The sequence below is a fragment of the Somniosus microcephalus genome, chromosome 4 (genome assembly GCF_052327205.1).
Source record: "Somniosus microcephalus isolate GS21.2 chromosome 4, FLI_Smic_1.0, whole genome shotgun sequence".
NCBI lineage: Eukaryota > Metazoa > Chordata > Chondrichthyes > Squaliformes > Somniosidae > Somniosus > Somniosus microcephalus.
In genome coordinates this window covers 125,793,583-125,937,761 of record NC_140990.1, presented here as the reverse complement: position 1 = coordinate 125,937,761, position 144,179 = coordinate 125,793,583, and positions in this window count along the sequence as shown.

Below are 144,179 nucleotides of genomic sequence, written 5' to 3'. Positions count from 1 at the left end.
GCACATGTAACACTGCTATTCAAGAAAGGAGGGAGCGAGAAAAAAAGTGAAGTACAGGCCAGCTAGCCTGACATCAGTCGTAGGGAAAATGCTCGAATACATTATTAAGGAAGTGGTAGCAGGGCACTTAGAAAATCATATCTCTAATAAGTTTGTTATACATGATTTCCATTTCATAAATCTATGTTGACTCTGCCTTCTCACTTTATTAAAGGGAAATCGTGATTATCTAATTTATTAGAGATTTTTGAGGATGTAACTAGCAGGGTAGATATAGGGGAACCAGTGGATGTAGTATATTTGTTATTGCAAGTGGCATTCGACAAGGTCCCACATAAAAGTTTGCTATGCAAGGTAAGGTCTAATGGGGTTGAGTGTAATATATTAGCTTGGATAGAGGATTGGTTAACGGCCTGAAAATAGAGAGTAGTAATAAACGGGTCATTTTCCATTTGGCAGGCTGTAACTAGTGCGGTCCCACAAGGATCATTGCTTGGGCCTGAGCTATTTGCAATCTATATTAATGACATAGATGAGGGGACCGTATGTAATGTATCCAAGTTTAGTAAGGATACAAAGCTAGGTGGGGAAGTAAGCTGCAAGGAAGAAACAAATTTCCGGCAAAGGGCTATGGACAGGTTCAGTGAATGAGCAATGAGGTGGCAGATGGAGTATAATGTGGGGAAATGTGAGGTTATTCACCTTGATAGGATGAATAGAACAGCAAAATATTTTTATGCAGTGAGAAACTATTTAATGATGGTGTTCAGAGAGATTTAGGTGTCCACGTACTGGAAACACAGAAATCTCGCATGAATGTACAGCAAGCAATTAGGAAGGCAAATGGCATGTTGGTATTTATTGCAAGGGAGTTGGAGTACAATAGCAAGGAAGTATTACTGCAATTGTACAGGGCTTTGGTGAGACTACGCCTGGAGTACTGTGTACAGTTTTGATCTACTTATCTGAGAAAGGACATGCATGCCTTAAAGGTGGTGCAACGAACGTTCACTAGATTGATTCCTTGGATGAGAGGGTTGTCCTATGATGAGAGATTGAGTAGATTGGGCCTATACTCTCTGCAGTTTATAAGAATGAGAGGAGATCTCATTGAAACATATAAGATTCCGAGAGAGATTGACAGAGTAGATGCTGAGAGGTTGTTTCCCCTGGCTGGAGAGCGTAGAACTAGGAGAAATAGTCTCAGGATAAGGGGTCGGCCATTGAAGATGGAGATGAGGAGGAATGACATCGCTCAGAGCGTTGTGAATCTTTGAAATTCTCTACTCGAAAGAGCTGTGAATGATGAGTCGTTTTCCATATGTATCCTCCCAAAGTGCATCACTTCTCACTTCTTCGCATTGAACTCCATGTGCCTTGCTTCTGCACATTTCAGTCATCCTGAAATCAACAGCTACTACTTTGCCAAGTTTCGTACCATCTGCAAACGTTAAATTGCTGCTCCCTAAACACAAGTCCAGGTCATTTATAAGCAAATGAAACGAGTAATGGACCCAAAACTGAACCTTGGGGAACAGGACTGCAAAACACCTCCCTGTCTGAAAAACATCCACCCCCACCATTTGCTTCCTATCACTGAGCCAATTGCGTATTCATACCGCCACTTTTCTCTTAATTCCATCTTCTTAACAAGCCTCCTGTATGGCACTTTGTCGAATGCCTTCTGAAAGTCCATATATACAGCATTTACCTTGATGCAATAAGGAAGTGAATGTCATGATTGATATCTAATGTTTCTTACGCAGAGGGAACAATGAACCAGAAATAAATGATATTACACAAGCTTGTTGAAGGGAGAAAAGTGAGGGGTGTAATTTTATGAGATGACACAATATGCTAACGCACTCACCTATTAACCATACATTTTAATGGTTAATATGTATACCTATCATGAAAGGACGAACAGGCTGGGGAGAATGCAGAGGGGTGACATAATAAAGGTATTTAAAATTATGAAAGATTTTTGATAGAGTAGCTACAGAGAGAATGTTTCCACTTGTGGGGAAGAGCAAAATTATTGGCCATCAATATGAGATAGTCACCAAGAAATCCAATAGGGAATTCAGAGGGAAGTTCCTTGCCCAAAGAGTGTTGAGAATGAGGAACTCGCTACCACAGGGAGTGGTTGAAGCGAATAGTGTAGATGCATTTAAGGGGAGGCTAGGCAAGCATAAGAGGGAGAAGGGAATAGAGGGTTATGCTGATAGAGTTAGATGGGGAAAGACGGGAGGAGGCTCGAGTGGAGCATAAACGCCAGCCTGGACTGGTTGGGTCGAATAGCCTGTTTCTATGCTGTATATCCTGTGTAATCCTATGTAAATTGGCTGCCACGTTTCCTACATTACAACAGCGAATACATTTCAATACGCCATTGGCTGTAAATTGCTTGGGCACTTCTGGTTTTTGTGACAAGAGCTATATAAATGCAGGTCTTCTTTTTGCTTTGCGTTAAATCAGTCAGACGGCATTAGGGGGCGCTCCAGTGAGACAGAGCATTCTGCGTCTGGTGGTAAATCAGGCAGAGGGCATCAGGGGCATTCCACTTAGACAGGGCGCCCCTAGCCCTGTGGTAAATCACTCAGAGCAGCAGGGGGCGCTCCACATTGGGCATTTACCACAGGACGAGTGCCACACTGTCCAATTGGAACGCTCCCTACTGCTCTCGGGCTGATTTACCACAGGATGAGGGACGCTCTGCCTGACAGCAGTAGAGGATGCTCCATTTAGACAGAGCATCCCTCATCCTGTTGTAAATCAGTGAGAGCGCAGTAGGGTGAGGTACACTTAGGCAGGGCGCCCCTCATAAATCGGTGAGTGGGCAAGAGGATGTGGTACAATTAGACAGATTAATTAGAGGCCATTAGAGGGCTCTCCACTTAGGCTGAGCGTCAATCCTCCTGTGGGAAATCAGTCGGAGCACAGTAGGTTGCGTTACAATTAGAAAAAGCATCCCTCGTCCTGTGGTAAATCAGTCAGAGGACCGTATGTTGTGGCACAATTGGATAGAGCATTCCTCGTCCTGTGGTAATTCAGTCAGTGGACCGTAGGTTGCGATACACTTAGTCAGCATCTCCCTCCTTCTTAGTAGGTAGCACCCTCTGCTCTGCGTCAAAGGTTGTGCTTTCAAATCGCACTCCAGAGACTGGAGCACAAAAAATTCTAGCATGCCACTCTAGTGCAGCGATAAGGATATGGAAACCCCACAGTGCAGATAGAGGCCATTTCGGCCCATCGAGCCTGCACCGACACATATCCCACCTGATCCCCGTAACCCCTACACCAACACATTTGAATGAGACATTGGCCCAGAAATTCGGGTCGGGGGCTTCCCGCGGGTGCAAGCCCCTGACCTGCACTTCCTTAGCGTGCAGCCATTATGCTGTGGGCCCCCGTGGAATTCCGATCCTGGGCCTGCTCCAACTGCCAACACGCAGTGCTTGCATATCCCAGGGGCACACTTACTTCGATGTGTCCCCTGGGATCACGTGGGCCATTGCGAGCCAATCGGAGCAGGGAATGCTACATTCATAAGTTTGACAGGGAGTGCTCTCAAACTTTGAAATACTACGAGCCCCAAAACATCACTAAATCTTCAAATAAATTTATAAATTCACATTTTTTAAGTAAACTATAAATTACACTGATATACCTATCAATTCATCCAATGAAAAGCGACGAGTTAAGAAAGTAACTATAGGTTTTTATTGGCTAAATAACAGAGCCCACCCTCGTGGGTGATCGGATACAACAAGGAGGAATGCCAGCCAGTTGACTACCTTTATACCTGGGCAGGTAGGTGGAGTCATGGGCGGAGTCAGCAGTGGTCAGCCCAGGTATAGCAGCGTGACAAGAGGCAACCTCGTATAGTGGTACAACAGTGTGAACAGTGATAACCATAGAGTAACGATGTAACAGTGATAACTATAGTGTAACGATAGTGAACGATAAAAGTGGTTTACCACATTCACCCCTTGTTTAGATTTGAGTCCGGCGGGGTGAAGTGTACTACCAGTTCTGGTATGTCAGTCTGTCCGGAGACCTCGTAAGCCTTTCTGATCGTCGCAGCAGCGGTGTTGAATTATCCGGTGTTAATGCTGGTGTCTGCGTGGTCGGCGAAGGCTCGTGGGGTTCCGGCATGCCGTCTACCTGGTCTGGAATTGGGGGGGTGGTGGGGGGGGTGAAGGTGGTGTCTCCGGAGTGCCTGAGGGTGCGAGGTCTCGTAAGGAAACTGTGTCCTCCCGCCCGTCTGGGTATGCCACATAGGCGTACTGGGGGTTGGCGTGCAGGAGGTCCAGCCTCTCGACCAGGGGGTCCGTTTTATGGGCCCTCACGTGCTTTTGCAGCAAGACGGGCCCCGGGGAGGTCAGCCAGGTTGGTAGCGTGGTTCCCGTAGTCGACTTCCTGGGGAAAGCAAACATTCGTTCATGGGGGGTGGCGTGGATGGCAGTGCAAAGTAGTGACCGGGTGGAATGCAGCACTGCCGGGAGGACTTCCTGCCAGCGGGAGGTTGGGAGGCCCTTAGACTTTAAGGCTAAGAGGACGGCCTTCCATACCGTCGCGTTCTCTCTTTCTACCTGGCTGTTCCCTCGGGGGTTGTAGCTGGTGGTCCTGCTTGCAGCAATACCTCTCGCTAGTAGGAACTGACGGAGTTCCTCGCTCATGAAGGAGGAGCCCCGGTCACTATGTATATAGTTTGGGAACCCGAACAAGGCGAAGAAGTCGTTCAGGCATTTAATGACCGTGGTACTGGTCATGTCTGGGCAGGGGACGGCAAAGGGGAAACGGGAGTACTCATCAACAATGTTGAGGAAGTACACATTACGGTCAGAGGATGGGAGGGGCCCCTTAAAGTCGATGCTCAGGCGCTCGAAGGGGCGGGTGGCCTTGATCAGGTTTGCTCTGTCCGGCCTAAAGAAGTGCGGTTTGCACTCGGCACAGGTCTGGCAGTTCCTGGTCATGGTCCTGACCTGCTCGATGGAGTAGGGCAGGTTGCGGGCCTTAATGAAGTGGTAAAGTCTGGTGACCCCGGGGTGGCAGAGGTCATTGTGGAGGGTCTGAAGTCTATCACTTTGCGCGCTGGCGCATGTAATTCGTGACAGAGCATCGGGGGGTTCGTTCAGCTTACCTGGCCGGTACAAGATATCGTAATCGTAGGTGGAGAGCTCGATTCTCCACCTCAAGATCTTGTCATTTTTGATTTTGCCCCTCAGCTTGTTATTAAACATAAAAGCGACCAAACGTTGGTCGGTAAGGAGGGTAAATCGTTTGCCTGCCAGGTAGTGCCTCCAGCGTCGTACCGCCTCCACAATCGCCTGGGCCTCCTTCTCGACTGACGAGTGTCGGATCTCAGGGCCCTGTAGGGTCCTTGAGAAGAAGGCCACCGGTCTCCCCTCCTGGTTAAGGGTGGCGGCTGGGGCGAAGTCGGATGCATCGCTCTCGACTTGGAAGGGGATGGACTCATCCACTGCGTGCATAGTGGCCTTGGCAATGTCTCCCTTAATGAGGGAGAAGGCTGCGCACGCTTCCTCCATAAGGGGGAAGGATGTGGACTTCATGAGGGGTCTGGCTTTGTCCGCATAATTGGGCACCCATTGGGCATAGTAGGCGAAGAGCCCCAGGGTTCTCTTTAGTGCCTTTGGACAGTGGGGGAGGGGTAGCTCCATGAGGGGGCGCAATTCTTTTGGAGTCAGGGCCGATGACTCCGTTCTCTACTACACAGCCGAGGATGGCAAGGCGCGAGGTGTTAAACACACATTTATCCTTATTGTAGGTGAGGTTCAGCCATTGGGCCGTATGGAGGAATCTCTCCAGATTAACATTGTGGTCCTGACGGTCGCGGCCGCAGATGGTGACGTTATCTGGATAGGGGAACGTGGCGTGCAGCCCGTTCTGGTCAACCATCTGGTCCATCTCCCTTTGGAAGACCGAAACCCCATTGGTGACGCCGAAGGGAACCCTAAGGAAGTGGTAGAGGCGGCCGTTCGCCTCGAAGGCTGTATACTGGCGGTCCTCAGGGCGGATAGGGAGTTGGTGATAGGCCGACTTAAGGTCGATGGTGGAGAATACCCGGTACTGCGCAATCTGATTGACCATATCAGATATGCGGGGAAGGGGGTATGCATCCAGCTGGGTGTACCTGTTTATGGTCTGGCTGTAGTCAATGACCAGGCGGTTTTTATTGCCGGTCTTAACGACCACGACCTGGGCACGCCAGGGGCTGGTGCTCCCCTCGATGATGCCCTCCTTTAGGAGATGCTGCACCTCAGAGCTAATGAAAGCTCTGTCCCCGGCGCTGTACCGCCTGCTCTTGGTAGCGACGGGTTTGCAGTCGGGGGTGAGGTTAGCGAACAGGGAAGGTGGCGGGACCTTGAGGGTGGATAGGCCGCAGGTGTTACGCGGTGGGCGGTTTAAAATCTGCTGGTTGTCGACTGTGAGTGGGGGGAGGGGTCCGCCGTATGCTAGCATGACGCTTTGGAGGCGGGATTGGAAGTCTAGGCCTAGTAGGATGGCAGTGCATAGCTGGGGCAGGATGAGGAGTTTAAAATTTTTATACTCCGTACCCTTAACCGACAGGGTCACAACACAATAGCCGCTGATGTCTGTGGCGTGTGACCTCGATGCCATCGAGATCCGGTTGCACGTTGGCAGAACAGGGAGGGAGTAGTGGCTCACCGTGTCTGGGTGGATGAAGCTCTCCGTGCTTCCGCTGTCGAACAGGCAGGTCATGGCGCGGCCGTTTACTTTGATGTCCATCATCGACTTGGACAGGTGATGCGGGCGGGCCTGGTCCAGTGTGACGGAGGCTAGTGTATAGCTGAGCGAGTTGTTGTAGTCTGCGGTTGAGGCGGTAGTCGGGTCTAGAGGCACGGTGGCGGTCGGGCGTGGTGGGTAAGATGGCGTCTCCCACGAGGTTGGACAAAATGGCGGAGAAGATGGCTGCCCCCATAACTCACATGAGGCACTGCTGGTGTCGGTTGCCTGTATCAACGATGGCCGCCCCCATGACTCACATGTGGGGATGCTGGCCTCTGTTGCCTTGAAGGAAGATGGCCGCCCCCACAGCTCGCATGAGGCACTGCTGGCCTCTGATGATCCACCTCTGCAGGCTTTAGCGAAGTGGCCTTTCTTCATGCAGTTTGAGCAGGTAGAGTTCCTGGCTGGGCAGCGCGACCTCGGGTGTTTCGCCTGGCAGCAGAAGAAGCAGCCGGCGGCCCAATCGCGGGGGTCCGATGTCGGAGCCGGTACCGGGGGTGGCGGTCTCGATCGGGTCCGGGACGCCGATGCTGAGGTAGGTCCCAGGGGGGTTGCTGCGGGGGGTATCGCGGTCGGGGTCGGTCCCAAGTCCCAGGGTCGCGAGTTACAGTACCTTGAGTATGCCTCGAGGTCCCGATGGGCCACTGCTAGAGAGAGAGTGAGGGCTGCAGCTTTGTCCAGGTCGAGGTCCCTTGCTTCCAGTAGTCTTTGCCGTGAGTAGTCGGACCGCAGGCCTTTCACGAAGGCATCGCGGACATTGTCTTCAGTATTTTCTGCCGCCGTTACCGCTTTAAAGTTACAGTCTCTGCTGAGTGCTTGTAGCACCCGTAAACATTCCTCCACGGGCTCTCCTGGCTGTTGCGGGCGGGATCTTAGGAGGTGTCTGGCATACATGGAATTTACCGAGGTTTGGTACTGTCTTTTCAGCCGGTTGATGGCGTCCTCGTATGTTTTAAGGTCCCAGATGAGTGCGAATACTTTAGGGCTCACTTGGGCGTTCAGAACTCTTAGCATGGATTTCTGAGGCACGCCGGATTCTCCCAGGTAGGCTTCGAAGCAGCTCAGCCAGTGTTCGAAGTCGAGGGCTGAGTTTGCTGCCTGTGGGTTTAGATCCAGGTACAGTGGTCTGAGGGCTCGCAGCCAGGCCGGCTGCTGTGGCTGTTGTAGCTGGGTGTCTGGCTGGTCGCTTGGCTGGTTGTTTGACTGCTCAGGTGTCGACATTTTAAAATTTAGCCAATAAAATTGATATACCTATCAATTCATCCAATGAAAAGCGACGAGTTAAGAAAGTAACTATAGGTTTTTATTGGCTAAATAACAGAGCCCACCCTCGTGGGTGATCGGATACAACAAGGAGGAATGCCAGCCAGTCGTCTACCTTTATACCTGGGCAGGTAGGTGGAGCCATGGGCGGAGTCAGCAGTGGTCAGCCCAGGTATAGCAGCGTGACAAGAGGCGACCTCGTATAGTGGTACAACAGTGTGAACAGTGATAACCATAGAGTAACGATATAACAGTGATAACTATAGTGTAACGATAGTGAACGATAAAAGTGGTTTACCACATACACGAAATAACTATTTTAACAATAATTTAAATTTTTGAAAAAAGTAATTTTATTTTCTAACGGGGCTAAAAATAAACTTACCTTTCTTTAAAGTATTTAAAAATAATAAACCTGTGGAAAAAATGTTTTAATTTTAATTAATTCACCTTACGACTGCTTTTTGAATGTGTAACTTCTGGAGACTTACCTTCCCGGACAAACCTGCAAAAAAAACGCAAGTTTGATGCACACACGCAGCCTCTCCTGCGCACGCATTTGAACTCTGAACCCCTTCTTTCAGGGGAACGGAAGTGCCCATTTCCCGCGCATGCATAGGGCATGCAGGAAACCAGCACTTCCATTGGGCGAGTACCCCGTGCGTGGAGACCGGAAGTACTGGGCCATTGAACCGATGTCCCATCTGTCCCCTCAGGTGGAGTTAAAGATCTTCTGGAACTATTTCACAAAAGAGCATGGGAGCTAATCCCGGCGTCCTGATCAATATTTATCCCTCAATCAAGATCACAAACAAACAGATTATCTAGTAATGAGCACATTGCTGTCTGCAGCACTTCCTGTGCATAAATTGGCTCTTGTGTTTCCCACATTACAACTGAGGCTACACTTCAAAAAGAACGTCATTGGCTGTAAAACGTATGGGTCGCCCAGTGGTCATGAAAAGAGCTATATGCATGTTTCGTTATTTTTTGTCCTGTGATAAATCAATCAGTCGGCAGTAAGGCACGCTACACTTAGACAGAGCCTCTCCCATCCTGTGGTAAATCAGTCAGAGAGCAGCAGGGGGCACGACACGTAGACAGAGCCTCTCTCATCCAGTGGTAAATCAGTAAATGGGCACTAGGAGGCCCTTCACTTAGACAGAGCCACTCCCATCCTGTGGTAAATCAGTCAGAGAGCAGCAGGGGGCGCTCCACTTAGACAGAGCCTCTCTCATCCTGTGGTAAATCAGTCAGAGGGCAGCAGGGGGCACTCCCCTTAGACAGAGCCTCTCCCATCCTGTGGTAAATCAGTCAGAGGGCAGCAGGGGGCGCTACACTTAGACAGAGCCTCTCTCATCCAGTGGTAAATCAGGCAAAGAGCAGCAGGGGGCGCGACACTTAGCCAGAGCATATAGCATCCTGTGGTAAATGTTGAAACCGTGATTCTTAAAGTATGATGTTTTCCAATAACTAGACGGAGGCTGTAAATTAACAATCAACAGGTGTTTACTGGAGGAGGGTAGTCTAAAGACTGACAGTACAGAGGCATGCTCAAGGCTTATATACAGGTGTGGTCACTGCCAGTACTACAGTATACAGGAGCTGTAAAAGTAGTTTTCTCTTAAAGGTACATACACTACAATTCCTCCCCTTTTAGATTAACAGTACCCATAACATTCAAATAACAGTTAACACTTTAACATGCACTTTAAACTGAAATAGTCCATTTATAGATTCAGTCTTTGGGGCGGCTTCCTGATCCTTTCTGAATAGCCCCTTTCCTGAGGTTCTTGTTCTTGGTGCGGAGGCGATTCTGGCCCCCTTTCGTCAGTTAGTTCATCAGCTTCCACTGCTACTGTTTCTTGAGTAGATGCTACCGGTATGTCGGGTTCATCGCCAGGTATGCAAGACATGGGGTTGACTCATTCCTGTGACGCTAGGTTCTGGTCGAAGTGGCGTCTCACAATGTTCTCCCCGACATCCACTGTGTACATTAATGGCCCCTCCTGTGTGCATATCGTTCCGGGTTGCCATTTCTCTGTTTGGTAGTCGCGGGCCAAGACTGGTTGTCCTATACTGAAGCTCCTTGTCGGCTTCTCATTGATGTGCTGGAATTGCTTATCCTCAACATTTCTTCGATCATTTGGTCTGAGCAAATCCAGACGAGATCTCAACCTTCGGTTAAAGAAAATCATGGCCGGGGTCTGGTTGGTAACTGCATGTATCGCATTTCTGTAGGCTAACAGGAAATTGTCCACCTTATGCTGTAGTGGAATTTCATCATCGCACATGGCCCTTATCGCCTTTTTAAAGGTTTGTACGAACCTCTCAGCCAATCCATTTGTGGCTGGATGATACAGGGCGGATGTGTAATGCCTTATCCCATTCCTTCTCATAAATTTCCGAAACTCTTCGGATACAAACTGTGGTCCGTTATCAGAGCAAATCTGCTCTGGCAAGCCGTTCCTGGCAAATATGGTCTGTAGGGCTGCAATCGTTTTCTCTGTAGAGGTTGAGGACCTTTTGATCACCTCAGGCCATTTCGAGTGCGCATCCACTGCTATTAAGAACATTGAGTCCATGAATGGACCAGCAAACTCAATATGCACCCGTTGCCATGGAGAGGAGGGCCACTCCCATGGGTGTAGAGGGGCATGTGGTGATACATTTTGGACCTTCTGGCATCCTGAGTTGCTCTTTGTTAGGTCCTCGATGTGTTGATTGATCCCCGGCCACCACACATAAGCCCTAGCAAGGCTTTTCATTTTCATCCCTCCCAGATGGCCTTCGTGAAGCTCATTGAGCACTCTCTCCCTTAGCTTGGGTGGAATTACCACTTGGGATCCACACATCATTGTCCCCTGGCATACTGACAGCTGTTCTCTTCTGGATGAGAATGCTGGCAACAGTGAGTCACCATGTGTTGGCCATCCCTTCACCGTCAAATCATATACCCGAGACAGTGTCAGATCATTGCGGGTCTCCTTCTCTATATCCGCGTTAGTTACTGGCAATCGTTCAATTATCGACGAATAAAATATTTCGATAGGGTCCACTGCTGGTGCTTCCTCCACAGTAGGCAGTGGCAGGCGTGATAGCCCGTCAGCGTTTCCATGCTGTTTCGTGCCCTTATATTCTATTTCATATTGGTTCGCCCCTAGAAAAAAGGACCATCTTTGTAGCCATTGTACAGTCATCACCGGAACGCCCTTCTTTGGATTAAAGATGGAGACAAATGGTTGGTGGTCAGTCAGCAAGGTGAACATCTGCCCATGCAGATGGTGGTTGAATCTTTTTACTCCCCATACTAGGATGAGGGCCTCCCTGTCGATCTGGGCGTAGTTGCGCTCGGCTGAGTTTAGTGACCAAGACAGAAAGGCCTCTCCAACCCGCCTGGGAATTTGTGCGACAGCACCGCTCCAATACCATAGGGTAATGCATCACATGCCAAACGAATTGGTAGTGCTGTGTTGAAATAGGCCAACACCTCTTTTGATGTGATCAATTCTTTGCACTTCTGGAAAGCTCGTTTACATTCGTCATTCCACTTCCATGGTACCCCCGTTTGCAGTAGGGCGTTCAGTGGGTGTAATACTGTAGACAAATTTGGTAAGAACTTATGGTAGTAGTTCACCAGCCCGAGGAACGACCTCAGTTGTAACACATTTTCCGGTGCTGGAGCCTTGACTACTGCCTCAATCTTTTCAGGGGACTTATGTAACACCTCTTCATCAATAACGTGGCCACAATACGAGATCTGCTTCTGGAAAAACTGGCACTTGTGGCGATTAGCTCGTAGCCCATATTCCTTTAATCTAGTGAGCACCTTCTCCAGGTTGGCGAGGTGATCGCTGTCATTTTCGCCCGTGGCCAGGATGTCATCCAAGTAACACTGGATCCCTGGAATCCCTTGCAGGACTTGATCCATTGCCCTTTGCCAAATAGCCGGAGCCGATGCTACCCCGAACACCAGCCGCTTGTATTGGTAGAGCCCTTTATGAGTGTTGATCGTGAGGTATTGTTTCGAGGCTTCTTCTACCTCCATTTGCAGGTACGCCAGGGCCAGATCAATTTTGGTGAAACGTTTACCTCCAGATAGTGAGGCGAAAATATCCTCAATCCGTGGAAGTGGATATTGTACCGTGTGAAGGACTGGGCTCACTGTCACCTTAAAATCCCCACAGATGCGGACTTTCTTTGGTTCCCCAGGCATATTACTCAACGACCTCTTCATTACAGGAACGATGGATGTAGCCCACTCGCTCCAGTCTACTTTGGACAGTACTCCTGAACGTTCCAACCCTTTCAGCTCTGCTTCGATGGCTGGTCGGATCGCATAAGGCACCGGTCTGGCCTTAACAAACTTTGGGTTTGCATTTTCCTCTATTTTAATCGTTGCTGTTATGCCTCTTAGTGTTCTGAGTCCCTCATGGAACACTTCTTGTGCGTCAGTTAGCATTTTTGACAGTCGTCCAGGTGTGACGTCATCATCCTTTTTGGCCGCAACCTTCAGTGCCTGTGTGGAATGCCAATCTAATTGTATCTTCTGGATCCATTCACGTCCTAGTAATGGTGGTCCTCCATCTGGCAATACATATAGGTCCATTTTGGGTATTTCCTGGCCTTTGTATATCATGTTCACCCTTATTTTTCCTTTGGGGTAGACTTTTTGCCCCGTGTACATCTTCAAGACAATCTCTGTAGCTTTCAAGGGTATATGTGAAAATAGCCGCTTGTAGTCCCTTTGGTTTATGACTGTTAGGGCTGATCCTGTGTCCAATTCCATTTTCACTTGGACTCTGTCTATCTTGAGCGTGACCGAGATAGTCTGGTGATCCTCCATTTTGATTACCTTATGTAGTTTCAGACAACCCAGCTCCTTGCTTCCGGAGTCTGTATCACTTTTCTGCTCGTCTGAACTACTGTCCATCACCTTATGTACCTTTTTGTACTTCTCCTGTGGAGATTTCTTGCTGCTGGTTTTCTTCCCTGACCTGCAGACTCTTGCTATGTGTCCTGCTTTTCCACACTGTCTGCACACTTGGTCCTTGAACCAACAATCCTTCTGGTCATGTGTTGTACTGCCGCAGCGATAACACTTCCCTGCTCCATATGACATTTCATTGGTGCCATATTCTTGCAGTCTCTGTTGTATCTCTGCAGCACCCCATGTGATACTGCTATGCTGAAAGCCTTGTCCAGCGTAAGATCCTTTTCTGATAGAAGCCATTTCTGGGTTCCTAAACTTTGAAGCCCACACACAAACTTGTCCCTTAACGTATCTGCTAGTCCCAATCCAAACTGGCAGTGTTTCAATAGCTTGTGCAGTTCCGTTAAGTACTCAGCATTACTTTTGTCTTTATGCTGGTTCCTTTTGTGGAACTTAAATCTTTCTGCTATCAGCAGCGGTGTGGGGTTTAAGTGGTCCTGTAGGATTTCCACTATGCTTTCGAAATTCTTATCCACTGGCTTCTCTGTGGTTAATAGGTTTCGCAGTAAGCCATAAGTTTTTGCACCCATGGAATTCAACAAAACCAGTGCTTTCCTAGCATCTGGCACTTCAGTCGCCTTGCAGTACACCTCAATGCATTCCACATATGTCGCCCAATCTTCGACTTCATTGTCGAACGCAGTGATCCTGCCACTCTTTGGCATCCCTGGGTGTGATTAAACTGTCTAAAATGGCGTCTCCCGTGCTCTCCCTTCTTCTCTGCTGGCAGAAAATGGTGTCTCCCGTGCTTTCCTTTCTTCCCGCGCTCGCCCTTCTTCTCCGCTGTGGCTTCCAAAATGGCATCTCCCGTGCTCTCCCTTCTTCTCCATGGCTCAATGGCGTCTCCCGCGCTTCCTTTCTTTCTGCCGCGGACGCTGTTCAGCCCTTGAGCCCTGGCTGTGCTCTGCGTGTTCTCCTGTGCACATCTCCCATTGCCGTCGCTCAGCCCTGAACCCGGCTGCTGCTTTACCCTCTCTCTATTTTTGTTTTCCGTCGACGCCGCTCGGTTTTCAACCCCCGGCTGTGCTCTGTGTGCTTCACCCTCTCTCTTACCCCTTCGACGTTGCTCGGCCTTTTCTGTGCCATCAGTCAGCTGCAGCCTCCGCTGTCCGGGAAGGGTCTGCACTGTACCTGTTGCCAGTCTGTTGTTGGATCGTCATGGCTGGATAACCAAGCCCAGCTCTCCACAGCCTCCCCTGCAATGGTCACTCTCTGCTGGATGACTGGGCGGTTGCTCGTGGTCGACGCCCGTGCTTCTGGCCTCGACTTTCTTCCACCATCCTCCCAGAGCGAATCCTTGAAAGGAAATGCAGAGTTGTAGGTAGATTCGAATCGACCTCATCGCCACTGTTGTATCCGTGATTCTTAAAGTATGATGTTTTCCAATAACTAGATGGAGGCTGTAAATTAACAATCAACAGGTGTTTACTGGAGGAGGGTAGTCTAAAGACTGACAGTACAGAGGCATGCTCAAGGCTCATATACATGTGTGGTCACTGCCGGTACTACAGTACACAGGAGCTGTAAAATTAGTTCTCTCTTAAAGGTACATACACTACAGTAAATCAGACAGAGAGCAGCAGGGGGCACTCCACTTAGAGAGAACCTCTCTCATCCTGTGGTAAATCAGACAGAGAGCAGCAGGGGGCACTCCACTTAGAGAGAACCTCTCTCATCCTGTGGTAAATCAGACAGAGAGCAGTAGGGGGCATTCCACTTAGACGGAGCCTCTCTCATCCTGTGGTAAATCAGTCAGAGAGCAGTAGGGGGCACTCCACTTAAACAGAGCCTCTCTCATCCTGTGCTAAATCAGTCAGAGGGCAGTAGGGGGCTCTCCTCTTAGACAGAGCCTCTCTCATCCTGTGATAAATCAGTCAGAGGGCAGTAGGGGGCGCTCCACTTAGACAGAGCCTCTCTCATCCTGTGATAAATCAGTCAGCGAGATGTAGGGGGTGCTACATTTAGACAGAGCCTCTCATCCTGTGGTAAATCAGTCAGAGGTCATTAGGGGCACTCCTCTTTGAAAGAGCCTCTCTCATCCAGTGGTAAATCAGTCAGAGGGCAGTAGGGGGCACTCCACTTAAACAGAGCCTCTCTCATCCAGTGGTAAATCAGTCAGAGGGCAGTAGGGGGCGCTAAAATTAGACAGAATCTCTCTCATCCTGTGGTAAATCAGTCAGAGGGCAGTAGTTGGCGCTACACTTAGGCAGAGCATCGATCGTCCTGTGGTAAATCAGTCTGAAGGCATTGGGGGCCCATCTTAGGCAGGCGTACAATCTCCATTACTAAGTCAGAGGGCAGCAGGGGGCGCCCCACTTAGACAGAGTGTCAAAGAGCATTCGGCAGTGCTATGCTTAGACATGCAACTGAAAGGAGGGTCACCAATGTCTGAGTGCAGTCGGGGTGCTCCATTTAGAACGAGCATCTCTCATCCTGTTACAAATGGGTTGGAGTGCAATAGGTGAGGCTACAAAGCATCCCACATCCTGTGTTAAATCAGTCGGAGCAGCAGTGGCTGCTCCATTTTGACAGAGCATCCCTCGTCGTCTGGTATGGCAGAGAGCAGTAGGGGGCGCCACACTTAAACAGAGCCTCACCCCATCCTGTGGTAAATCACTCATGGGCACTAGGGGGCGCTACAATTAGACCAATTGTCACTCGTCCTCCGGGAAAGCAGCCCGAGTAGTGGTGGTGTGCTCCACTTAGACAGACCATTATTCATCCTGTGGTGAATCAGTCAAAGGGCAGTCAGTGGCACTAAACTGGACAGAGTGTTCCTTGTCCTGTTCTGAATGTCAGAGGGCAGTTAGGTGCACTACAATTAGAGAGAGCATCACGTGCTGTGGTAAATCAGTCAGAGAGCAGTAGGCGACGCTCCATTAAACTGTCCCTCGTCCTGTGATAATTTAGTCACAGGGCAGTAGGGTGCGCTACACTTAGACAGAGCGTCCTTCATCCTGCAATAAATCAGTCAAAGGGCAGGACAGGTGTTCTACTGAGACAGACCAATCTTCAAGGGCAGTAGGTGGTGCACAACTTTAAAAGTGCATCGTCCTGTGGTAAATCAGCCAGAACAGCAGCGTGTAAATAGCACGGACCTCGTCATGTGTTATATCAGTCAGAGGACAATAGGGGATGCCACATTTAGAGAGCGCATTCTCCATCCTATGGTAAATCAGTCAAAAGCAGTAAGCGGTGCTAGCCTTAGACAGCGTGTCCCTCGTCCTGTGGTAAGTGTCAGATGGCAGTTGGGTGCACAATTAGATATTGTCACTTTTTTATTTGTTCATGGAATGTGGGCGCCCATGGCAAGGCCAGCATTTATTGCACATCCCTAATTGCTCTTGAGCAGGTGGTGATGAGTCGCGTTCTTACACCGCTGCAGTCCATGTGGCGAAGATTCTCCCACAGTCCAGTTAGGGAGGGAGTTCCAGGTTTTTGATCCAGCGACGATGAAGGATCGGTGATATAATTCCAAATCAGGAAGGTGTGTGACTTGGAGGGAACGTGGTGGTGAACCCATGCACCTTCTGCCCTTGCCCTTCTAGGTGGAAGAGCTCGCGGGTTTGGGAGGTGCTGCCGAAGAGGCCTTGGCGAGCTGCTATGGTACATCTTGTAGATGGTACACACTGCAGCCACAGTATGCTGGTGGTGGAGCTACTGAATATTTAATGTGGTGGATGGGGTGCCAATCAACCGGGCTGCTATTTCTTGGATGATGTCGATCGTCTTGAGTGTTGTTGGAGCTGCACTCATCCAGGCAAGTGCTGTGGTAAAATAGTCACAGAGCAGTAGGAGGCGCAACAGTTATACAGAGCATCCCTCGTCCTGTGGTAAATCGGTCGGAGGGCAGTAGGGGGCGTTCCCAATTAGACAGAGCGTCCCTTGTCCTGCGATAAATCAGTCAAAGGGCAGGAGGGGCATTCGACTGAGACAGAGCAACGCTTGGCCTATGATAAATCAATCAGTGGGCAGTAGGGTGAGCTACACTTATACAGAGCATTCTACGTCCTGTGGTAAATCAGGCAGAGCGCAGTAGGGTGGGCTACACTTAGACGGAGCGTGCCTTGTCCTGTGGTAAACACATAGAGAGAAGTAGGGTGCGCTGCACTTCGACCAAGCATCCCTCAGCCTGTGGTAACCAAAAGAGGGCAGCAGGTGGCACTACACTTAGACAGTGCATTCCTCGTCCTGTGGTAAATCAGTCAGAGAGCAGTAGCTGGCGCACAACATAAACAGAGCATCTTCCTGTGGTAAATCAGTCAGAGGGTTGTAGGTGGAGCACAAATTAAACAGCGCACTATCCAGTGGTAATCAGCCAGAGCAGTTCTGGGCAATCCATATTAATAGTGCATCCCTCGTCCTGTGGTAAATAAGTCAGAGCAGTAAGGGGTGCTACAATTAGACAGTGCGTCCCACGTGCTGTGGTTACTCAGTCAGAGGGTAATAGGGTGCGCTACCTTTAGACAGAGCGAGCCTCATCCTATGGTAAATCAGCCAGAGGGATTTAGGGGGCGCTACATTTAGTCAGAGGGTGCCTCAATGTAGACAGAAGGCAGTACATAGGAACATAAGAAATAGGAGCAGGAGCAGGCTATTCGGCCCTTCGAGCCTGCTCCGCCATTCAATAAGATCATGGCTGATCTTCTGCCTCAACTCCATTCATCGGCCCTATCGCCATAACCCTTGAAGCTCTTACTAGTCATAAATCTATCGACTTCTGTTTTGAATATAACCAATGATTGAGCCTCCACAGCCATCTGAGATAGAGAATTCCAAAGATTCACCACCCTCTGCATGAAGAAATTTAATCTCATCTCAGTCCTGAATGACCTACCCTTTATCCTGAGGTTGTGGTCCCTGGTTCTAGACTCCTCATCCAAGGGAAACATTCTCCCAGCATTCATCCTAACAAGCCATGTAATAATTTTGTATGCTTCAATGAGATCCCCTCTCATTCTTCTGAATTCAAGAGAATACAGGCCTAGTTTACTCAATCTCTTCTCATATGACAGTCCCGCCATCCCAAGAATCAATCTCGTGAACCTTTGTTGCACTCCCGCTGTGGCAAGTATATCCTTCCTTAGGTAAAGAGACCAAAATTGTACACAGTACGCCAGGTGTGGTCTCACCAAGGCCCTATATAATTGAAGTAAGACTTATTTACTCCTGTACTCAAATCCACTTGAAATGAAGGCCAGCATACGATTTGCCTTCCTAATTGCTTGCTGCACATTCACTTTCAGTGACTCATGTACAAGGACACCAGGACCCTTTGAACATCTGCATTTCCCAATCTTTCACCATTTAGGAAATACTCTGCCTTTCTGTCTTTCCTACCAAAGTGGATAACTTCACATTTATCCACATTATCTTCCATCTGTCATGTTCTCGCCCACTCACTGAGCCTGTCGAGATCCTCTTCATATCCTCTTCACAACTGATACTGCCACCTAGCTTTGTATCCTCAGCAAATTTGGAAATGTTACATTTAGTCCCTTCATCCAAATCATTGATATAGATTGTGAATAGCTGGGGCCCAAACACCCATCCTTGTGGTGCCCCACTACTCACAGTCTGCTATCCTGAAAAAGAACCGTTAATCCCTACACTTTCTTTTCTGTCTGTTAACCAATTCTCAATCCATGCTAGTATATTACCCCCATATCTGTGTGCCCTAATTTTGTTCACCAACCTCTATTGTGGGACCTTATCACTGGCCTGCTGAAAATCCAAATACACCACATCTACCAGCTCCCCAGGGGGTGAAAAACTTTAACAGAACTTCGTCCAGTGGTATATCAGCCGGAGCAGTTATGGGCGCTCCCTTTAAATAGTGTGTCTCTCATCCTGCAGTAAATCAAACACATGTCAGCAGGTACACTCCATTTAGAAATAGCGTCCCTCCTCCTGTTGTAAATGATTCGAAGGGCAGTAGGTGGCGCTACAATTAGACACAGCATCCTTTGTCTCTTGGTAAATAAGGGTGCAGTAAGGGCCGCTCCGCTGTCAGAGAGCAACCCTCGCCCTATGGTAAGTCAGTCAGAGGGCAGTAGATGATGCTACAATTGGACAAAGCTTCCCTAGTCCGGAGATAATTCACTCAGTGGGAGCTACACTTAGACCGAGTGTGGTAAAGCAGTCAGAGGGCAGGACATGGGCCTCTGTAGTGTATGTGCCTTTAAGAGCCCCCTGTGTACTGTAATGCCGGTAATGGCCACTCGGGCTATATAAGCCTGTATATTGTGTTGTATCAGTTCGTTCACCTCCAGACTTTGTTCAGTAAACACCTGTGAAACCAACCCCTGCCTTCAGTGGCTCTATTAACACACGGACACAACAGTGGTAACGAATTGGAAACGGACTTACCTGCAATTCCGCAGCACCTCAAGGACATCGATTCCTCAGACGGCCAAAGTCGAAGAAAATCAAGAAAGAAAAAAAAGCTGTGATTTCACCAGCTAGCCAAGCTGGTGGCAGGTACTGCAATAATCTTTCCTGGGAGGCGAGCTGGGGCTCCATCGGCTGGCTCTGCAGCGAGGCCAAGCAGCGAAGGTGGAGGCAAGCAGAAACAGATGGTGGGGGGAGCACTCAGGAGACGGCCGGCGCTGCAAAACAGGTCGGCGTTCGGACCTAGCAGAGAGAGTCCGGCGGGAACGAGTCTCCACCTGTAAATTAATTTTTTTTTTTTTAAACGCAGAAAACAGCGTTGTCAGCAGCAGCAGCGGTGGGAAAGCGCAGGAAGTGCCATATCTTTTCTGCAGGAAAGTAAGAAAAGCACGGGAAGTGCCATTTTCTTTCCCAGGATGCCTAAGGCTGGCAATATTGATGCTTATGATAACGATATAGAGGACTGGACCACATATGTGGAAAGAGTGGAGGTATATTGCACAGCAAATGGAATAGAAAATGATAACAGCGTTGGCGGGAATCTCGAGCGGCAGAGCGGGGCTATAAAAGTCCCAGAGACCAGGTAAGGCCTCACAGCGTTGGCGGGAAACTCGAGCGGCAGAGCAGGGCTATAAAAGGCCCCGAAGACCAGGTAAGGCCTCACAGCATCGGCGGGAATCCTGAGCCGCAGAGCGGGGCTATAAAAGTCCCAGAGACCAGGTAAGGCCTCACAATGTCGGCGGGCATCCTGAGCGGCAGAGCGGGGCTATAAAAGTCCCAGAGACCAGGTAAGGCCTCACAGCATCGGCGGGAAACTCGAGTGGCAGAGCGGGGCTATAAAAGTCTGAGAGACCAGGTAAGGCCTCACAGCGTTGGCGGGAATCTCGAACGGCAGAGCGGGGCAATAAAAGTCCCAGAGATCAGGTAGGTTTACCAGCCTCCAGTCTCGGAGGGAAGGAGAGAGGTAAAAGGTAATCCAAGTGTGACGTCACCAGAAAGCGGGTAAGTGATTGGTTGGTGAGTATTTCTCCCTTTTTAAGCTTAAATCTCTTTGGTCTATAGTTTCTAAGGTGTGATATTCACCATCTAGAATCGGGGCAGAGGGTATTTAAGAATAATATTAATAAATTTAATTAATTACATAGAATGGGAGATCAGGTGATGTGTTACTGCTGCAATATGTGGGAGCTGGTGAACACCATTGATGTTCACGGTGATCGCATTTGCAGTAAGTGTTGGCTGCTCGAGGAACTCCGGCTCCGTGTTGAAGAGCTGGAGTCCGAGCTTCAAACACTGAGACACATCAGGGAGGGGGAGAGTTACCTGGCCTCTGTGTATCAGGAGGTAGTCACACCAATTAGATTAATTAATTCAGATGTAGTCCGTGGCCAGGGTCAGGATGGTGTGACTAGAAGTGAGGCAGGTACAGGGATCCAGGAGGTAGTGTTGGAGGAGCCGCAGCCCTTGCTCTTGTCCAACAGGTTCAAGGCTCCTCCTCCCTGTGAGGACAAGAGCAGGGACTGCGGGGAGGATGAGCAACCTGGCCACAGCACCGTGGAGCGGGGGGCCATTCAAGTGGGGGGAGTTAAAAGAAATGTTGTAGTGGTAGGGGATAGTATCGTTAGGGGGATAGATAGAGTTCTTTGCAGCTGAGAGCGAGAGTCCCGAAGGCTGTGTTGCCTGCCCGGTGCCAGGGTTAAGGACATCTCCTCTGGACTGGAGAGAAACTTGGAGTGGGAGGGGGAGGATCCAGTTGTCGTGGTCCATGTTGGTACCAACGACATAGATAGGACAAGGAAGGAGGTTCTGCGGAGGGAGTTTGAGCAGCTCGGGGTCAAATTAAAAAGCAGAACCACAAGGGTAATAATCTCTGGATTATTACCTGAGCCACGAGCGAATTTGGCTCGGACAAATACAATTAGAGAGTTAAATGCGTGGCTCAAAGACTGGTGTGGGAGAAATGGGCTTTGCTTCCTGGGACACTGGTACCAGTACTGGTGCAGGAGGGAGCTGTTCCATTGGGACGGGCTTCACTTGGCCAGTGCTGGGACTAGAGTCCTGGCAGATCATATAACTAGGGCTGTAGAGAGGGCTTTAAACTAACTAGTGGGGGGGAGGATCCTAGAGAGCAAATAACAAAAATGACAACAGGGAAGGTCATAGACTTAAGTAGCAGTGGGGAAATTAAAAACCAGAGCGTGTCAGGAAGGGGCAGAAGGTATGGAGTAAAAGGTAAAGTAATACAAGGGGCAAAAGCAGGAACTAAGTGTCACAAAACATCTTTGAAAGTTCTCTATCTGAATGCACGTAGCATTCGTAACAAAATAGACGAGTTAATGGCACAAATAACTACATATGTGTATGATCTTTTGGCCATTACAGAAACTTGGCTGCCGGGTGACAATGCCTGGGAATTAAACATACCAGGTTATTTAACGATCAGGAGGGACAGGCAGGAAGGAAGGGGAGGTGGGGTGGCTATGTTAATAAAGGAAGGAATCACTGTAATACAGAGAAATGATATTGGGTCAAAAGATCAGGATAATGAAACAGTTTGGGTGGAGGTAAGGAATAATAAGGGGAAAAAAACACGATTGGGCGTACTCTATAGGACTCCGAACAGTGGCAACTCTGTTGGACGGAGTATCAATCAGGAAATAGTTGAGGCTTGTAATAAGGGAACAGCTATAATTATGGGGGATTTTAACTATCATATTAGTTGGACAAATCAAATTGGGCAGGGCTGCCTTGAGGATGAGTTCATTGAGTGTATTAGGGATGGGTTTCTTGAGCAGTATGTAACTGAACCGACCAGGGGGCAAGCAACCTTGGATCTGGTCCTGTGTAACGAGACAGGATTAATTAAAAATGTCCTAGTAAAGGATCCCCTTGGAATGAGTGACCATAACATGGTGGAATTCCATATTAAATTAGAGGGTGAGAAGGTTGGATCTCAAACAAGCGTGCTAAGCTTGAATAAAGGAGACTATGAAGGTATGAGAGTGGAATTGAGTAGAGTGGATTGGGAAAATAGATTAAAGGGTAAGACGATACATGATCAGTGGTGTACATTTAAGGAGTTATTTTACAACTTCCAAAAAATATATATTCCACTGAGAAGAAAAGGGTGTAAAAGAAAAGACAGCCATCCGTGGCTTAGTAAAGAAATTAAGGATTGTATTCAACTAAAAACAAGGGCATATAAGGTAGCCAAATCTCGTGGGAGGATAGAGGATTGGGAAAACTTTAAAAGACAACAAAAAAAAGCAAAAAGATTGATTAAGAAAGGGAAGATAGATTATGAAAGTAAATTAGCAAAACATATAAAAACAGATAGTAAGAGTTTTTATAGTTATATAAAAAGAAAAAGCGTGGCTAAAGTAAATGTTGGTCCCTTAGAGGATCAGACTGGGAAATTAATGGTCGGAAATATGGAGATGGCAAAAACACTGAATGAATATTTTATATCAGTCTTTACAGTAGAAGACACTAAGAATATCCCAACACTGGACAAACAGGGGGCTAAAGTGGGGCAGGAGCTAAACACGATCAAAATCACTAAGGAAGTGGTACGCGGTAAAATAATTGGACTCAAGGTGGATAAATCACCTGGACCTGATGGCTTACATCCTAGGGTCTTGAGGGAAGTGGCGGTAGGGATTGTGGATGCATTGGTAATAATTTTCCAAAACTCCCTGGACTCGGCAAAGGTCCCGGCAGACTGGAAAACTGCTAATGTAACACCCTTATTTAAAAAGGGCAGTAGACAGAAGGCTGGAATCTATAGACCGGTTAGCCTAACATCTGTGGTAGGTAACATTTTGGAGTCCATTATTAAGGAGACAATAACAGGACATTTGGATAATCATAATTTAATAGGACAAAGTCAGCATGGTTTTATGAAGGGGAAGTCATGTTTGACAAATTTGCTGGAGTTCTTTGAGGAAGTAACATATAGGGTGGATAAAGGGGAACCAGTGGACGTAGTGTATTTAGACTTCCAAAAGGCATTTGACAAGGTGCCGCACAAAAGATTATTGCTTAAGATAAAAAATCACGGGATTGGGGGTAATATTCTGGCATGGATAGAGGATTGGCTATCTAGCAGAAGGCAGAGAGTTGGGATAAATGGTTCATTCTCAGACTGGCAATCAGTAACTAGTGGTGTTCCGCAGGGGTCAGTGCTGGGTCCCCAACTCTTTACAATCTATATTAACGATTTGGAGGAGGGGACCGAGTGTAACATATCAAAGTTTGCAGATGATACTAAAATGGGAGGGAAAGTAGTGAGTGAGGAGGACATAAAAATCCTGCAAGGGGACATAGACAGGCTAAGTAAGTGGGCAGAGATTTGGCAGATGGAATACAATACTGGAAAGTGTGAGGTTATGCAGTTTGGCAGGAAAAATCGTAGAGCAAGTTTATATCTTAATGGCAATAAACTGAAAGTACTGAAGTACAAAGGGATTTGGGGGTCCTGGTGCACGAAACTCAAAAGGTTAGTATGCATGTGCAGCAAGTGATTAAGAAGGCCAATGGAATGTTGGCTTTCATTGCTAGGGGGATAGAATCTAAAAATAGGGAGGTATTCCTTCAGTTGTACAAGGTATTGGTGAGACCGCACCTGGAATACTGCGTACAGTTTTGGTGTCCATACTTAAGAAAGGACATACTTGCTCTCGAGTCAGTACAAAGAAGGTTCACTCGGTTAATCCCGGGGATGAGGGGATGGACATATGAGGAGAGGTTGAGTAGATTGGGACTCTACTCATTGGAGTTCAGAAGAATGAGAGGCGATCTTATTGAAACATATAAGATTGTGAAGGGGTTGGATTGGGTGGATGCGGGGAGGATATTCCCGATGATGTGTGAAACTAGAACTAGGGGGCATAGTCTTAGAATAAGGGGCTGCTCTTTCAAAACTGAGATGAGGAGGAACTACTTCACTCAGAGGGTGGTAGGTCCATGGAATATGCTGCCCCAAAAAGCTGTAGAAGCTGCATCATTACATAAATTTAAAACAGAAATAGACAGTTTCCTAGAAGTAAAGGGAATTAAGGGTTACGGGTAGCGGGCAGGAATTTGGACATGAGTCTAGGTTCAGATCGGTCATGGCCCTGTGGGTAGCGGAGCAGGCCCAGGGGCCATGTAGCCTGATCCTGCTCCTATTTTGTGTGTCTAATTCTGTTAGGTTCAGGAGATGGTTCTGTGATAGTGGATTGGCGGTTAGGATCAGATCAGCCATGATCTTATTGAATGGCGGAGCAGGCTCGAGGGGCCGATTGGCCTACTCCTGCCCCTATTTCTTATGTTCTTATGTTCTTAAAGGCGTCAGTACTTCTAAATCTAATGGGCGCAAAGACATACGGGCTGTTACGAAACTTAATCACTCCAGCCAAGCCAAAGGTCAAGAATTTTAAGGAAATTATTGATACCCTACAGGAGCACTTAAACCCAACACCGCTGCTGATAGTGGAATGATTCAAATTCTTCAAGAGGAATCAGCACAAGAATGAAAGTAATGCTGATTACCTCACCGAATTAAGAAAGCTATCAAAGCACTGCCAATTCGGGGCAGGACTGGCACATTCTCTTCGAGACAAATTCGTCTGCGGTCTCCTAAGTGAAGGAACACAGAAAAGGCTTCTTTCTGAGAAAGATTTGACACTGGACAAGGCTTACAGTATGGCTGTATCATACGAAGCAGCAGCAAGAGGAGCTGCAGAGATACAGCAAAAGACACAGGACTTCGGCACCCATGAAATGACACAGGGTTTCGAGAGATGTTATCGCTGTGGCAGATCCACCCATGACCAGAGGGACTGCTGGTTCAAGGACAAAGCATGCAGGCAACGCGGAAAGATTGGACACATTGCACGGGTATGCAGATCTGGACAAAAAAAATCCATGGACATGAAAAAAAAAATCAATAAAGAAAAGTACAGAAAGGTACAAATGATGACGGACAGTAGCTCCGAAGACCAGAAGAGCGATAGCGACTCCAGAAACAAGAGACTAAGCTGTCTCAAATTACATAATGTAATTGCCAAAGAAGATTACCAGACCATTTGGGTTACCCTCACGATAGCAGGGTCCCCAGTTAAAATGGAGCTAGATACAGGAACAGCTCTGACCGTCATAAATCGACGGGATTACGAGCGGCTATTTTCGCATATACCTTTAAAAGACACATCCATTATCTTGAAAACATATACGGGGCAGAAAGTATACCCCAAAGGAAAAATAAGGGTGCCCGTTGTATACAACGGCAAGGAAATACAGAAGTTGTATTTATACGTTCTACTAGATGGTGGTCCACCGCTGTTGGGACATGAATGGATCAGGAAGATACGTTTAGACTGGCACTCCATTCAGGCACTGATGGTGACCAGTAAGGAAAAAAAGGACGACGATGTCATACCTGAACGATTAAAAGACATCTTGGTCAACGCCAAGGAAGTGTTTCAAGAGAAACTAGGAACCTTGAAAGGCATCACCGCCTCAATAAAAGTGGAAGATGCGGCAATTCCCAAGTTTTTTAAGGCAAGGCCGGTGCCATACGCAATTCGTCCAGCAGTCGAGGCAGAGCTGGAGAATTTGGAAAAGGCAGGCGTATTATCCAAGATAGATTGGAGCGAGTGGGCAACACCCATCGTTCCGGTCATGAAGAAAACGTTGAATAATGATAAATCTGAAGAAGAGAGAAAAATTCGCATCTGTGGAGACTTCAAGGTGACTGTAAACCATGTCCTTCACATGGTACAGTATCCTCTTCCGAGGATAGAAGATATTTTCGCCTCACTATCCGGAGGGAAACGTTTCACCAAAATTGACTTGGCACAGGCATATCTACAGATGGAGGTTGAAGAGGCCTCTAAAAAGTATCTCACGATAAATACACACAAAGGCCTGTACCAGTACAATCGACTGGTTTTCAGAGTAACATCAGCTCCAGCTATCTGGCAAAGAGCTATGGCGCAAGTCCTCCAAGGGATTCCGGGGACTCAATGCTACCTAGACGACATCCTTGTAACAGGAGAAAATGACAACGAGCACCTTGCCAATTTGGAGCAGGTGCTCGCTAGGCTGAGAGAACGGGGCCTACGAGCAAATCGCCCCAAGTGCGAATTTTTCCAGAATCAAATATCATATTGTGGCCACATAATTAATAAGGAAGGGTTGCATAAGTCACCTGAAAAAATTGAAGCGGTCATAAAAGCCCCAGCACCTGAAAATGTTTCACAATTAAGGTCGTTCCTGGGATTAATAAATTACTATCATAAATTTTTGCCGAACTTATCAACTCTTCTGCACCCTCTTAATGAACTGCTACAAACAGGAGTAATTTGGAAATGGAGCGAAGACTGTAAACGTGCCTTCCATAAATGCAAAGATTTAATCACGTCCAAGGAAGTTTTGGCTCATTAGAACCCATCACTGCCAATCAGACTGGCGTGCGATGCATCCCCTTATGGCGTAGGAGTGGCATTATCATATAGATTCCCTGATGGCTCGGAACGGCCGATAGCTTTTGCGTCACGCTCCTTGAAATCAGCTGAGTGTAACTGTGATAATAATAATAACTTCCGGGAAGTTATGTCATCACTTCCTGTGAACTATGAACTATGAACTGTGTACATACCTCACTTCCTGTCATAAGTCACTTCCTGTTGGACTGGTATAAATACTGGTCTGTTCAGTATTGTACGAGGCTTCTACCAGAGGCATGGTAAAGACCTCTCTTGTATATAGTGTGTTTATAAGTTACTTAAAGCTTACTTTAAAGTTACTTGATGGTAAGACTCCTTTTTCTTACATCAATTTAAGTAACTTAGTATTTACACTCACAAATACTAGACCTTCGGACAAACTCAGATTTAAGGATCCAGGGAACCACCCATCATGGAGAGAATCCTTAGACCTATTCGTCTGGACTTTTACCCGAATACACCAGCAGCTGGCAGGGTATGGAAGCATTGGTACCGTACTTTTGAGAATTTTCTGGATGAATGTAAAGCGGATGCTCCTGCTAGATTGAGGATACTTTTCAATTATGTGACCCCAAAAGTGTTCGAATATGTTGATGAATGGGATAATTACGACGAGGTGATTCGGGCACTTAAGAAACTGTATGCCAAGACCCCAAATGAGGTCTATGCTAGACATCTACTGGCCACAGCCCAACAAGGGCCAGGGGAATCAATTAACGAATTCCTGCAAGAACTTCGCAGGCTCAGCATAGATTGTAACTTTCAGGCAGCCTCAGCTGAGCTGTACCATGAAGAAATGATTCGTGATGCTTTCATCTGCAGGATTGCCTCTCCATTTATACGCCAGCATCTACTAGAAAGTAAAACACCTGAGCTACAAAAAGCTTTTGACCTAGCTTGTTCTCTGGATTTGGCAAAGAGAAATGCAGACCTCTATCAGCTGCCCAGATCTCGATCTGCTGCTGTAGCTGCAACCAGACAATTCAAGCGGTCTCAGGTGAACCCTATCATGGGGGAATCTAATTCTGATAATTCTGATGAAGAAGAGGAGGATGACCCCACTTTAGCAGCCTCTTGGCAATCTAGGAAGGAATGCTTCTTTTGTGGAGATGCTTTTCACCCTAGGAAAACCTGCCCTGCTCGCAATGCAATCTGCAGTTATTGCAAAAAAAAAGGACACTTTGCTAAAGTTTGCCTATCAAGGGCCTCTACGAGGGCCAATCCAGCTAAGGCCTACCGAACTGCCCCAATTAGGGCCTATCAAGATGCTCCAGCTAGGACCTATCAAGCTTCCTCTCGAGCTCTCTCCCGAAGAAGCACACCGAGAGTTTTAGCCACTCTCTGTGCAACGACACCAATTACAGCTGCTTGCCCACAGAACCTGTCTCATGCAGCCACAAAAATTTCAATTAAAGGGCATACCTTAGATGCCTTAATTGACTCAGGAAGTACTGATAGTTTCATTAAGGAACAGATTGTTGCGAAATTGAAACTACTTGTCTTCCCATTGGACCAGGCAATTGCGATGGCTCAGTCATCACTTAATACCAGAATCTCCGGCTTTTGTGTTGTTGATATGACACTTCATGGTCGTATGTATCCCTCCACCCGACTTTCGGTGCTCAAGGACTTATGTAGTGATCTCCTCTTAGGGCTGGACTTCCAAAAACAGCATAAGAAACTCACCATTGAGTTTGGTGGATCCAAACCCAGACTTACTATTTCTAATATACCGTCTAAATTACCGTTTTGTGCATTGTCAGCAGCTTCACTTGATGAACCCTCATTATTTGCCAGTATTCCGCCTCGATGCAAACCAATAATAATGAAATTGCGGCGCTTTAATCAGGAACACCAATCTTTTATTGCGGCTGAAATCTCTCAACTTCTAGCAGAGGATATCATCGAACCATGTTCGTCGCCCTGGCGGGCTCAAGTTGTCATTGTCAAGAACCCTCTAAAACCTCACAAACAGCGACTATGCATCGATTATTCGCAAACCATCAATCAATATACCGACTTGGACGCCTACCCATTGCCACGCATTGATGATATGGTTAATAAACTGGCCGAATACAAAGTGTTCTCAACTTACGATTTAAAAAGTGCCTATCATCAGGTACCCTTGAAGGTCTCAGATAAGCAGTACATGGCCTTTGAGGCTAATGGACGGCTGTACCAATTTCGTCGCCTCCCATTCGGGGTTACTAATGGAGTGGCTGTCTTCCAACGGGCAATGGATGGCCTAGTTAAGCAGGAAAACCTAAGGGACACTTTTCCCTATCTTGATAACATTACCATTGCAGGTCACGATCAACAGGAACGCGACGCCAGCCTCCAAAAATTTCGGGATGCCCTCCATCACCGTAATTTGACCCTGAATGAATCCAAATCTGTTGAGTCACAACCGACCATCAACATCCTTGGCTACTGCGTAGGCAATGGTATCATTAAGCCAGACCCAGAAAGACATCGCCCACTCCAAGAGCTCCCGTCACCTAAGAATCCAGCTTCTTTACATCGGGCTCTCAGTCTGTTTGCATACTACGCTAAATGGATTCCTCATTTTTCGGACAAAATCCAACCCTTGCTGCATTCTAGATCATTTCCATTGGGAACAGCGGCTGTTGCAGCCTTTAACCTTCTCAAAAAACAGTTGGAGAAAGTGGCTCTTCACTCCATCGATGAGAATCTCCCTTTCGTGGTTGAATGTGATGCCTTGGAGGTGGCGATCTCCGCTACTCTGAATCAGGAAGGTCGTCCTGTAGCATTTATGTCCAGGACCTTACAAGGTGCCGAGCTACATTATCCTCCGGTTGAGAAAGAAGCCACAGCCATCATAGAGGCAGTACGGAAGTGGAACCATTTTCTAGCTCGCCAGCACTTTACATTGATCACGGACCAACGATCAGTCGCCTTCATGCTCGATAATCGAAAACGAACCAAAATTAAGAATAATAAAATACAACTTTGGAGGATGGAACTGGCCTTTTTTGGTTATACCATTCTCTATCGGCCTGGCAAGGAGAATGTGGCCCCAGACACCCTCACACGGGCATTCTGCTCCACTATGTCATCCTCTACTCTCATGGATGTCCACAATGGATTGTGTCATCCTGGCGTTACGTGCATGCTACATTTCGTACAATCACGGAATCTCCCTTTTTCCACTGGAGATGTAAAGAAAATATGCTCAGAATGCCGGCTTTGTGCGGAATTAAAACCTCAGTTCTTCCGCCCCTCAGATGGTATACTCATACATGCAACCCAACCGATGCAACGACTTAGCATCGATTTTAAGGGCCCAGTGCCCTCTTCAACTCGGAACACATATTTGCTCACCATGATCGACGAATATTCACGTTTTCCATTTGCCTTCCCCTGCTCCAATATGCTGGCGTCCACAGTAATCTGCTGCCTTGAGCAGGTATTTTCTCTCTGTGGCATGCCGGCTTATATTCACTCAGATCGGGGTCCATCCTTTAGGTCAAGGGAACTCAAGGACTACCTCTCAGAACGGGGAATTGCTACAAGCAAAACAACACCATACCATCCCATCGGAAATGGGCAGGTGGAGAGGTATAACGGTATCATCTGGAATTCCGTACGTCTCGCTTTAAGATCTCGGGGCCTACCAGACCAGCAATGGGAAACAGTGCTTCCGGATGCATTGCACTCTATATGGTCCCTCCTTTCTACAGCCACAAATTCTACACCTCATGAGCGGTTCTTTGGATTCCAGCATTGCTCATCTCATGGGACATCACTCCCGTCATGGCTAACTCCTCCTGGACCTATATTACTCCGAAGATACGTTCGGACGTCTAAAAATGACCCTGTCGTAGACGAGTTCGAACTAACCGATGCCAACCCCACCTATGCAAACATACGATATTCCAACGGCCGAGAATCTACCGTATCATTATGGGATCTGGCTCCCTGCCCACCAGGACCTAGTGGGACATCGGGTGATGGCATTTCACCAGGAAACTCTTGGGACCTATTGGGTACCCCTCTCCAGGATCCTGATCGGACACCAACTAGCTTGGTGCTGGTAGAACCCCGTACTCAAGGTTGCGACCCTCCCAGTACTGCGCATGAAAGTACTGATCCGCCACAGACCAGCTCTGCACCTCCCTCTGAACAGAGGCAGTCCGACTTTGAACCTATTGGGGCTCGTACTCGAAGCCCTGATCTCCCCGACCCTTCACAGGGCAATCCAGGCCACACAGACTCTGACCAATGGCCAACTGCATGTAAGCAGACCAGCGACCCTCTACGACGGGAATCCAAATGGGTGCGACTCTTCCTTGTTTGGCGGCTGCGGACCAAAAGGTAGACCACAGCCTCCTAATCCTGCAGGAGGGAAGAATGTGATAATAATAATAACTTCCGGGAAGTTATGTCATCACTTCCTGTGAACTATGAACTATGAACAGTGCACATACCTCACTTCCTGTCATATGTCACTTCCTGTTGGACTGGTATAAATCCTGGTCTGTTCAGTATTGTAAGAGGCTTCTACCAGAGGCATGGTAAAGACCTCTCTTGTATATAGTGTGTTTATAAATTACTTAAAGCTTACTTTAAAGTTACTTGATGGTAAGACTCCTTTTTCTTACATCAGTAACTATGCCCAAATCGACAGGGAAGCACTCAGCCTGGTATGGGGAGTGAAGAAATTCAACCATTACCTACACAGACAAAAATTTACCTTGTTGACTGACCATCAACCCCTCATCTCCATATTCAACCCTAAAAAGAGTGTTCCCATTATGACAGCGCAAAGGCTACAGAGGTGGTCCCTTTTTCTAGGGGCACACCAATATGACATAGAATACAAAGGATCAAAACAGCATGGGAATGCTGATGGTTTATCGTGCCTACCGTTGCCAACGGTAGAAGAGGCACCTACAGTAGACCCAGTGGAGATGTTCCACTCTACCATAATCGAATGTCTACCAGTAACAAATTCTGCCATTGAAAGGGAAACGAGAAATGACCCGACTCTCTCACGAGTCTATGATTTAACAGTGAAGGGATGGCCAGCACATGGCGAACCACTGTGGCCAGCATTCTCGCAAAGAAGAGAACAGCTGTCAGTGTGCTGAGGAACCTTGATGTGTGGATCCAGAGTGGTGATTCCACCCAAACCCCAGGATAAAGTTCTAAAGGAGCTTCACGAGGGGAATTTGGGTGGAGTGAAAATGAAGAACCAAGCCAGGGCGTTTGTATGGTGTCCAGGTATCGATGGAGACATCGAAGAAATGACCAAGAGCTGCCTAGGATGCCAGAAGGTCCAAAACGCTCCACCACAAGCCCCTCTACTTCCATGGGAGTGGCCCTCATCTCCATGGCAAAGGGTACACATCGATTTTGCTGGTCCATTTATGGACTCAATGTTCTTAATAGTGGTTGATGCACACTCCAAGTGGCTGGAGGTAATAAAGATGTCCTCCACCACCACGGAAAAAACCATCACAGTATTAAGGACCATATTTGCCAGGAATGGGCTGCCTGAACAGATCTGTTCTGATAATGGATCGCAATTTGTGTCCGAAGAATTCAGGAAGTTCTTAAAAAACAATGGGGTTAAGCACTACACATCTGCCCCATACCATCCCGCCAGCAATGGATTGGCTGAAAGGTTTGTCCAGACCTTCAAGAAGGCCATAAAGGCCATGGGTAATGAAGACATAAAACTTCAGCATAAGGTAGATAACTTCTTGTTTGCATACAGCAATGCAACACATATGGTTACAAACCAAACTCCCGCCATGATGTTCTTCAATAGAAGCCTAAGATGCCGGCTGGATTTGATCAAGCCAAACATCAGAAGGGACGTGAAGAACCGGCAATTTCAAGGCATGAATGAAAGGCCAACTAGAACCTTCCAGATAGGTGAACAAGTTTTGGCCCGAGACTACCGTACTGAGAAATGGCAGCCTGGAACTATTTGCACACGACTAGGACCACTGATGTATACTGTGGACATTGGAGAAAGCATAATAAGGCGCCATGCTGACCAAATCATAGAGTCATCCGAAAAGGGACAACCTACACCACAACTCTATACGCCTAATGATGAATTAGAGATACCCATAGTATCTACCTCCGATCCGGTGATACTGGAACCAGATGAACCCGACACTGGCATTCAAGCCGAATCAGCCTTGCCAAAATAACCTACTACACCACCAGAAACTATTACACCACCGAGGCGTTATCCAGACCGAGTCAGGAAGCCTCCAGAGAGACTGACTTATAATTGATTAACTGCAGCAATGTGTAGATTATTGTTCTTGTAACATGTAATTAATGATTACTTAACATATTATGTACTGGTTGGCTAAAAGGGGAGGAATTGTAGTGTATGTGCCTTTAAGAGTCCCCTGTGTACTGTAATGCCGGTAATGGCCACTCGGGCTATATAAGCCTGTATATTGTGTTGTATAAATTAGCTCACCTCCAGACTTTGTTCAGTAAACACCTGTGAAACCAACTCCTGCCTTCAGTGTCTCTATTAACACATGGACACAACAGCCTCCACTTAGATAACCTCCCTCGACCTGTGCTGAATCTGTCAGACGGTAGTAGGGGTGCTTCACTTTGACAGACTGTCCCTTGTCCTGCTGTAAATCAGTCAGAAGGCAGTAGGGGGCGCCACATTTAGAAAGGGCGTCCTTCGTCCTGTGGTAAATTAGTCATCAGCAGTAGGGCACGCAAGACTTAGACACAGCCTCCATGGTCCTGTTGTAAATCAGTCAGAGGGAAGTTGGGGATGCTACAATTATTCACAGCATCCCTCGTCCTGTGGTAGAAAAAGGCAATGGGTCATAGGATGCCCTCCAATTAGACAGAACGTGCCTCATGCTGTGGTAAATCACAGCAGTAGGGGACGCCACATTTGCAAGGAGCATCCCTTGTCCTGTGGTGAATAAGTCAGAGGGCAGTAAGGGGCATTTCTATTTGAAAGCAACCCTCTTCCTGGGGCAAATCAGTCAGAGAGTAGTAGGGTGTGCCACCTTTAGACATCGCGCCAATTGCCCTTTGATAAATCTATCAGAGAACAGTAGGGGCGCTTCAATTAAACAAGCACATGTCGTGTCAGCTGTAGGTCAGTTGGTAGCACCGTCAGCTCCAGTCAAGTGGTTGTAGGTTCAATTCGACTCTAGTGACTTGAGCGCAAATACAATTTTAGGCTAAAACTCCAGTGCAGTACGCAGTGAGTGAGTGCTGCACTGTCGGAGCTGCAGTCATTCGGATGGGACAATAAACCAAGTCTCCGTCTGCCCTCACATTTGGACGTCAAAGATCCTATGGCACTTTTTTTAAGAAGAGCAGGAGAGTTATCCCCGGTGTGCTGCCCAATATTACTCCCTCGATCAACATCACAAAAATATATCGGGTCGTTATCACAATGCTGTTTGTGGCAGCTTGCTGGGCATAAATTTGCTGCTACATTTCCTGCGTTACCAACAGTGACTACATTTCAAAAAGTATGTCATGGCTGTAAAGCGCTTTGGGACATCCGGTGGTCCTGACAAGTCCTTTGTTTATGCAAGCCTTTCTTGTTCTCCCTGTGGTAAATCAGTCAGAGCTTTGTAGGGGGCGCTGCACTTGGACAAAGAGACCCTCGACCTTTGGTAAATCAGTCAGAGGGCAGTAGGGGGTGCTCCACCTTGACTGATTTAACACAGGATGAGGGACTTTCTGTCTAAGCAGGGCGCCCCCTACTGCTCGTTTACAGATTTACCAAAGGACGAGGGGCGCTCCGTCTAAATGCTGCGACACCTACTGGAGGGCATTGACTGAGTGGCAGGCTTTTTCTCCCTCCTTAGTTTATTTTCTTATCTAGTTTTATACCTTTTCGTTCCTTTGTGGCCAATTCAGTGAAACTGTAGGAATCAGAAGTGATGGAAAGGAAATCGGACCTAATGCTCCGCTTTGTGAGGGACAAGTGCTGCAAAAAACAGCAACCAACACTGGATATAAAGACTCTAATCGCTCTTTGGTCATCTATATAGGGCAGGGTGTTGAGCAAGTCTGACATATGTTGATGGCCAATCCTACAGTACAATGTCCCTACATCACAACCGCTTAGCATTAAAAGAATTACTCCATTGGCTTTAAAGGGCTTTTGGAAGTCCAGAGGCTGTTAACTGCGCATTAAATGCCAGAATTTGTTTTGTTTCTGTTCAATGTAAAAGTTCGAAGTCGCATGTAGGATGAGAATGTTGAAAACCTGAAGGCACCGAAAAGGACAAAGAAATTCGTGGGACACAAGGATGAGAAGTATAAGCAATTATAACATCAGTGCAGCAGAAATGCCAAGTGGAGCAAAAGGTACAAATGGATGGTTTTGCTTCATTAGCGCAAAATCCTCTGTACGTAATCAGTTGAAATCCAGCGGAGCAGACACGGGAAATGTAACATCAGCCCAATAATCCCCACAGCCTGACCCTCACAGTGAGCTTGTCTGTGGACAGAGTTCTTTGGAGAGTCAGGCCCAGTGTTTGTGAGCAGCCATTCTGAGGCGCTTTCACCCTGTTGGAGGGCCAGTAACTGTCTTCCCCAGAGGGCAGGAAAAAGGCAGCGTAAAGAAACAATAAGAGGGGTTTCATCCTGTGAAACGTGTCTGTCTCTGCACCATTTTAAAGTTGGGCCTCTCTAATTGGCACCACGTGCTTCATTAGAAACGTTCTGTATCTCAGAGACCCAGACCGCTTCCTAGAGACATCATTCAAACCAAAACTCTACTTTGAAGAATTAACATAAAGAGTAGACAAGGGTAATCTGGTGTACTTGGATTTTCAAACAGCCTTCGATAAGGTACCGCATAATAGACTCATGACTAAGATCAGACCATGTGGAGTCAGGGGACAAGCACCCAAATTGATAGCAAGCTGGCTACACAACAGGAAGGGATATTAGGGTTAAGGGTATATACTGAGTCTGGAAGAAGGTGGGAAATAGTGTTCCACAGAGATCGGTGCTGGGACCACTGTTGTTCACAATTTATAGAAACGATTTGAACTCAGGAATCAGAAGCGCATTTTCCAAATATGCGGTTGACACCAAATTAGGGGTACAGTTAATACTGAAGAAGAATGTGACAAAATGCAGTAAGGCATTAATAAACTTGCAGAATGGGCGTGTAATTGGCTAATCAATTTCAATATAGATCAATCTTTACATTTGTGTTTACACAGATAATTGTTACATTTTGGTAGGATGAATAAGAAGGACACAAACTGCTTGGACAATAAGAGCCTAAAGGAGTCTAAAGTGTCTAGAGGTGCAAAGGGGTCCAGGGGCATAGATACACAAACCTCTGAGAGGCCATCATAAGGCGAGGAAGAAGAAATCACAGCAGTGGGGTTAATTTTTAGAGAGATAGAATTGAAAAGCAGATAATTAATTTTAAACATGTTTCCAACCTTGGTTCGACTACACTTGGAGTATTGTTTACAGTTATGGTCTCCACATTGTACAAAATATATAGAGACGCTGGAGAAGATGCAAAAAAGATTCATAAGGATTGTGCCCGAACTGCGAGTTTTTCCCTATTACAAAGTCTGCACAGGCTGGGGCTCTTTTCTCGTGAAAAGTGAAGGCTGGGGATGAGAACTTGAAAATTATGAAACGGTTTGATAGGGTAGACAGCGATAAGATGTTTATACGTGTGGAGAGGACCATTTCAAGGGGCCATTAATTCAAGAAAGTCGCCACAAAATCCAATCGGCAATTCAGGAGAAACACCTTTACCCAAATAGTGGTAAGAATGTGGAAATCGCTACCACACTGCATAGTTACATTGATCTACATAGAATAAACAGCACAGAACCAGGCCATTCGGCCCAACCAGTCCATGCTGGCGTTTATGTTCCAGCCGAGCCTCTTCCCGTCTTTCCTTATCTAAATCTATCAGTATAACCCTCTAGCCCCTCATCCCTGATATGCTTATCTCGCCTTCCCTTAAATGCATCTATACTATTCGCTTATACCACTCACTGTGGTAGTGAGTTCCACATTCTCACCACTCTTTGGGTAAAGAAGTTTCTCCTGAATTGCCTATTGGATTTATTATTGACTATCTTATATTGACGGCTCATCCCCACAAGTCAAAACGCTCTCTCTGTCGACTCAATGAAAATCTTTCATAATTTTAAAGACCTACTGCCTGCTTTTGCCAGCATAAGAATTTTAAAAAATACAAAAATAAAATGTTATCACTCATTTATACCTTAAAAACCATGTGCAATAAGGTAAGTTCATTTTTAGCACCGTTAAAACATATAATTTTTTTTCAAAATGTAAAATTTTCGTTTAAATTATTTAATTAAATGGCATTTTAATTAATTTTAAATATGTAATTTTTTAACAATTTATTTCACCTTTTCATATATTTTTTAAGTGATCCGCATTCCCTTCTTTTATTGGTTGGGCCGGCCCATGTGATCACAGGGGTCATGCGCTACCCTTCGCCCCTACTCTCTGCTTTCTGTCTTGAAGCCAACTCGCTATCCATTCTGCTACTGGTCCCCTAACTCCGCATGCTCTGACATTTATTAGTCGATTACGAGGCAACTTACCAAAGTACTTTTGTAAATCTAGGTAAATTACATCTATTACATTACCCTACTCTACATTCTCTGTTACCGCCTCAAAAAATCAATGAGGTTGACCAATGAAATGTTTTCTTTTGAAATCCATGCTGATGATTCCTTATTATATTTTTGGTTTATAAATGTTTTTTTATTTTATCCTTTAGTAGGGATTCCATTATTTTTCCTACCACCAATGTTAAGCTGACTGGTCAATAGTTGCCTAGTTGAGGCGAATATCACCGACACATTTAAGGGAAAGCTGGATAAGAGCATGGAGGGAAAAGGAAGAGAAGGATAAGCTGATACAGTGAACGCTGCCATGACCTGGTGCACCGAAAGGGGGCACGGTGGAGAAGGTCGCTCTATCAGTTTAGAGTCCAGGGCCAGACAGAGCGCTGAGTCCCAGGATCCCCAGGGAAACCTCGGCGAAACGGTCTCGGACCAACCTGCAGCTGCAGAGCGCCGAATGGTCTGTTTCGCTGCTGCAGACTCTCTGTAACTCTATGTAAGGTGATGTGTGCAGGAGAAGGATTGTTTGAAAGGCTGATTCTCGGTCAACCACAGACCAGGGCATGGTCTGCAGGGCAGGTCTGTGATGTCACAATAGACAGACACAACGTCATGGACGTGTCACCGCTTTATGACATCACTTATACTGCAATACATAACAACCAACCTCGTGACCAGCCTCCCTGGAAACTGCTTAGTATGCGCTGTGTTTAGCTCGGGGATTTTCTACACAGTGAAGAGGAGATGGGTTCAATGCGTGTGGAGTGTGTGCGGGAATCACTTTACCCTGGACAACACTGCATTGTTCAGACAGTATATCATTAAGAGATGTTAAATGACTATGACAACTTGACTCTCCGCTCCACACACTATGTGTTCACAGTGATCTGGGCAGAGGTCATTGTTCCTCCTCCACAAACGCATTATTCAAAAAACATTTTATTTGGAGAATTTCCCGTTTACAGAAGAACCGTTAATCCCAATGGCAGATAAACGGAGCCAGGGACATTTCCCCATCACCTGGCAGCCCCTTGGAAAACTACACCGTGGGGTTTATAAAAGGCTGACCTTTGAGACTTATAAAGCCTTCCTCCCCGGCTGCAGGTTGGACCCAGGCCAGTTCCCCCGAGGTTTCCCTGGGGGTGCTGGGGACTGAGTGGCCCATCCACCCGTGGACTGTAAACTGACAGAGCGACCTTCCCCGTGCCACCTCCTTTGGGTAAACACATGAAACTCGAGCCTGGTGGTCGGGAGCTTCATAAGCCCGCCCAAGGCCGCACCAGAGGACTTAGCGGGGCTAAAAACCAGCAGGAATCCAGCGGAACTTGTCTCCGTGGATTCCCCACATCTACCGTCCTTGTTAGTCTCTGAATCCGGGTGGTGAAAGATGAAAACCGACCTCACTGTGTGTGTCTCACAGAGATGAGGGGATTGGGCAGAACAGCAGACCAACACGTTGTGATGGTGCAAAATCTTCTCAACATTTAATGAATTTATCAATTACAGTAAAGGGATATTTCACCACATTCTTCAACTCCTCTCTGAATTTAGTCTGGGCCACGGCATAAATACACGTGTTAGTGGAGCAACTCAGGAGCTGAAGCATAAATCCCAGTTCCTGTACATATTGAGGTAGATATACAGACATCAAGTCTAACAAATATAGTCGGCTACACACAGAAAACACCAGAAACACGGACCATAACAGGATAAAATTCCCGGATATAACAAACAGTAAAATGATGGATTTCCTTCGCTTCTCCATCTCTGGGTCACTGGGCCTCTCCCCACTGCTGTGGGCCCGGAGTCTCCTGCGGACTCTGCTCGACACGATAACGTGTCTGACGGTTAAAGCATTGAGCAGCAGAATCAGAACAAATGGAATAAATGGGGTTAAAATATAATGAAGAGTTTCAATTAAAGCCCATACTGGTGACTGAATAACTTCCAATCCTACATCACAAAACCAGGGATTATTACCAAACATATATCTACCTCCATACATAAAGAACCAGAAAGTGTTCTTTACACAGAACAGCACACCCATTGTTCCTAGAACCAAAGCCGCCCTTTTCTCGGTGCAATATTTTATTTTCATCTTCTGGCAACAAATGGCCACAAATCGATCGAAGGTGGAAGTGACAGTGAACCAAACAGAACAGTCTGTGACTGCGTAAAGCAGGATGGCATGGATATTACACGCGTTAAACTTATACATGAATTCAAACGAATAAAGAATATGCATCTGCCTGAATATGAGATCAGTGATGATGACAAGTAGATCCGCCACTGTCATGGACACCAGGTAACATGTGACACATTTGGAGAGACCGCACCGTCCCCGAGCCAGGATCACAATTGTCACTAGGTTCACTGTAAGGAAAAGAAAAACAGGGAACTTATACTTCAGACTGAGAGCAACAGCAGCAATGAACGAATTCTGGGTGAAATGTGCAGCGTTATTATAGGATCCAGGGACAGACTCTAATGACTTTCCCAGTGACAGTACTTTCTGCTAGAGAGAGGGTTTATAGTAAAGCACCGCCCTGGTGTAGCAGGAAACCAGCTCCAATTCCCCGCCTGGACGGGGCTGGCAGTTGGAATCTACAGTGGCCTCAATGACCTTGGGTTCGAAGCGACTATAACCCAGGGTTTCTAGTCCGGATCACTCTCCTGTGACCCTGCTGGAAACTGCGCATGTGTGCACCTTGAAGAAGAATGTTTAGGCTGGGCTGTGATTTGCTCGAAAGGGAAGTGGTTCAATTTTTGTTTAAGTTCACCTCGGTGGAATCGCAGAGACCAGCTTTCGAAAGAAACAATGAAAGACTTGTTACACAAAGCGTTTTACATCTAATGAATGATTTTTGAAGTGTGGCACTTACTGTATCCCAGTAACAGACAGCATCTCTATTAGAGGCTCGGGAAATTCAATAATGAATTTAAAAAACGTGTAAACAGACAGTGAATCCGAGCGGGACACTGGGGGATAGCCAGGAGCACTAGAGAGTGCGCTGCACCTCCGGTGGCAGTCTGGAAAGCAGTGGGACAATGAACCAATGGATGGGACGTGTGGGTGTTGGGTCAGGGACTGAATGAACCAGAGGATGGGACGTGTGGGTGTTGGGTCAGGACAGAATGAACCAGTGGACGGGCCATGTGGGTGTTGGGTCAGGACTGAATGAACCAGAGGATGGGACCTGTGGGTGTTGGGTCAGGGACTGAATGAACCAGAGGATGGGACGTGTGGCTGTTGGGTCAGGACTGAATGAACCAGTAGATGCGACGTGTGTGTGTTGGGTCAGGATTGAATGAGCAAGTCGATGGGATGCATGGGTGTTGGATAAGGACTGAGTGAACCACTGGGTGGGACGTGTCAGTGTTAGGTGAGGACTGAATGACCAGTGGTGGCAAAATTTAAATAAACCAAGACTGAAAATAATTGTTAAAAAATAATGATTCAGTCCGTAATTAATTTCACAGCAATTTGCAAGAGAAAAGTAAAAGCCCATTGGACCCAAGGGGAAATGGCAAGTGGGATTCAAAATTGGCTCAGTGGCATGAAGCAAAGGGCAATGGTTGATGGATGTTTTTGTGAGTGGAAGGCTATTTCGAGTGGGGTTCCAGTGCTCGGTCCCTTCCTTTTTGTGGTATATGTCAATGATTTAGACTTCAATGTAGGGGGCATGATAAAGAAGTTTGTAGACGAGACATAAATTGGCCGTGTGGGTGACAGTAAGGAATATATCTGTAGACTGCAGGAAGATAGGAATGGAGTGGTCAGGTAGGTTGAAGAGTGACAAATGGAATTCAGTCCAGAGAAGTATCAGGTAATGCATTTGGGGAGGGCTAACAAAGCAAGGGAATTCACAATAAATGGTAGGTTACTGAGAAATGTAGAGGAACAGAGGGACCTTGGCGTGCATGTCCTAGATCCCTGAAGGTAGCAAGACAATTAGGTAAGGTGGTTAAGAAGGCTTACGAGAATCTTTCCTTTATTAGCCGAGGCATAGAATACAAGAACAGGGAGGTTATGCAGGAACCGTATGAAACACTAGTTATGTCATAGCTAGAGTACTGCATACAGTTCTGGTCACCACATTACAGGAAGGATGTGATAACACTAGAGAGGGTGCAGGGGAGATTTACAATGATGTTGCCAGGACTGGAAAAGTTTAGCTACGAGGAAAGATTGGATAGGCTGGGGTTGTTTTCTATGGAAGAGAGGAGATTGAGGGGAGACTTCATTGAGGTGTATAATATAATGCACGGCCTAGATTGAGTGGATAGGAAGCACCTATTTACCATAGCAGTGAGGTCAATAAGCAGTGAGCAAAGATTTAAAGTAATTTGTAGAAGGATTCGAGGCGAGTTGCGCTGAACTTTTTTCCCCCAGAGGGTGGCGGGGGTTTGGAACTCGCTGCCTGAAAGGATGGTAGAGGCAGAAGCATTCATCACATTTAAAAATTACAACAGCAAAATGCTGCAGACACTGGAAATCTGAAATATAACAGAAACTGCTGGTAATACTCAGCAGGTCAGGCAGCACCTGTTCAGAGAGAAACAGAGTTAACGTTTTAGGTCGATGGCCCTTCGTCAGAACTGGTTGGTTCTGACGAAGGTTCATCGACCTGAAAAGTTAACTCTGTTTCTCTCTCAACAGATGCTGCCTCACATTTAAAAACTACTTGGATACGCACTTGAAGTAACGTAACCTAAATGGACTAAGAGCTGGAAAGTGCAATTTTGCTGGATAGCTCATTTTCGGCCTGCACAAACATGATCGGCCGAATGACCTCGTTCTGTCCCGTAATTTCTATGGTTCTCTGCTTCTATGATTATAGTGGCTTTAATATGGGGAAAACACATAAACGAGAATTGAATGCTAAGCCGAAGGTAGAGACATTAGGTGGAGTGACCAAAAACATAGGTTTTATGAATGGCCTTAACAGAAGAGAGGCAGGAGGAGGGAAAGAAGGATTTAGGGAGCAAATTACTGAACATGAGCTCTGGGCGGCTGAATTCTTGGCTGCCGCCAGTGGAGCGAAGAGAGAGAACGGTGGGCAAGAGGTCTGGGGTCAGGGGCAGACCATTGGGGTGGGAGGAGAGGTTGAATGGAGTTACAGGAATGCAGAGTTCGTGGTGGGCAGGGCTTCTGTATGGCTAGATGAGGTTACAGAGACAAGGATCGACAAGACCATTAAAACATTTAAACAGAAGGATGAGGAGATTTAATTTGAGGATTTGGGGCACCAGGAGCCAATGACCTGCGTTGGAGGTGAGTGGGGAGCGGCGCTTGGTGTAGTGATGGGACACAGTTATATACTGCCGGGTGGGAATCCTCAGCATCGGCTCTGGAGCTCATGACGTCTCAAGGTTTCAAGTCAAAGAAACCTGCTGCCGATGAACTGATGAAATTCACTTCGAAGACTCTCTCAGGGAAGCAAGTTCGCAGAATGCACTCTGGGAGCGGGTTTCCATGTCCAACCCCAAGAGTGACCCACGAGTACCACAGCTGACCGAGCTGGGGGAGTCCTGAAGGAAACAACTACCAGACTGGGCCTGTGTTTGTTGGTGAGGGAACCATCACAAGGGAGTAACCTACTTGACCTAATCTTCTACAAACTACAAGTCGCAGACGCGACTGTCCATGATAGAAATAGTAGAAAAAATGGCCGCACAGTCCTTGTGAAAACAACATCCCACCTCCACCGTGTGGAGCTCCTCCATCAAATGGTGAGGTGGAACATCCAGGGTCAGAGGGACCGATCAGTGACCCCCACAATGGGCCTGCACCGGGGTCAGTGGGACGGATCAGTGACCCCAAAATGAGTCTCCACTGGGCGCTGTGGATCACAAGCAGCAGATTAGTAAACCATCACAGTCTATAACCTAATGGCCTGACACATCCCTCACTCCATTATCGCATTCATGCCATGAAATCAAAAATAAAAACAAAAAATGCTGGAACCGCTCAGCAGGTCAGGCAGCATCTGTGGAGAGAGAAAGATATAAAGTTAGCGGTCCAGCTCGATGACCTTTCCTCAGAACTGAGCCATGAGACCAAGCATAGCTCAGTGTAGAGGGAGGAGCCGGGAGCAGAACCAGGCACTCCTTAGATTGAGATACAAACCTAATGAAGGTATCACACAGTGCTATCTGCATACTAAAGACCAAAGGCAACAAGCTATCTGCAGAGTTATGTGGTCCCACAACAAGGGGTTCAGAGCAAAACGCTGCAGTTCAATCATACCCAGTGAAGATTGGTGGTGGATAATTAGGTAACTGACAGTAGGAGGAGGCTGCATAAACATCACCATCCTCAAACATAGGGCAAACCTGCACGCATAGCACTAATGGAGTTCGATGTGATTGAAAGTTTTTCAGTCAAACATGCTGAATGGATGGGCCAGGTCACTCCTCCTGAGATCTCCCCACTCACAGAGAACAGCACCCAGCTAATGTGTTTCAGCCCACGTGATGTTCAGAAGCAGCTGAATGAACTGGACACAGTGATGGTCGTTGATCCTGACAACATCCCGGGTGTAGTGCTGAAGATCTGCGCACCAGAGCTCGCCGCTCCCCTCGCCAGCTGTTCCGGTGATGTCACTGACAACAATGACAACAACAACAGAAGAAACAAAGCACCTTTAATGTAACCAAACGTCCCAAGGTGCGTCACAGGAGCGTTAACAAATAAAAATTGACACCGAGCTAGGTAAGGAGGTATTAGGATAGATGAACAAAGGCTTGGCCGAAGAGGTAGGTTTTAAGGAGTATCTTAAAGGAGGATAGACAGGCTGGGAGCTTTAGATGGGGATTTCTAGAGCTTATGGCCTGGGCAGCTGAAGCCACAGCCACCAAGGGTCGAGCGATTAAAACCGGGGACTGCAAGAGGACAGAATTGGAGGAGCGCAGGGATCGTGAAGTCTTGGAGAGCTGGAGCAGGTTACAGAGATAGGGATGGGTGAGGCCACGGTGGGATTTGAAAACAAGGAAAATAATTTTAAAATGGAGGTGTTGCCTGGCCGGGAGCCAATGTAGGTCAGTGAGCACAGAGGTGATGAGTTAACGGGACTTGCTGCGAGTTTGTTTATGGGCAGCAGAGTTTTGGATGAGCTCAAGGATATGTAGGGTGCAAGATGAGAGGCCGGCCAGGAGAGCATTGCAATAGCAAGTCTAGAGGTACCAAAGGCATTCATGAGAGTTTCAGCAGCAGATGAGCTGAGGAAGGGGCAGTGTCGGGTTGTAGAGGTGGAAGTAGGCGGTCTTAGTGATGGTGCAGATATGTGGTCAGAAGCACATCTCGGGGTCAAATATAACACCAAGTTTGCGAATAATCTGGTTAAGTCTCAGACAGTTGCCATGGGCAGGGATGGAATTGATGGCTCGGGAACAGAGTTTTAGGCGGCAACCGAAGACAAAGACTTTGGGCTTCCACGTATTTATTTGGAGGAAGTTTCTGATCATTCAGTACTGGATATCAGAGAAGAAGTGAGACCAATCAGAGATAAGTCCTTGAGGGACTTCAGAGGTAATGGTGAGGGAGCGGGAACAGAAGCCATTGCGGCTGATTCTTTGGCTACGACTGAATAGATAAGAATTGAACCAGGCGAGTGCAGCCCCACCCAGCTGACCAACGGTGGAGAGGCGTTGGAGGAGGATGGAGTGGTCAACAGTGCCAAAGGCTGCAGACAGGTCGAGAAGGATCAGGAGGGATTGTTTACCACAGCCGCATTCACATAGGGGTTCCATTTGTGACTTTGAAAAATGCCCCTTCAGTACAGTGGTAGGGGTGGAAATCTCATTGGGGGTATTCAGATATGGAGCTGCGGGAAAGATGGACACAGATTTGGGAAGCAACAACATGTTCTATGATTTTGGAGTGGAAAGGGAGGTTTGAGATAGGGCAGTAGTTTACAAGGACAGAGGAGATAAGGTTTGGTATTTTGATGAGGGTTGTGATGACGGCAGATGTGTGGGGGAGGGGACAGTACTCGAGGAGTGGAAATGGTTAACAGTACTGCATAACATGGGGGCCAGGTGGGGAAGTTGAGCAGTCAGCGGTTAGGTGGGAATAGGGTCGAGGGAGCAGGAGGTGGGTCTCATGGACAAGATGAGTTCGGAGAGGGCCTGAGGCGAATGAGGGGAGAAACTGGAAAAATATGCTTGTTCAGGGCTATGGTGGGTGTACTTTAAGGGAATTTAGCCCAGTGGGCTAGGGAAAGGAAGGGAAGTGGCAACGGCAGCTGAACAGATGATCTCAATCTTAGTGACAAAAAGTTCATGAGCTCCTCACACTTGTTGTTGGAGGTGAGGTTGAGGACCCGATAGTGCTTTATGTGATCCAGACAGATCTGGCAATGAATGGTTAAGCACTTGACAGCCATAGGCATTCAAGTATGTGTCGCTTGGTCTGAAGGAAGTGGAGGTGAGGACCATATCAGGGGGAATGACCTGAGAGTGTCAAAGTTTAATGGGGACAGGGATATCAAAGGTGGAGGTGAATGCGTGATTGAGCAGATCGCTAGCTGCAGAGAAGTCCTGGTAAATGGAGGGCCAAAGACTGTAAAACTGGAATTTGAAATTCAATGTGAGGCACGACCCTCACCTCGCTGTTCTGGTGATGATACTGACATCTACCGGAAAAAAGTGAAAGATGACCTAGGTGTTTCCTATGAACAAAATTGGGGCAAATATGAAGAGATCAATTACTGCCCTCTCATTTTTCTATGAATTATCAGTAAAGAGATTGAGGAGTTATAAATAATACCGTGAACTCACATCGACTCACTAATACCCGGCTCACCGATACTCAGTTTGGGTCCTGCCAGAAGCACCCGGATGCAAACCTCATCACAGACTTGATATAGCCATTGTTTCAATGGGGGTACAAGGGGGGAATTCTCCAATGGCTGAGGTCATACCTGCTACAAGGAAAGTGGTCATTGTTGTCGTACCTCATTTAAGTGTCCTCAGAGCAACCACCTCCAGCTCCCTCATCAATGACCTTCTGCCATCATAAGGTCAGGGGTGGGTCCACTCACTGATGATTCTGCCGTTTTTCAGCACCATTTACAACAGCTCCGACAGCAGGATCGGCATAACATCCAGGCTTGGGCTGATACGCGGCACATAACAACCCAGAGTAATAAGTACCAGGTATATTGATCAACACAAAGATCACCCACCTCCCCTTGAACGTCACCGAGTCCACAACCATAAACACTTGGTGATCACTATTGACCGGAAGCTGAACTGGACAAGCCATATCAACAACGTGACTGCAAGAGCAAGGCAGAGGCTGGGCAGAAGCTGGGCCGAGGCTGGACACAGGCTGGGCAGAGGCTGGGCAGAGACTGGGGATAGGCTTGGCAGAGACTGGGCAGAGACTGGGCAGAGGCTGGACAGAGGCTGGGCAGAGACTGGGCAGAGGCTGGACAGAGACTGGACAGAGACTGGGCAGGGGCTGTGCAGAGACTGGGCAGAGTCTGGACAGGGGCTGGGCAGAGACTGGGCTGAGACTGGGCAGAGGCTGGGTAGAGGCTGGGCAGATGCTGGACAGAGGCTGGGCAGAGGCTGGACAGAGGCTGGGCAGAGGCTGGGCAGAGGCCGGGTAGAGGCTGGGCAGAGACTGTGCAGAGACTGGGCAGAGGCTGGACAGAGACTGGACAGAGGCTGGGCAGGGGCTGGGCAGAGACAGGGCTGAGACTGGGCAGAGGCTGGGTAGAGGCTGGGCAGATGCTAGACAGAGGCTGGGCAGAGGCTGGACAGAGGCTGGGCAGAGGCTGGGCAGAGACTGGGCAGAGGCTGGGCAGGGGCTGGGCAGGGGCTGGGCAGAAACTGGGCAGAGACTGGGTAGAGGCTGGGCAGAGGCTGGACAGAGGCTGGGCAGAGGCTGGGCAAAGGCTGGGCAGAGGCTGGGCAGAGACTGGGCAGAGACTGGGCAGAGGCTGGGCAGAGGTTGGGCAGAGGCTGGGCAGAGACTGGGCAGAGGCTGAACAGAAGCTGGGCAGGGGCTGGGCAGAGACTGGGCAGAGGCTGGACAGAGACTGGGCACAAGCTGGGCAGAGGTTGGGCAGAGACTCGGCAGAGGCTGGGCAGAGGCTGGGCAGAGGCTGGACAGAGACTGGGCAGAGGCTGGACAGAGACTGGGCAGAGGCTGGGCAGAGGTTGGGCAGAGACTCGGCAGAGGCTGGGCAGAGGCTGGGCAGAGGCTGGGCAGAGGCTGGGCAGGGGCTGGGGAGAGGATTGGCACTCTGCGACGAAAACCAGGTTAATAGATTGGAGAAATGCTGATTTTGAGGGGTTGAGAATAGAACTTGGTATAAAATGGGCAACAGTATTGGCAAATTACGATATAGAGCAGAATTGGGAACCATTTAAAACGGTGTTCAACAGAATGCAAGAAAAATATATTCCGCTAAAAGGAAAGAACAAACTAAACAATCATGAGGCTCCATGGATTATTAAAGTCATAAGGGAACAATTGAGGGTAAGGAAAGAGGCACACATTAAGTACATAGAGAGCAGAAGAGTGCATGATAAAGGAGAATACGAAAATATTAGGAGAAAAGTATAAAAAAAACAATTAGGGAGGCAAAGAGGAACCCTGATATTAAATTATCAAGGAACATAAAACAAAATAGTAAAATATTTTACAGGCACATGAAGTAAAAAGGAAGGTTGGGATGGAAATATGGCCATTAAGGGATGGTCAGGATAATACCACAGGTAGCGATAGAGAGATGGCAGAAATATTAAATAATTATTTTGCTCCTGTATTTACCAGGGTGGTAGAACAGGTGGACATGACATTGGATGATGAGATTAGTAATGATATAAATGCATTCAAATTAACAAAGGGGGATACATTTAATAAACGAATCAAACTCAAACAGGATAAAACCCATGGTCCAGATGGATTGCATCTAGGCATTTTAAAAGAATCTAGGGAAGAGGTATCAGAGGCATTACTATGCATATTTAATAATTCATTAGAAAAAGGTATAGTGCCAGAGGACTGGTGGCTAGCTAATGTAATGCCGATATTTAAGAAGGGGGATAGAACATGTTCAGGGAATTATAAACCAGTCAGCTTAGCATCAGTGACAGAAAAAAATGGAATCCCAACTAAAGGAGAAAATAGAAGAACGTCTACAAACCAAAAATATAATAATGAGTAGTCAGCATAGATTTCAAAAGGGAAAGTCTTGACCAGCTTTATTGATTTTTTGAAGGATAACAGAGAGGGTAGGCAATGGTAATGCAGTAGATGTAATTTATCTGAATTTTTAAAAGACCTTCGATAAAGTACCCCTTAATAGACTGATGAATAAGGTCAGAGAATGCGGAGTCAGGGGACAAGTGGCAGAATGGATTGCTAGCTGGCTTCAAGACAGAAAGCAGAGAGTGGGAGTAAAGGCTAGCTTTTCACAGTGGCAGAAGGTGTGTCGTGGTGTTCCTCAAGGATCAGTGCTGAGGCTACTGCTGTTCACAATTTACATTAACGATTTAGACTTTGGAATCAATTGTTAAATTCGAGGATGACACCAAATTGGGGGGGGTAGTCAATACTGAGGAGGACTGCAGCACATTACAGGAGGACATTAATAAACTTGCAGAATGGGCATATAATTTGCAAATTAAGTTCACCACAGATAAATGCGAGGTATAACATTTTGGTTTGGAGGGATAGGCAGGTCACTTATCAATTGGAGGGTGTGAGTCTCGGTTGGGCAGATGAACAAAGGGATCTCGGAGTACAAATACACAAATCAATAAATGTTGCGATACAGGTTAGCAAGGCCATAAAAAATCAAACTAAGCACGAGCGTTTATTTCTAGAGGGATAGAATTAAAACAATAGTGAAGTTATGCTAAACCTGTATCGAACATTGGTTAGTCCACATTTAGAGTACTGTGTACAGTTCTGGTCGCCATATTATAAAAAGGATATCGAGGCACTGGAGAGGGTGCAGAGAAGATTTACCAGGATGATACCAGAAATGCGAGGTTATACCTAGCAGGAAAGGATGGACAGGCTAGGTCTGTTTTCTCTTGTCTCTAATAGAGATGTTTAAAATTATTAACGGTTTTGATAGAGTAGATACAGAGAGAATGTTTCATCTTATGGCGAAGAGCATAAATAGAGGCCATAAATATCAGATAGTCAGCAAGAAATTCAATAGGGAATTCAGAAGAAACGTCCTTACCCAAAGAGTGGTGAGAATGTGGAACTCGCTACCACAAGGAGTGGTTGAAGCGAATAGTATCGGTGCATTTAAGGGGAGGCTAGACAAGCATATGAGGGAGAAGTGAATAGAGGGTTATGCTGATAGATTTAGATGAGAAAAGACGGGAGGAGGCTCGTGTGGAGCATAAACTCCAGCATGGACTGGTTGGGCAAAATGGTCTGTTCCTCTGCCGTATATCCTCTGTAATTCTATGTAAGATGTCACGGTAGGGATTCAGATAGTGTCTGCACACAGCAGGAGCTGTGCGAACCTGCTGTCTTTCACCTGCTGTGAGAACTGAATTATCACCAGTTGCTAAAGGGATTATCAGACTGGACATATCTAACGATTTCACTACTCGGTCCATCGTTTTCAATCGGCTGGAATAATTTTCACCAACAGGAGATGTTGGACAGTTCATGCGGACCTCACCGAGATCTCCTGAACTGTGTCTGAACAATGGAAATAAATCAGTTCAAACATAACTGAATAGACATTTTATTGGAACATATATTACAGTGTAATCCTGTCCTGACCATCTGATGTCAGTGACCATGAGGCAGAGCAGGATACGGTGGAAAGTAAGACAGCTGCCTGGATCTGAATCATTAGTGGATATTGTCCCATATTTCAGTGTATTTGTGATCTAACTGTCAGGGCTGTTTTCCACAGATCAGTGCCATTAACGATATCCGGCAGACTTTAAAACTCCTGTTACCCCTGAACACATATTTCTGCTCTGATACAAGGGTTCAGTGCAGAGAGCAAACTGCAGGCGGTTCAATAAAGAGAATCGATCAATAACATTTCTTGCATTAAAAAATAATCAAATAACAGTCAAAACCTGTAAAAGACTTTCAGTGAAAGCAAGTCGAGAAATATACAAACTGTTCATTTAACTGGGAGCAGTGAATTGGCAACTGATCGAACATGACATGACAGAAACATGGTGCATTACCAGCCACGGAACAAGAGGATTAAACTGAATACAATTAATAACCGGGTCTAAAGGGCAAGGGCAGTAAATACAGTAAAACATTGTTTACAGAAATAATTGCTGAAATAATGGCTCACCAGGAACACCAACAGCAGCGAGGAGTGGGTAATAAATCATTTGAACATCGAAAAATGCCCACAGTACTCGCAGTTCAGTTGGAATCTCCCAGAACATGTAACCCATTTTCTGTGAGATCCTATGGTCGTTGTTTGTATTGGAGACCACACTCAGTCCAACACTGGTGAACACACTGAAAACTGTCCCATTTATAGCCTGAGGGAACTCTCCAGTGAGACAATTAATCTACACATTGACTGACATTAATTACACTCACTAAACAAACACATATAAAAAGCAACGGGGCATTCATACCAAGTGAGTTCATCCAAAACTAAAAACATTATTTTAAATACTTTTGTAAAAAATAGAAACAGTGAATCGCACAATCTCACAGAATGAATGTGAAGTGAGCAGCTAAATTTACATAATGCATGGTCAGTAAGGGTACATGCGGACTGACAATACAATGGTCAGTATAGATACATGGAGATCGATAATACAATGGTGAGTAAGGATACAAGGGGGCTGATAATGCAATGATCAGTATTGATACATGGGGACTGATAATACAACGGTCAGTAAGGATACATGGGGACTGATAATGCAATGGTCAGTAAGGATACATGGGCACTGATAATGCAATGGTCAGTAAGAGTGCATGGGAGTGATAATTCAATGGTCAGTAAGGATACATGTGGATTGATGATGCAATGGTCAGTAAGGATACATGGGGACTGATAATACAATGGTCAGTAAGGATACATGGGGACTGATAACACAACGGTCAGTAAGGATACATGGGGACTGATAATTCAATGGTCAGTAAGGATACATGGGATTGATAATACAATGGTCTGTAAGGATACATGGGGATTGATAATACAATGGTCAGTAAGGACACATGGGGATTGATATTACAATGGTCAGTAAGGATTCACGGGGACTGATAATATAGAAACATAGAAACTTAGAAGATCGGAGCAGGAGTAGGCCTTTCGGCCCCTCGATCCTGCTCCCCCATTCAATGAGATCACAGCTGATCATCCAAGCTCAGTACCTTTTCTCTGCCTTCTCCCCATATCGCTTGAAATCTTTAGCCTTAAGAAGTATATCTAACTCCTTCTTGAATATATTTAATGAATTGGCCTCAACTGCCTCATGTGGTAGAGAATTCCACAAGTTCACCACTCTCTGGGTGAATAAATTCCTCCTCATCTCTGTCCTAAATGGGTTAGCCCTTATCCTTACACTGTGACCCCTGGTTCTGGATTCCCCCGCCATTGGGAACATCCTTCCTGCATCTACACCGTCTAGTCCCGTTAGAATTTTATAAGTTTCAATGAGATCCCCTCTCATTCTTCTAAACTGCAGCGAGTACAATCCCAACCGAACCAATCTCTCCTCATACGTCATTCCTGCCATCCCAGGTATCAGTCTGGTGAATATTCGCTGCAATCCCTCCATGGCAAGAACAACCTTCCTCAGATAAGGCGACCAAAACTGCACACAATACTCAAGGTGTGGTCTCACCAAGGCCCTGCACAACTGCAGCAAGACATCCTTGTTCCTTTACTTGAACCCTCTCGCTATGAAGGCCAACATACCATTTGCCTTCTTAACCGCCTGCTGCACCTGCATGTTTACCTTCAGCAACTGGTGCACAAGGACACGCAGATCTCGTTGCACTTCCCCTTCTCCCAATCTATTGCCGTTCAGATAATAATCTGCCTTCCTGTTTTTGCCACCAAAGTGGATATCCTCACATTTATCCACATTATACTGCATCTGCCATGCATCTGCCCAATCACCCAACCTGTCCAAATCATACTTGAGTTTCTCGGCATCCTCCTCACCGCACACAGGCCCACCCAGCTTTGTGTAGTCTGCAAATTTGGAGATATTACATCTAGTACCCTCGTCTAGGTCATTAATATATATTGTGAATAGCTGGGGTCCTAGGACCGATCCCTGCGGAACCCCACTAGTCACTGCCTGCCACTCAGAAAAAGACCCGTTTATTCCAACTCTTTGCTTACTGTCTCTATCCAAGTCAGTACCTTGCCCCCAATCCCATGTGCCTTAACTTTACACACTAATCTCTTATGCGGGACCTTATCGAAAGCCTTCTGAAAGTCCAAATACACCACATCCACTAGTTATCCCTTATCTATTCTATCAGTTACATCCACAAAAGTGCCAGTAGATTAGTCAAGCACAATTTACCAATTGTAAATACACTGGTCAGTAAGGATACATGGGGACTGATAATACAATGGTCCGTAAGGATACATGGGGACTGATAATACAATGTTCAGTAAGGATACATGGGGATTGATAATACAATGGTCAGTAAGGATACATGGGGACTGATAATACATTGGTCAGTAAGAATACATGGTGACTGATAACACAACGGTCAGTAAGTGTAGATGGTGACTGATAACACAGCGGTCAGTAAGGATAAAAGGGGATTGATAATACAATGGTCAGTAAGGATACATGGGATTGATAACTCAATGGTCAGTAAGGATACATGGGGATTGATAATACAATGGTCAGTAAGGATACATGGGGACTGATAATACATTGGTCAGTAAGAATACATGGTGACTGATAACACAACGGTCAGTAAGTGTACATGGTGACTGATAACACAGCGGTCAGTAAGGATAAAAGGGGATTGATAATACAATGGTCAGTAAGGATACATGGGATTGATAACTCAATGGTCAGTAAGGATACATGGGGACTGATAATACAATGATCAGAAAGGGTACATGGGGACTGAAAACTTAATGGTCAGTAAGGTTACTTGGGATTTGTTAATACAATGGTCAGTAAGGATTCATGGGGACTGATAATATAGAAACATAGATACTTAGAAGATCGGAGCAGGAGTAGGCCATTGGGCCCCTTGAGCCTGCTCCACCATTCAATGAGATCACAGCTGATCATGCAAACTCAGTACCCTGTTCCTGCCTTCTCCCCATGTCCCTTGATCTCATTAGCCTTCAGAAGTATATCTAACTCCTTCTTGAACATGTTTAATTAATTGGCCTCAACTGCCTTATGTGGTAGAGAATTCCACAGCTTCACTACTCTCTGGGTGAAGAAATTCCTCCTCAACTCTATCCTAAATGGCTTATCCCTTATCCTTAGACTGTGACCCCTGGTTCTGTACTCCCCCGCCATCGGGAACATCCTTCCTGCATCTAGACTGTCTAGTCCTGTTAGAATTTTATATGTGTCAATGAGATCCCCTCTCATTCTTCTAAACTTCAGCGAGTACAAGCCCAATCGACCCAATCTCTCCTCATACGTCATTCCTGCCATCCCAGGTATCAGTCTGGTGAATCTTCGCTGTAATCCCTCCATGGCAAGAACATCCTTCCTCAGATAAGGCGACCAAAACTGCACACAATTCTCAAGGTGGTCTCACCTAGGCCCTGTACAACTGCAGCAAGACATCCTTGTTCCTGTACGCGAATCCTCTCGCTATGAAGGCCAACATACCATTTGCCTTCTGAACCGCCTGCTGCACCTGCATGTTTACCTTCAGTGACTGATGCACAAAGACACGCAGATCTCGTTGTAATTCCCCTTCTCCCAACATATTGCCGTTCAGATAATAATCTGCCTTCCTGTTTTTGCCACCAATGTGGATATCCTCGCATTTATCCACATTATACTGCATCTGCCATGCATCTGCCCAATCACCCAACCTGTCCAAATCATACTTGTGTTTCTTGGCATCCTCCTCACAGCACACACGCCCATCCAGGTTTGTGTCATCTGCAAATTTGGAGATATCACATCTAGTACCCTCGGCTAGATCATTAATATATATTGTGAATAGCTGGGGTCCTAGCACTGATCCCTGCGGTATCCCACTATTCACTGCCTGCCACTCAGAAAAAGACCCGTTTATTCCAACTCTTTGCTTCCTGCCTGCCAACAAGTTCTCTATCCAAGTCAGTACCTTGCCCCTAATCCCATGTGCCTTAAATTTACACGCTAATCTCTTACACGGGACCTTATTGAAAGCCTTCTGAAAGTCCAAATACACCACATCCACTGGTTCTCCCTTAACTATTTACCAGTTACATCCTCAAATAATTCCAGTAGATTAGTCAAGCAAAATTTACCACTTGTAAATACAATGGTCAGTAAGGATACATGGGGAATGATAATACAATGGTCAGTAAGTATACATGGGGACTGATAATACAATGGTCAGTAACGATACATGGGTACTGATGATACAATGTTTAGTAAGGATACATGGGGACTGTTAACTCAATGGTCAGTAAGGATACACGGGGGCTGATAATGCAATGGTCAGTAAGAATCCATGGGTTCTGATAACACAATGGTCAGGAAGGATACATGGGGACTGATAATACAATGGTCAGTAAGGATACATGGGTACTGATGACACAATGGTCAGTAAGAATACGTGAGGTCTGATAATACAATGGTCAGTAAGGATATATGGGGTCTGATAACACAATGGTCAGTAAGGATACTTGGGGGCTTATAATACAATGGTCAGTAAGGATACATGGGGGCTCTTAATACAATGGTCAGTAAGGGTACATGGGGACTGATAACAAAATGGTCAGTAAGAATATATTGGACTGATAATGCGGTGGTCAGTAAGGATACATAGGGACTGATAATACACTGGTAAGTAAGGATACATGGGGAATGATAATACAATGGTCAGTAAAGTTACATGGGGACTGATAATACAATGGTCAGTATGGATACATGTGCCTAGAAATTCAATATAGCCACGTTTGGGGCGCTACAGCATGGCGCTCGCTAACATTTGCACCTGGCACAACTTAGCGCCACCTTCGCCGATATTCAGTTGCATCACCCCAACAGGTTGCTGCCGCTCTAAAGCAGGTGATGCATGAGTATCATTAGGCACTAAGCCGGCAATCCAGGGCGCAAACACCGAGGGCGGGCGCAGCGCAGGTGCGTGAGTTATTGACTGAAGGCAGACAGTCAGGCGCCGGTCAGCACTTAAAGGGGGAGGGTGGAATTGTTTGGCTGCCATGCCCTGCACACTGCAGCCCTGAGGGAAGGCCTGAACAGTGCCAATTCAACTGCTCCACGGCTAGGAGAATGGAGAAGCCAAGGGAGAGAGCGCAGCGCTTCGGAGAGAGCGACCTGAAGGTGCTGGTTGGTGCAGTTCAGCGCAGGTGCCATGTTCTGTTCCCTGAAGGTGGGAGGAGGCCGCTGCCCTCTGAATATCAGAAAGCCTAGAGGGAGGTGGCAAACAGGGTCGCCTCCAACAGTGTGGTTGCCAGGACTCCCCTCCAATGCCGTAAAAAATTCAACGACCTCACTCGGGTTGTCAGGGTGAGTAGCCTTTCCAGAATCTTCCTCATCCCTGCATGTGCTCCTCAGTTGATGGCCAAAGGGACGTGAAAGCCCTACTGCCCAGCCCTCATCCAGCAGCTATGGGACTGTCAGGAAAAGCACTTGCATATTCAGGAGTTTATACACTGTCAGGGCTATTCCACCATGGGAGGCTGTGCAGACAACATCAGGGCTCCACACTGTACTTAGAGGCCGTCCTCTCTCTTGCATGGCAAGCTGGTGCACAACCGGTGACAGCAGCGCCAGACCGGAGGAGGCCGTCCTGACATTAAGCATCTCAGCGGCCTGAGCTGCGAGTGGAGCAGATCATGGCAGGCCGGCTGATTGGCCCCAGCGTGACTGGAGATGCCGACCGTGTTCTGGGCACCAATGGTAAGGTCCTCCCCTTTTGGACCTCTCTCTTTCCACCTGCACCTCACGCCAGCATCCTTTGCCTCTATCGAAGCAATGCAGTGCATAGCAGCACTCATGCCTCCCTCGCTGCCGTCATGTCCTCACTCTAAAGCAACTCTTGTGCCTCCCTGCTTTCAGATGGTGACTCGCCAGGTGAGGAGGCGGCCCCTCAAGCTGGCACTGTGTCGGACTCAGACCGAGAGGAGGAGGAAGAGGAAGCCACCCCATCAAGGACACCCTCGGCCGAGGCAGCCCATGGCCATGCTGGGGACACGTCTTCCCTGGAGGGGAGAAGGGGGAATTTTCGGAGGAGAGTGATGCTCCGGGGACCAGTGGGCTGCAGTAATGCGGGAGGGGTGGGGAAGCTTGGTGGCCTTCCCCCCGGAGGGAGAGTGTGGCCTCCAGTCCTGCTACAGTGAGCGCAGAGGAGGTGCGGCTCGCAGCGGAAATGGGCACCCAGGCTGAGTGCAGGCACAATGAGCTCATGGCTGCAGTGGCAATGATGCTTGTCTCCATAGAGTCACAGGCCAGGAGTCTGCAGGACTTCGTGTCAGCACAGGCGGCCTCCAGCAATGTGGTCAGTCATGCCGTGCATTCACTGGCTGGTGTCATCCAGACACAGACCGGGGCCACACGGGCACTAACTGCTGCCACACTCGCTGGCTCGGCCAGGCATCGCCGGGGCACTCGCTGTGCCACAGCAACCCAGCAGTCTGTGCTTCAGCAGATTGCTGTGCATGCTGCAGTGCTGGCCCATGCGAGTGCCAGTGAATCAGCCGACCAGGGAGTGCCTGTGCTCTTTCAGATTGGCAGCATTCCTGCAGCCAACACTGTCACTCCTCCACTGCAGCTGCCACCACCCGTAGGACAGACTGATGCCACCCAAGCTGAGTTGGATCAGTCCGCAGCCGGGCGCTCCAGGCCCAGAGCTGGCCCAGGCCGACCCCCAAGGGCATCTGCTGTCTTACCAACTAACCCTCAGCAGCCTTCCCACAGCCTTGCTGCAGCCACTGGTGTCCCATTGAGGAGGAGCAGCAGGGCGGGTAGGGGCCATGCCTGGAAGTGAGACGGATCACCCTCGCAGGTGAAAAAGTAGAAGGGCTGGCCAATTGTGTTGCTTTTTATAAACAGGCCGAGGCTGTTGTATTTGCATTTTATAAACAGGCCGACACTGTTGTATTTGTTTTTTATATGAAGGCCGAGACTGGTGTGTTTTTGTTTGGGGGGTTTCTCTGAAGTAGTTTGTCATGCGGGAAGGGCACAGAGTTGTAAGAGTAATAAATTTTCTTTCATCGCACTGTCCATGTTTGCTTTTGGAGTTATTGGTTGCCTTGATTGGCTGAGGGCTTGCAGAGCGGCTACATTCTTCTTCCTTCATTGGCACAAGCCATTCCCTGAGAGGGGGCCTAGAACCGAGTTGCAATAAGCCACCGACGGACGGCCCTTGCACTTTCTGCCTCCCTTCCATCCTGGTCCTCCTCCTCCTCCTCCTCCTCCTCCTCCGGTGGTCCTCCAATGCCTGCTGGCAGTGGCTGAGTCCTGCAGATAGCCAGGTTGTGCAGCATGCAGCACACAACAATGAAATGGGAGACTCGCTCAGGCGAGTACTGTAAGGCTCCCCCGGAATGATCCAGATAGCAGAACCGTTGCTTGAGCATGCCGATTGTGTGCTCAATGATGTTTCTGGTTGCTTGATGGCTGTCATTCTATCGCTCTTCAGCAGGGGTGCTGTGTGCACGGAGCGGGGTCATCAGCCAGGTGCACAAAGGATAGCCTTTGTCCTCGAGAAGCCATCCTCGTGGGTGAGGCTGGGCTTCGCAAATGTCTGCCACAGAAGTCTGGCACAGGATGAAGGCATCGTGGCTGCTGCCTGGAAAGCGGGCATTGACAGCTATTATGAGGTACCTGTGGTCACACACCAACTGCACGTTAAGCGAATGGTAGCCCTTCCGATTGTGGTAATCCATGGCATTCTCCAGAGGTGCCCACAAAGCCCTATGCGTGCAGTCTGTGGCGCCCTGCACCATTGGGAAGTCCGATAATGCTGGAAGGCCCATTGCACGCTCTTGCTGCTTATCGAGGGTCATGGGGAAAGAGATGAACTGGCGTCTCCTTCTGAAAAGGGCATTGGTCACCTGGTGGATGCAGCAATGTACTGCGAACTGGGAGATGTTGGAAATGTCCCCAGTAGCGGATTGGAAGGAGCCAGTGGCATAGAAGATGAGAGCGACCATCACCTTCACAGCCACCGACAGAGACCTGCTGCTCCTCAGCTGTGGCTGCAGATCTCTCTGAAGCAGGTGGCAGATCTCTGTGACCACCTCCCTTCTGAATCGCAGCCTCCGAACACACTGCTCCTCAGACATGTTCAGATAAGAGAACTGCTGGTGGTATACCCTGGGTGGGTAAGGCCTCCTGTGCCGACGCCTGTTGGCCCTTCTCCATCTGGCCATGACTGGCACTCTCTCATGGCGTCTCTGATCCCTTTGAATGCAATGCAGTAAGCCAACGTTTGCAGCCATTGCAGACCCCATTAGATGTATCGAATTAATGCTATGGCACTGAAAGTTAATTACAAGTGCAAAGCTCTGGCCTGAAGCCAGAAGTACCTGAGCGAGTGTTGAGTCAAACCAGAAAGCTCTCTCCCTTTGTCTCTCTCCTAATATCAGTGTCTCACACAGAGGGAGTGGTGCAAAATGGCTGACATTTATACTGCAGGAGGAGTCCCCTTTAATTTGTGCCCCCCGCACCCCGCAGCGACTGGGGACCGTTCCACTTTACCAGTCGCTGGGGGCGCCAGACACACAATAGGCCAGTGCCACTGAATTTCCGGCTCGGGGCGCAAAAGGGCGTTGCACCATGAAATGATGTCAGGATCTGTGCGCGCAGCTGAGCACACCCAAAGTTTTTGTGCCATCGCTAAATCGCAACTAAATTTCGTGAGAGACGCAGATCATGCCGCGCCCGGTCGCTAGCCACTTAGCGCCCCACTTCTCGCCCTCTTAAGGTGCTAGCCACTGGCGCAACCAACTGAATTTCTAGACCCATGGGTCTCCTAATGCTGTGCTTAGTTTGACTGGCCAGATTATACAGTTGTCAGTAAAGATTCTTGGCTCCTAATATTGAAATGTTCAGTATAGATACAATTGGGCAGATAATTCAATGGCCAGTAATGATACACGGGACTGATAATACAATGGGCAGTAAAGATACACGGGGCTGATAATACATTGGGCAGTAAAGATACCTGGAACTGATATTACACATAGTGATGAACGAGCCAGAATTATATGATAGTCTAGCTGTAATAAAACAGCTGGTTAATAATATGATAACCATTACATGGTGGAGTTTGACATTATGTTCGAGCAGAGGAAACATCACACACTTATCAAGATTTTAAAAATAAGTGAGGTAGATTTAGAAGACATGAGGCCTAATATTAACTCTTTAAACTAGGCTTTGCTGTTAGCAGGTAAACCTACTTTCGGTTCTGGGCACCACACCTTAGGAGGGATATATTGGCCTGGAGGGAGTATAGCATGGATTTACTAGAACGACACATGGACTGCAACAGTTACATTACGAGGAGCAAATTTAGAAGATTACGGGGTAATTTGATCGAAATTTTGAAGATATTAAATGGAACTGATAAGGTAGATTTCCACTGTGTAGGGAACCTGGGAATAGGCGAAATAGCCTTAAACTAAGAGCCAAGCCCTTCTCGAGTTTTTTTTAATTTATTCATTGCTAGGATGTGGGCATCGCTGGCAAGAACATCGCTTTTTGCCCATCCCTAATTGCCATTGAGGAGTTGGTGGTGAGCTGCCATCTCGAATCACTGTGGTCCGTGTGGTGAAGGAACTTCCACCGTGCAGTTATAGAGCGAGTTCCAGAATATTGACCCAGCGACGATGAAGGAGTGGTGATAACATTCCAAGTCAGGATGGTGTGTGACTTGGAGGGGCACTTGGAGCTGATGGTAATCTCATGCGCCTGCTGCCCTTGTCCTTCGAGGTGGTAGAGGTCGCATGTTTGGCAGGTGTTGTTGAATAAGCCTTGGCGTGTTGCTGCAATGCATCTTGTAGATGGTACACACTGCGACCAAAGTGCGCTGGTGGTGGAGGGAGTGAATGTTTAAGGTGGTGGATGGGGTGCCAACCAAATAGGCTGCTTTGTCTTGGATGGGGTCGAGCTTCTTGAGTGTGACTATCTCCAATGAGCGAGAGTCTAACCAACGCCCCTTGACATTCAATGGCATTACCATCACTGCATCCCCCACTGTCAACATCCTGGAGTCACCATTAACCAGAAACATAACTGGGCCAGCCATATAAATACTGTGGCAAAAAGAGCAGGTCAGAGGCTAAGTAATCTGCAGCGCATGTCTCAACTCCTGACTCCCCAATGTCTTTCCACCATCTACAAGGCACAAGTCAGGAGTGTGATGGAATACTATCCATTTGCCTGGATGAGTGCAGCTCCAATAACACTCAAGAAGCTCGACACCATTCAGGACAAAGCAGCCTGCTTGATTGGCACCCCATCCACCACCTTAAACATTCACTCCCTCCATCACCGGCATACCATGGCTGCAGTGTGTGCCATCTACAAGGTGCACTGCAGCAACTGACCAAGGCATCTTCAGCAGCATCTCCAAAACCCGTGACCTCTTCCACCTTGAAGGACAAGGGCAGCAGGTGCATGAGAATAAAACTACCTCGATGTTCACCTCCAAGTCACACACCATCCTGTCATAGAAGTATATCGCCATTCTATCATTGTCAATGGGTCAAAATTCTTGAACTCCTTACCTAACAGCACTGTGGGAGTACTATCACCACAACGACTGCAGTGGTTCAAGAAGGCGGCTTGCGACCACCTTCTCCAGGGCAGTTAGGGATGGGCAATAAATGCTGGCCTTGCCAGCGACGTCCACATCGCATGAACGAACAAAAATAATCCTGGGGCCCTGAATGCTATGTTTCCTGCCCGGTTCCAGGGTTAAGGACATCTCCTCGTGGCTGGAGAAGAACATGATTGGGAGGGCAATGATCTAGTTGTCGTGGTTCACGACTTAGGTAGAACAAGGAATGAGTTTCTGCTGACAGAGTTTGAGGAGCTAGGATACAAAATAAAATGCAGATCCTCACAGGCAATAATCTCTGGACTGTTACTTGAGCCACGAGCAAATGTGCACAGGGTCAAACTGATTCGAAGCTGATGGAGTGCTATGGGAGGAAGGGGTTTTGTTTCATGGGGAACTGGCACCTATTCTGCGGAAAATGGGAGCTGTTCCATTTGGACAGGCTCCACTTAAACCAGGCTGGGACAAGTGTCCTAGCGAATCGAATAACTTGGGCACTAAATAGGGCTATAAACGAATGAAGGGGGTGGCGGGGTGGGTGTGGGAAGATTCGGGAATGGATAAATTCAAATGCAGTACGAAAAAAGTCAAGGTACAAGGCGCAGAAAATGCTGATGGGAATAACTTATAGGCCCACTAACATTAGTTGTAGTGCCGGCTGAGTATAAATTTTATTAGAGCTGCATGTAGCAAAGGAAATAAAGTAATCATGGGGGATTGAATCAGCGCACAAACTGGGAAAACCAGATTACCATTAAAAGTGTGGATGACGAGCTCGTGGAATGCATTCCAGATAGATTTCTAGATTAGTATGTCAAGGAACCTTCTAGGGAACAGGCTTTTTTGGATATAGTATATGAACTGAGACAGTGTTAATTAATAAACTAGTAGTAATGGAGCCTCTGTGGAAGATTGATCATGATATGCTTGAATTTTATATTGCATTTGACAGTGATTTAGTTATGTCAGAAACTAGACTCTTAATCTGAACAAAACAAACTACGTAGGTATGAGGGGCGAGTTGGCGAAGACAGATTTGGAAATTAGATTAAAAGATATGTCGGTAGATAATGAAAAATAGTTTAAAAATTATCTCACAATTCAGAACGAATAAACATTCCCTTAAGGGAGAAAAACGCCACGGGAAAAGTGGTCGAATCGTGGCTAACAAGAGAAGTTAAGGGAAGAGGCTTATAAGTTTGCCAAAAGCGTAGTAAGCCTGACGATTGGGACGATTTTAGAATTCAGCAGAGGATGACCAAGAAAGTGATAAAGAAAGGCAAAATAGAATGAGAATCAGCTAGCGAGAGACATAAAAACAGACTGTAAAATTATATATATGTATGTATAATGGAAGTGATTAGTGGAAGTAAACGTGGGTCCCTTAGAGTCAGAGTCAGGAGAAATTATAATGGTCAATAAGGAAATGGCAGAGACATTCAACGCATACTGTGTATCTGTCTTCACAGTAGAAGGCACAAAAAGCTTTCCAGAAATAATGGGGGACCAAGGGTCTATTTAGAATGAGAAACTCAAAGAAATTGGTATTAGTAAAACCGACAACTTCTGGACCTGATGGCTTACATTCTAGAGTTTTGAAAGAGTTGCCTACAAAGATAGTGGATGCATTGGTTTTGCTCTTCCAGGATTCCCTAGATTTTAGAATGGTCATTTTGAATTGGAAGTGGCAGATGTAACTCCACTATTCAAGAAACGAGGGTGAGAGAAAACGGATCTCTAGGTCAGTTAACCTGACATCGGTAGTAGCAAAAATGCTGGAATCTATTATTAAGGACGTGGTGACAGGGCACTTAGAAAATCATTATATGGTAGGGCATTTAACACAGACTTGCGAAAGGGAAATCGTGTTTGACAAATCTGTTATGGAAGCAGTGGATGTGGTGTATTGGATTTTCAAAAAGCATTCGATAAAGTGCCACACAAGATGTTATTACACTACATTAGAGCTCGTGGGATTTGTGGTAATATATTAGCATGGATTGAGGATTGGTTAATGGACAGAAAACAGAGAGTAGAAATAAATGGGTCATTTTCGGGTTGGCAGGCTGTAACTCGTGGGGCACCGCAAGGATCAGTGCTTGGGCCTCAGCTATTTACAATCCATATCAATGATTTCGATGAGTGGACGGAATATAATGTATTTGAGTTTGCTGATGGAAGCTAGGTGGAAAAGTAAGCTGTGTAAGGATGTGAACAGGCTGCAAAGGGATATAGGCAGGTTAGATGTGTGGGAAAGAAGGTGGCGGATAGAATATAATGTGGAGAAATGTGAAGTTATCCACTTTGATGGGACAAATAAAAGAGCAGAATATATTTTAATAAGGAGACAGACTGGGAAATGTTCGTATTTAGAGGGACATGTGTGTCCACGTACACGAATAACTGAAAATTAACGTGCAGATACAGCAAACAATGAGGTAAGCAAATTATATGTTAAATTTTATTACGAAGAGATTGGAGCTAACGAGTAAAGAAGTCTTACTGCAATTATGTAGGGCCTTGGTGAGACCAAACCTGCAGTACTGTGTACGGTTTTGGCCTCCTTGGAAAGATATACTTGCCTTAGAGGGAGTGCAAGGAAGGTTCACTAGACTGATTGCTGGGATGTGGGGATTGTACGCTAAAAAGTGATTGAGTAGAATGGGCCTATATCCCCCAGAGTTTAGAAGAATGAGAGGTGATTTCCTTGAAATATATAAAAAATCTTAAGGGGCTTGACAGGGTAGATGCAGGGACGATGTTTCCCTGGCAGGGGAGTCTAGAACCAATGGTCACAATCTCAGAATAAGGAGTTGGCCATTTAGGACTGAGATGAGGAGACATTTCTTCACTTAGCGGGTGGTGAATCGTTGGAGTTCTCTACCACAGAGGGCTTTTGATGCTGAGTCGTTGAGTATATTGAAGAGAGGTCTATAGATTTTTGGATAATAAGGGAATCAAGGGATATGGAGACAGGGCAGGAACGTGCAGTTGCAGTAGAAGATCAGCCATGATAATATTGAACAGCGGAGCAGGTTTTATGAGCAGAATGGTCTACTCCTGTTCCTAGTTCTTTTGTTCTTATTTATTACCGCCTCCTACAGAATCACTTCGGTTTCCCCCAGTTCCCTCATTTTGACCATGGTTGTCACTGCATTAACTCCCCCAATTTCCAATCCCATTACACATGGCGTTGCAACAAAGCAGATGCGGTGGATCTTTGGGAACCATTTGAAGAGGTGGCAAAGAGTTCACCCCAGGAGAAAACAAGAGTTTATAACACGGTGACTAAAATGGGTCAACATATCATGGGATGTTATTTCCTTCACCTGCTTGGTCTGTGAGCTGAAACAGGAAATGTTGTGGATATAATCTGTGGGAATGAACTATTCAGACTCAGTCTATTCCAGTTTGTTCTGTTGCTGAGCTTCATATCCATTAAAATGGCGACAGGGCTCCAATCTCCCATCAGTCCCTCTTTACCCGGCAGTCGGTGCTGGCGCTCAGTGTTGGAGTTCTCAATAAGACCATCAGTTGTTCCCTCTTCTCACAGGAGACAATGGGGCGAATGGAGGGGAAAATCAGGCAGTGTGTGAAACGGGCGATCGACTCACGACCGCCCATTTTGCGCTCCCGCCAAAGACCAATTTCACACCAATACTCTTTGTATCAGATGACTACCAGTGTCTGCATCAGTTTATGTTCTTTGGCCTAGAAATTCGTCTCAGGCGGTGGCGAAAAACGGGCGGTTTCGGATCGGTCGCCCATTATACGCATGTGTGCCTGATATTCAGTTTCATTGGCTGCAACAGAACTGAATATCGGGCGCTGCGTTAACTGGCGGCCGATCCAATACCGCCCACATTGAGCCAGTGCCCGAGATGAATTTCTAGACCAAATTTTAAATTTGTTTCTTCTATAATCTCCCTGTAAGATTGTGTTGGAAACAGTTATTTTCGATATTACCAATAACATGTTGCTGCCACTTACAGACGGAGGCGGAATTATGATTCATTGAATAGCAGGCACTCCATATAACCGGCCACCAACCCGATACCGCCCGTTTTGCGCCACCACCGAGACGAATTTCTAGGCCACGGAGATTACGGCAGTGAAACAAATTGTCTGCCGCGCTACCTACATTACATCAGTAACTGCACTTCACTAGTACTTCCTTGACTGTAAAGCGCTTTGGGACTTCCTGAGGTCGGGAAAGGCGCTATATAAATGCAAGACTTATTTTTCTATAAAGCATTCAGATCCAGTTCTATTATTACCGGCAGTAAAGTGCGGCATTGGTTGATAAAGTGTTAAAATATGAGCTAATCTCAGAGTATCGAGGTCTGATGAAGACCACAAGTTTTTGTTACTACCAATTATTTTAATCCCACTGCTTCACTTGGTAAACAAGGGCTCCGCTATTGATAATCTAAACTACAGAAGAATAACTCGGTTACCTAAATAGTGCAGCGCCGTGTTTCCCAATTTCAAATCAATATGCATTAGCCATAGAAGCAATTAAATTTACAGAAGGGGACGATTCGACCCATCGATATTGGTACCGGCTGTTAGATTTGCATTCATATAGCGCCTTGCACGACCTCAGGACGTCCTAAAGTGAACGGTGAGATGAACTTTCGATTGTAGATCAGTACAAAAGAGTTCCCACTGCCCCGTTCTCTCCCCGTAGCCCTCTATCAATGCAAACATAACCTCACTGTCCCACTTTCTCCCTATAAATCTGTACCAGTCCCAAACTAATCCGACGACCCCATCTCTCCCCAGAGCCCTGTATCAATCCAAAGCAAATCTCACGTTATGCTTTCTCACCAAAGCAATCCAAAACCAATCTCAATTTCCGCGTTCTCCCCAGAGCCTTTGTTCAGTCTCAAACTAATCCCAATGCCCTGCTCCCTCCCCATAATCCTGTATCAATCCCAAACTCATCCCTCTGCCCCGATATTCTCTGCAAAGGCCTGGATCAATCCTGAGAAATCCCTACTGCCCCCCCCCTCGCTCCCGATAGCGCTGTGTCAATCCAAAACTAATCCCAGCCAGTGGGACCATGAACTATGATGCCACACAGAGATCCCAGAGCACTGAGCTCCTCAGCACCACAAATGGTGCACAAGATTAAATCAGCAATAGAAAATTAACAGATTTATTCCAGAACTAATAAGCAGCTGCCACGTAATGCAATAAAATAAAATCACGACATCGTTGTAGGGCAAGATGTGCTGCAACTTTTGATAGACAATGAGTTCATGCTCTCATGAAGATTCCCGTCTGTAGCAGAGAAACTCAAGGCCGAACACCTCAAAGCTCTTGACAAGTGACTGAGAAATCAATGATCTCCTGTCAGTAGATAGTAATGTCTGTATCATTGTTAAAGCAAGGACAATTGAAAGCAAATTACGATGTTTGTGTCACTGGTAGCATAAGATATCTGTCAATCAATTGGGATGTTTGTGTCTCTGGTACAGGAAGGTCACATGTCAGTAAATTGGAATGTTTGTGTCTCTGGTACAGGAAGTTCAACTGTCAGTAAATTGGGATGTTTGTGTCCCTGGTACAGGAAGGTCACCTGTCAGTAAATTGGGATGTTTGTATCTCTGGTACAGGAAGGTCACCTGTCAGTAAATTGGAATGTTTGTGTCTCTGGTACAGGAAGTTCAACTGTCAGTAAATTGGGATGTTTGTGTCCCTGGTACAGGAAGGTCAGCTGTCAGTAAATTGGGATGTTTGTATCTCTGGTACAGGAAGGTCACCTGTCAGTAAACCGGGATGTTTGTGTCTCTGGTACAGGAAGGTCACCTGTCAGTAAATCGGGATGTTTGTTTCTCGGGTACAGGAAGGTCACCTGTCTGTAAATTGGGATGTTTGTGTCTCTGGTACAGGATGGTCACCTGTCAGTAAATTGGGATGTCTGTGTCCCTGGTACAGGAAGGTCACTTGTCCGTAATAAGGGATGTTTGTTTCTCTGGTACAGGAAGGTCACCTGTCAGTAAATCGGGATGTTTCTTTATCTGGTACAAGAAGGTCACTTGTAAGTAAGTTGGGATATTTGTGTCTCTGGTACAGGAAGGGCACCTGTCAGTAAATTGGGATGTTTGTGTCTCTGGTGCAGGAAGGTTACCTGTCAGTAAATCGGGGTGTTTCTTTATCTGGTACAGGAAGGGCACCTGTCAGTAAATTGGGATGTTTGTATCTCTGGTGCAGGAAGGTTACCTGTCAGGAAATCGGGGTGTTTCTTTATCTGGTACAAGAAGGACACCAGTCTGTAAATTGGGATGTTTGTGTCTCTGGCACAGGAAGGACACCTGTCAGTAATTTGGGCTGTTTGTTTCTCTGGAACTGGAAGGTCACCTGTCAGTAAATTGGGATGTTTGTGTCTCTGGTGCAGGAAGGTCACCTGTCAGTAAGTTGGGATGTTTGTGGCTCTGGCACAGGAAGGTCACCTGTCCGTTAATTAGGATGTTTGTATCTCTGGTACAGGAAGGACACCTGTCCGTTAATTAGGATGTTTGTATCTCTGGTACAGGAAGGACACGTGTCAGTAAGTTGGGATGTTTGTGGCTCTGGCACAGGAAGGACACCAGTCCGTTAATTAGGATGTTTGTGTCTCTGGTACAGGAAGGGCACCTGTCAGTAAGTTGGGATGTTTGTGCCTCTGGTACAGGAAGGTCACCTGTCAGTAAATTGGGATGTTTGTGTCTCTGGTACAGGAAGGACACCTGTCAGTAATTTCGGATGTTTGTTTCTCTGGAACTGGAAGGTCAGCTGTCAGTAAGTTTGGACGTTTGTGTCTCTGGTACGGTCAGGTCGCCAGCCCCATTCAACGTTGGGTTTGGTCCCCACGATTATGCCTCTATTTCAGCTTGTGAGTCTCATCTCTGCACTAAATTATGTTTGGTGATTATTTGATACGTTTAAGTTTTAGAAATAGTTCATCTTATAATAATGGGTGACACTGCCAAAGCAGCAATTACTGCTCCTCCCGATTTTACATAGTATTACATCGGATATATAAGAAAGAAACAGGTCATTCCACCTAACTTTTCCATGCAGGCGTTTGTGCTCCACTCGAGCCTCCTCCCCTCTTTCCTCATCTCTCTCTATCAGCATAACCCTCTATTCCCTTTTCCCCGATGTGCTTATCTCGCCTCTCCTTAAATGGATCGATATTATTCACTTTTCTATACTATTCGATTTCTTGGTTATTTTCTTATATTGATGGCCTCCAGGTATCCACTTCCCCACAAATTGAAACATTTTCTCTATATCTACTCATTGAAAACCTTTCATAATATTAAAGACCTCTATTAGGTCACCACCCTGCCTTCTTTTATCAGGGGAAACTGACCCAGCATGTACATCGTTCCCTGTTATACCCTCACATTTCTGGTATCATCCTTGTAAATCTTCTTTGCACCCTCTCCAGTGCCTCTATATCGTTTTTGGAATATGGCGACCAGAATTGACCAGAATCCTTTCTGGTCTAAAGATGGTTCCATACAAATATGGCATAACTTAATTACTTTGCAATTATAGCCCGCTAGAAATAAACCCTAGTGCTTGGTTTGCTTTTTTATGGCCTTGTTAAACTGTGTTGCTACTTTTAGTGATTTGTGTATTTGTACTCCGAGAACAATTTGCTCCAGACACTGAGACACATCAGGGAGGGGGAGATTTACCTGGACTCTGTGTTTCAGGAGGTAGTCACACCAACTAGAGTAATTAATTCAGATGTCGTCCGTGGCCAGGGACAGGATGGTGTGACTAGAAATGAGGCAGGTACGGGGATCCAGGAGGTAGTGTTGGAGGAGCAGCAGCCCTTGCTCTTGTCCAACAGGTTTGAGGCTCTTACTCCCTGTGAGGATGGGAATGGGGACTGCAGGGAGGATGAGCAACCTGGCCACAGCACCGTTGGGCAGGGGGCTATTCAAGTGGGGGGAGTTAAAAGAAATGTTGTAGTGGTAGGGGATAGTATGGTTAGGGGGATAGATAGGGTTATTTGCAGCCAAGAGCGAGAGTCCCGAAGGCTGTGTTGCCTGCCCGGTGCCAGGGTTAAGGACATCTCCTCTGGGCTGGAGAAAAACTTGGAGTCGGAGGGGGAGGATCCAGTTGTCATGGTCCATGTTGGTACCAACAACATAGATAGGACAAGGAAAGAGGTTCTGCTGAGGGAGTTTGAGCAGCTAGGGGCCAAAGTAAAAAGCAGAACCACAAGGGTAATAATCTCTGGATTACGACCTGAGCCACGTGCAAATTTGCCTAGGGTGAATAAAATTAGAGAGTTAAATGCGTGGCTCAAAGACTGGTGTGGGAGAAATGGGTTTTGCTTCTTGGGATACTGGCATCAGTACTGGGACAGGAGAGAGCTGTTCCGTTGGGACGGACTTCACTTGGCCAGTGCTGGGACTAGAATCCAAGCGAATCGAATAACTAGGGCTGTAGAGTGGGCTTCAAACTAATTAGTGCGGGGGAGGTTTTAAGAGAGCGAAAAATAAAAATGACAGAGGAGAAGGCAATAGAGAAAGGTAGCAGTGGGGGAATTAAAAACCAGAGCGTGTCAGGAAGGGACAGGATGTATAATGATAAAGGTAAAGTAGTAAAAGGGGTAAAAGCAGGAATAAATTGTCAGAAAACATATTTGAAAATTCCTTAGCTGAATGCATGCAGCATTCGTAACAAAATTGGTGAGCTGATGGTACAAATAACTACACATGGGTATGATCTGGTGGCCATTACGGAAACATGGCTGCAAGATAATCATGACTGGGAACTAAACATACAACGGTATTTGACAATTAGGAAGGACAGATAGGAAGGAAAGGGAGGTGGGGTTGCTATGTTAATCAAGGATGGAATCTCTGCAATAGTCAGAAATGATATTGAGTCACAGGATCAGGATAGTGAAACAGTTTGGGTGGAGATAAGGAATAATAAGGGGAAAAGGTCACTAGTGGGCGTAGTCTATAGGCCTCCTAACAGATGCAACTCTGTTGGCCGGAGTATAAATCAGGAAATAGTTGGGGCTTGTAATAAGGGAACACCTATAATCATGGGGGATTTTAACTTTCATATTGACTGGACTAATCAAATTGGGCCTGGCAGCCTTGAGGAAGAGTTCATAGAGTGTAATGGGACGGGTTCCTTGAGCAGTATGTAACTGAACCAACCAGGGGGCAGGCAATCTTAGATCTGGTCCTGTGTAATGAGACAGGATTAATAAAAAATGTCCTAGTAAAGGATCCCCTTGGAATGAGTGACCATAATATGGTTGAATTCCAAATTCAGTTTGAGGTTGAGAGAGTTGGATCTCAAACCAGCGTACTGAGCTTAAATAAAGGAGACTATGAAGGTATGAGAGTAGAATTGACTAAAGTGGACTGGGAAAACAGATTAAAGTGTAAGACGGTACAAGAGCAGTGGTCTACATTCAAGGAGATATTTTACATCTTTCAAGATAAATATATTCCACTGAGGAAAAAGGGGAGTAAAAGAAAAGGCAGCAATCCGTGGCTAAGTAAAGTAAAAAAGGATAGTATCCGACTGAAAACAAGGGCATATAAAGTAGCCAAATCCAGTGGGAGGATAGAAGATTGGGAAGCACTTAAAAGCCAGCAAACAATAACTAAAAGATTAATTAAGAAAGGGAAGATAGATTATGAAAGTAAACTAGCAAAAATTATAAAAACAGATAGCTAGATTTTCTACAGCTATATAAAAAGAAAAAGGGTGGCTAAAGTGAACGTTGGTCCCTTAGATGAAGAAACCGGGAAACTGGTGGTGGGGAACATGGAGATGGCAAACACGCTGAACAAATATTTTGTATCAGTCTTTACAGTAGAGGACACTAAAAATATCCCAACACTGGGCAAACAGGGGGCAATGGGGGGGGGAGGAGCGAAACACGATTAAAAACACTAAGGAGATGATTCTTGGTACAATAATGGGACTTAAGGCGGATAAATCCCCCGGACCTGATGGCCTACATCCTAGGGTCTTGAGAGAAGTGGCGGTAGGGATTGTGGATGCATTGGTGATTATTTTCCAAAACTCCCTGCACTCAGGAAAGGTCCCGTCAGATTGGAAAACTGCTAATGTTAAACCCTTATTTAAGAAGGGAAGTAGACAAAAAGCTGTAAACTATAGACCAGTTAGCCTAACATCTGTGGTTTGCAAAATGTTGGAGTTCATTATTAAGGAAACAGTAACAGAGCATTTGGATAAACATAATTTAATAGGACAGAGTCAGCATGGTTTTATGAAGGGGAAGTCATGTTTGACAAATTTGCTCGAATTCTTTGAGGACGCAACATACAGGGTGGATAAAGGGGAACCAGCGGATGTAGTGTATTTGGATTTCCAAAAGGCATTTGACAAGGTTCCACACAAAAGATTACTGATCAATATAAAAAGTCACGGGATTGGGGGTAATATACTGGCATGGGTGGATGATTGGCTATCTAACAGAAAACAGAGAGTTGGGATAAATGGTTCATTCTCGGGCTGGCAATCAGTAACTAGTGGTGTTCCGCAGGGGTCAGTGCTGGGACCCCCACTCTTTACAATCTATATTAACGATTTGGAGGAAGGGACTGAGTGCAACATATCCAAGTTTGCCGACGATACAAAGATGGGAGGGAAAGCAGTGAGTGAGAAGGACATAAAAAACCTGCAAAAGGACATAGAGAGGCTAAGTGAGTGGGCAGAGATTTGGCAGATGGAATATAATATTGGAAAGTGTGAGGTTATGCACTTTGGCAGAAAAAATCAAAGAGCAAGTTATTATCTAAATGGAGAGAAACTGCAAATTGCTACAGTACAATGGGATCTGGGGGTCCTGGTGCACGAAACACAAAAAGTTAGTATGCAGGTTCAGCAGGTGATCAGGAAGGCCAATGGAATCTTGGCTTTTATTGCAAGGGGGATGGAGTATAAAAACAGGGAAGTCTTGCTGCATTTACACAGGGTATTGGTGAGGCCACACCTGGAATACTGCATGCAGTTTTGGTTTCCATATTTAAGAAAGACATACTTGCTCTCGAGGCGGTTCAGAGAAGGTTCACTCAGTTGATTCCGGAGATGAGGGGGTTGACGTATGAGGAAAGGTTGAGTAGGTTGGGACTCTACTCATTGGAGTTCAGAAGAATGAGAGGCGATCTTAGCGAAACATATAAGATTGTGAGGGGGCTTGATCGTGTGGATGCGGTGAGGATGTTTCCACTGATGGGTGAGACTAGAACTAGGGGGCATAATCTTAGAATAAGGGGCTGCCCTTTCAAAACTGAGATGAGGAGGAACTTCTTCACTCAGAGGGTAGTAAATCTATGGAATATGCTACCCCAGAGAGCTGTGGAAGCTGCAACATTAAATAAATTTCAAACAGAGATAGACAGTTTCCTAGCAGATAATGGAATTAGGGGTTACGGGGAGAGGGCAGGGAAGTGGACGTGAGTCTAGATTCGGATCAGCCATGATCCTATTGAATGGCGGAGCAGGCTCGAGGGGCCGTATGGCCTACTCCTGCTCCTACTTCTTATGTTCTTATGCTCTACCCCACCCAGACTCGAAACCTCTCAGTAATAAGTGACCTCCCTATTTTTCTTACCAAAATGTAGTACCTCACATTTAGCTATGTTGAAATTAATTTGCCAACTACATGCCCATTTTTCAAGTTTATTAATGTCTTCCTGTAATTTGTTGCAGTCCTCCTCAGTACTGATTATCCCCCAATTTGGTGTCACCTGCAAATTTGGAAATTGTGTTTTTGATTCCAAAGTCTAAATCGTTAGGATAAATTGTGAACAATTATCGTGACTATTTAGTGTGAATAATTTCTCATGCCGGTATGAAGATTCTTTTGCTTAGTGGGACTGGAGAACATGTAGGCCAGACAAGGTAGGGGTGGGAGGAAGTTTCCCTTTTCTGTTTGACAATACAACAATCCAGCAGATTTCATGTCTATTTGATCAGGTGCCAACACACAAATGAACAGATTTATTGAATTCACCTTACATCAATAACATTGTTTCCCAAACTCTGAAGCAGTCCATGGACAATTCTCACAATGTAGAAGTAATCCTGGGGTTTATACTTTCATTATTTCATTAATTTACTGAATACATTCAGTGGATATGTAACCGCATTTTTTAACTCCATTCTGAATTTACTCTGAGTCACTAAATAAAAAAAGTTGTTGGTGCAAGAACTGAACAGCTGAAGCATATTTCCACTTTCTTGTAGAATACATTTGGGGTCACTGAAAACTTTGATTATATAATCAATTGTAAATCGCCCATAAATGAACTGCACAACATACGTCATCCACAACAGGATGAAAGTGCCCGAGATGGCATAGAGTAAAACGATGGACTTTCTCCGGCTCTCCATCTCTGGGTCACTCTGATTCTTTCCATTGCCGTGAGCCCGGAGTGTCCTGCTGGCTCTCCTGGCCGCTAGAATGTGTCTGACGGTCAGAGCATTGACCAGCAATATCAGGAGGAACGGGAGACACGGTGTTAAAAGATGATCAGATCAGTCAAATGCAGATGATACTAAGATGGGAGGGAAAGTAGTGAGTGATGAAAACATAAAAAACCTGCAAGGGGACATAGACAGGCTAAGTAAGTGGGCAGAGATTTGGCAGATGGAATACAATACTGGAAAGTGTGAGGTTATGCTCTTTGGCAGGAAAAATCGTAGAGCAAGTTATTATCTTAATGGCAAGAAACTGGAAAGTACTGAAGTACAAAGGGATCTGGGGGTCCTGGTGCACGAAACTCAAAAGGTTAGTATGCAGGTGCAGCAAGTGATTAAGAAGGCCAATGGGATGTTGGCTTTCATTGCTAGGGGGATAGAAGATAAAAATAGGGAGGTATTGCTTCAGTTGTACAAGGTATTGGTGAGACCGCACCTGGATTACTGCGTACAGTTTTGGTGTCCATACTTAAGAAAGGACACACTTGCTCTCGAGTCAGTGCAAAGAATGTTCACTCGGTTAATCCCGGGGATGAGGGGATGGACATATGAGGAGAGGCTGAGTAGATTGGGACTCTACTCATTGGAGTTCAGAAGAATGAGAGGCGATCTTATTGAAACATATAAGATTGTGAAGGGGTTGGATCGGGTGGATGCGGGGAGGATGTTCCCGATGATGGGTGAAACTAGAACTAGGGGGCATAGTCTTAGAATAAGGGGCTGCTCTTTCAAAACTGAGATGAGGAGGAACTACTTCACTCAGAGGGTGGTAGGTCCATGGAATATGCTGCCCCAAAAAGCTGTAGAAGCTACATCATTACATAAATTTAAAACAGAAATAGACAGTTTCCTAGAAGTAAAGGGAATTAAGGGTTATGGGGAGCAGACAGGAATTTGGACATGAGTCTAGGTTCGGATCGGTCATGGCCCTGTGGGTAGCAGAGCGGGCCCAGTGGCCGTGTAGCCTGATCCTGCTCCTATTTCGTGTGTCTAATTCTGTTAGATTCAGGAGATGGTTCTGTGATAGTGGATTGGCAGTTAGGATCAGATCAGCCATGATCTCATTGAATGGCGGAGCTGGCTCAAGGGGCCGATTGGCCTACTCCTGCTCTTATTTCTTATGTTCTTATGTTCTTATGGTCCATACAAGTGACGTATAATGGATATCCTTCTGTCTGCAATACCACGGGACATTGTTAATTATGTAAATGCGCTCATGCAGAAAATACCAGGGAACGCTTTTCGAACATGCCAGTGCACAAATCGTTCCTATAACAACAGCCGCGGTTTTCTCGGTGCAATATTCTCTTTTCAACTTCTGGCAACAAATGGCCACAAATCGATCGAAGGTGAAAGCGACCATTAAACAGACAGAGTTGTCTCTGGATGCATTAATTAAAGTAATGCTGAGACTGCATCCGGGCATAATGGACAGGCAGCTACCTGGAAAATAAATAATAGGAATCCGGTTTAATATTAAAGCAGTGATAATGACCAGGAGATCCGACACTGCCATGGACACCAGGTACCGAGTTATACCATGGAGAGACCGCACTTACCTCGGGACATGATCACAATCGCCACGAAATTAACTGTAAGAAAGAAAGACTTGCACTTAATTAGTGCATCACCGGATGTCCCAATGTGCTTTACAGCCATTGAAGTACTATTTGAAGTGCAGTTACTGATGTCAGTAAATTGGGATGTTTGTGTCACTGGTTCTGTAAGGTTACAAGACACTAAATTTCGATTTTTTTTGTCTCTGGTACAGTCAGATCAGCAGCACCATTCAACGGTGGATTTGTTGCCCACGACCACGCCTCTATGCCAGCTTGTGACTCTCATATTTACACTAATTTATTGCTGGTTAATATTTTATACATATAAATCTTTTGACAAATTTGTACTTGGTGTTAGGGTAACACTGCCAAATTAGCAATTACTGCTCATCCCTGTTGGTCATGCCGACATGAAGAGTCATTTGTTTAGTGTAGGACTGGAGACCATGTAGGCCAGACCAGGTCGAGTGGGAGGTTCCCTTCTCTGTCTCACATTACAACAATTTAGCAGCTTTCATGTCTATTCTAGCTGGAAATAGAGGAATGGCAGAGTCTCTAAACAATTATTTTGGATCGGTCTTCACGATAGAAGACACTAAAAACTTCCCAATAATAATAGATAATGAAAGGGCTATAGGGAGGAAGGAACCTAAAACAATGTCTATCACTGGAGAGAAAGTAATACGTAATAAGAAAAAGCAAACTAATGGGGCTAAAGCCCTGGACTGGATGGCCTGCCTCCAAGAGTCTTAAAAGAAGTGGCGGCAGAGATAGTGGATGCGTTGGTTGCAATCTACCAAAATTCCCTGGCTTCTGGAGAGGTCCCAACGGATTGGAAAACCGCAAATGTAACGCCACTTTTCAAGAAAGGAGGGATACAGAAAGCAGGAAACTATAGGCCAGTTAGTCTAACATCTGTCATTGGGAAAATGCTGGACTCCATTTTTAAGGATGTATTAGCAGGACATTTAGAAAACCATAAGTCAATCAAGCAGAGTCAGCATGGTTTTATGAAAGGGAAATCGTGTCTGACGAATTTTCTAGAGTTCTTTGAGGATGTAACAAACAGGGTGTATAAAGGTGAACCAGTTGATAAAATAAGAGCATAAGAACATAAGAATTAGGAGCAGCAGTAGGCCATACGGCCCCTCGGGCCTGCTGTGCCATTCAATAGCATCATGGCTGATCCGAACCTAGACTCACGTCCACTTCCCTGCCCGCTCCCTGTAACCCCTAATTCCCTTAACTGCTAGGAAACTGTCTATCTCCATTTTAAATTTATTTAATGTCGCAGCTTCCACAGCTCTCTGAGGTAGCAAATTCCATAGATTTAGTACCCTCTGAGTGAAGACGTTTCTCCTCATCTCAGTTTTGAAACGGCAGCCCCTTATTCTAAGATTATGCCCCCTAGTTCTAGTCTCACCCATCAGTGGAAACATCCTCACCGCATCCACCTGATCAAGGCCCCTCACAATCTTATATGTTTCGATAAGTTTGCCTCTCTTTCTTCTGAATTCCAATGAGTAGAGGCCCAACCTACTCAACCTTTCCTCATAAGTCAACCCCCTCATCTCCGGAATCAACTGAGTGAACCTTCTCTGAACTGCCTCGAGAGCAAGTATATCTTTTCTTAAATATGGAAACCAAAACTGCACGCAGTATTCCAGGTGTGGCCTCACCAGTACCCTGTATAACTGCAGCAAGATTTCCCTGTTTTTATACTCCATCCCCCTTGCAATAAAAGCCAAGATTCCATTGGCCTTCCTGATCACCTGCTGTACCTACATACCAACCTTCTGTGTTTCATGCACCAGGACCCCCAGATCCCTTTGTACTGTAGCACTTTCTTTCCATTTAGATAATAACTTGCTCTTTGATTTTTTCTGCCAAAGTGCATAACCTGACACTTTCCAACATTATATTCCATCTGCCAAATTTCTGCCCACTCACTTAGCCTGTCTATGTCCTTTTGCATGTTTTTTATGTCCTCCTCACTCACTGCTTTCCCTCCCATCTTTGTATCATCGGCAAACTTGGATACGTTGCACTTGGTCCCCTCCTCCAAATCGGTAATATAGATTGTGAAGAGTTGCGGTCCCAGCACTGACCCCTGTGGAGCACCACTAGTTACTGATTGCCAACCCAAGAATCGACCATTTATCCCCACTCTCTGTTTTCTGTTAGATAGCCAATCTTCCACCCATACCAGTATATTATCCCCAATCCCGTGATTTTTTATCTTGTGCTGTAATCTTTTGTGTGGCACCTTGTCAAATGCCTTTTGGAATTCCAAATACACCACATCCACTGGTTCCCCTTTATCCACCCTGTTTTATTACGTCCTCAAAGAATTCGAGCAAATTTGTCAAATATGACTTCCCCTGCATAAAACCATGCTGACTCTGTCAGATTAAATTATGCTTATCCAAGTGTCCTGTTACTGCTTCCTTAATAATGGACTCCAACATTTTACCAACCACAGATGCAGGCCAACTGGTCTATAGTTTCCAGCCTTTTGCCTACCTCCCTTTTTAAATATGTAGTGTATTTGGATTTCCAGAAGGCATTCGATAAGGTGCCACATAAAAGGTTACGGCACAAGATAAGATGGTAATATATTGGCATGGCTAGGGGATTGGCTAATTAACAGAAAGCAGAGAGTCGGGATAAATGGGTCATCTTCTGCTTGGCAATCAGTAACTAGTGGGGTGCAACAACGATCAGTGCTGCCGCCTCAACTATTTGCAATCTATATTAATGACGTGGATGAAGGGACTGTGTGTACTGTGGCCAAATTTGCTGATGATACAAAGATAGGTGCGTTAGCAAGTTGTGAGGACACAAAATGTATGCAAAGGGATATAGATAGGTTAAATGAGTGGGCAAAGGTTTGGCAGATGGAGTATAATGTGGGAAAATGTGAGGTTATCCACTTTGGAAGGAAGAATAAAAAAGCAAATTATTAATTAAATATAGTGAAACTACAAAATGCTGTGGTACAAAGGGATCTGGGGGTCCTAGTACATGAAACACAAAAAGTTAGCTTGCAATTACAGCAAGTAATTGGGAAGGCTAATGGAATGTTGGCCTTTATTGCAAGGGGTTGGAGTATAAAAGTAGGGAAATTTTGATGCAAATTTAAAGGGCGCTGGTGAGACCACACCTGGAGTACTGGTCTCCATATTTAAGGAAGGATATACCTGCATTGGAAGAAATGCAGAGAAGGTTCACTAGGTTGATTCCTGGGATGAAGGGGTTGACGTATGATGAAAGATTGAGTAGGTTGGGCCTATACTCATTGGAGTTTAGAAGAATGAGAAGTGATCTTATTGAAATATAAAAGATTCTGTGGGGCATGGACAGGGTGGACACTGAGAGAATGTTTCCCCTAGTGGGGGTATCTAGAACAAGGAGGCACAGTTTCAGAATAAGGGGTCGCCCACTTAAGACGGAGATTAGGAGGATTTTCTTCTCTCAGAGGGTCGTGAATCTTTGGAATTCTCTACCCCAGAGAGCTGTGGAGGCGGAGTCATTGAATATATTCAAGGCAGAGATTGACAGACTTTTGAACTACAAGGGAGTCAAGGGGTATGGGGGAAGAGTAGAAAGGTTGGATCAGCCATGCTCTTATTGAATGGCGGAGCAGGCTCCAGGGGCCGATTGGCCTACTCCTGCTCCTGTTCATTAACACAATTATAAGGAAGGATATTAGCTCTGATGATGTGGAATCTGTATGGATAGAATTGAGACGTACTAAGGGGAAAAAAACATTAGTGGGAGTGGTATATAGACCTCCAAACAGTAAGGTGGAGGTTGGGGATGGCATTAAAAGGGAAATTAAAGAAGCGTGCAATAAGGACACAGCAGTCATCATGGGTGACTTTAATCTACATATAGATTGGGCTAACCAAATTAGTAACAATACTGTGGAGGAGGAATTCCTGGAGTGTTTACGGGATGGTTTCCTGCACCAATATGTCGAGGAACCAACCAGAGATCAGGCCATCTTAGACTGGGTATTATGTAACGAGAAAGGATTAATTAGCAATCTTGTTGTATGAGGCCCCTTGGGTCGGAGTGATCATAATATGATCGAATTCTTCATTAACATGGAGAATGAAGTAGTTGACTCAGAAACTAGGGTCCTCAATTTAAATAAAGGAAACTACGATGGTCTGAGGAGCGAGTTGGGTAGGATTGATTGGGGAATGGCACTCAAAGGGTTGACGGTGGATAGGCAATGGCAAACATTCAAGACCGAATGGATGAACTACAGAAGTTGTTCATTCCAGTTTGGCATAAAAATAAAACAAAAAAGGTGACGCAACCGTGGCTAACAAGGGAAATTAGGGATAGCATAAGATCCAAGGAGAGGACATAAAATTGGCCAGAAAAAGCAATAATCCTGACGATTGGGAGCAGTTTAGGATTCAACAAACGAGGACAAAGGGATTAATTAAGAAAGGGAAAATAAAATATGAGAGTAAGCTTGCTGGGAACATAAAAACTGACTGTAAAAGATTTTATAGATATGTAAAGAGAAAAAGATGGGTGAAGTCAAGCGTAGGTCACTTGCAGTCAGAATCGGGGGAATTTATAATGGGGAGCAAAGAAATGGCAGACCAACTAAATACATATTTTGGTTCTGTCTTCACAAAGGAGGACACAAATAACCTCCCAGAAATACTGCGGAACATAGAGTCTGATGAAAGGGTGGAACTGAAAGAAATCATTATTTGTAGGGAAATAGTGTTAGGAAAATTGATGGGACAGAAGGCCGATAAATCCCCAGGGCCTGATAATCTACATCCCAGGGTACTTAAGGAAGTGGCCCTAGAAATAGTCGATGCATTGCTGGTCATCTTCCAGAACTCGATAGACTCTGGAACAGTACCCATGGATTGGAGGGTAGCTAATGTTACCCCACTATTCAAAAAAGGTGGCAGAGAAAAAGCGGGGAATTATAGACCGGTAAGCCTGACATCGGTAGTGGGGAAAATGCTGGAGTCCATTATAAAAGATATAATAGCAGAGCACTTGGAAAGCAGTGACGGGATCGGACAAAGTCAACATGGATTTACAAAAGGTAAATCATGCTTGACTAATCTACTGGCATTTTTTGATGATGTAACTGGTAAAATAGATAAGGGAGAACCAGTGGATGTGGTGTATTTGGACTTTCAGTAGGCTTTCAATAAGGTCCCGCATAAGAGGTTAGCGTGCAAAATTAAAGCACATGGGATTGGGGGCAAGGTATTGACTTGGATAGAGAACTGGTTGGCGGACAGAAAGCAAAGAGTTGGAATAAACGGGTCGTTTTCTGAGTGGCAGGCAGTGACTAGTGGGGTACCGCAAGGATCGGTCCTAGGACCCCAGCTGTTCACAATATATATTAATGATCTGGACGAGGGAATTGGATGTAATATCTCCAATTTGCAGACCACACAAAGCTGGGTGACAGGGTATGCTGTGAGGAGGATGTCGTGAAACTCCAGTACGATTTGGACAGGTTGGGTGATTGGGCAGAAACATGGCAAATGTACTATAATGTGGATAAATGTGAGGTTATCCACTTTGGTGGCAAAAACAGGAAGGCAGATTATTATTTGAATGGCAATAGATTGGGAGAAGGGGAAGTGCAAAGAGACCTGGGTGTTCTTGTGCACCAGTCGCTAAAGCTAAGCATGCAGGTGCAGCAGGCAGTTAAGAAGGCAAATGGTATGTTGGCCTTCGTAGCAAGAGGGTTCGAGGATAAGAACAAGGATGTCTTGCTGCAGTTGTACAGGGCCTTGGTGAGACCGCACCTTGAGTATTGTTTGCAGTTTTGGTCACCTTACCTGAGGAAGGACATAGAAACATAGAAGATAGGAGCAGGAGTAGGCCATTCGGCCCTTCGAGCCAGCTCCGCCATTCAATGAGATCATGGCTGATCATCCAAATTCAGTACCCTGTCCCTGCCTTCTCCACATATCCCTTGATCCCTTTAGCCTTAAGGAATATATCCAACTCTTTTCTGAATATATTTAATGAACTGGACTCCACCGCCTTCTGTGGCAGAGAATTCCACAGGTTCACCACTCTCTGGGTGAAGAAATTCCTACTCATTTCAGTCCTAAATGGCTTACCCCTTATCCTTAGAATATGACCCCTGATTCTGGACTCCCCGGCCATCATAAACATCCTTCCTGCATCTAGTCTGTCCAGGCCTGACAGAATTTTATAGGTTTCGATCAGATCCCCTCTCAATCTTCTAATCTCCAGTGAGTATAATCCCAATCGACACAATCTCTCCTCATACATCATTCCTGCCATCCCAGTGATCAGCCTGGTGAATCTTCGCTGCACTCCTTCCATGGCAAGAACATTCTTCCTCAGGTAAGGCGACCAAAACTGCGCACAATACTCAAGGTGCGGTCTCACCAAGGCCCTGTACAACTGTAGCAAGACATCCTTGTTCCTGTACTCGAGCCCTCTTGCTACGAAGGCCAACATACCATTTGCCTTCTTAACCACCTGCTGCACCTGCATGCTTACCTTCAGCGACTGATGCACAAGAACACCCAGGTCTCTTTGCACTTCCCCTTCTCCCAATCTATTGCCATTCAAACAATAATCTGCCTTTCTGTTTTTGCCACCAAAGTGGATAAACTCACATTTATCCACATTAAAAAAAAATATATATATATAGTGCATTTGCCATGTTTCTGCCCAATCACCCAATCTGTCCAAATCGTACTGGAGTTTCACGACATCCTCCTCACAGCTTACCTTCCCACCCAGCTTTGTTTCGTCTGCAAATTTGGAGATATTACATCCAATTCCCTCGTCCAGATCATTAATACATATTGTGAACAGCTGGGGTCCTAGGACCAATCCTTGCGGTACCCTACTAGTCACTGCCTGCCACTCGGAAAATGACCAGTTTATTCCAACTCTTTGCTTTCTGTCCGCCAACCAGTTCTCTATCCAAGTCAATACCTTGCCCCCAATCCCATGTGCCTTAATTTTGCACGCTAATCTCTTATGTGGGACCTTATCGAAAGCCTTCTGAAAGTCCAAATACACCACATCCACTGGTTCTCCCTTATCTATTTTACCAGCTACATCCTCAAAAAATTGCAGTAGATTAGTCAAGCATGATTTACCTTTTGTAAATCCATGTTGACTTTGTCCGATCCTGTCACTGCTTACCAAGTGCTCTGCTATTACATCTTTTATAATAGATTCTAGCATTTTCCCCACTACCGATGTCAGGCTTACCAGTCTATAATTCCCCACTTTTTCTCTACCACCTTTTTTGAATAGTGGGGTAAAATTAGCTACCCTCCAATTCATGGGTACTGTTCCAGAGTCTATCGAGTTCTGGAAGATGACTAGCAGTGCATCTATTATTTCTAGGGCCACTTCCTTAAGTACCCTGGGATGTAGATTATCAGGCTCTGGGGATTTATCGGCCTTCAGTCCCATCAATTTTCCTAACACTATTTCCCTACAAATACTGATTTCTTTCAGTTCCGCCCTTGCCATGGAGGGAGTGCAGCAAAGATTCACCAGGCTGATACCTGGGATGGCAGGAATGACGTATGAGGAGAGATTGTGTCAATTGGGCTTATACTCACTGGAGTTTAGAAGATTGAGAGGGGATCTCATCGAAACCTATAAAATTCTGTCAGGTCTGGACAGGCTAGATGCAGAAAGGATGTTTCTGATGGCCGGGGAGTCCAGAATCAGGGGTCATAGTCTAAGGATAAGTGGTAAGCCATTTAGGACTGAAATGAGGAGGAATTTCTTCACCCAGAGAGTGGTGAACCTGTGGAATTCTCTGCCACAGAGGGCGGTGGAGGCCAATTCATTAAATATATTCAAGAAAGAGTTGGATATATTTCTTGAGGCTAAAGGCATCAAGGGATATGGGGAGAAGGCAGGGACAGGGTGCTGAATTTGGATGATCAGCCATGATCCCATTGAATGGCGGAGCAGGCTCGAAGGGCCGAATGGCCTACTCCTGCTCCTATCTTCTATGTTTCTATGTTTCTTATGGTCTTATTTTATCTGATGCCAGCCCACAAACGTACAGATTCATTGTATTCACCTTATCTCAATAACATTGTTTCCCAAGCTCTGAAGCAGTCCATGGACAATTCTCAAAATGCACAATTAATCCTGTGGTTTATACTTTCATTATTTTAATAATTCTCCGAGTATATTCAGTGGATATTTGATCGCGTTCTTTAACTCCATTCTGAATTTACTCTGAGTCACTGCATTAATAAAGGTGTTGGTGCAAGAACTCAACAGCTGAAGCATATTTCCGCTTTCTTGTGGAATAAATTTGGGGTCACTGAAGCCTTTGATTATATAATCATTTGTAAATCGCTCATAAAAGAAGTGTACAACAAACGTCATCCACAACAGAATGAAACTGCCCGAGATGGCGAAGAGTAAAACGATGGACTTTCTCCGGCTCTCCATCTCTGGGTCACTCTGATTCTCTCCATTGCTGTGGTCCCGGAGTCTCCTGCGGGCTCTACTGGCCGCTAGAATGTGTCTGACGGTCAGAGCATTGAGCAGCAAAATCAGAAGGAACGGGGCACATGGGGTTAAAATACGGTCGAATCAGTCAAACGCTCTCCATACGGGTGAGGTATAACGGATTTTCTTCAGTGCACAATACCACGGGACATTATTAATTATGTACATGGGCTCGGGTATAAAGTACCAGGGAATGCTTTTCAGACATCCCAGTGCAGAGATTGTTCCTATAACTACAGCCGCCGTTTCCTCGGTGCAATATTTTGTTTTCAACTTCTGGCAACAAATGGCCACAAATCGATCGAAGGTGAAAGCGACCGTTAACCAGAAAGAACTGTCTCTGGATGCATAAATTGATGCAATGCTGAGACTGCACACCGGGGTGATGGACAGGAAACTACCTGGAAAATAAATACCCGGAATCCGGTTTAATATCACAGCGGTGATAATGACCAGCAGATCCGTCACCGCCATGGACACCAGGTACCGAGTGATACATCTGGAGAGACCGCACTTTCCTCGGGACAGGATCACAATCGCCATTAAATTAACTGCAAGAAGGTGAGAGAGAGATGAAGAATTAGAGTAAACTCCAAAGAAGTGTTAGGTTGACCGGAATTATGCAAAAATTGCAGCTTTGTTAGTTGAAGCGACGAAAACAGTGTAATAATCCAAAGTGGAAGCGGGACAGACCGCCAGATCGGGTGAATGAAACTTAATAATTTGCATTTATAATGGAGAACCATAAGGAAACAAAATCCATTCAAACAATTGTATACGTTTCAAATGGATTAAAAGAGTGGTCTGTGCAATGATAATTAAAATAACCCGCACCTGCCTGAGGAGGGACAGAGCAGCGTTTCACAGAAATCACACAGTGCAGATAGAGGCCATTTCGGCCCATCGAGCCTGCACTGACACATATCCCACCCGATCCCTGTAACCCGTACACCAACACATATCCCACCCTATCCCCGTAACCCCACGTATTTAATCCCCCTAACACTAAGGGTCAATTTATCAGAGCCAATTAACCTAACCCGCACATCTTTGGACTGTGGGAGGAAACCGGAGCACCCGGAGGAAACCCACGCAAACACGGGGAGAATGTGCAAACTCCACACAGACAGTCACCCGAGGCCGGATTCGAACCCGGGGCCCTGGCGCTGTGAGGCAACAGTGCTAACCACTATGCCACCGTGCTTGTAGGAAAGATGTCAGGAGCAGCGAGTGTGGAAGTCCAGTGAAGGGTCGAACCAATGGTCGGGGTTATAAAACGGGACAGAAGCCCGGGATTAACGTGTTCCCGGAATAAGGTTTATTAATAAACTAGTCACTTATTTCAAGATTTCGAATTGTTGACCTTTAGCTTACCTTCAATAAGTCGATTCGTTGAAGCCAGTCAGTGTAAAATAAATCATTAAATCATCTCAGCAATTGATTGATATGTTGGATTGATTAATGCTGCATTTGTCAACAAATGATTAACCTATTCATTATTAATCAACAGTCAGTGATTCACATATTCATTACATTCATCGGATGAGACGTTAAACCGAGGCTCCGTCTGATCTCTCAGGTGGACTTAAAAGATCCCATGGCATTATATCGAGGAAAAGCAGGGGAATTATCCCTGGTATCCTGGTCAATATTTATCCCTCAATCACGTAGGATATACGGCACAGAAACAGGCCATTCCGCTCAACCAGCCCAGTCCAACTTCACTAAAACAGATTGTCTGGTCGTTATCACATTGCTGTTTGTGGGAGCTTGCTGTGTGTAAATTGGCTGCCGCGTTATCTACATTACAACAGTGACCACACTTCAAAAGTACTTCATTGGCTGTCAAACGCGTTTTGACGTCCCGGGGTCGTGAAAGTGGCGATATAAATGCATGTAGTTCTTGAAAGCCTATGCGGACCAATTTGAATTGCAGAAAATTAACGCGAGTTTTAATTAATTTAATTTAATTTAAATTTAGTTGCTGCAGCCATGCCTATCAATTGATGCCCCTTTGTTTTCTAACGGTGTGTTCAGTTCTGAGGTAGTCAGAAGACCACTTTCGCTGTCCTCATCACCCGCCCATATGATCTGGGGCTCCTCAGTTCAGTGGTGGGTTTGGCGTTGAAACAGATAGGCAGCGTTTCTGCATTTTGTACAATAGTACACCTGTTGGAATTCAATGTTTGTCTCACACCCGATGTACAGATTAAAGACATGACTGCGGATCTTCCACAGCGACTGAAGAATTACACTGTAAATAACTTGAATATATAGAAAGCCAAGGCATCTGGGGGCTGAGAGCTCCCTCACAACCGCATCCCAGCTTGAGCCAATCCGCAGGAGAAAAGGGAAGAAAAATCAGACAGATTCATCAATTAAGTAACGTGATAATACCATTGAAATAAAATATGAATAACGTGATAAAAATGTATGAACACGGGTTCGCAGTGTGATGCTGGTATCTAGCCTGCTTGTGCAATGCAGTGATATAATGTGCAATAAAAACTGTCATTTAAAGCAATCACTTGGTGACGTTGCCCAGTCACACCCAGCTGCAACGGGTTGCTCGGAGTCGTGCCAGGGGATGAGAGAAGGTGGGAACAGAGCTTAGATCCCTGGAACTGAGGGAGGTGAAATATTATTCGACTTGATTTCAACTCAATTGTTATAGGTATATGTCATTCTTTTTAAAAACGCAAAGATATTTTTGTAGGTAAATTGTCTCCATCTATCCACAATCGCCCAGAAACAGTTAAACGGGAGCAGGGCGGGAGCTGGTGGGTAATTCGCCCTCTCCTCACAGCGCGGTGGTTGGAGAAAATGGAGACACATTTGGAAGTGTTATTTCGAGGTGGGTTTTCAGGTCGGCTTATTTCACTCTGCACCACTATACAGGCCGAGTACAACCATGACATTGAACAACCGGCATCAACACTTGATGGTAATTGCAATCAACTGTCCCACTGAACCACGGCCCTTCAATGTGTAACATCGGTCGAACCAATCCCGCTGTACAGGCGACTCCGGGGGGAACACATTGCACAAAGTGTGGCCAATAACAAGTTACTGAGACGATCCAGATAACTAACGCTTTTTATAATCAATAACATACTGCAATACTTTACCTGGCACAGCGATAGCTGCAAGGGCAGTGTAGTAAATGGCATATACCAGGCCTCTGGGCGGGGCGTGCATTTTCTGTGAGAAGCAGCGATGTCTGTTCGGGATCCCACACACGCTCTGTTCGACATTCTAACGATCCCTTATTATACCTGATGTGAACCCTCCGAGACACAATTAGATGACATCACCATAAGTGTTAGTTACAGTCATTGAACAAACAGATGAATGCAGTGGGTTTGACTCTGATTTCTGTTGCAGTAGAATGGACAAAACTGGACGCCACCGAGTTCTAAATGAAAACGCCGAATAGCTACAATGTGAGCTGAACACTGGAGTCACATTGCAACTTTCTGGTGTTTTTCCTTTAAAGTTCTGCGGAAAGGAAATGTAGAATACTTGATATCAGCACGTAGCAACTGTTGTAAGAGAAAGTGGGAGCCCCTTTACAATGTCTTTTCAATGGTTCGAAGTTGGCTCCATATTGGTAACAGTTATGATTTTCCCACATTATAACAGTGACTACACTTCAAAAAAGTACTTCATTGGCTGTAAAGCGCTTTGGGACATCCCGTGGGCGTGCAAGGCGCTATATAAATGCAAGTCTTTCTTTCCTTCTTTATTTAAGCATGAGTCTCAATACACCCAGTATTGGAGCAGCAGTTTACAAAGTACAACACAGAATTATATTGCTCGTCATTGTCCTTTGGGTAGTAGGCGTGGCCCAATTCTGGTTCCATCTGCTCACAGGAGCATCGGCACCTGTCTGGATCAGTGCCCTTCCTGGCCCGTCTAGTCTGAGAGTAACACAAACCCATTAGGATATACCCCCAGAACCTGAACTACAGAAAGATCCATCTAATCATGTATTTTCCTTAACCCTGCATTCTACCCAATCACGGACCCGGGAAGTTCTGCCTCCCGCCACAGGCTTTGGGCCTCCATAATCTCCTTAGCACAAGGTTTCCCTGTTCTTGGTTTCCATGTTGATGATGCAACCTTGATGACAAGGGCTTCCAATTAGAATCTGATTTTTAACATGATTTTCGCTAATCCTCACAGAAGAGAAAGAAGGCTACATCAATAAAACTATAAAACTTAATAAAAACTATAAACTGGCGCTCTTAATATTAACCTACGGTCTAGCAAAGCTTAATACAGAAAATTAGTAACAAGGGATTTAGAGCTGGTTATGATTCCATGGCTCACTAGTTTCACTTTCCCACAGACGTGGAACTGATGAGATAAAACTGAGACAGCTCTGAGCCTACCCTATCCTTTTCCCTTGCCTTTATAGCAAAATCCTGGAACTCCCACCCTGACAACACTGTAGGAGTACCTTCACTACACGGACTGCAGTGGTTCAAGAAGGCAGCTCACCAACACCTTCTCAACAGCAACTCGGGATGGGCAATAAATGCTGGCCTTGCCAGCGACGCCCAGATCCCAAAAACGAATTAAAAACAAATAACAATTGTATTTCGATAATAAAGGAGACCACTTGTGACGCACCCATAACCTTCAGTCAGCAGGAAATCCAAGGCGGTGTGTTTTCTGCAGAAAGAAGCTGGTCAGAGAAAAGCCTAGGGATATTCCTAATGCCTCAAAATACCCATATTCTTACACTGTGCCTCACATACTGGCCCAGTTACACACAATCCCCCCATTGTGGGAGAAAGATTACTTCTGCAAAGATACACTTCTGGGCATTAATCATTTTTATACTTGGTGCGAATCATAGAATCGTAGATTGATAAAGCACAGCAGCTGGCCATTCGGCCCATCGTGCCTATGAAAGAGCTTCCCAATTAGTCCCATCCGCCTGCTCTTTCTCCGTAGCTCTGCGAACGTTCTCCCTTCAAGTATGTATCCAATTTCCTTTTGAAAGTTATTATTGAATCTATTTCCACTACCCTTTCAGACAGTGCATTCCAGATCATACTAGCTCACTAAACAAATTATTGTTCCTCCAGGCGCCTCTGGTTCTGTTGCCAATTACTTAAATCTGTGTCCTCTGGTTAGCGACCCTTCAGTCACTGGAAAAAGCTTCTCCTTATTTAGTCTGTCAAAATAATTCATAATTTTGAACACCTGTATCAAAACTCTTCCTGGTCTTCTCTACTCCAAGGAGACCCATCCCAGTTACTCTAGTCTCTTCACGTAAGTTATTTATTTCATCCATGGAACCATTCTAGTAAATCCTTTGGAAAAAATAGGAGCAGGTGTAGGCAATTCGGCCCTTCGAGCCTGCTCTGCCATTCAATACGATCATGGTTGATCCTCTATCTCAATACCATATTCCCGCTCTCTCCCCATGCCCCTTGATGCCTTTTGTGTCTAGAAATCTATATATCTCCTTCTTAAATATATTCTGTGACTGGGCCTCAACCGCCTTCTGTGGTAAAGAATTACACAGGTTCACCACCCTCTGAGTGAAGAAATTTCTCCTCATCTCAGTACTAAATGTTCTACCCCTATCCTGAGATTGTGACCCCTCTTTCTAGACCCCACAGCCAGGGGAAACATCCTCCCTGCATCTAATCGGTCCAGCCCTGTCACAATTTTATACGTTTCAATGAGATCCCCACTCATTCTTCTAAACTCTAGTGAATACAGGCCTAGTCAATCCAATCTCTCATCATACGGCAGTCTTGTCATCCCAGGAATCCGACTGGTGAACCTTTGCTGCACTCCCTCTATGACAAGTATATCCTTTCTTAGGTAAGGAGACCAAAACTGCGCACAGTACTCCAGGTGTGGTCTCACCAAGTCCTGTATAACTGCAGTAAGACATCCTTGCTCCTGTACTCAAATCCTCTTGCAATGAAGGCCAACATACCATTTCCCTTCCTAACTGCTTGCAGCACCTGCATGTTTGCTTACAGTGACTGGTGTACAAGGACACCCAGGTCCCTTTGTATATCAACATTTCCCAATCTATCACCATTTACATAATACCCTACCTTACTGTTTTTCCAACCAAAGTGGATAATTTCACAGTTATCCACGTTATACTGCATCTGCCATATATTTACCTAATCACTCAACTTATCTAAATCGCCTTGAAGCCTCTTTGCATCCACTTCACAACTCACAAGCCCGTCTAGTTCTGTGTCGTCAGCAAACTTGGAAATATTACATTAGGTTCCCTCATCCAAATCATTGATATATATTGTGAATTGCTGGAGCCCGAGCACTGATCCCTGTGCTATTCCACTAGTCAGCGGCTGCCATCCCAAAAAAGACCCATTTATTCCTACTCACTGTTTCCTGTCTGTTAACCAATTTTCAATCCCATGTGCTGTAATTTTGCACTCTAACTTCTTATGTGGGACTTTAGCAAAGGCCTTCTGAAAATCCAAATACACCACATCCACTGGTTCTCCCTTATCTATTCTACCAGTTACATCCTCAAAAATCTCCAGTAGGTTTGTCAAACACGATTTCCCTTTCATAAATCCATGTTGACTTTGTCTAATCCCGTTGATATTTTCAAAGTGTCCTGTTATCACATCCTTTATAATAGACTCTAGCATTTTCCTTACTACTGATGTTAGGCTAACCGGTCTGTAGTTCCCTGTTTTCTCTCTCCGTCCTTTTTTAAATAGTGGGGTTACATTTGCAACCCTCCAATCTGCAGGAACTGGTCCACAATCTGTACAATTTTGGAAGATGACAACCCATGCATCCACTATTTCCATGGCTACCTCTTTTAGAACTCGGAGATGCAGATTATCAGGCCCTGGGGATTTATTGGCTTTCAGTCCCATTAATTTCTCCAGCACTATTTTTCTACTAATACTAATTTCCTTTAATTCCTCCTTCTCATAAGACCCTTGGTTCCCTAGCATTTCTGGGAAGTTATTTGTGTCCTCTTCCGTGAAGACAGAACCAAAGATATGTTTAATTGCTCTGCCATTTCCTTGTTCCCATTATAAATTCCCCTGTTTCTGACTTTAAGGGACCTACATTTGTTTTCAGTATTCATTTTCCTTTCACATACTTGTAGAAGCTTTTACAGTCCGCTTTTATGTTCCTTGCAAGTTTACTCTCATGCTCTATTTTTCACCTCTTAATCAATCTCTTGGTCCTTTTTCGCTGAATTCTAACTGCACCCACCCTCAGGCTTGCTACTTTTTCTAGCAACTTTATATGACTCCTCTCTGGATCTAATACTATCATTAATTTATTTTGTTAGCCATTTTTCCTTTGTGTTTTTGCACCAGAAAGGAATGTATAACTGTTGCAATTCATGCAATCGTTCCTTAAATGTTAACCATTGCCTATCCACCGTCAAGCCTTTTAATAAAGCTCCCCAGTCTATCATAGCCAACTCCCTCCTCATACATTCGTAGTTTCCTTAGTATAGATTTAGGACCCTAGTCTCAGATTCTCTGCACCCGCGCTAAGGCCTTGAGATTCTTCCTAAAGTCCGGTGCCCAGAATTCGCTACAATACTCCAGCGGGGCTTAAGACCAGTGTTTTATAACGGTTTAGTAGAACTCCCTTGCTTTGGTACCCTATGCCTCTACTGATAAAGCCAAGCATCACATATGCATTTTTAGTAGCTTCTTCAACATATCCTGCCAGCTAAAAGACCATTTCACCAGACTGTCTCTGTCCTCCTGAAGTCTGTTACTATCCTGATACAGAAATACAGACACTCTTATGTTTAAAGGTTTCACTTGGTGGATTAGCAATACTATGGAACAATAATAAAGCTACCAATAACAACAATATAAGGCGGTTACAGTTGTTAGCTCCTGGTCAGATATCCCGTCTCACCTAGCTTTTGGCATTTAGCAATAAGGGTGGTGCTACGCAAAGCTTTATCATCTCCTTGGGAACAAAAGGAGCTGAGCCATAGAATCAGTCATCAAGCTAAGGAGAGCAGTTCTAGGTCACCAACACATCACAACAACTGGTGCAATTGACAGAATGCTAAGGCAATCAGAACTATGGAGGCCCACAAGGCCACAAGGAGACCTGTACATGCACGTTGTCCTATGCACTCCTGAGAGGAACAAATTGCAATACAACCGAGATAAAGGATGATGGAGCAACAGGATGTGGCACTTCTGAAACCAGTTAACACAGTGTCAACATGAGGGTGGCATTAATGACTAGGAACTAAGAACAAATACGTGTACATGCAGCCCAAGGTAGCCAATAGTATGAAGGTAGAGCCTGTTCCCTTCAAAAGATTTAGCACTCAGAACAGTCTGAAATCCATTGAGTTGACGGTAACAGATGAAATTCAAGTTTGAGCATCTTGAAATCTGCGAGGTAAACAATTTGTATTAATTACTTGTCATTTAATGTGATACTGTATAACGGTTGTATAAAAACAATACTGCTATTATTGAATTTATATTAAAGCTTGATGCTTAAAAGGCAAATGGCATATTGGCCTTTATTGCAAGGGGGCTGGAGCATAAGAGTAAGGAAGTCTTGCTACAATTGTGCAGGGCCTTGGTGAGACCACACCTGGAGTACTGTGCACAGTTTTGGTCTCCTTATCTAAGGAAGGATATACTTGCCTTGGAGGTGGTACAACGAAGGTTCACTAGATTGATTCCTGGGATGAGAGGGCTGTCATATGATGAGGGATTGTGTAGATTGGGCCTACACTCTCTGGAGTTTAGAAGAATGAGAGGTGATCTCATTGAAACATACAACATTCTGAAGAGGATTGACAGGGTAGACGCTGAGAGGTTGTTTCCCCTGGCTGGAATGTCTAGGGGGCATAGGCTCAGGATAAGGGGTCGGCCATTTAAGACCGAGATGTGGAGGAATTTCTTCACTCAGAGGGTTGTGAATCTATGGAATTCTCTGCCCCAGCGGGCTGTGAATGCTGAGTCTTTGAGTATATTCAAGGCTGAGATAGATAGATTTTTAACTCTAGGGGAATCAAGGGATATGAAGAACGGGTGGGAAAGTGGAGATGAGCTCGATGATCAGCCATGATCTTATTGAATGGTGGAGCAGGCTTGAGGGGCCGTATGGCCTAATCCTGCTCGATTTCTTATGTTCTTAAAACCACTCAGAACAGAATCACATGGAAGTTATTGTTGCTGGACTCACAATCATTTGCTGTTTGTAATGAGGATTTGAATTCGCAATGACCTAAGATACTGAGCTCACATCTGCAACGCGTTTGACTTCAGAAGCAACAATTATCAGGTGTGGTTGTAAGTCCTGGCTTGTAATTGTATGTTTAAATATTATTGCATGCCCTTTATGCTTAATGAACATAATACACATAATTTTCAATGTTTAAGAATCTTATCTGTTAGAGGAGTAAACTAAAAATAAGATCCCTATCTCTAGCAAATGCTCAGTTAAGGGTTATCCGTTGAGCCAACAGAATGGGCGTTAGAAATAACCAGAATCGCCCTGGTCATTTAGCAGGAAAAATCTTGAAAGTTAACGTTGCCAATCTTTCTCCAGGGACCCGCATGTTGGAAAATTCCTGTATGTTAGCATCGGCTGGAGGCAGGGTAACGCTCAGCTGTGACTCCCCGCTCTACTGGTAGAATACTCTGTCCACTCTGAATTTCAGGCACAGCGTATAACAGGCGGCCGGTTCAATACCGCCCGTTGTGCGCCACCGCTCGAGACGAATTTCTATCGCTGACTAGCGCCATACATGAAGAGTAGCGACATTGGTGAGGTACGGGTGGTGGAAGGGGCGGGAATTCCTCCGGTGATCACGGAACCGGACTGAGCACAAGGCATCGCCAGCAGGAGACAAGGGGAGAAAAAAACCGCGTTCACACAGTACAGGTGCGGGATTGTCAAACGGAATGGGTCATTGAAAATGTGTTCATATTGGATCTATGGTCGGCGGCCTTCTTTCAATTCACCAACTACATCCCGAGATGTCTCAATCACCTCATGGATGTCATTATCTTCAACATCGGGAGCATGTTTGCAACGGCCTTCATTGGTTTCTACCCTTCCTTCGACCTCCAGCTCCCGGTCTGCCGCCTATTCCCCCCACTCTTACCAACTGTACACACCGACCCTGTCTTTTCACGGTTTACCGCACATCTCTCTCATGCCTCCTCCCCATTCATTTCCTCCATCCGACCCCCCTTCTGCTCCATAGATTCCAGTGCATTGAATTCACTACCGCTCAGCTCCACTCTCTTTTCCCGGTGCTGGGTGATAGTGTCAATGATTCTCTTTCCACAGGGAGCATCCTGACTCCTTGAAACCTGCTGTCCCCATCCTCTCCTTAAAACACCAAACATCACGCAACCATGCTCTCCAACTACCACCCTCTTACAATCCCACCAGTCCAGCGGCCCTCCCTGGTCACAGCTCCAGAACTTTTGACAATTATGTTGTCGGCCGGTCTGAGCGTTTTCGCTGAAATCAGGTGTCACCTGATCGAGAAAGTCAATCTCAAGCGTCTCCAGGTGACGCAGGTCTAGCCCTGTGCAATTGGTCACCTTGTGAGGACTGGGACGGTGACGTGTGGTGGACAACGCCCATGACTCGACACTAAATGCGAAATCACATATTCTTATCATTTTTGCTGAAGTCATGGGCAATTTTTAAAAAAAGTTAAAGGCAACTGAAGTGAATTTTCTTGGCGGTTCCCACGCTCGTCCACTGTAACTTTTTCGGAAGAGACCGAGAAACCTCGGGAATACAGTGTAAAGGAGACAATGAAGGATTCATTCAGTTTCAACCTTGCCTCAGTGGTAACAATCTCACCTCTGAGTCAGAAGGTTGCGGGTTGTATTCCTACTCTAGAGATTTGCGCACATGATTGAGGCAGACACTCCAGTGCAGTACTGAGGATGTGCTGCATGTCGGAGGTGATGTCTTCCAGAAGAAACTTAAATCAAGACCCCATCTCCTCTCTCAGGTGGATGTAAAAGATCCTATGGCACTATTCGAGAAATAGAAGGCAGTTCTCCCGGTGTTCTGGTAATTTATTTGTTAAAAAACATCAGCAAAGACACCTATTTTCAATCTCCTGGATTCAACATCGAGTTCAACAATTTCAGTTCAAAGCCACTGCTTTCATTGCATCGGAAAGCAGGAACTGGTAATGACTCTTCTGTTGACATTTACACCTCCTCTGGAGCCACCTTTTGTTTCTTTACTTGTCCCATTACCAGTTCCTGTTGCCTTCCACCATCATCTCTTTTGTCTTTTAATCTCTCCTGCCTTCCATCCTCTCACAGACCTTCCATTTTGTTATTTCGTCTCCTCCCCCTTCTCTGCCCCTGCACTTACTTAAAATCTGTTACAGCTCTAACTTTATCCAATTATGACGAAAGGTCACGACCTGAAACGTTAACACTGTTTCTGTCTCCACAGATGCTGCCTGACCTGCTGAGTATTTCCATCATTTTCTGTTTTTATTTCTGATTTCCAGCATCTGCAGTATTTGCATTTGATCTCTCATAGATTGTTAGACCCAAAGAGCATCTCAGTTCAGCCTAATCCTGTCCTTAGTAAGAGAGTAAATAGCAGAGGCTCTAACCATCGTTTTCCCATCCTCTCTGGCTACAGGTGTGATGCCAGAGGACTGGACGACTGCTAACGTGGTACAGTTGTTTAAAAAGGGAGAAAGGGTTAGACCGAGTAATTACAGACCAGTCAGCCTAACCTCTGTGGTGGGACGATTATTGGAAAAAATTCTGAGGGTCAGGATAAATCTTCATTTAGAAAGACACGGGTTAATCAGGGATTTGTCAAGGGAACATCGTGTCTGACTAACTTGATTGAATTTTGGGGGGAGGCAACAAGGAGGGTCGATGAGAGTAGTGCATTTGATGTAGTTTATATGGATTTTAACAAGGCTTTTGATATGGAGCCGCAGGGCAGGCTGCTAACGAAAGCAAAAGCTCATGGGATCCAAGGGAAAGTGGCAAGTTGGATCCAAAATTGGCTCAGAGGCAGGAAACAAAGGGTGATGGACGAAGGGTGATTTTGTGACTTGAAGGCTGTTTCCAGTCGGGCTCCGCAGGGCTCAGTACTGGGTACACTGCTTTTTGTTGTATATATCAATGATTTTGACTTGAATTAGGAAGCATAATTATGAAGTTTGCAGATGATACAAAAATTGGCTGTGTGGTTGAGAATGAAGAAGAAGGCTGCAGACTGCATGAAGGTATCAATGGACTGGTCAGGTGGGCAGAACAGTGGCAAATAGAATTCAATCTGAAGCAGTGTCAGGTAATGCATTTGGGGAAGGCTAACAAGCCAAGGGAATCTATATATATAAAAGGATACATCTGTCTGTCTGACTCTCTGTCTGTCCTTCGGTGTGTCTGTCCGGCTATACACTCTAAAGTTATAGAGCGTACCTACACGTGCGTTACATCAAAAGAAAGCTTACGATTCCAGAACGGTCGTAAGCGTATTTACGTTTCGGCCAGACAAAAACTGCGCCCGCGGTATCCAAAAAACGTTCAAAATTCCGCTCATTAGCATCTCATTATCCGCTCATTTGCAATAGAGTGACATTAAGGTCGACCAATCGTACGGTCGAGTGACCCAACGGTCGGCCAATCGCTGCGTGGCGGGGGTGGTTTCCTGGCGCATGCGGGCGGGCACTCCTAGAGTCGAGTGACGGGACGATTGACCAATCCTACGCTTTGGTGACCTGACGGTCGAACAATCGGTGCATGTGTGGGCGGGCCTTATCGTTCTGAACCGAGGTGAGTAGCCACCATCTTGCTTCCATTCTTTTTCCCGCTTTCTGCTTCTTTCTTTTCAAATATACATTTCCAGCAAAAAAAAAGTTGCTTTTAAAACACAAATTGTTTTTAAAAAAAGTTAATTAATTTGTACATCTTTTCTCTAACCTCTATAATTTTCCTAGTTTCACCCGTTTTTGTAGGCCTCGAAGCCTCGGCCTCTCCTCCACACCCACGCCCGAGCTAGGCACCTCCCGGCACCAGTCAACAAGCGGCCCCCGATCGCCACCATCTTTGTGAAGGCTGGAGGGGGCAGGCCTCAGCCGAGCATCGCTACCCGCCGCCATCTTAGTAAAGGCCGGTGCGGCGGTGGTGGCACAGAGCTCCGCGGAGCAGGTGTGCGGCGACGTCTCACTCTCCTCCGCCAGTCTCTCTCTCTTTCCCGCGCCTCCTGAATGCGCGGGGGAAGAGGCCCGGGGCACCGGGGCCGCTTTTGGAGACTTCAACTCCGTAACAGGTGAGGAGGGTCTTTGTTGATCACGTTGGGTGGCGGGCGGGTTCCCCGGGTGCTGATCCCTGGTGGTGTGGGTGTGGGGCCGGAGCCCGGCTCATACCTTGCCCCAGAGAGCGGGCGGACGGCGGGGCCTGGAGTAGCAAATCAGGCACCGGGGCCAAGATGATTTCCATACAGAGCCTGAGCGGCCGGCGAGCTCGCAGACAAAAAACGGCAGAAAAACTGAGAGCGGCAGAGGGGAACAGACGTCAGAGAGACAGAGAAATAGGGAGGAGGAGAGGAAGAGGACAGGAGAGGAGGAGAGGGGCAGGGAGGGAAAGGGAAGAGAGAGAGGGTGGGGGGAGAGAGAGAGGGTGGGGGAGGGGAGAGAGAGAGGGTGGGGGAGGGGAGCGAGGGAGGGGGAGAGGGTGGGGGAGGGGGAGCGTTGAGAGGGTGGGGAGGAGGGGACGAGAGAGAGGTGGGGGGAGAGAGGGTGGGGGTAGAGAGAGAGGGTGGGGGGAGGGGAGAGAGAGAGGGTGGGGGGAGGGAGAGAGGGTGGGGGGAGAGAGAGGGTGGGGCGAGGGGAGAGAGGGTGGGAGAGGGGAGAGAGGGTGGGGGAGAGAGAAGAGGGTGGGGGAGAGAGAGAGGGTGGGGGGGAGAGAGATAGGGTGGGGGGGAGGGGAGAGAGTGTGGGGGAGGGGAGCGAGAGGGTGGGGGGAGGGGAGCGAGAGGGTGGGGGAGGGGAGCGAGAGAGGGTGGGGGAGGGGAGCGAGAGAGGGTGGGGGGAGCGGGAGAGGGTGGGGAGGGGAGCGGGAGAGGGTGGGGGAGGGGAGGTGAGAGAGGGTGGGGGGGGGGAGGGAGCGAGAGAGGGTGTGGGGAGGGGAGAGGGTGAGGGAGGCGGGTGAGGGAGGGGGGAGGGAGGGAGAGGGGGAGGGGGGGTGGGAGGGAGAGAGAGTAAAGCAGGGAGAGACAGAGGGAGGGAGTCTGGTGAGGAGTGGCTCGTTGTCTGAGAGTGAGGAGAGGGGGAGGGAGGGAGAGGTAAAGCAGGGAGAGACGGGCGAGGGACGAGGGTGAGGGAGGGAAAGAGTGAGGGGGTGGGACAGGGATGATCGAGGGAGAGTTTAGCTTCTTCCTACATTCGCAGGGGTCCATCGGGCCACCTTCCCCCCCAGTGCTCTCTCTCTTCCCCCCCCAGTCGCTCTCTCTCTTCCCCCCCAGTCGCTCTCTCTCTTCCCCCCCAGTCGCTCTCTCTCTTCCCCCCCAGTTGCCTCTCTCTTCCCCCCAGTCGCTCTCTCTCTTCCCCCCCAGTCGCTCTCTCTCTTCCCCCCAGTCGCTCTCTCTCTTCCCCAGTCGTCTCTCTCTTCCCCCCAGTCGCTCTCTCTCTTCCCCCCCAGTCGCTCTCTCCCTTCCCCCCCAGTCTCTCTCTCTTTCCCCCCAGTCGCTCTCTCTTCCCCCCAGTCGCTCTCTCTTTCCCCCCCAGTCGCTCTCTCCCTTCCCCCCCAGTCTCTCTCTCTCTTCCCCCCCAGTCGCTCTCTCTTCCCCACAGTCGCTCTCTCTTCCCCCCCAGTCGCTCTCTCTCTTCCCCCCATCGCTCTCTCTCTTCCCCCCCGTCCCTCTCTCTTCCCCCCAGTCCCTCTCTCTCTTCCCCCCAGTCCCTCTCTCTCTTCCCCCCCAGTCCCTCTCTCTCTTCCCCCCCCAGTCACTCTCTCTTCCCTCCCAGTCGCTCTCTCTTACCCCCCGTCGCTCTCTCTTCCCCCCCAGTCGCTCTCTCTCTTCCCCCCCAGTCGCTCTCTCTCTTCCACCCAGTCCCTCTCTCTTTTCCCCCCCAGTCCCTTTCCCTCTTCCCCGCAGTTGCTCTCTCTCTTCCCCCCAGTCGCTCTCTCTCTTCCCCCCGTCGCTCTCTCTCTTCCCCCCAGTCCCTCTCTCTCTTCCCCGTCCCTCTCTCTCTTCCCCCCCGTCCCTCTCTCTCTTCCCCCGCAGTCGCTCTCTCTCTTCCCTCCAGTCCCTCTCTCTCTTCCCCCAGTCCCTCTCTCTCTTCCCCCCCAGTCCCTCTCTCTCTTCCCCCCAGTCGCTCTCCTCTCTTCTCCCCCAGTCCCTCTCTCTCTTCCCCCCCAGTCCCGCTCTCTCTTCTCCCCCCAGTCCCTCTCTCTCTTCCACCCCAGTCCCTCTCTCTCTTCCCCCCCCCAGTCGCTCTCTCTCTTCCCCCAGTCGCTCTCTCTCTTCCCCCCAGTCGCTCTCTCTCTTCCCCCCCAGTCCCTCTCTCTCTTCCCCCCCAGTCCCTCTCTCTCTTCCCCCCCAGTCCTGCTCTCTCTTCTGCCCCAGTCGCTCTCTCCCTTCCCCCCAGATCGCTCTCCTCTTCCCCCAGTCGCTCTCTCTCTCCCCCCCAGTCGCTCTCTCTCTTCCCCCCAGTCCTGCTCTCTCTTCTCCCCCAGTCCCTCTCTCTCTTCCCCCCCAGTGCTGCTCTCTCTTCTCCCCCCAGTCCCTCTCTCTCTTCCCCCCCAGTCCCTCTCTCTCTTCCCCCCAGTCGCTCTCTCTCTTCCCCCCCAGTCCCTCTCTCTCTCTTCCCCCCCCAGTCCCTCTCTCTCTTCCCCCAGTCGCGCTCTCTCTTCCCCCCCAGTCACTCTCTCTCTCTCTTCCAACAACATGCCCTCGAAAAAGCCTCGTCACCGCCGGGCACTTACACTATAAATGGTAGGACACTGAGAAGTGCAGAAGATCAGAGGGACCTTGGCGTGCATTTCAACAGATCCCTGAAGGTAGCAGGCCAGGTAGCTAAGGTGGTTAAGAAGGCAGACGGGAAACTTACCTTTATTAGCATAGATAACATTGCAGGGAGATTAAGCTTGAACTGTATAAAACACTAGTTAGGCCGCAGCCAGAATACTGCGTGCAGTTCTGATCACTTCATTACAAGAAGGATGTGATTTCTCTGGAGGGGGTGCAGAGGAGATTTACGAGGATGTTGCCTGGGCTGGAGAAATTTAGCTATGAGGAATGATTGGATAGGCTGGGGTTGTTTTCATTGCGACAGAGGAGGCTGAGGGGAGACCTAATTGAGGTGTATAAAATTATGATGGGCCTAGATAGAGTGGATAGAAAGGACCTCGTTTCCCTTAGCAGAGGGGTCAATAACCAGGGGGCATACATTTAAAGTAATTGTTCCGAGGTTAAGAGGGGGAGTTGAGGAGAAATGTTTCAAAACAGAGGGTGGTGTGGGTCTAAAACTCACTGCCTGAAAGGGTGGTAGAGGCAGAAACCCTCATCACATTTACAGAGCACTTGAAGTGCCCTAACCTACAAGGATACGGACCAAGTGCTGGAGAGTGGGATTAGGGTGGAGAACTCTTTGTCGGAGGGAACGTACAAGATGGCCGAATGGCCCCCATCTGTGCTGTAAATTTCTATGATTCTCTGATTAACCGGAAGCCGACAGCCCGGAGGCTTTGGTCAGAAATCAGCAGCAAGAACAATGATTGAGATTCTTGTCCCGGCCCCCGGGGCCTTTGGTCAGAAATCAGCAGCAAGAACAATGAGTGAGATTCTTGTCCCGCCCCCGGGGCCTTTGGTCAGAAATCAGCAGATTGAACAATGAGTGAGATTCTTGTCCCGGCCCCCGGGGCCTTTGGTCAGAAATCAGCAGCAAGAACAATGAGTGAGATTCTTGTCCCGGCCCCCGGGGCCTTTGGTCAGAAATCAGCAGCAAGAACAATGAGTGAGATTCTTGTCCCGGCCCCCGGGGCATTTGGTCAGAAATCAGCAGATAGAACAATGAGTGAGTTTCCTGTTCCGGCCCCCGGGGCCTTTGGTCTGAAATCAGCAGCAAGAACAATGAGTGAGTTTCTTGTTCCGGCCCCGGGGCATTTGGTCTGAAATCAGCAGCAAGAACAAGGAGTGAGTTTCCTGTCCCACCCCCGGGGGGACCTTTGGGCCGATTGTTTTCTCAAGCGCTGGATGAAACTATCATTGTGGAATTTGGGTGTTTTCTACTATATTATGAAACACCCATCCATTGTTATTAAAACAAAGACGTGAACCCGAGTGACGTCATCTGTTTGTTCAAATAACTGTAATTAACATAAATGGCGATTGGGCCTAATTGTGTCACTGGAGGTTTCCAACAACTATAAATGAGGGACCGTCGAATATTTCACACAACACATTCAGAGCCTCGTCTACACTCGAAGCTACCTGATAGAAAATCCGGGGAAATGCACGGACAAGTGACGGGGCCTGTCTACGCCATTTACTATCCTGCCCTTGCAGCTTTTGGTGTCCCGGGTAAGTCACTGCGATCACTGATTCATTTTACCGATCATTTTGAGCTGTCTCGCTGCTGTCGCCGTGTAACTGGTGATGTAACGTGTTTCCTTGGTACAGAGTCCACCCATCTCTGCTATTGATTCAATCGATACTGCTCGCTCACTGCCCATTTCTTGTCTAAGGCGCAGCTATAGAGAAATTTTTAAACTTTACATTCAAATATAATTAATATTATGGGATTATTATATGCCCCTGTGTTTTAGGCCGAGTGCTGCCGTGAGATTCTAAATAAGTCTTCGTGGTTTACATTCTATTAGACTGGAAGTGAGAAGTACAGAGGGCGGAACACACCGCCCACCATCCATGTCCAACACCAACACTTCGAATTGTGTCTCACTTCACTCCAATCATTTTAATTAGACTGGGAGTGGGGAGGGTCAGAGGGCGGAACACACCGCTCCCCATCCATGTCCAACACCAACACTTCGAACTGTGCCTCACTTCACTCCGATCATTTTAATTAGACTGGGAGTGAAAAGTACAGAGGGCGGAACACACCACCCACCATCCATGTCCAACACCAACACTTCGAACTGTGCCTCACTTCACTCCGATCATTTCTATTAGACTGGGAGTGGGGAAGGTCACAGGGCGGAAAACACCGCTCACCATCCATGTCCAACACCAACACTTGGAACTGTGTCTGTTCATTCGGTGGTTCCTGGACTGCCCGCAGTTTCCGCCATCACCCACTCGGCAGCAGGGTCGTTGCTTGTCGCTGGTGATCAGCGGAATCAGAAGGACTATCGAGGCTAATATCTCAACGTCTTTTATGCTTCCTTTATCCCCGTTCATTAAAGGTTCCAAAGAGCGGTCGCCTACTTTAACCTGGGTTCAGTTTAAATCATTTCTTCTTGTCCCTTCACGTCAAATATTTCAACTGGTTTTAACTACAGAACGTTGTAAACTATTTAAATGTAACTCATATGTATCCCAGATAACTGTTCAGATCGTGAATGTTGTGTTGGTTTTCTATTATTCGGGGCATTATCACTTAATTGCAACATTTTTCCAGTTTTCTTCCCTTCTCTGATGCAAAGCCGGGCAGTTCCAAGGGAGCCTTTTTCCATATTAAGGTTATTTGTAGCATAATTGGTAGAACGATGGTGGAAATACAATCCCTGTATTCAGAGGGAGAAATCTCAGCCTAGAACTCCGAAATTTGAGTTTCCAATCCAAGCTGACCCTCCATAACATTAGTGATGGTGGAAATACACAACTAACAATGTATTAAGACAGCAATATCTCAGTTTAGATCTCCGGGATTTGAGTTCCCAATCTAGGGCGATCCTCCATAACAATAGAATGATGGTGGGACTACATTGTCGGTTGTATATTAAGACAGCAGGATCTCAGTTTAGATCTCCGGGATTTGAGTTTCCAATCCAGGCTGACCCGCCATAACAATACAGTGATGGTGGGGCTACAGTCTTATTTGTGTATTAAGACAGCAGAATCTCGGTGTAGATCTCCGGGATTTGAGTTCCCAATCTAGGGCTCTCCTGCATAACAACAGAATGATGGTGGAAATACATTGTTATTTGTGTATTAAGACAGCAGGATCCCGGTGTAGATCTCCGGGATTTGAATTCCCAATCTAGGACGATCCTCTCTAACAATAGAGTGATGGTGGGATTACACGCTAATCTGTATACACAGAGAGGAGTCTCTCAGCCTGGATCTCCGGGATTTGAACTTCCAATCTCGGCAGACCGTCCAGTGCACTGCTGACGGTGAGCGGCATTGTCAGAGCTGCTATTCATCAGATGAGACGTTAAGATCACCGCCTCGTTTCCCTATTGCTTTGAGTCAGGTGCCCCTTAAGAATCCTCAGACGCTATTTGAAGATCAGGCAGCGCTCCTGATGTTTTGACAAAAATCTCCATCTCAATTCACATGAGACCAACCCCTTGGTGTCTCTGAAAGACACTCCGGAAATATTGCGCCTGATTCCGTGTATTCCCATTAAAACTGAGAGGCGTCACACTGCACGGGCTTTGGAAAGTAGTTCATTACTCATTAATGTACAGCTATAACATTGACCTGGTTTAATCATCAAATAATGAATTGATTTCTAAAGTGATTACAATGATTACTAGCTCCATTTCCGCCCAGCGGATATACTCAATTCACTAAATACCGACAGAGCGGGCTGATTTCAAAAAATTATAATATTGGGAACTGGATGTAATAATCAATGAAATATTTTGCATTTAATGGATATTATTTATTGAAGACACGTAACATGCCAATGAGCTGTTGGTAATAGTTAATGAACATCAAATAGTTAGTTAGTTAGTTATTTAGTTAGTTAGTAAGCTGCATCGACCCTACCATCCGGCCTATTTCCCGAAATCCTTCTTCTTTTAGGGTAATTTCTTCTTTCTGTTTAAGTTCTCTGGATCTTGATCTGGCGATTGGCTTTGACACTGCTCTTCCAATGCGGTTCTCTCAGCCTCCTCTCAGCCAGCGCTGCTCAACACCCCGTGCATTTTCCACCCCTCACTCCTGTCACTGTCACTGGCTCGTCTGGTCTCTTTGTTTCCGGAAGCTCACTCCGCCCGGCAAATGCACGATCATTGTGTAGAATTCTGTTCCTGATGAGGGCTATGTCAGGCTATGGTCAGCGACCTACCAGTCAGGGTCACCTTCCTCGTAAACAGATCAGTTGGGGCCTAGCTCCGTTTAGAGATCCGCTCCAGAGGGACATCAGTGGTGAGCCTCAGTGAGTGATCAGGCGACGCTTCAGTGGAATTGTAAAATCGGGTGTTAGAACCACGACTGCACGGCGGTAATAGCAAAAACTCACCCAGTTCTTATGTCGGATGATGAATTTTATTTAAATTCAAATTAAGTCCATAGGTAACGAGTGAGAACTTCCGAGTAAAACACTGTTTTAGTCACCTGTTCTTTTCCATCCACAGCTAACCTGGTGACGATTGTGATCCTGTCCCGAGGAAGGTGCGGTCTCTCCAGATGCATCACTCGGTACCTGGTGTCCATGGCGGTGACGGATCTCCTGGTCATTATCCAGTTCTTTTCCTCTCTATCACTCCAGTCTGTAGCCTAAAAATCGCTGTAATCTATGCAGCCAGGGACAGCTCTGTCTGGCTGACGGTCGCTTTCACCTTAGATCGATTTGTGGCCATTTGTTGCCAGAAGCTGAAAACAAAATATTGCACCGAGAGAACGGCTGCGATTGTAATAGGAGCGATCTGTGCCGTGAGCTGCGTAAAAAACATCCCCTGGTACTTTGTATATGAGCCTTTGGAAATAATTGACGGTGTCCCGTGGTACTGCAACATTAAGCAAAGTTTTTATACTGAACTTCTATGGACAGCGTTTGACTGGATTGACCGTATTTTAAACCCCTGTGCCCCGTTCCTCCTGATGTTACTGCTCAATGCTCTAACCGTCAGACACATTCTAGCGGCCAGTAGAGCACGCAGGAGACTCCGGGCCCACAGCAATGGAGAGCATCAGAGTGACACAGAGATGGAGAGCCGGAAAAGGTCCATTGTTCTTACTCTTCACCATCTCGGGCAGTTTCATCCTGTTATGGGTGGCCTATGTTGTAAATTTCCTGTATGTGTGAATTACGAACGATTCTAAGATCTCGGGTTTCAATGATCCAAATTTCATTCCCCAGGAAAGTGGAAACATGCTCCACCTCCTGAGTTGCTGCACCAACACCTGTATTTATGGAGTGACCCAGACTAAATTCAGGGAGGAGTTCATGAAAATGCTCAAATCTCCGGTGAACCTGATCATTAAAATAGTTAAATAATGAAAACAGTCGAATGAGTTTCTGCATTAGCGCATGGTTAAGTTTCACAGTCCATCCTGAACTGTCCCTCACTGCACCCCGCCACCCTGGAACACACCAACAGACACTGTTTCACGGTTCATTCTGAGCTGTGCCTCACTGCACCCCGCCACCCTGGAACACACCAACAGACATTGTTTCACGGTTCATCCTGAACTGTCCCTCACTGCACCCCGCCACCCTGGAACACACCAACAGACACTGTTTCACAGTCCATCCTGAACTGTCCCTCACTGCACCCCGCCTCCCTGGAACACACCAACAGACACTGTTTCACGGTCCATCCTGAACTGTCCCTCACCGCACCCCGCCACCCTGGAACACACCAACAGACACTGTTTCACAGTCGATACTGAACTGTCCCTCACTGCACCCCGCCACCCTGGAACACACCAACAGATACTGTTTCACGGTTCATCCTCAGCTGTGCCTCACTGCACCCCGCCGCCCTGGAACACACCAACAGACATTGTTTCACGGTTCATCCTGAACTGTCCCTCACTGCACCCCGCCACCCTGGAAAACACCAACAGTGTTTCACAGTCCATCCTGAACTGTCCCTCACTGCACCCCGCCACCCTGGAACACACCAACAGACGCTGTTTCACAGTCCATCCTGAACTGTCCCTCACTGCACCCTGCCACCCTGGAACACACCAACAAACACTGTTTCACAGTCCATCCTGAACTGTCCCTCACTGCACCCCGCCACCCTGGAACACAACAACAGACACTGTTTCACAGTCCATCCTGAACTGTCCCTCACTGCACCATGCCTCCCTGGAACACACCAACAGACATTGTTTCACGGTCCATCCTGAACTGTCCCTCACTGCACCCCACCACCCTGGAACACACCAACAGGCACTGTTTCACGGTCCATCCTGAACTGTCCCTCACTGCACCCCGCCACCCTGGAACACACCAACAGGCACTGTTTCACAGTCCATCCTGAACTGACCCTCACTGCACCCCGCGACCCTGGAACACACCAACAGGCGCTGTTTCACAGTCCATCCTGAACTGTCCCTCACTGCACCCCGCGACCCTGGAACACACCAACAGACACTGTTTCACAGTCAATCCTGAACTGTCCCTCACTGCACCCCGCCACCCTGGAACACACCAACAGACACTGTTTCACATTCCATCCTGAACTGTCCCTCACTGCACCCGGCCACCCTGTAACACACCAACAGACACTGTTTCACGGCCCATCCTGAACTGTCCTTCACTGCACCCCGCCACCCTGGAACAGACCAACAGACACTGTTTCACAGTCCATTATGAACTGTCCCTCACTGCACCCCGCCACCCTGGAACACACCAACAGACACAGTTTCACAGTCCATCCGGAACTGTCCCTCACTGCACCCCGCCACACTGGAACAGACCAACAGACACTGATTCACGGTCCATCCTGAACTGTCCCTCACTGCACCCCGCCACCCTGGAACACAACAACAGACACTGTTTCACAGTCCATCCTGAACTGTCCCTCACTGCACCCCGCCACCCTGGAACACACCAACAGACAATGTTTCACATTCCATCCTGAACTGTCCCTCACTGCACCCGGCCACCCTGTAACACACCAACAGACACTGTTTCACGGCCCATCCTGAAATGTCCTTCACTGCACCCCGCCACCCTGGAACAGACACAGTTTCACAGTCCATCCGGAACTGTCCCTCACTGCACCCCGCCACCCTGGAACAGACCAACAGACACTGTTTCACAGTCCATTCTGAACTGTCCCTCACTGCACCCCGCCACCCTGGAACACACCAACAGTGTAAGATTCGCAATTTTCAGCAAAAATCACGCAAGAAAACTGGATAAAATAAGACTGTTTATTGACCAAAGTAAGCTTGCACAGAAAAACCTTTGATAAAAGGGCATACAAAGTGGCCGCCAGGCCCCGTGATCAGTTTATGAACCATTTTATTTCTGTTACTGCAAGCCAGACAGGCTTGTGGATTGAAGACAGTGAGCCCACGAAAGCCAGTCTCTGGGAACCGAAACTCAGAGCAACAGCATACATATTCAATGGATTATAAGTACAGGATGGGGCCCATCAAGATATGGGCGGACAATGTAAAAACACTTATACCCATTTATCGTACAAAGGAAAAACCGTTTAGCAGCCATCAAGGAAAATGTCCGGACCGATCAATATGCGAACCGAGCCACGGTGACAATGCAAAAGACATTGAAAGACATTATCGGCCAGGAAGGCCAGTTTAAGTTATCACCGGCTCCGTTACAAGACAAAGCGCCCCTGCAGAGATTTCTGCCCGCCAAAATTAATACAAAGACAGGACTATGATTTGGCGGGAGATAAGACTGTCCCAAAAGAGTATAACTATGGATTGAAAGTCCATCTAAGTTACTTCGGACTTCGGGTTGCTTGAACAACTTCTTCTTCACTGCCACGGCTTCTTGTTGGGCGACTTCAGGCTTCCATTTCTTCAAGAACTTTCTTCTACGAGGAACGAACGAAGGGCGGACGGTGCCCGGATCGGCGCCTCTTCCACTTCGGCAGATCGATGAAAACGTTTTCGTCTTTTTAAAGACGGACGGTTTCGGTAAAAGGACAACGTGGTCGGTGTTCAGCCAAACAAGGCTCGGCCACGACGAGAAGACGACGAGGGTGGCCCGGGTACTGGGGTCGGGAGATCATCGATGACCCAGGCCAACGGAGAAGAAACCCTCTGGAGGACTGGCGATCTAGGCCACAAGATTCTCCCAAGTGCATAGCCTGCATCTGGGTCTGCTCCATGAATCCAAATCGACTCAGTGGATCTCAACCTTAACGAGCGCTCATCGAGGCTGGGTCTACCCCACCGCCTCGAGGGAGGAGAGATTATCGACTGCGCCAGAAGTTTCCAAATCCACGTGACGACGGAAAGCGGTGCCAAAAAGGCTGCGAACCCCCTTTCTCGCGATTTCGGGAGTGGTGAGCATGATCCCAAGTTCCCCAGGTCGAAACTTAGTTTAGGTATAGGGGAGGGAGTTAAGGGAAATCGTAATGTGTTTCCCCTTTTTCGATGTGCCGTGTGTTCCCCATTTCCATAGAGTCAAGTTCATAAATTTGTGCATGATTGTAGTAACTTTAATCTGTGCCTATGACATGTATTTTGTAATGCTTCAAACTGTTTAAAAATAAAAGCATCCATTTCGTGCTATTCAACCTGGTCTATTGAGTTCTTTCTCTGCACTACTGTTCTCTGCACCTAAGTCCAAGGTCTAGAACTGTAGGGGGAGTGGGTCGAACCACTCAAGGGTAATTATTGCACGAAGCCTGGCAGGAGACCAGAAAGAGCAAGAGAAACCCCCTACAGAAATGGCGACCGCGGCAGGACCTTGGCAGCAAGAAAGTAGTGTGTTAGATCAAGATCTGAATAAACGAAATGTGATGGATGAAAGAATAGCAGATTATGTTTTCGGAAAAGTCAACCTCACAAAACAATGGATATCTGATCTACTAAGGGATAGGCGCCCGCTAGATGCAGCCATCAAGTGGACAGCGGGTAGAGAGCATAAGAAATCTGTAGAAAAGGCGGTCTGGCTGATGTGCTACAAGAAGCAAGTCCAGCTTTTGGACCAGGTAGTTGCAGCACAGACAGTCCAGATCAACGGCTTGCTTAAAGGCGTAGAGGAAAAGGTTGCGGGAAGTCAAAAACTGATTGAATCGCTTGACGCGCTGAACCAGGAACGCCGCTCTGTAATTCGCTGCCACGAAACCCGGGTAGAATATTTAAAATGTCAGGTCGTTGAGGCCAAGGCCAGTGAAGGTAGAATGAGAGAGAGGTGTTCCCGTCTAGCCAAACAAGTAGATGCCCAAGAGGAAAAGCTCCTGGGAGCCAGGGCAGCATATAAGATGGCCATGGAGGATAGATCTGAGAACACCGACCACAGCACTTGCCGCCGGGAGCTAGAGGACCTGAGAAAGGCCCTAGCGAAGGCAAACGGGTTGGTGTGTCTCATAAATCCACCAGCGAGTCAGCTGTTGCTAGCCAAGGAATCCAAAAGACCGATTCCACAAGAGGCAGTTGGGGTACCAACCCCCGAACCTTCTGCGCCTCCTGCCTATGAGGAGTCTTGGACTCCGGGACAGGAGACGGAGACGGTAGAGGAAGAGAGCCCTGAGGTAGAGCAACCCCAGACAGTAGAGTCGGGGTCGGCGCCAATGTGTCCAACGAGACACCGGAGGATCGGTCCAAATGAAGAAAATGGCGATGACAGACCCCTTGAGAGTCAGATCATAATGCCTCATAGCGCACGACAGCTAAGAGAGATGATAAGTCACATCCCAAAACTCTCCGAGTCAGGAGATCCCTCCGTGCATTTCAGGGACGTGGAGCAGACCGCAGCAGTCAATGACTGCGACGGGGTTGAACAGTCTAAAATGCTGCTGTTCTCCCTGGACAGTTCGCTCCTCCAGTGTCTCCCTGACGAGAGCAAGAGAGGGCACAGGGGCTATGAGTTGCTACGGGATGAGATTCTGGAGATCATGGGAGAGGGGGACGGAACTCCGTTCCTCCGTTTAGAAAAGACAGTGCAGCTAGAGGGAGAACCCCCACGGGTTTTCGCCGACAGGTTGTGGCCAGTGTATCGGCGCAGCTGCCCGGGCGGGCCGGCCCGGGCCGGGCTGGATGGCGAACAAAGGGCTCACTGGCTTCGGTGCCTGGTAGCAGGTTGCCTGCCAGTAGTGAAGGAACAGGCCAAAGCATGGTTTGACCCCACTAACGCCCGCTCCACGGAGGAAGTAGTACTAGATCAGCTCACGATCAGTTATAGAAACAACAAGGGCAAGAAAATGCCTGTTGTGAAAGGAAAGGTGCATGAGGTGAGACCCGCAGCCTCTGCTAAAAAGGAATGCGTCAGGAGGGAAATCGCCATCCCCAAGCAAATAGCAGTTGTTACGGGTGTGGGAAGGAGGGTCATTGGCGCAAGGACTGTAGGAATCCTTGGAAGGATAAGAGGGAGAGAGCGTTCGCCGCAGCCCAAGATCAAGCCCAAGCCCGAGTCGCCAACGGCCCGAGAGTTTACCCAACACCAGCACAACCACAAGTGCAGGCCGCTGCCCCAACACCAGTCCAGAACCCAACCGTAGCCTCTGCCCCGAATAAAGGGGGTGGTGCGGTTGTGGACCCCGCTGCGATCGAGTCAGTCTTGGAGACTATGCGGTCTCTGATGACCTGGCAGGGGAAGGTAGCGGTTGCTAACAGCCCTATCGCCCCCGAGACCCCAGCCGAAACACCTAAATGACTGACGCCCGCGCAGCCCATCTACTTGTGTCCGCTCCGCTATGACGCTTGGAGAAGACCTGTGGTGGAGATGGAGGTGGAGAAACAAAGGGGTAGTTACCTGTTGGATATGGGAGCTTCGTGTACCGTGATCCACACGGACAAACCTTTTGCCTCACCTCTGTCCGCCCAGGCTCCATATTTAGTAGCAGGTTTCACAGGTAGAGCACAGGCTGGCGCGCACTCCCTCCCGCTCTCCATTCAGTTGGGAGCGCTCCACACCACATGGACGTGCATCCTATTGAAGTGGAAAGAGGGGGGGGGGAAAGGCATCCTCGGGGCTGATTTCTTGGTGGAACACGGGATCCTCGTGGACCTGAGAAATCACTGTCTCTGGGGAGCCGAGGGCGGTAAGGTAGTCGTAATCCCGGGGAAGGAAGAAAAGGGGGCCCTGTGCACTATGAAGCCATCAGGAGGTTACGATCTTGAGCTCATGATAACAAACGTCCCAACGGACTTGCAGGCGCGTGTGTCAGAAAATCTGACCGCGTTCGCCACCCACAAGCACGACTGCGGGAGAGTCACTGGGTTCGAAGTCAGCGTAGACGGGGACCCAATGATCCGACCCCAAAAGCAGTATAATTTCCCCAAGGAGGCAGAACCCGACATGGAGACAGCAATATCTTCATTGGTACAGCAGGGCGTATTGAGGACGATAGCCACCCACGTGAACTCCCCATTATGGCCGGTAAAGAAACCGGACAATTCGTGGAGAGCCACGGTGGACTATAGAGTCCTCAATAGTAATATCCCAGCCTGCGCGCCCACGGTAGCAGCAGTTGCAGACTTAATAGGGAGTATTCCAGCATCGGCGACCACATTCACGGTGCTGGACATCTCGAATGGTCTTTGGTCCATTCCGCTGCGGCGGGAGGACCAGTACAAGTTTGCCTTTACTTTCAAAGGGCAACAGTACACCTGGAACTGCTTACCACAGGGTTTTCGCAACAGCCCCAGCATTTTCCATCAGTGTATGGCGGGGAGTTTGAAAGAGTTCAGCCAGCCCAACCAGATAGTGCAGTATGTGGACGACTTACTCCTGTTCACAGATACAAGGGAGCAGCACGGCCCACTGTTAGCCGAATTGTTGGAACTGTTAGAAAGGAAGGGTTTCAAAGTAAACCCAAAGAAAGCCCAGATCGGCCAGCAGGAAGTTAAATTCCTGGGTCTGGCCATCCGCGCTGGGGAAAGAGCCATAGATAAGGCCAGACGGGAATCTATACAAGATCTGCCGATTCCCAACACAGTAACGGGTGTAAGGTCCTTTTTGGGATTGACCGGGTACTGCAGAGATTTCATCGAGGACTATGCTGCCACAGCGGCCCCGCTACTTCGACTCCTACACAAGGGAGTCGAGTGGTCTTGGGACGAGGGGTGCCAGGCAGCATTCGAGAAGTTGAAAAGAGATCTGCAGACCGCGCCAGCCCTAGGGGCCATAGATGGGGGAGAGGAGTTCTTTCTGGAGGTAGCCGCTAGTGGGGACAGCCTGAGCGCAGTGCTGCTCCAAGAGCGGCACGGCAAGCTAAGACCAGTAGTTTATTCCTCCAGGGTGCTCACGGATGTGGAGAGGAGTTTCTCCAATTGCGAACGGCATCTCCTGGCCACGCATTGGGCTGTGAACAGATCAGTGATCTTCACAGGGACCTCTCCCATTACGCTCCTCACCCATCACACCCCCACGAAGATGCTTCTGGACGGGAGGATTAAGGATGGGACCATAAGCAGCGCTCGGATTGCGCGCTGGACCCTCCTCCTTTCCCAGATGGATCTCAAAGTTAAAGGCCTCTGCGCGCCAAGGCTCGCAGCCAATATGGCATATCCCGGGACAGCCCATCAATGTTCCGTAGAAGGGGTATGGGAAGTTAACATAGGTTTACGGGCCGGGATACATCCCACGGGCCGCGAGATCTACGTAGACGGTTCTAGCACTGTAGCTGACGGCAAGCGACTCGCAGGGTGTGGAGTTTATGACCCTGCGGCAAACATTGCCCTGGCAATTAAGCTCCCCAGCACTATGAGCGCGCAGCAGGCTGAACTGTCCGCGGTGGCGTACGTGGTTACCCACCCCGAGATTTTCCCAACCCCATACACGATTTGCTCAGACAGCATGTTCACGTGCAATTCGTGTACAGAGTACCTCGCCATCTGGTCCCGACGCGGGTACACCTCCGCGGACGGGCGGCCTTTAACAGTTAAGCCCTTGCTGGAGAAGATCCTAGCAGCTGTGGGGGAGAAAGGAGAGGTGTTCATCCATAAGGTGAAGGCTCACTCCATTACAGAACCCCGCAGTCAGGGCAACCAGCAGGCAGATGCGCTAGCCAGGGAGGGTGCCCGCAACGGCATTCTCTGGGACCCATACGAACCCGGACCCGTGGCGGCGATCCAAGGCAGGGAGGGAATTCCCGGGAACACAGGGGTGACACCGCCCCCAGACCTAAAGACCGTCCAAACCCTGGATCCCGCCCTAAAAGCAGTCCTAAAAGCCATCACAGAGGGCAAACAGGTAGAAGGTCCGTACAGTACGGCAGCCCTCACAGTCAAAGAAGGTATGCTGTTCCGAAAGGAGCAATGGGTTGTGCCGCAGCAGCACCGAAGGGAATTCCTGCAATTGGCCCACGAGGGTCCAGGAGCGGGACACCCCGGACCTGAGGTCACCTGGCAACGGGTGGAGCAGGCGGGATGGTGGCCGGGACTTCGGGACGATGTCCGCGAGTTCTGCGCAAGCTGTCTTGTGTGTGCTGCTAACAACCCAGACCCCCACAAAAGGAAGGTGCCCATGGGGCACATCAGGAGGGTAGAGGGACCATGGCAGTCGATTCAGGTCGACTACGTAGGGCCCCTGCCCGCCGCCCAGGGAGGCTATAAGTACTGCCTTGTCCTGGTAGATGTGTTCACCAAATGGGTAGAAGCCTTCCCGTGCAGAACAGCTACGGCACTGGGTACTGCTAAGATCTTGATTCGGGAAGTGTTCTCACGGTGGGGACTCCCCCGTTTTGTAGAGTCCGACCAAGGGAGTCAGTTCACCGGTCAAGTAATGCAGAACGCCCTCAGGCTCTTGGGCATTGAGGGAAAGTGGCACGTAGCATACAATCCCCAGTCATCCGGGATTGTTGAGCGTATGAATCGGACCCTCAAGGAAAAGCTGAGGAAAGAGACAATGGGCTCGCCCCAGAAATGGGCGGAGGTCCTGCCTTTAGTCCTCATGGGGATCCGAGCCAGCCAGTCCAAAAGCACGGGGTATTCCCCGCACGAGTTAATGACTGGAAGGATCATGCGAACACCCACCCATGTGCTAGCCCCGGTGCTCACTGAGGGCCAGCTCCGAGAGGTGAAATGGGACAAATTCGCCCAAACCCTCTTGGAGCGCCTGAGACAGATTTATGGGCAGGCGGCTGGGAACATGGGAAGACAGCACCAGGGAAATAAACTGTTGTTGGAACCTCGGAAACAACAAGAGTGGGTAGTCGGGGACCAGGTCATGGTCCGAAACTACGCCAGGGTAGGGAGTTTTGAACCACTGTACATGGGGCCATACAGCATTGTAGACAAAGCCAGCCCCATGGTTTATGCAGTGAAGACGCCCCGACGTACCAAATGGTTTCACATCAACCAGTGTAAACTGTTTAAACCGGGTACACAAGGGCCACCAAAGGGGACCAGGTCTGAGAACAAAGATCCTCAGCCTGTAACAGAGTCACAGACCACACAGGCTGGAGCAGTAGCCTGTGTGAATGGAGAGGCCATCCCATTGGAGTGGGAGGTCTCATCTTTTGAATGGGATTTAGGCAGGGGAGAGCCCGAACAGCTCAACCTCGCTTTAGACCCAATCACGGAGGAGGAAGAGTCAGAGGACGGCAGTCCCGCCCTCGACTCAAGCTTGGGGGAGGTAGGGAGTGGGGGTGGAGACTCGTTACCTGTAGGGACAGGTGAGGTGGAGTCGGAAGCCACAGATCCCGACCCCGGGGGGGCGGAGCCTGAGGGAGGGGAGCTGGAGCCGGCAGCTGTGGAGGAACCACAGGCTGTAACGGTAACAGTCACGACCCCAGGTCCATCAGCCCCGGGAGCCCAACCCAAAGCAGCCCCTCGTAGGTCGGCTCGAGCGCCCCAGCCCAGAAAATTTTGGCCAGATTCTCCCCATCCTCGGTTTAAAGCAGCCCCAGGAAGACATGATCCCCGTTCAGCAGCGACAGGCTGCGGGGGATCAAGGCCAAAGATCAATGCAGCCCCACCGCAGGGTGTGGCACACGACAGACCTCACAGGGATTCGGAAAGCCGCCCCACGGAGGGCGGCGCTGTACATAAGTTAAGATAGGTAATTATGGTCATAGTTTAAGGAATGTAAAGTATATGGTGTTAAGAGTACAATTTTGAGGTCTGCCCGGTATGTGTGTTTGTTAGGGAGCGGGGTCCAGGAACCCGCGCGTCCAATTAATTTAGGCCAGCACCTATCGGGAGCCCGGCTACATCATTTTGTTGGTTACAGAAACCTGGGATACGATGGAAAGGATTGTCGTCGCGTTCATGGCGATCGGGTGCGGGTGGGCCTACCGAGGCCGCACCAAGGACGTCATCATTTTCGGGTGCTCCGGGGACACGGCCCCCATCGCAACGGATGGGACGGGGGAGCGAGAGGTAGAGGAAACCGCCACCTACTTCCACCAAGGGAGATGGCCAGGTTGGCTGGGAACGAATTCTACGGAATATTCCAGCAATTTCGGTTTTGCCTACCAAGAGACTTCATTAACGTGCCCTCGAGTGAGGATCCTAGCGCCCAGAGTCAGCGTCACCGTGGGAAAGAGGATTTGTCTGGTGTGCAATGGGAACGTACCACCAAGGCGATGGTGGTGGCTACGAAAGCTGGGAAAGGACATGAGAAACTCTACGGTCGAGTGGGAGCGACTGGGTAATAATACCCATCGGACTATTACGGGAACTCACGGGCAATTACGTGTGTGTTGGGACAAATGGTGGGAACCGGATGAGGGAATATATGTCTGTATGTGGGGTTCGAGACGCGTCTGCCCCAAGGGCGTGTCCATCTTCTTCCAGAGGCAGTGGCAGGATGAAGGGAAGGGGATGAGATGGGATGTTAGCACTCGAGCGTGCGGAGCCCCATACACCCCTATTCCGGTGAACGCCACTGAACTCATCACCCGCCCACGCAAGCCCCTGCCCACGCTTCCGGTAGCACTAGCCCAGAAAGGAGGGTGCCCAACCACCACCAAGGGACCCGGGAACGGTTTAGTATTGGTACCCACCGGTCAGGTGCTGTACCAAGGGGTACACTACGCGGTGGCCTCAGTGATTTTAAATCTCACTGAGGTAAGATTGCCGGAGTGGTGTCCCAAAGAAACGGAACAATTATACCAGGTCCTGTTAACCAGTATGTTTAGCCAATTTTACAAATTTGATTTTGCCGACATCGACAGAGACAAATTATACACCACACCGCCAGAAGTTTTGGATCGAGTCGGGAGGCAAAGAAGGGGTACTGTAAATGACATATTCACTGCTCTTAATACCGGGACATCTGTTGTCAACGCTCTAGATAACGTGGAGCTGCAGACACAGATCAACGGTTTAAAAGCCCAGTTAAGGAACATATTGACAGACGAAAACAAGGTCGTGGGTTCTGAGTTGCATGAGGACCAGGCCATGACACTACACTTTAAGGACATAATTGCTGAGCTGGAGAAACACGCGAGAACGGTAAATGCACTCATTAAGGAGGATCGGAATGCGTCCGATCAAGCTGCGCAAAACGAGGCCTGTGTGCTGTACGGGGCATGGTTATTGGGCGAGGGCCGCAGTAATCTTGAGGATTTAAAACAGGGTTTGGTCCCGTCCTGGATCAGCAACAAGCACTTGCAAGCGCTCCACCCTTTTGAGAATGCATTAAGCCCGTGCCAGCTCAGACTAGCCGCAGAAGCATACCCAGTTCCAGTGGACTGCGGACATTCGAATCACACTATTATGGGAATAGTAGTAAGAATGCCGGTGTTGGGTCCCGCAGCAAAGCCCGCCCCGGTATACAGAGTAGAGAACATTGGAGTCATTCAGGGGGGCGCACACATTCGTTACGCAGTGGTCCCGCCTTACGTCATCAGATGGGAGCGTACGATGACAGGCACCGACCTCTCGGGATGTCGGAGCCAGGGAGCACACATCATCCTGTGTCCCCAGCACTTGAATGCCTTTTTGAAACCACAGTGCGGGTTCAGAACCGCTAGCGCGAAGCCGGTGAATTGCACCATGGAGGCAATGGCAGAGGACCATGTGCCCCCACAGGTAGCATATATCAGGGGTGGGACATACTGCGTCACCACTGCAGCGCCTCAGTACCGATATGGACAACACGAGTGGTGTTCGGTCGGTGATAGCAGTTTCTGTTTCAAACCCAGGGCCGAGGTTCAAGTGGCACAACAACGAATTGTTCCCATTCCTGCGCCCTCCACCGTACACATCACTATCAAAGAGAATTTCACAGACTTACAACGATTTGTCGCGCATTTTGGTTATGTCATTCCCCCTCTTCCCGAACACCTCACCAAGATTTTAAAAGCCGTTATAATTTCACAGAAACATTTCTACACACTGGAGCAGAAGAGTTTAGAGATAGGAAAAGACATATTGGACATAACCATCCCACCATGGTGGGACTTGTTCACCAACATAGAGGTCCCCGCCTGGATTAGAATAGCATCCCATATCCTAGTAGTATGTCAGGTTTTGATTGTGATATATTTGCTCTTCGTGCATTGCAAAAGAGGCAAACGCCTCCAGAGGCACGAGAACACAGGAGAATGGAGAGAACGCTATGTGCGGATGGGGGAAGCAGATACCCCACTCTAAGCTGCTAGTATAAGATTAAGCGTCCCTCCATTTAAAATTTTTTTTTTTTTGATTGTTTTGGGTTATAAGGAAATAAGTATTGTTATGTTATTAGTTGTTCTTAAGTTTTTTTGGATTAATAAAAGATGCATGCAGATGGCGCAAAAGGGTATCAACCCCTGCCCATCTGACAGGTGAAGGTGTTATAGTTTAAGATTTGCTGTCTATGATTCCAAATGTGCATGAGGTAATTTTCATTTTCTCCGGAAATGGGAACTGCATGTGTCGTGAGGGGCATAGATAGTTAAGTGCCAGGAATGTTTGGATGTGGGGAATCAGGGAAAATTTGCTCATCAAGGATTATTGATACTTTAAGCAAGCTATCAGTATCACAGGGGGGCCTGTAAGATTCGCAATTTTCAGCAAAAATCACGCAAGAAAACTGGATAAAATAAGACTGTTTATTGACCAAAGTAAGCTTGCACAGAAAAACCTTTGATAAAAGGGCATACAAAATGGCCGCCAGGCCCCGTGATCAGTTTATGAACCATTTTATTTCTGTTACTGCAAGCCAGACAGGCTTGTGGATTGAAGACAGTGAGCCCACGAAAGCCAGTCTCTGGGAACTGAAACTCAGAGCAACAGCATACATATTCAATGGATTATAAGTACAGGATGGGGCCCATCAAGATATGGGCGGACAATGTAAAAACACTTATACCCATTTATCGTACGAAGGAAAAACCGTTTAGCAGCCATCAAGGAAAATGTCCGGACCGATCAATATGCGAACCGAGCCACGGTGACAATGCAAAAGACATTGAAAGACATTATCGGCCAGGAAGGCCAGTTTAAGTTATCACCGGCTCCGTTACAAGACAAAGCGCCCCTGCAGAGATTTCTGCCCGCCAAAATTAATACAAAGACAGGACTATGATTTGGCGGGAGATAAGACTGTCCCAAAAGAGTATAACTATGGATTGAAAGTCCATCTAAGTTACTTCGGACTTCGGATTGCTTGAACAACATCTTCTTCACTGCCACGGCTTCTTGTTGGGCGACTTCAGGCTTCCATTTCTTCAAGAACTTTCTTCTACGAGGAACGAATGAAGGGCGGACGGTGCCCGGATCGGCGCCTCTTCCACTTCGGCAGATCGATGAAAACGTTTTCGTCTTTTTAAAGACGGACGGTTTCGGTAAAAGGACAACGTGGTCGGTGTTCAGCCAAACAAGGCTCGGCCACGACGAGAAGACGACGAGGGTGGCCCGGGTACTGGGGTCGGGAGATCATCGATGACCCAGGCCAACGGAGAAGAAACCCTCTGGAGGACTGGCGATCTAGGCCACAAGATTCTCCCAAGTGCATAGCCTGCATCTGGGTCTGCTCCATGAATCCAAATCGACTCAGTGGATCTCAACCTTAACGAGCGCTCATCGAGGCTGGGTCTACCCCACCGCCTCGAGGGAGGAGAGATTATCGACTGCGCCAGAAGTTTCCAAATCCACGTGACGACGGAAAGCGGTGCCAAAAAGGCTGCGAACCCCCTTTCTCGCGATTTCGGGAGTGGTGAGCATGATCCCAAGTTCCCCAGGTCGAAACTTAGTTTAGGTATAGGGGAGGGAGTTAAGGGAAATCGTAATGTGTTTCCCCTTTTTCGATGTGCCGTGTGTTCCCCATTTCCATAGAGTCAAGTTCATAAATTTGTGCATGATTGTAGTAACTTTAATCTGTGCCTATGACATGTATTTTGTAATGCTTCAAACTGTTTAAAAATAAAAGCATCCATTTCGTGCTATTCAACCTGGTCTATTGAGTTCTTTCTCGGCACTACTGTTCTCTGCACCTAAGTCCAAGGTCTAGAACCGTAGGGGGAGTGGGTCGAACCACTCAAGGGTAATTATTGCACGAAGCCTGGCAGGAGACCAGAAAGAGCAAGAGAAACCCCCTACAACAGACACAGTTTCACAGTCCATCCGGAACTGTCGCTCACTGCACCCCGCCACCCTGGAAAAGACCAACAGACACTGATTCACGGTCCATCCTGAACTGTCCCTCACTGCACCCCGCCACCCTGGAACACAACAACAGACACTGTTTCACAGTCCATCCTGAACTGTCCCTCAATGCACCCCGCCACCCTGGAACACATCAACAGACGCTGTTTCACAGTCCATGCTGAACTGTCCCTCACTGCACCCCGCCACCCTGGAACACATCAACAGACGCTGTTTCACGGTCCATCCTGAACTGTCCCTCACTGCACCCCGCCACCCTGGAACACACCAACAGACACTGTTTCACAGTCCATGCTGAACTGTCCCTCACTGCACCCCGCCACCCTGGAACACATCAACAGACGCTGTTTCACGGTCCATCCTGAACTGTCCCTCACTGCACCCCGCCACCCTGGAGCACACCAACAGACACTGTTTCACAGTCCATCCTGAACTGTCCCTCACTGCACCCCGCCACCCTGGAACACACCAACAGACACTGTTTCATGGTCCATCCTGAACTGTCCCTCACTGCACCCCGCCACCCTGAAACACACCAACGGGCACTGCTTCATGGTCCATCCTGAACTGTCCCTCACTGCACCCCGCCAACCTGGAACACACCAACAGGCACCGTTTCACAGTTCATCCTGAACTGTCCCTCACTGAACCCCGCCACCCTGGAACACACCAACAGACACTGCTTCACGGTCCATCCTGAACTGTCCCTCACTGCACCCCGCCACCCTGGAACACACCAACAGACACTGTTTCACAGTCCATCCTGAACTGTCCCTCACTGCACCCTGCCACCCTGGAACAAACCAACAGACACTGTTTCACAGTCAATCCTGAACTGTCCCTCACTGCACCCCGCCACCCTGGAACGCACCAACATACACTGCTCCACAGTCCATCCTGAACTGTGCCTCACTGCACCCCGCCACCCTGGAACACACCAACAGACACTGTTTCAAGGTCCATCCTGAACTGTCTCTCACTGCACCCCGCCAACCTGGAACACACCAACAGGCACCGTTTCACAGTTCATCCTGAACTGTCCCTCACTGCACCCCGCCACCCTGAAACACACCAACAGACACTGTTTCACAGTCCATCCTGAACTGTCCCTCACTGCACCCTGCCACCCTGGAACAAACCAACAGACACTGTTTCACAGTCCATCCTGAACTGTCCCTCACTGCACCCCGCCACCCTGGAACACACCAACAGACACTGCTCCACAGTCCATCCTGAACTGTGCCTCACTGCACCCCGCCACCCTGGAACACACCAACAGACACTGTTTCATGGTCCATCCTGAACTGTCCCTCACTGCACCCTGCCACCCTGGAACACACCAACAGGCACTGTTTCTCGGTCCACCCTGAACTGTCCCTCACTGCACCCCGCCACCCAGGAACACACCAACAGAAGCTGTTTCACGGTCCAACCTGAACTGTCCCTCACTGCACCCCGCCACCCTGGAACACACCAACAGACACTGTTTCACGGTCCATCCTGAACTGTCCCTCACTGCACCCTGCCACCCTGGAATACACCAACAGACACTGTTTCACAGTCGATACTGAACTGTCCCTCACTGCACCCCGCCACCCTGGAACACACCAACAGACACCGTTTCACGGTTCTACCTGAACTATCCCTCACTGCACCCTGAAACCCTGGAACACACCAACAGACACTGTTTCACAGTCGATACTGAACTGTCCCTCACTGCACCCCGCCACCCTGGAACACACCAACAGACACTGTTTCACGGTTCATCCTGAGCTGTCCCTCACTGCACCCCGCCACCCCGGAACACACCAACAGACACTGTTTCACAGTCCATCCTGAACTGTCCCTCACTGCACACCGCCACCCTGGAACACACCAACAGACGCTGTTTCACAGTCCATCCTGAACTGTCCCTCACTGCACACCGCCACCCTAGAACACACCAACAGACACTGTTTCACAGTCCATACTGAACTGTCCCTCACTGCATCCCGCCACCCTGGAACACACCAACAGACACTGTTTCACGGTTCATCCTGAGCTGTCCCTCACTGCACCCCGCCACACGGGAACACACCAACAGACACTGTTTCACAGTCCATTCTGAACTGTCCCTCACTGCACCCCGCCACCCTGCAACACACCAACAGACACTTCTTCACAGACCATCCTGAACTGTCCCTCACTTCACCACGCCACCCTGGAACACACCAACAGGCACTGTTTCACGGTCCAACCTGAACTGTCTCTCACTGCACTCCGCCACCCTGGAACGCACCAACAGACACTGTTTCACAGACCATCCTGAACTGTCCCTCACTGCACCCCGCCACCCTGCAACACACCAACAGATACTGTTTCACGGTTCATTCTGAGCTGTGCCTCACTGCACCCCGCCACCCTGGAACACACCAACAGATACTGTTTCACGGTTCATCCTGAACTGCCCTCACTTCACCACGCCACCCTGGAACACACCAACAGACACTGTTTCACATTCCATCCTGAACTGTCCCTCACTGCACCCCGCCACCCTGGAACACACCAACAGACACTGTTTCACAGTCCATCCTGAACTGTCCCTCACTGCACCCCGCCTCCCTGGAACACACCAACAGACACTGTTTCACGGTCCATCCTGAACTGTCCCTCACTGCACCCCGCCACCCTGGAACACACCAACAGGCACTGTTTCACGGTCCATCCTGAACTGTCCCTCACTGCACCCCGCCACCCTGGAACACACCAACAGGCACTGTTTCACGGTCCATCCTGAACTGTCCCTCACTGCACCCAGCCACCCTGGAACACAGCAAGAGACACTGTTTCACAGTCCATCCTGAACTGTCCCTCACTGCACCCCGCGACCCTGGAACACACCAACAGACACTGTTTCACAGTCAATCCTGAACTGTCCCTCACTGCACCCCGCCACCCTGGAACACACCAACAGACACTGTTTCACATTCCATCCTGAACTGTCCCTCACTGCACCCTGCCACCCTGGAACACACCAACAGGCACCGTTTCACAGTTCATCCTGAACTGTCCCTCACTGAACCCCGCCACCCTGGAACACACCAACAGACACTGCTTCACGGTCCATCCTGAACTGTCCCTCACTGCACCCCGCCACCCTGGAACACACCAACAGACACTGTTTCACAGTCCATCCTGAACTGTCCCTCACTGCACCCTGCCACCCTGGAACAAACCAACAGACACTGTTTCACAGTCAATCCTGAACTGTCCCTCACTGCACCCCGCCACCCTGGAACGCACCAACATACACTGCTCCACAGTCCATCCTGAACTGTGCCTCACTGCACCCCGCCACCCTGGAACACACCAACAGACACTGTTTCAAGGTCCATCCTGAACTGTCTCTCACTGCACCCCGCCAACCTGGAACACACCAACAGGCACCGTTTCACAGTTCATCCTGAACTGTCCCTCACTGCACCCCGCCACCCTGAAACACACCAACAGACACTGTTTCACAGTCCATCCTGAACTGTCCCTCACTGCACCCTGCCACCCTGGAACAAACCAACAGACACTGTTTCACAGTCCATCCTGAACTGTCCCTCACTGCACCCCGCCACCCTGGAACACACCAACAGACACTGCTCCACAGTCCATCCTGAACTGTGCCTCACTGCACCCCGCCACCCTGGAACACACCAACAGACACTGTTTCATGGTCCATCCTGAACTGTCCCTCACTGCACCCTGCCACCCTGGAACACACCAACAGGCACTGTTTCTCGGTCCACCCTGAACTGTCCCTCACTGCACCCCGCCACCCAGGAACACACCAACAGAAGCTGTTTCACGGTCCAACCTGAACTGTCCCTCACTGCACCCCGCCACCCTGGAACACACCAACAGACACTGTTTCACGGTCCATCCTGAACTGTCCCTCACTGCACCCTGCCACCCTGGAATACACCAACAGACACTGTTTCACAGTCGATACTGAACTGTCCCTCACTGCACCCCGCCACCCTGGAACACACCAACAGACACCGTTTCACGGTTCTACCTGAACTATCCCTCACTGCACCCTGAAACCCTGGAACACACCAACAGACACTGTTTCACAGTCGATACTGAACTGTCCCTCACTGCACCCCGCCACCCTGGAACACACCAACAGACACTGTTTCACGGTTCATCCTGAGCTGTCCCTCACTGCACCCCGCCACCCCGGAACACACCAACAGACACTGTTTCACAGTCCATCCTGAACTGTCCCTCACTGCACACCGCCACCCTGGAACACACCAACAGACGCTGTTTCACAGTCCATCCTGAACTGTCCCTCACTGCACACCGCCACCCTAGAACACACCAACAGACACTGTTTCACAGTCCATACTGAACTGTCCCTCACTGCATCCCGCCACCCTGGAACACACCAACAGACACTGTTTCACGGTTCATCCTGAGCTGTCCCTCACTGCACCCCGCCACACGGGAACACACCAACAGACACTGTTTCACAGTCCATTCTGAACTGTCCCTCACTGCACCCCGCCACCCTGCAACACACCAACAGACACTTCTTCACAGACCATCCTGAACTGTCCCTCACTTCACCACGCCACCCTGGAACACACCAACAGGCACTGTTTCACGGTCCAACCTGAACTGTCTCTCACTGCACTCCGCCACCCTGGAACGCACCAACAGACACTGTTTCACAGACCATCCTGAACTGTCCCTCACTGCACCCCGCCACCCTGCAACACACCAACAGATACTGTTTCACGGTTCATTCTGAGCTGTGCCTCACTGCACCCCGCCACCCTGGAACACACCAACAGATACTGTTTCACGGTTCATCCTGAACTGCCCTCACTTCACCACGCCACCCTGGAACACACCAACAGACACTGTTTCACATTCCATCCTGAACTGTCCCTCACTGCACCCCGCCACCCTGGAACACACCAACAGACACTGTTTCACAGTCCATCCTGAACTGTCCCTCACTGCACCCCGCCTCCCTGGAACACACCAACAGACACTGTTTCACGGTCCATCCTGAACTGTCCCTCACTGCACCCCGCCACCCTGGAACACACCAACAGGCACTGTTTCACGGTCCATCCTGAACTGTCCCTCACTGCACCCCGCCACCCTGGAACACACCAACAGGCACTGTTTCACGGTCCATCCTGAACTGTCCCTCACTGCACCCAGCCACCCTGGAACACAGCAAGAGACACTGTTTCACAGTCCATCCTGAACTGTCCCTCACTGCACCCCGCGACCCTGGAACACACCAACAGACACTGTTTCACAGTCAATCCTGAACTGTCCCTCACTGCACCCCGCCACCCTGGAACACACCAACAGACACTGTTTCACATTCCATCCTGAACTGTCCCTCACTGCACCCGGCCACCCTGTAACACACCAACAGACACTGTTTCACGGCCCATCCTGAACTGTCCTTCACTGCACCCCGCCACCCTGGAGCAGACCAACAGACACAGTTTCACAGTCCATCCGGAACTGTCCCTCACTGCACCCCGCCACCCTGGAACAGACCAACAGACACTGTTTCACAGTCCATTCTGAACTGTCCCTCACTGCACACCGCCACCCTGGAACACACCAACAGACACAGTTTCACAGTCCATCCGGAACTGTCCCTCACTGCACCCCGCCACCCTGGAACAGACCAGCAGACACTGATTCACGGTCCATCCTGAACTGTCCCTCACTGCACCCCGCCACCCTGGAACACAACAACAGACACTGTTTCACAGTCCATCCTGAACTGTCCCTCACTGCACCCCGCCACCCTGGAACACACCAACAGACACTGTTTCACAGTCCATGCTGAACTGTCCCTCACTGCACCCCGCCACCCTGGAACACATCAACAGACGCAGTTTCACGGTCCATCCTGAACTGTCCCTCACTGCACCCCGCCACCCTGGAGCACACCAACAGACACTGTTTCACAGTCCATCCTGAACTGTCCCTCACTGCACCCCGCCACCCTGGAACACACCAACAGACACTGTTTCACGGTCCATACTGAACTGTCCCTCACTGCACCCCGCCACCCTGGAACACACCAACAGAAGCTGTTTCACGGTCCAACCTGAACTGTCCCTCACTGCGCCCCGCCACCCTGGAACACACCAACAGACACTGTTTCACGGTCCATCCTGAACTGTCCCTCACTGCACCCTGCCGCCCTGGAACACACCAACAGACACCGTTTCACGGTTCATCCTGAACTGTCCCTCACTGCACCCTGAAAGCCTGGAGCACACCAACAGACACTGTTTCACAGTCGATACTGAACTGTCCCTCACTGCACCCCGCCACCCTGGAACACACCAACAGACACCGTTTCACGGTTCATCCTGAACTGTCCCTCACTGCACCCTGAAAGCCTGGAGCACACCAACAGACACTGTTTCACAGTCGATACTGAACTGTCCCTCACTGCACCCCACCACCCTGGAACACACCAACAGACACTGTTTCACGGTTCATCCAGAGCTGTCCCTCACTGCACCCCGCCACCCCGGAACACACCAACAGACATTGTTTCACGGTTCATCCTAAACTGTCCCTCACTGCACCCCGCCACCGTGGAACACACCAACAGACACTGTTTCACAGTCCATCCTGAACTGTACCTCACTGCACCCCGCCACCCTGGAACACACCAACAGACGCTGTTTCACAGTCCATCCTGAACTGTCCCTCACTGCACACCGCCACCCTAGAACACACCAACAGACACTGTTTCACAGTCCATTCTGAACAGTCCCTCACTGCACCCCGCCACCCTGCAACACACCAACAGACATTGTTTCACGGTTCATCCTGAACTGTCACTCACTGCACTCCGCCACCCGGGAACACACCAACAGACACTGTTTCACAGTCCATTCTGAACTGTCCTTCACTGCACCCCGCCACCCTGCAACACACCAACAGACACTGTTTCACAGTCCATTCTGAACTGTCTCTCATTGCACCCCGCCACCCTGGAACACACCAACAGACACTTCTTCACAGGCCATCCTGAAGTGACTCTCACTGCACCCCGCCACCCTGGAACACACCAACAGACACTGTTTCACAGTCCATCCTGAACTGTCCCTCACTGCAACCCGCCACCCTGGAACACACCAACAGACACTGCTTGACGGTCCATCCTGAACTATCCCTCACTTCACCACGCCACCCTGGAACACACCAACAGACACTGTTTCACGGTCCAACCTGAACTGTCTCTCACTGCACTCCGCCACCTGGGAACAGACAAAGAGACACTGTTTCACAGTCCATTCTGAACTGTCCCTCACTGCACCCCGCCACCCTGCAACACACCAACAGACACTGTTTCACAGTCCATTCTGAACTGTCTCTCACTGCACCCCGCCACCCTGGAACACACCAACAGACACTTCTTCACAGACCATCCTGAAGTGACTCTCACTGCACCCCGCCACCCTGGAACACACCAACAGACACTGTTTCACAGTCCATTCTGAACTGTACCTCACTGCACCCCGCCACCCTGGAACACACCAACAGACACTGTTTCACAGTCCATCCTGAACTGTCTCTCACTGCACCCCGCCACCCTAGAACTTACCAACAGACACTGTTTCACAGTCCATACTGAACTGTCCCTCACTGCATCCCGCCACCCTGGAACACACCAACAGAAACTGTTTCACGGTTCATCCTGAGCTGTCCCTCTCTTCACCCCGCCATACTGGAACAGACCAACAGACACTGTTTCACGGTCCATCCTGAAATGTCCCTCACTGCACCCCGCCACCCTGGAACACAACAACAGGCACTGTTTCACAGTCCATCCTGAACTGTCCCTCACTGCACCCCGCCACCCTGGAACAGACCAACAGACACTGTTTCACGGTCCATCCTGAACTGTCCCTCACTGCACCCCGCCACCCTGGAACACAACAACAGGCACTGTTTCACAGTCCATCCTGAACTGTCCCTCACTGCACCCCGCCACCCTGGAACAGACCAACAGTGTTTCACAGTCCATCCTGAACTGTCCCTCACTGCACCCCGCCACCCTGGAACACACCAACAGACGCTGTTTCACAGTCCATCCTGAACTGTCCCTCACTGCACCCTGCCACCCTGGAACAAACCAACAAACACTGTTTCACAGTCCATCCTGAACTGTCCCTCACTGCACCCCGCCACCCTGGAACACACCAACAGACACAGCTTCACAGTCCATCCTGAACTGTCCCTCACTGCACCCCGCCACCCTGGAACACACCAACAAGCACAGTTTCGCAGTCCATCCTGAACTGTCCCTCACTACACCCCGCCACCCTGGAACACACCAACAGACACTGTTTCACAGTCCATCCTGAACTGTCCCTCACTGCACCCCGCCACCCTGGAACACACCAACAGGCATTGTTTCACAGTCCATCCTGAACTGTCCCTCACTGCACCCCGCCACCCTGGAACACACCCACAGACACTGTTTCACAGTCGATACTGAACTGTCCCTCACTGCACCCCGACACCCTGGAACACACCAACAGCCACTGTTTCACAGTCCATCCTGACCTGGCCCTCACTGCGCCCCGCCACCCTGGAACACACCAACAGGCACTGTTTCACAGTCCATCCTGAACTGTCCCTCACTGCACCCCGCGACCCTGGAACACACCAACAGACACTGTTTCACAGTCAATCCTGAACTGTCCCTCACTGCACCCCGCCACCCTGGAACACACCAACAGACACTGTTTCACATTCCATCCTGAACTGTCCCTCACTGCACCCGGCCCCCCTGTAACACACCAACAGACACTGTTTCACGGCCCATCCTGAACAGTCCTTCACTGCACCCCGCCACCCTGGAACACACCAACAGGCACTGTTTCCCGGTCCATCCTGAACTGTCCCTCACTGCACCCCGCCACCCTGGAACACACCAACAGACACACTTTCACAGTCCATCCGGAACTGTCCCTCACTGCACCCCGCCACCCTGGAACAGACCAACAGACACTGATTCACGGTCCATCCTGAACTGTCCCTCACTGCACCCCGCCACCCTGGAACACACCAACAGACACTGTTTCACAGTCCATCCTGAACTGTCCCTCACTGCACCCGGCCACCCTGTAACACACCAACAGACACTGTTTCAAGGCCCATCCTGAACTGTCCTTCACTGCACCCCGCCACCCTGGAACAGACCAACAGACACAGTTTCACAGTCCATCCGGAACTGTCCCTCACTGCACCCGGCCACCCTGTAACACACCAACAGACACTGTTTCAAGGCCCATCCTGAACTGTCCTTCACTGCACCCCGCCACCCTGGAACAGACCAACAGACACAGTTTCACAGTCCATCCGGAACTGTCTCTCACTGCACCCCGCCACCCTGGAACAGACCAACAGACACTGTTTCACAGTCCATCCTGAACTGTCCCTCACTGCACCCCGCCACCCTGGAACAGACCAACAGACACTGTTTCACGGTGCATCCTGAACTGTCCCTCACTGCACCCCGCCACCCTGGAACACAACAACAGGCACTGTTTCACAGTCCATCCTGAACTGTCCCTCACTGCACCCCGCCACCCTGGAACAGACCAACAGTGTTTCACAGTCCATCCTGAACTGTCCCTCACTGCACCCCGCCACCCTGGAACACACCAACAGACGCTGTTTCACAGTCCATCCTGAACTGTCCCTCACTGCACCCTGCCACCCTGGAACAAACCAACAAACACTGTTTCACAGTCCATCCTGAACTGTCCCTCACTGCACCCCGCCACCCTGGAACACACCAACAGACACAGCTTCACAGTCCATCCTGAACTGTCCCTCACTGCACCCCGCCACCCTGGAACACACCAACAAGCACAGTTTCGCAGTCCATCCTGAACTGTCCCTCACTACACCCCGCCACCCTGGAACACACCAACAGACACTGTTTCACAGTCCATCCTGAACTGTCCCTCACTGCACCCCGCCACCCTGGAACACACCAACAGGCATTGTTTCACGGTCCATCCTGAACTGTCCCTCACTGCACCCCGCCACCCTGGAACACACCCACAGACACTGTTTCACAGTCGATACTGAACTGTCCCTCACTGCACCCCGACACCCTGGAACACACCAACAGACACTGTTTCACAGTCCATCCTGAACTGTCCCTCACTGCACCCCGCCACCCTGGAACACACCAACAGGCACTGTTTCACAGTCCATCCTGAACTGTCCCTCACTGCACCCCGCGACCCTGGAACACACCAACAGACACTGTTTCACAGTCAATCCTGAGCTGGCCCTCACTGCGCCCCGCCACCCTGGAACACACCAACAGGCACTGTTTCACAGTCCATCCTGAACTGTCCCTCACTGCACCCCGCCACCCTGGAACACACCAGCAGACACTGTTTCACATTCCATCCTGAACTGTCCCTCACTGCACCCCACCACCCTGGAACACACCAACAGACACTGTTTCACATTCCATCCTGAACTGTCCCTCACTGCACCCCACCACCCTGGAACACACCAACAGACACTGTTTCACATTCCATCCTGAACTGTCCCTCACTGCACCCCGCCACCCTGGAACACACCAACAGGCACTGTTTCACAGTCCATCCTGACCTGGCCCTCACTGCGCCCCGCCACCCTGGAACACACCAGCAGACACTGTTTCACATTCCATCCTGAACTGTCCCTCACTGCACCCCGCCACCCTGGAACACACCAGCAGACACTGTTTCACATTCCATCCTGAACTGTCCCTCACTGCACCCCTCCACCCTGGAACACACCAACAGGCACTGTTTCCCGGTCCATCCTGAACTGTCCCTCACTGCACCCCGCCACCCTGGAACACACCAACAGACACAGTTTCACAGTCCATCCGGAACTGTCCCTCACTGCACCCCGCCACCCTGGAACACACCAACAGACACTGTTTCACATTCCATCCTGAGCTGTCTCTCACTGCACCCCGCCACCCTGGAACACACCAACAGGCACTGTTTCCCGGTCCATCCTGAACTGTCCCTCACTGCACCCCGCCACCCTGGAACACACCAACAGACACAGTTTCACAGTCCATCCGGAACTGTCCCTCACTGCACCCCGCCACCCTGGAACACACCAACAGACACAGTTTCACAGTCCATCCTGAACTGCCCCTCACTGCACCCCGCCACCCTGGAACAGACCAACAGACACTGATTCACGGTCCATCCTGAACTGTCCCTCACTGCATCCCGCCACCCTGGAACACACCAACAGACACTGTTTCACAGTCCATCCTGAACTGTCCCTCACTGCACCCGGCCACCCTGTAACACACCAACAGACACTGTTTCAAGGCCCATCCTGAACTGTCCTTCACTGCACCCCGCCACCCTGGAACAGACCAACAGACACAGTTTCACAGTCCATCCGGAACTGTCCCTCACTGCACCCTGCCACCCTGGAACAGACCAACAGACACTGTTTCACAGTCCATTCTGAACTGTCCCTCACTGCACCCCGCCACCCTGGAACACACCAACAGACACAGTTTCACAGTCCATCCGGAACTGTCCCTCACTGCACCCCGCCACCCTGGAACAGACCAACAGACACTGATTCACGGTCCATCCTGAACTGTCCCTCACTGCACCCCGCCACCCTGGAACATAACAACAGACACTGTTTCACAGTCCATCCTGAACTGTCCCTCACTGCACCCCGCCACCCTGGAACACACCAACAGACACTGTTTCACAGTCCATCCTGAACTGTCCCTCACTGAACCCCGCCACCGTGGTACAAACCTACAGACACTGTTTCACAGTCCATCGTGAACTGTCCCTCACTTCACCCCGCCACCCTGGAACACACCAACAGACACTATTTCACAGTCCATCCTGAACTGTCTCTCACTGCACCCCGCCAACCTGGAACACACCAACAGACACCGTTTCACAGTTCATCCTGAACTGTCCCTCACTGCACCACCCACGCTGGAACACAACAACAGACACAATTTCACGGTTCATCCTGAGCTGTCCCTCACTGCACCCCGCCACCCCGGAACACACCAACAGACATTGTTTCACGGTTCATCCTGAACTGTCCCTCACTGCACCCCGCCACCGTGGAACACACCAACAGACACTGTTTCACAGTCCATCCTGAACTGTCCCTCACTGCACACCGCCACCCTGGAACACACCAACAGACGCTGTTTCACAGACCATCCTGAACTGTCCCTCACTGCACACCGCCACCCTAGAACACACCAACAGACACTGTTTCACAATCCATACTGAACTGTCCCTCACTGCATCCCGCCACCCTGGAACACACCAACAGACACTGTTTCACGGTTCATCCTGAGCTGTCCCTCACTGCACCCCGCCACCCTGGAACACACCAACAGACATTGTTTCACGGTTCATCCTGAACTGTCACTCACTGCAACCCGCCACCCGGGAACACACCAACAGACACTGTTTCACAGTCCATTCTGAACTGTCCCTCACTGCACCCCGCCACCCTGCAACACACCAACAGACACTGTTTCACAGTCCATTCTGAACTGTCTCTCACTGCACCCCGCCACCCTGGAACACACCAACAGACACTGTTTCACAGTCCATCCTGAACTGTCCCTCACTGCACCCCGCCACCCTGCAACACACCAACAGACACTGTTTCACAGTCCATTCTGAACTGTCTCTCACTGCACCCCGCCACCCTGGAACACACCAACAGACACTTCTTCACAGACCATCCTGAAGTGACTCTCACTGCACCCCGCCACCCTGGAACACACCAACAGACACTGTTTCACAGTCCATCCTGAACTGTCCCTCACTTCACCACGCCACCCTGGAACACACCAACAGACACTGTTTCACGGTCCAACCTGAACTGTCTCTCACTGCACTCCGCCACCTGGGAACACATCAACAGACACTGTTTCACAGTCCATTCTGAACTGTCCCTCACTGCACCCCGCCACCCTGCAACACACCAACAGACACTGTTTCACAGTCCATTCTGAACTGTCTCTCACTGCACCCCGCCACCCTGGAACACACCAACAGACACTTCTTCACAGACCATCCTGAAGTGACTCTCACTGCACCCCGCCACCCTGGAACACACCAACAGACACTGTTTCACAGTCCATTCTGAACTGTACCTCACTGCACCCCGCCACCCTGGAACACACCAACAGACACTGTTTCACAGTCCATCCTGAACTGTCTCTCACTGCACCCCGCCACCCTAGAACATACCAACAGACATTGTTTCACAGTCCATACTGAACTGTCCCTCACTGCATCCCGCCACCCTGGAACACACCAACAGAAACTGTTTCACGGTTCATCCTGAGCTGTCCCTCTCTTCACCCCGCCATACTGGAACAGACCAACAGACACTGTTTCACGGTCCATCCTGAAATGTCCCTCACTGCACCCCGCCACCCTGGAACACAACAACAGGCACTGTTTCACAGTCCATCCTGAACTGTCCCTCACTGCACCCCGCCACCCTGGAACAGACCAACAGACACTGTTTCACGGTCCATCCTGAACTGTCCCTCACTGCACCCCGCCACCCTGGAACACAACAACAGGCACTGTTTCACAGTCCATCCTGAACTGTCCCTCACTGCACCCCGCCACCCTGGAACAGACCAACAGTGTTTCACAGTCCATCCAGAACTGTCCCTCACTGCACCCCGCCACCCTGGAACACACCAACAGACGCTGTTTCACAGTCCATCCTGAACTGTCCCTCACTGCACCCTGCCACCCTGGAACAAACCAACAAACACTGTTTCACAGTCGATACTGAACTGTCCCTCACTGCACCCCGACACCCTGGAACACACCAACAGCCACTGTTTCACAGTCCATCCTGACCTGGCCCTCACTGCGCCCCGCCACCCTGGAACACACCAACAGGCACTGTTTCACAGTCCATCCTGAACTGTCCCTCACTGCACCCCGCGACCCTGGAACACACCAACAGACACTGTTTCACAGTCAATCCTGAACTGTCCCTCACTGCACCCCGCCACCCTGGAACACACCAACAGACACTGTTTCACATTCCATCCTGAACTGTCCCTCACTGCACCCGGCCCCCCTGTAACACACCAACAGACACTGTTTCACGGCCCATCCTGAACAGTCCTTCACTGCACCCCGCCACCCTGGAACACACCAACAGGCACTGTTTCCCGGTCCATCCTGAACTGTCCCTCACTGCACCCCGCCACCCTGGAACACACCAACAGACACACTTTCACAGTCCATCCGGAACTGTCCCTCACTGCACCCCGCCACCCTGGAACAGACCAACAGACACTGATTCACGGTCCATCCTGAACTGTCCCTCACTGCACCCCGCCACCCTGGAACACACCAACAGACACTGTTTCACAGTCCATCCTGAACTGTCCCTCACTGCACCCGGCCACCCTGTAACACACCAACAGACACTGTTTCAAGGCCCATCCTGAACTGTCCTTCACTGCACCCCGCCACCCTGGAACAGACCAACAGACACAGTTTCACAGTCCATCCGGAACTGTCCCTCACTGCACCCGGCCACCCTGTAACACACCAACAGACACTGTTTCAAGGCCCATCCTGAACTGTCCTTCACTGCACCCCGCCACCCTGGAACAGACCAACAGACACAGTTTCACAGTCCATCCGGAACTGTCTCTCACTGCACCCCGCCACCCTGGAACAGACCAACAGACACTGTTTCACAGTCCATCCTGAACTGTCCCTCACTGCACCCCGCCACCCTGGAACAGACCAACAGACACTGTTTCACGGTGCATCCTGAACTGTCCCTCACTGCACCCCGCCACCCTGGAACACAACAACAGGCACTGTTTCACAGTCCATCCTGAACTGTCCCTCACTGCACCCCGCCACCCTGGAACAGACCAACAGTGTTTCACAGTCCATCCTGAACTGTCCCTCACTGCACCCCGCCACCCTGGAACACACCAACAGACGCTGTTTCACAGTCCATCCTGAACTGTCCCTCACTGCACCCTGCCACCCTGGAACAAACCAACAAACACTGTTTCACAGTCCATCCTGAACTGTCCCTCACTGCACCCCGCCACCCTGGAACACACCAACAGACACAGCTTCACAGTCCATCCTGAACTGTCCCTCACTGCACCCCGCCACCCTGGAACACACCAACAAGCACAGTTTCGCAGTCCATCCTGAACTGTCCCTCACTACACCCCGCCACCCTGGAACACACCAACAGACACTGTTTCACAGTCCATCCTGAACTGTCCCTCACTGCACCCCGCCACCCTGGAACACACCAACAGGCATTGTTTCACGGTCCATCCTGAACTGTCCCTCACTGCACCCGGCCACCCTGGAACACACCCACAGACACTGTTTCACAGTCGATACTGAACTGTCCCTCACTGCACCCCGACACCCTGGAACACACCAACAGCCACTGTTTCACAGTCCATCCTGACCTGGCCCTCACTGCGCCCCGCCACCCTGGAACACACCAACAGGCACTGTTTCACAGTCCATCCTGAACTGTCCCTCACTGCACCCCGCGACCCTGGAACACACCAACAGACACTGTTTCACAGTCAATCCTGAACTGTCCCTCACTGCACCCCGCCACCCTGGAACACACCAACAGACACTGTTTCACATTCCATCCTGAACTGTCCCTCACTGCACCCGGCCACCCTGTAACACACCAACAGACACTGTTTCACGGCCCATCCTGAACAGTCCTTCACTGCACCCCGCCACCCTGGAACACACCAACAGGCACTGTTTCCCGGTCCATCCTGAACTGTCCCTCACTGCACCCCGCCACCCTGGAACACACCAACAGACACAGTTTCACAGTCCATCCGGAACTGTCCCTCACTGCACCCCGCCACCCTGTAACACACCAACAGACACTGTTTCACAGTCCATCCTGAACTGTCCCTCACTGCACCCCGCCACCCTGGAACAGACCAACAGACACTGATTCACGGTCCATCCTGAACTGTCCCTCACTGCATCCCGCCACCCTGGAACACACCAACAGACACTGTTTCACAGTCCATCCTGAACTGTCCCTCACTGCACCCGGCCACCCTGTAACACACCAACAGACACTGTTTCAAGGCCCATCCTGAACTGTCCTTCACTGCACCCCGCCACCCTGGAACAGACCAACAGACACAGTTTCACAGTCCATCCGGAACTGTCCCTCACTGCACCCTGCCACCCTGGAACAGACCAACAGACACTGTTTCACAGTCCATTCTGAACTGTCCCTCACTGCACCCCGCCACCCTGGAACACACCAACAGACACAGTTTCACAGTCCATCCGGAACTGTCCCTCACTGCACCCCGCCACCCTGGAACAGACCAACAGACACTGATTCACGGTCCATCCTGAACTGTCCCTCACTGCACCCCGCCACCCTGGAACATAACAACAGACACTGTTTCACAGTCCATCCTGAACTGTCCCTCACTGCACCCCGCCACCCTGGAACACACCAACAGACACTGTTTCACAGTCCATCCTGAACTGTCCCTCACTGAACCCCGCCACCGTGGTACAAACCTACAGACACTGTTTCACAGTCCATCGTGAACTGTCCCTCACTTCACCCCGCCACCCTGGAACACACCAACAGACACTATTTCACAGTCCATCCTGAACTGTCTCTCACTGCACCCCGCCAACCTGGAACACACCAACAGACACCGTTTCACAGTTCATCCTGAACTGTCCCTCACTGCACCACCCACGCTGGAACACAACAACAGACACAATTTCACGGTTCATCCTGAGCTGTCCCTCACTGCACCCCGCCACCCCGGAACACACCAACAGACATTGTTTCACGGTTCATCCTGAACTGTCCCTCACTGCACCCCGCCACCGTGGAACACACCAACAGACACTGTTTCACAGTCCATCCTGAACTGTCCCTCACTGCACACCGCCATCCTGGAACACACCAACAGACGCTGTTTCACAGACCATCCTGAACTGTCCCTCACTGCACACCGCCACCCTAGAACACACCAACAGACACTGTTTCACAATCCATACTGAACTGTCCCTCACTGCATCCCGCCACCCTGGAACACACCAACAGACACTGTTTCACGGTTCATCCTGAGCTGTCCCTCACTGCACCCCGCCACCCTGGAACACACCAACAGACATTGTTTCACGGTTCATCCTGAACTGTCACTCACTGCAACCCGCCACCCGGGAACACACCAACAGACACTGTTTCACAGTCCATTCTGAACTGTCCCTCACTGCACCCCGCCACCCTGCAACACACCAACAGACACTGTTTCACAGTCCATTCTGAACTGTCTCTCACTGCACCCCGCCACCCTGGAACACACCAACAGACACTGTTTCACAGTCCATCCTGAACTGTCCCTCACTGCACCCCGCCACCCTGCAACACACCAACAGACACTGTTTCACAGTCCATTCTGAACTGTCTCTCACTGCACCCCGCCACCCTGGAACACACCAACAGACACTTCTTCACAGACCATCCTGAAGTGACTCTCACTGCACCCCGCCACCCTGGAACACACCAACAGACACTGTTTCACAGTCCATCCTGAACTGTCCCTCACTTCACCACGCCACCCTGGAACACACCAACAGACACTGTTTCACGGTCCAACCTGAACTGTCTCTCACTGCACTCCGCCACCTGGGAACACATCAACAGACACTGTTTCACAGTCCATTCTGAACTATCCCTCACTGCACCCCGCCACCCTGCAACACACCAACAGACACTGTTTCACAGTGCATTCTGAACTGTCTCTCACTGCACCCCGCCACCCTGGAACACACCAACAGACACTTCTTCACAGACCATCCTGAAGTGACTCTCACTGCACCCCGCCACCCTGGAACACACCAACAGACACTGTTTCACAGTCCATTCTGAACTGTACCTCACTGCACCCCGCCACCCTGGAACACACCAACAGACACTGTTTCACAGTCCATCCTGAACTGTCTCTCACTGCACCCCGCCACCCTAGAACATACCAACAGACACTGTTTCACAGTCCATACTGAACTGTCCCTCACTGCATCCCGCCACCCTGGAACACACCAACAGAAACTGTTTCACGGTTCATCCTGAGCTGTCCCTCTCTTCACCCCGCCATACTGGAACAGACCAACAGACACTGTTTCACGGTCCATCCTGAAATGTCCCTCACTGCACCCCGCCACCCTGGAACACAACAACAGGCACTGTTTCACAGTCCATCCTGAACTGTCCCTCACTGCACCCCGCCACCCTGGAACAGACCAACAGTGTTTCACAGTCCATCCAGAACTGTCCCTCACTGCACCCCGCCACCCTGGAACACACCAACAGACGCTGTTTCACAGTCCATCCTGAACTGTCCCTCACTGCACCCTGCCACCCTGGAACAAATCAACAAACACTGTTTCACAGTCCATCCTGAACTGTCCCTCACTGCACCCCGCCACCCTGGAACACACCAACAGACACAGTTTCACAGTCCATCCTGAACTGTCCCTCACTGCACCCCGCCACCCTGGAACACACCAACAAGCACAGTTTCGCAGTCCATCCTGAACTGTCCCTCACTGCACCCCGCCACCCTGGAACACACCAACAGACACTGTTTCACAGTCCATCCTGAACTGTCCCTCACTGCACCCCGCCACCCTGGAACACACCAACAGGCACTGTTTCACGGTCCATCCTGAACTGTCCCTCACTGCACCCCGCCACCCTGGAACACACCCACAGACACTGTTTCACAGTCGATACTGAACTGTCCCTCACTGCACCCCGCCACCCTGGAACACACCAACAGCCACTGTTTCACAGTCCATCCTGACCTGACCCTCACTGCACCCCGCCACCCTGGAACACACCAACAGGCGCTGTTTCACAGTCCATCCTGAACTGTCCCTCACTGCACCCCGCGACCCTGGAACACACCAACAGACACTGTTTCACAGTCAATCCTGAACTGTCCCTCACTGCACCCGGCCACCCTGGAACACACCAACAGACACTGTTTCACATTCCATCCTGAACTGTCCCTCACTGCACCCCGCCACCCTGGAACACACCAACAGACATTGTTTCACAGTCAATCCTGAACTGTCCCTCACTGCACCCCGCCACCCTGGAACACACCAACAGACACTGTTTCACATTCCATCCTGAACTGTCCCTCACTGCACCCCGCCACCCTGGAACACACCAACAGACATTGTTTCACAGTCAATCCTGAACTGTCCCTCACTGCACCCCGCCACCCTGGAACACACCAACAGACATTGTTTCACAGTCAATCCTGAACTGTCCCTCACTGCACCCCGCCACCCTGGAACACACCAACAGACACTGTTTCACATTCCATCCTGAACTGTCCCTCACTTCACCCCGCCACCCTGGAACACACCAACAGACACTGTTTCCCGGTCCATCCTGAACTGTCCCTCACTGCACCCCGCCACCCTGGAACACACCAACAGACACTGTTTCCCGGTCCATCCTGAACTGTCCCTCACTGCACCCCGCCACCCTGGAACACACCAACAGACACAGTTTCACAGTCCATCCGGAACTGTCCCTCACTGCACCCCGCCACCCTGGAACACACTAACAGGCGCTGTTTCACAGTCCATCCTGAACTGTCCCTCACTGCACCCCGCGACCCTGGAACACACCAACAGACACTGTTTCACAGTCCATCCTGAACTGTCCCTCACTGAACCCCGCCACCCGGGAACACACCAACAGACACTGTTTCACAGTCCATCCTGAACTGTCCCTCACTGAACCCCGCCACCCTGGAACACACCAACAGACACTGTTTCACAGTCCATCCTGAACTGTCCCTCACTGAACCCCGCCACCCTGGAACACACCAACAGACACTGCTTCATGGTCCATCCTGAACTGTCCCTCACTGAACCCCGCCACCCTGGAACACACCAACAGACACTGCTTCACGGTCCATCCTGAAGTGACTCTCACTGCACCCCGCCACCCTGGAACACACCAACAGACACTGTTTCACAGTCCATCCTGAACTGTCCCTCACTGCAACCCGCCACCGTGGAACACACCAACAGACACTGCTTGACGGTCCATCCTGAACTGTCCCTCACTTCACCACGCCACCCTGGAACACACCAACAGACACTGTTTCACGGTCCAACCTGAACTGTCTCTCACTGCACTCCGCCACCCTGGAACACACCAACAGACACTGTTTCACAGACCATCCTGAACTGTCCCTCACTGCACCCCGCCACCCTGCAACACACCAACAGATACTGTTTCACGGTTCATTCTGAGCTGTGCCTCACTGCACCCCGCCACCCTGGAACACACCAACAGACATTGTTTCACGGTTCATCCTGAACTGTCCCTCACTGCACCCCGCCACCCTGGAACACACCAACAGACACTGTTTCACAGTCCATCCTGAACTGTCCCTCACTGCACCCCGCCTCCCTGGAACACACCAACAGACACTGTTTCACGGTCCATCCTGAACTGTCCCTCACTGCACCCCGCCACCCTGGAACACACCAACAGGCACTGTTTCACGGTCCATCCTGAACTGTCCCTCACTGCACCCCGCCACCCTGGAACACACCCACAGACACTGTTTCACGGTCCATCCTGAACTGTCCCTCACTGCACCCCGCCACCCTGGAACACAACAAGAGACACTGTTTCACAGTCCATCCTGAACTGTCCCTCACTGCACCCCGCCACCCTGGAACACACCAACAGGCGCTGTTTCACATTCCATCCTGAACTGTCCCTCACTGCACCCCGCGACCCTGGAACACACCAACAGACACTGTTTCACAGTCAATCCTGAACTGTCCCTCACTGCACCCCGCCACCCTGGAACACACCAACAGACACTGTTTCACATTCCATCCTGAACTGTCCCTCACTGCACCCCGCCACCCTGTAACACACCAACAGACACTGTTTCACATTCCATCCTGAACTGTCCCTCACTGCACCCCGCCACCCTGGAACACACCAACAGACACTGTTTCACATTCCATCCTGAACTGTCCCTCACTGCACCCCGCCACCCTGTAACACACCAACAGACACTGTTTCACGGCCCATCCTGAACTGTCCTTCACTGCACCCCGCCACCCTGGAACAGACCAACAGACACTGTTTCACAGTCCATCCTGAACTGTCCCTCACTGCACCCCGCCACCCTGGAACACACCAACAGACACTGTTTCACAGTCCATGCTGAACTGTCCCTCACTGCACCCCGCCACCCTGGAACACATCAACAGACACTGTTTCACAGTCCATCCTGAACTGTCCCTCACTGCACCCCGCCACCCTGGAACACACCAACAGACACTGTTTCACAGTCCATCCTGAACTGTCCCTCACTGCACCCCGCCACCCTGGAACACACCAACAGACACTGTTTCACAGTCCATCCTGAACTGTCCCTCACTGCACCCCGCCACCCTGGAACACACCAACAGACACTGTTTCACGGTCCATCCTGAACTGTCCCTCACTGCACCCCGCCACCCTGGAACACACCAACAGACGCTGTTTCACGGTCCATCCTGAACTGTCCCTCACTGCACCCCGCCATCCTGGAGCACACCAACAGACACTGTTTCACAGTCCATCCTGAACTGTCCCTCACTGCACCCCGCCACCCTGGAACACACCAACAGACACTGCTCCACAGTCCATCCTGAACTGTGCCTCACTGCACCCCGCCACCCTGGAACACACCAGCAGACACTGTTTCATGCTCCATCCTGAACTGTCCCTCACCGCACCCCGCCACCCTGGAACACACCAACAGGCACTGTTTCACGGTCCATCCTGAACTGTCCCTCACTGCACCCCGCCACCCTGGAACACACCAACAGACTCTGTTTCACGGTCCATACTGAACTGTCCCTCACTGCACCCCGCCACCCTGGAACACACCAACAGAAGCTGTTTCACGGTCCAACCTGAACTGTCCCTCACTGCACCCCACCACCCTGTAACACACCAACAGACACTGTTTCACAGTCGATACTGAACTGTCCCTCACTGCACCCCGCCACCCTGGAACACACCAACAGACACCGTTTCACGGTTCATCCTGAACTGTCCCTCACTGCACCCTGAAACCCTGGAACACACCAACAGACACTGTTTCACAGTCGATACTGAACTGTCCCTCACTGCACCCCGCCACCCTGGAACACACCAACAGACACTGTTTCACGGTTCATCCTGAGCTGTCCCTCACTGCACCCCGCCACCCCGGAACACACCAACAGACATTGTTTCACGGTTCATCCTGAACTGTCCCTCACTGCACACCGCCACCCTGGAACACACCAACAGACGCTGTTTCACAGTCCATCCTGAACTGTCCCTCACTGCACCCCGCCACCCTAGAACACACCAACAGACACTGTTTCACAATCCATACTGAACTGTCCCTCACTGCATCCCGCCACCCTGGAACACACCAACAGAAACTGTTTCACGGTTCATCCTGAGCTGTCCCTCACTGCACCCCGCCACCCTGGAACACACCAACAGACATTGTTTCACGGTTCATCCTGAACTGTCACTCACTGCACCCCGCCACCCTGCAACACACCAACAGACACTGTTTCACAGTCCATTCTGAACTGTCTCTCACTGCACCCCGCCACCCTGGAACACACCAACAGACACTGTTTCACAGTCCATCCTGAACTGTCCCTCACTGCACCCCGCCACCCTGCAACACACCAACAGACACTGTTTCACAGTCCATTCTGAACTGTCTCTCACTGCACCCCGCCACCCTGGAACACACCAACAGACATTTCTTCACAGTCCATTCTGAACTGTCTCTCACTGCACCCCGCCACCCTGGAACACACCAACAGACACTGTTTCACAGTCCATTCTGAACTGTCTCTCACTGCACCCCGCCACCCTGGAACACACCAACAGACACTTCTTCACAGACCATCCTGAAGTGACTCTCACTGCACCCCGCCACCCTGGAACACACCAACAGACACTGTTTCACAGTCCATCCTGAACTGTCCCTCACTGCAACCCGCCACCCTGGAACACACCAACAGACACTGTTTCACGGTCCAACCTGAACTGTCTCTCACTGCACTCCGCCACCTGGGAACACACCAACAGACACTGTTTCACAGTCCATTCTCAACTGTCCCTCACTGCACCCCGCCACCCTGCAACACACCAACAGACACTGTTTCACAGTCCAATCTGAACTGTCTCTCACTGCACCCCGCCACCCTGGAACACACCAACAGACACTTCTTCACATACCATCCTGAAGTGACTCTCACTGCACCCCGCCACCCTGGAACACACCAACAGACACTGTTTCACAGTCCATTCTGAACTGTACCTCACTGCACCCCGCCACCCTGGAACACACCAACAGACACTGTTTCACAGTCCATCCTGAACTGTCTCTCACTGCACCCCGCCACCCTAGAACATACCAACAGACACTGTTTCACAGTCCATACTGAACTGTCCCTCACTGCATCCCGCCACCCTGGAACACACCAACAGAAACTGTTTCACGGTTCATCCTGAGCTGTCCCTCTCTTCACCCCGCCTTACTGGAACAGACCAACAGACACTGTTTCACGGTCCATCCTGAACTGTCCCTCACTGCACCCCGCCACCCTGGAACACAACAACAGGCACTGTTTCACAGTCCATCCTGAACTGTCCCTCACTGCACCCCGCCACCCTGGAACAGACCAACAGTGTTTCACAGTCCATCCTGAGCTGTCCCTCACTGCACCCCGCCACCCTGGAACACACCAACAGACGCTGTTTCACAGTCCATCCTGAACTGTCCCTCACTGCACCCTGCCACCCTGGAACAAACCAACAAACACTGTTTCACAGTCCATCGTGAACTGTCCCTCACTTCAACCCGCCACCCTGGAACACACCAACAGACACTATTTCACAGTCCATCCTGAACTGTCTCTCACTGCACCCAGCCAACCTGGAACACACCAACAGACACCGTTTCACAGTTCATCCTGGACTCTCCCTCACTGCACCCCCCACGCTGGAACACATCAACAGACACTGTTTCACGGTCCATCCTGAACTGTCCCTCACTGCACCCCGCCACCCTGGAACACACCAACAGACACTGTTTCACAGTCCATCCAGAACTGTCCCTCACTGCACCCTGCCACCCTGGAACAAACCAACAGACACTGTTTCACAGACCATCCTGAACTGTCCCTCACTGCACCCCGCCACCCTGGAACACACCAACAGACACTGCTCCACAGTCCATCCTGAACTGTGCCTCACTGCACCCCGCCACCCTGGAACACACCAACAGACACTGTTTCATGGTCCATCCTGAACTGTCCCTCACTGCACCCCGCCACC